General features: G+C 52.0%; 9 protein-coding genes across 22 annotated transcripts in view; 1 reads left to right on the top strand and 8 right to left on the bottom strand.

Moving 5' to 3' along the window:
• ARF3 (ARF GTPase 3) overlaps positions 1-1,098 on the bottom strand; it is an 18,110-nt gene extending 17,012 nt beyond the window's left edge. Inside the window, exon 1 of one of the 2 annotated variants that reach the window (XM_037030850.1) lies at positions 898-1,098. The gene's annotated coding sequence lies outside the window, so the exon portion shown is untranslated. The remainder of the gene's footprint in view (positions 1-897) is intronic. The other variant, XM_037030849.1, reaches the window with a different exon arrangement.
• A 4,567-nt stretch (positions 1,099-5,665) lies between these two features.
• Positions 5,666-10,640, bottom strand: WNT10B (Wnt family member 10B). The gene is made up of 5 exons (XM_037031012.1): positions 10,601-10,640; positions 10,189-10,308; positions 9,793-10,055; positions 7,480-7,853; positions 5,666-6,849 (listed from the first exon to the last, which is right to left on the bottom strand). Exons 2-5 carry the CDS (start codon positions 10,260-10,262, stop codon positions 6,391-6,393), a joined length of 1,170 nt encoding a protein of 389 aa, XP_036886907.1. The 5' UTR covers positions 10,263-10,308; positions 10,601-10,640; the 3' UTR covers positions 5,666-6,390.
• An 8,048-nt stretch (positions 10,641-18,688) lies between these two features.
• Positions 18,689-21,697, top strand: WNT1 (Wnt family member 1). The gene is made up of 4 exons (XM_037030852.1): positions 18,689-18,792; positions 19,527-19,780; positions 20,452-20,717; positions 21,209-21,697. The coding sequence occupies exons 1-4, from the start codon at positions 18,689-18,691 to the stop codon at positions 21,695-21,697; spliced, it is 1,113 nt and encodes a 370-aa protein (XP_036886747.1).
• A 10,052-nt stretch (positions 21,698-31,749) lies between these two features.
• On the bottom strand, positions 31,750-35,891 carry DDN (dendrin). The gene is made up of 2 exons (XM_037031007.1): positions 35,683-35,891; positions 31,750-35,289 (listed from the first exon to the last, which is right to left on the bottom strand). Exons 1-2 carry the CDS (start codon positions 35,889-35,891, stop codon positions 33,351-33,353), a joined length of 2,148 nt encoding a protein of 715 aa, XP_036886902.1. The 3' UTR covers positions 31,750-33,350.
• A 2,853-nt stretch (positions 35,892-38,744) lies between these two features.
• On the bottom strand, positions 38,745-52,883 carry PRKAG1 (protein kinase AMP-activated non-catalytic subunit gamma 1). 3 transcript variants are annotated; one of them, XM_037031055.1, is made up of 12 exons: positions 52,789-52,883; positions 48,489-48,534; positions 41,606-41,757; positions 41,327-41,408; positions 41,171-41,229; positions 40,982-41,027; positions 40,826-40,880; positions 40,441-40,567; positions 40,171-40,336; positions 39,982-40,019; positions 39,576-39,722; positions 38,745-39,441 (listed from the first exon to the last, which is right to left on the bottom strand). In XM_037031055.1, the coding sequence occupies exons 1-12, from the start codon at positions 52,795-52,797 to the stop codon at positions 39,337-39,339; spliced, it is 1,032 nt and encodes a 343-aa protein (XP_036886950.1). In that variant the 5' UTR covers positions 52,798-52,883; the 3' UTR covers positions 38,745-39,336. The 3 variants fall into 3 exon arrangements, with proteins under 3 accessions (XP_036886950.1, XP_036886951.1, XP_036886952.1); XM_037031056.1 differs by having other exon boundaries at positions 41,606-41,715; XM_037031057.1 differs by lacking the exons at positions 48,489-48,534; positions 52,789-52,883 and adding an exon at positions 43,063-43,237 and having other exon boundaries at positions 41,606-41,715.
• Positions 52,884-53,026: 143 nt separating this feature from the next.
• On the bottom strand, positions 53,027-93,370 carry KMT2D (lysine methyltransferase 2D). Of its 8 annotated transcripts, none has more exons than XM_037031048.1 (56): positions 92,192-93,369; positions 87,827-87,912; positions 87,447-87,573; positions 87,032-87,255; positions 86,802-86,911; positions 86,463-86,625; positions 85,961-86,126; positions 85,748-85,862; positions 85,449-85,606; positions 85,098-85,243; positions 83,555-84,961; positions 82,361-83,469; positions 81,787-81,900; positions 81,334-81,444; positions 80,625-80,729; positions 79,613-79,794; positions 79,269-79,433; positions 79,064-79,173; positions 78,915-78,962; positions 78,048-78,269; positions 77,706-77,825; positions 77,506-77,619; positions 77,157-77,287; positions 76,917-77,064; positions 76,651-76,716; positions 76,365-76,475; positions 76,036-76,173; positions 75,850-75,934; positions 75,370-75,611; positions 75,198-75,271; positions 74,921-74,971; positions 72,988-74,802; positions 72,702-72,884; positions 72,464-72,600; positions 70,370-72,243; positions 68,026-68,149; positions 67,816-67,900; positions 67,645-67,711; positions 67,303-67,535; positions 66,206-67,203; positions 64,447-66,136; positions 64,170-64,310; positions 63,880-64,047; positions 63,564-63,723; positions 62,622-62,697; positions 62,259-62,434; positions 62,049-62,179; positions 61,284-61,416; positions 61,079-61,206; positions 59,800-60,940; positions 58,790-58,926; positions 58,566-58,696; positions 56,627-56,912; positions 56,329-56,402; positions 56,094-56,202; positions 53,027-55,944 (listed from the first exon to the last, which is right to left on the bottom strand). In XM_037031048.1, the coding sequence occupies exons 2-56, from the start codon at positions 87,873-87,875 to the stop codon at positions 55,852-55,854; spliced, it is 16,401 nt and encodes a 5,466-aa protein (XP_036886943.1). In that variant the 5' UTR covers positions 87,876-87,912; positions 92,192-93,369; the 3' UTR covers positions 53,027-55,851. The 8 variants fall into 8 exon arrangements, with proteins under 8 accessions (XP_036886943.1, XP_036886946.1, XP_036886947.1 ...); XM_037031051.1 differs by having other exon boundaries at positions 63,564-63,657; XM_037031052.1 differs by having other exon boundaries at positions 63,564-63,654.
• A 2,941-nt stretch (positions 93,371-96,311) lies between these two features.
• RHEBL1 (RHEB like 1) lies at positions 96,312-99,477 on the bottom strand. 3 transcript variants are annotated; one of them, XM_037031016.1, is made up of 8 exons: positions 99,236-99,477; positions 98,565-98,636; positions 98,148-98,215; positions 97,790-97,872; positions 97,644-97,700; positions 97,403-97,450; positions 96,976-97,057; positions 96,312-96,809 (listed from the first exon to the last, which is right to left on the bottom strand). In XM_037031016.1, the coding sequence occupies exons 1-8, from the start codon at positions 99,285-99,287 to the stop codon at positions 96,720-96,722; spliced, it is 552 nt and encodes a 183-aa protein (XP_036886911.1). In that variant the 5' UTR covers positions 99,288-99,477; the 3' UTR covers positions 96,312-96,719. The 3 variants fall into 3 exon arrangements, with proteins under 3 accessions (XP_036886911.1, XP_036886910.1, XP_036886912.1); XM_037031015.1 differs by lacking the exon at positions 96,312-96,809 and having other exon boundaries at positions 96,816-97,057; XM_037031017.1 differs by lacking the exons at positions 96,312-96,809; positions 98,565-98,636 and having other exon boundaries at positions 96,816-97,057.
• Positions 99,478-113,269: 13,792 nt separating this feature from the next.
• On the bottom strand, positions 113,270-117,685 carry DHH (desert hedgehog signaling molecule). Its single transcript, XM_037030949.1, has 3 exons — positions 117,122-117,685; positions 114,183-114,444; positions 113,270-113,917 (listed from the first exon to the last, which is right to left on the bottom strand). Exons 1-3 carry the CDS (start codon positions 117,422-117,424, stop codon positions 113,292-113,294), a joined length of 1,191 nt encoding a protein of 396 aa, XP_036886844.1. The 5' UTR covers positions 117,425-117,685; the 3' UTR covers positions 113,270-113,291.
• Positions 117,686-119,320: 1,635 nt separating this feature from the next.
• Positions 119,321-132,279, bottom strand: LMBR1L (limb development membrane protein 1 like). 2 transcript variants are annotated; one of them, XM_037030960.1, is made up of 17 exons: positions 131,868-132,278; positions 129,267-129,351; positions 127,992-128,025; positions 126,825-126,964; positions 126,535-126,638; positions 125,839-125,962; positions 125,256-125,324; positions 125,050-125,114; positions 124,697-124,769; positions 124,538-124,621; positions 124,365-124,441; positions 123,736-123,813; positions 123,515-123,588; positions 123,190-123,280; positions 123,023-123,089; positions 120,090-120,251; positions 119,321-119,906 (listed from the first exon to the last, which is right to left on the bottom strand). In XM_037030960.1, the coding sequence occupies exons 1-17, from the start codon at positions 131,937-131,939 to the stop codon at positions 119,839-119,841; spliced, it is 1,467 nt and encodes a 488-aa protein (XP_036886855.1). In that variant the 5' UTR covers positions 131,940-132,278; the 3' UTR covers positions 119,321-119,838. The 2 variants fall into 2 exon arrangements, with proteins under 2 accessions (XP_036886855.1, XP_036886854.1); XM_037030959.1 differs by having other exon boundaries at positions 124,538-124,769; positions 131,868-132,279.
• Positions 132,280-136,864: the final 4,585 nt, after the last annotated feature.

Below are 136,864 nucleotides of genomic sequence, written 5' to 3'. Positions count from 1 at the left end.
TGCTAATCAAGAGGCCGGTTTTAACATGTAACTCCACCTCCCGTTCCCCCCAAACCCCCACTCCTTTCCCCAAACATTGGTGTAAGCAATGGCTCCATTTTCTGTTCCGGGAATCCTGGTACTTCCTAAAGAAAGAAAGCGGATTGGAAGACACAAACTCAGAGCCAACGACAAGACGCTCCCTCCTCCAGTGAGACCGCCCCGCCCCCGCTTTGCTTAAGGGAGGAAGGCACCACCTCTCTCCTCCAAGCCAGATCAGACCCCCGCCCTCCCCCTTCGGCCTCCTCTCCTCCCTCTCCCCACCTGCTGCCTTCTTCCAATATGCTGTTCCCAAGACCCGAAAGCTCAACCTCCACCAGATAGTGCCCATGGGGTGCTCCACTAGCTTGTCCTGCCGGCTACTCCCTAAACCGCCTATACACCCTTGTCCCATAAAGGGTGAGGGTGTCACCACAGCAAGGCTTCTCTCGGCTCCTGTTACTAAGGTGGAGGGGAAGAGGGGGAAGAAAAAAGCAGCATTCCCTAGCCCTTTTTCAGGAAAAGGACACAAAACATCTATCACCGCCCCCGCACCACCTCTCCCCGGACTGTTTTCTACCTCCTCAATCCCGACCCCTTCAGAGCCCACCTTCCGCAGGCGAGGGAGCCAACTGCAGCCCAGGTCGCCCCCTTGTGCAAGACGGAGGACAAATCCATATGCGCCCCCCGCCCCCGCTCCACGTCCTTCAAATGCGGGGGCCGGCGTGAGGCTGGCCCAGCGCCCCCTCTCCAACCTCTCGGGTGGGAAGGACTACAAAGCCCCAAGCGGGGCAGTGCCCAGCAAGGGGCTCTAAATCCTCAGCCCCCACCCTGAGCCTCTCCTCCACCAGAAACCGCGTTCCCTCCCCAGCCCCTCACCTGTTCCTGCTCCCAAGCTTCGCTGCTGCGGTCGCCGCCTCCGCCCCCGCAGGTTCCGCTCGGCTCCCTCCGGACCCCACAGCCAATTTCAAGGCTGCTGCCCCCCCTTGCCCGTTCCCCGACTCCCTCCTTCCTTCCCTCTACCTAGCACCGGAAGCCGCGACAGTGACAAGAGCTGCGCGACGCACCCCCACCCCCAAACCGGGATACTTCCCACCTCCCTGATCACGCGAGAGCTGCGCGGCAGCGAGCGGCAGTTCTCGCGAGACCTATCACCATGGCAGCGGCTGCAGCAGAGGCATCCGGGTGCTAAAGCTGAAGCCGGTTGCCGTGGTGGGGGCTGAAGGCTGTGAGCATTGAAGGCTGGAGCTGCGAGCCAGGGAATGAGGATGAAGCAGTGGGTACTGAAGTGACAATACGAAGTTCCGGGGCCATACCTGGAATTTAAGGACTGGGGCCGCCTGCTGGCCACAGTGGAGAGCCGCTGAGCTGAGAGCCCACGGGGCTCCTTGGGCAAAACCTGGAGGATGAGTGAAGAGGCCTTGCTCTAGTCCACCTAACTCCTCCAGACCTCACCTTCCTTTCTTAACCATGGCTAACAGCATCCCCCTGAGAGCTCTGCTACGTCAGTGTTGCCGCACAACTCCTAACCTAGGACTAGGTTACTCAGGGATCTGAATCAACATATAGTTTCCCATGGAGAAGAGAAGTGAGAGTGATGAATTTTTGAAACTGAAGGCAGCAACAACTCTGGGCCAATTAGGAAGTTGGCCCAGGTTAAAGGTTAAAGGTTAAAAGCGAAGGTTGAAGGTTAAAACCGAATATCCAGCCCTGGCTGGTGTAGCTCAGTGGATTGAGCACGGGCCAGCGAACCAAACAACCGAGGTTCCGTTCCCAGCCAGGGCACATGCCTGGGTTGCAGAACAGTTCCCAGCAAGGGACGCAGGAGAGGCAGCCATACATTGGTATTTCTCTCCCTCTCTCCTCCCCTTCCCCTCTAAAGATAAATAAATAAAGTCTTTTTTAAAAATCCCAATATCCAGAGGTGTGGTTTGAGGAAGTGTTCCTAGATGATTATGAATTTTAGTACCCCAAGGAAAGTGAGAGACTTTGCATCCAAGTTTCTCTATTCCTGCCCACCCCCACTTTCCTCACACTCATTTCTGCACCTAGTCTAGACCTGCAAAGCAGCATTGGAACACTCTAGGCTGTCACAGACGAAGTGCACTAGAAATGCTAAGAACAGAAGAAGATTCTCTAAGTGCCCTCCCTCTGCGTTCACAGCAGCATAAGGGGACACATGGCTGTTCCCTAAGCCCTGAGCCAAAATTACTGCTTTTCTGGATTTTTTTTTTTTTTGCCTTTCTTGTCTCCTTCCAAGAAGTAGGCTGGTAGATAGCCACACTATGTCTACCTCTTATCCCCATCAGTCCCTGGTGCATGCATTCACCAGTCTCTTCCTCTTAATCCAGTCTGTTTTCTTTTTATTGTCACCTAGAGAATAACGTAACCCTAGAATCTAAAGCCAAACACACCCTAATTTAAGATGGTGAGGGAAAAGATGAATACAAGGAATGTGTTTATAACAAAGAGAGTTGTATCTGTCCTGGGCTGTTGCCATTAAGAGCCTTCATCCACTAAGTTTTCTTTCTTTCTTTCTTTCTTTCTTTCTTTCTTTCTTTCTTTCTTTCTTTCTTGATCGTCAACTGAGCGCATGCTTATTGATTTTAGAGAGAGGGGGAGGGAGGGAGAGAGAGGGAGAAAAACATCTGTGTGAGACAGAAACATCAATCGATCAGTTGCCTCTTGCAGGCTCCCTGACCAGTGACCGACCTTTGCAAACTAGGTCCTGACCAGGAATTGAACCTGTGAACTTTCAGTTTACAGGACGATGCTCCAACCACCTGAACCATACCTGCCAGGGCTAAGCTTTATGTTTTAAATGGCAGAAGACTCCTTCAATGTCATTACAGACTCCTAGAGTGGGTCCTGTGATACCACCACATGATTACTTCAGTCTTTACATTTCTTTTCCTAGAATTTTCTAGGAACACCCCACTGGGTTATGTCCCACACTGGTCATGAAAATTAGGCTTTACCTGCCCCCTTCCCTAGTACCCAACCATACCAACATGACTTGTGATACTCTTACAGAAAGTGGAACCCATCAACGTTACTGCCCAAGACTTCAGATACGCTTAAGGTTGAGTCCCAGGCATGATAGAAGGATGGAGAGGGTGTCAGCCTAATATGGTAAGCAGCAAGTACCGTGATATTTGAGCGAGAGCTGATGAATGGGACTGGAGAATCTCCCAGCCCTTCCATCCTTCACCCCTTTGGAGTCTTGAGAGGAAAGTGTCTGTTGCAGCATCACTGGGTGCTTCCCATGGAGCAAAGAAAAACTAAGATAGGAGGGGTGCTGCCCAGCTGGCAATTAGCCAACCACTGCCACTCCCCAGCTTCCCAACCACTTGAAAGGCTAAGGGAGAAGAACTCATCGAGAGCTGAGAGAGGCAAAGAGGCCTGACTTACAGTTCATTGGTTGCTCTCCCTCCCTCTGGCCTCCACTGGAGCTAAGTAAAAGCTGACATCGTAGCCTCCCACTCTGTGGGTTGCACACTCCCACCCCTGCCACTGACCCCAGACCTGGGCCTGAGCCCAGCGTGCGTGTGCCTAGAGGAGCAGGGGTGGGGAGGCGGGGGGGTGTTGGCCTTGCTGACAAAATCCATTTGGAATTTCTCAAGGTTGTGGTTTGGGGCTTAAGTTTGCCGCAGAGTGTGTCTGGCGAAAGAAGAGAGCTAGAAAGAGAGAAGGAGCCAAAGGGAGTACAGAGGAAGGAAACCAGAAAAAGCTGAAATATTCTTTTTTTTAAAAGATTTTATTTATTTATCTTTAGAGGGGAAGGGAAGGAGAGGAGGAGAGAAATATCAATGTATGGTTGCCTCTTGTGAGTCCCCTGCTGGGAACTGGCCTGCAACCCAGACAGGTGCCCTGACTGGGAATCGAACCGCGATCGTGTGGTTCGCAGGCCCTCGCTCAATCCACTGAGCTACACCAGCCAGGGCAAGCTGAAATATTCTTACCATGACTCCACTGGAGATTCTCCTCACTCTTCCTGAGTGTACAAAATTCCCATTCTGGATATTCCTTGTCGCTATTCTCTCTCATATCCTATGTCCCCTCTCTCCGCACTCCCCTCATATACTCACTGACAAGTCAGTGCCTGAATAAGGATGAGATAGCTTCCGGCCTCCATCAGACTTCCAAACCCAGACTTCTCAATGCTCAAGTGGAAATTTGGGACATAAAACTTTGCCATAGAGTACTACCCTAACCCAACATCCTCAAACGTTCTTACTGCCCTGGAGCTACCATAGTTCACTTGACTCTGAGGGTAACTTGGGTAGCAGGTCTGTCTGTTGTCTAGAGCAGCGATCTCCAGCCTCTTCATCTCATGGCACACAGGAACTAATTACTGAAATTCTGCAGCGTGCCAAAAAATAGACTTTTTGCCAATCTGACAAAAAATAGGTATAATTTTGATCTGGTTCACACTGGATGGTTATTGTTGTGTTGGCTGTTGTCATTTTTTTATTCCACAGTCTAAGGGAAAAGAGGTCAGTGCCTCTGACTAAATAGGCATGGTTTAAAAGTTCCCGTGGCACACTAGTGCTCCTCTTGCTGGGCACCGGTTGAAAATCACTGGCCTAGAGAAGTAGAAAGAACTACTCTCTGTATTCTACATTCTCGTCATACACTCCTTGGCCAAGGAGATGACCTATTAAGAGTCAGCATCTTGTCACTTGTAAAGTTCTAAACGTGTGGTGAATGTCCTTTTTTCCAAATTAAAGATGATGGTTTGTTTTCCAAGATAATGGACTAGGAATAGAAAGATTGGAATAGAAGGCATTCCGTTCTCTCTAGTTATGGTTATCTCCTAAAAGATAAAGGAATTATTTCACTAAGATTAAAGGCAAAAGAGTCCTGAATAAGGAAGGATAAAATACATATGCAAATAATCCAGTGGAAGAGCTTGCTGATTTTGCTGGTTTCCAGAGCAAAAAAAAAAACTTCCCTTTTGAGCACAGGAATCCCTTTTATATGTTTTCCATTAGTCTTGTATCGACCTCCCGAGTTCTCGGATCTGGAGCCAGAGAGGAACTCACCTGCTCTTTTGGTTCCAGGTTCAATGTCGAGATACCTTCAGGATTTGAAAACCCCAAAACAGAGGTGACCTCATGGTATGAGGCAAGGATCAACAACCTACAGCCAGAGGACCAAATCTGGTCATGCTGTCGTTTTTGTGAATTAAATTGTATTGGATGTCCTTTTTTTTTTTATGTATAGCCTGTGGCTGCTTTTGATCTACAGCAGCAGAGTTGAGTAATTATTGCAGGGTGAGCAGTTTTGACAAAACCAACAAGCCTAATATATTTACTATCAAGATCATTACTTGGGGGCGGAGAGCCACCCCTTGTTCTAGGGCAGTGACAGAGACAAAACCTAGAGCGGAGGCACATAGGGAATAAGCAGAGACTATATTTAGATCTCTAGCCCCTCATACCTAGAAGTCTCCACTGGTTTTTCACACTAAGAGTTGCCAGCTAAGTCACTGAGGACATTTCAAATCCTTTGCGGAACCAAGCAGGATACACATAAATAAAGTCACCGAGTGTAGGAGGGTAGGAGAATTCACTTGGAAAAGAAGCCATGGACTGGGATCCCAAGTGGGCAAAAATATCACCATCTGTATCCACCGGTCCAGTAATTTAATTTATTTTAGTTACAAACAGGAACCAAGAACAAGTCTCAGTACAATAAATTATCCACTCCCACCCCTCCTGCTGAAGAAAGAGAGGCTCAGAAAGCTGTAGGTAAAACTCTTCTTTTGGAGGTCCCCTTTAACATCTGAATAGAGGGCAGACAGCTTCCTTATGGGCTTGGACAGATGGCTCTGAGGACTCAGCCAAGAGCACCCCTAGCACTCCGTCCGGTCCCTAGAAACACCCCTCTGCTACTGTCTTCCGTTGCCCCGCAGGAGGGGGCTCCGGCTGCAGCAGAGTTCCGGAACAGCAATGGAGTGAGAGGTTTCTTTCGGGACACAGGTCTCCTGGCTCCACACAATGCCTGGGGCTAACCCTCAAAGGAGAAGAGTGGTCAGACTATTGGGACTCCCCAGCCAAAAGGAGTATGACAAGGGAGAGGTAAAGGGACTACGGGGTTGGGGGTAGGAGAGCAATACAGTGCATTTCATCCTAGTCCATCCAGGTGATAAGGAAAAGAAGAGGGGTGACATCTTCCTCCCAGGGCCTTTCAACTGTGGGGGAGAGGGCCGTACACCACAGACTCCTCCTGACCCCCACCACCCCCAAAGCTGTTTCCAGGTGGATACTCTGAGTTTTTCCAGGGGCCAAAATTGACCTCGGACAGAAATTAGTGCGAAAGGCTGAAAAGGCACCCCTCCCGTTCCCCAGCCTGCTGGGAGGCCGATCCTCACTTGCACACATTGACCCACTCCGTGACCTTGCACTCCTCACACAGCACGTAGCAGCACCAGTGGAAGCGACAATGACAGCGCTCGACTCGCGTCTGCCGGAGCACGTTGTGCCCGCGGCCGCAACACAGGCTGCCACAGCCATCCAGCAGGCGACTGGTCTTGTTGCAGGCCCGGCCCCGCGTGCCGGGGGAGCCCACAGCGGGGTCTCGCTCGCAGAAATCAGGCGACTTCTCGAAGTAAACCAGCTCTCCTGAGAGGCGCCGGGGACGCAGGCGGGGCTGAAAGGCTCCGGAGTTGCGGTTGTGGGTATCGATGAAGATGGCCCTGCCCAGTCGCTCCCTCAGTGCTGCCCCCACTGCCCGGAACTCTGGGGCCGCCCTCCAGCAGGTCTTGAACTGGCAGCTGCCTGACGTGCCATGGCACTTGCATTTCCGCTTCAGGTTTTCAGTTACCACCTGGAGCATCAGAGGGGGAAGAGGTGAAGGAAAGGGCAGCAAATGGATGAAGCACAGAGACACAGAAAAGGGGAGGGAACAGGGAGGCACAAGGAGGGACAAACAGGGGCAAGAATGACAGAATGACTGGAATATCAAAAGCAAAACAAGCTGGCCGATAGCCCAACTTCCTCATTTTATCATGTTCCTCATGTTGGAGAACTGAATCCAGGGAAGAGGGATTTGCTTGTCTTCAGTCACCAGCTGGTAACAGGACTCCACTCCAGTTGTCCTGACTCCCAGCCCAGTGCTCTTCCCAGAGTGAGCACTGCTAAACCGGGGGTCCAGGCCCAGAGCACTCCTAAATTCCATAGGGAAGCAGCTGTAATAATAGCTGCCATGTGATGAGCACCTGTCAAGGATGAGGGGCTCTGCTGGGGGCTCTGTTTGCTAGCTCACTCTTAATGACATTGGAAGGTAGGTATCCTTAGACTCTTTACAGACGCATACCTGAGGTTAAATACGTTGCTCAAGGCCACCCAGATGTTGCCTATCACCCCCCAGATCTCATTCCCTCACTCTGCTGTACTTCTCAGACTCTAAGCAGGCCTGGAAAGCTAGGGGCCCCCAGGACAAGTGGCACATACATACCTGTCGCCCCACCCTGTTGTTGTGGATTCGCATCCTTGCCTGGATGTCCCGGGGAGCTTCCCTGGAATCCAAGAAATCCCGAGAGAACTTCTCTCCGAAGTCCATGTCATGGTTACAGCCACCCCATTCCCATGTGTCCTGGGGGCTAGGGCTGGGGCTCGTGCTGGGGCCCGGGCTGGGCAAGGAGTGGGGGAAACTCTTGCCCCGGGACAGTGCCTGCAGCTGCAGCAGTTTGGCCCGCAGCCTATCCTGCTCACCACTGCCCTTCAGGCCGCAGCCACAGCTCACCAGCTTGCCCAGGCTGCAGGCTGTGGCCACCGCGTGCATGACCCCAGCAGCCAGCATGGAGAAGGAAAAAGCACTCTCACGGAAACCTGAGGACGAAAGTGTGTGATGGCAGGGGTCAGCCTGACAGGCAGGCAGCTGAGAGTAGGGAGGCAGAGGGAAATAAACAGCCACCCTCTGATTCCAGAAATTCTGACCTGAATCCTGACCCTGCCATTACTAACTGAGCAACCTGGGGGAAGGTAGGGTAAGAAGAAGGGGAACCGAAAGCACAGAGCCTCAGTTTCCTCATCTATAAAGCGAGAGGGTGGGTGGAGATGATGCTCTTCGAGTGTGGGATTTTCATGTGTGGATGAAAGAGCCAGCCTGAAGGGAAAGACCCCTGGGGTTGGGCAATGACTGAAAGAGAGTCCCTACAGTCTTTGAAGATGTGCTCCCTGAGCTCTGCATCTGAAAGCCTCCGAAATTCCCCAGCCCTTCAGGGAGCTTGGGTGGGTTGAAGCAGAGCCTTTGGGGTTTGGTTTGTTTTTTTTGTCCTCCTTCCTCAGGGTTATTTTTTAAAGATTTTATTTATTTATCTTTAGAGGGGAAGGGAAGGAGAGAGGGGGGGAGATATCAATGTATGATTGCCTCTCATGCGTCCCTTGCTGGGAACTGGCCTGCAACCTAGGCATGTGCCCTGACTGGGAATCGAACCGTGATCGTGTGGTTCGCAGGCCAGCACTTAATCCTCTGCCTCATGGTTATTTTAATCAGCCTTTTCACAACCTCCCACCACCCCCAAACCCCCAAAGCACTGGAGCCGTGGAGCTGTCCTTCACCTTTCCAGTTTCTAGTTTTATATTTGTCCTTAAGAGTGCCCTTTATGTTTATCCTAACCTACTGTGACGCTGTAAAATGCTGGGAAGGGGAGAGAGGTTGGGGGTGATTCTCCCTAAGGCCCTCTTAAAATGTTGGCTCCTTTGTTTTGATTTTTGGGGTTACAGAGGCTCAGGGTGACAAGCCTTTCCCAGCCTCAGACAGATGTGCTTCTCATTAGGGCATCAAAGCCTTCTCCCATAGCAGTTCTGTGGAGAAAAAGGGGATCCCTCACTTCCTTTCAGGCAGGGGCTCCCTGGAGCAGGGAGAAGATGAGAAACAGCAGCTCGGTAGGGGCCAGGCCTTTCCCACCCCAGGATGCAGGGCTCCTGGCCCAGCCTCCTGATACCACCCCCCCAACCCCAACCCTCCAGGGGTGAAGCTGTTTGCACACGTCTTGGGAATTCCCCCGCAGATGGCAGCTGCTTATTAACCCTGTAGTCCCCGAAGTGCTGCCCCCACCCTTGAGCTGAGCCTAGGATGGATCATTACTCCTCCAAGGAGTATACTCAAGAATGGCCTGGCAAGAGGTAGTGATGCTTCCCAGACCATGCCTCCCAGATCAGGCCAGCAGTGACCTGCTCTCCAGCCTTCCAGCCATTCCTCACCTGCTCAGGTGAGAGCCACCTGGGGCCCCCACAGCACAGAGGAGGGGGCTGCTCCCTGCTTCAAAGCCACCAGGGTCTTTGTTCCCAGCCTCAGCTCCTGGGAACCCCAGCAATTAGGAGAGTAGGTTTAACCCTTAAACGGTTAGGGGCGGCACCCCACCTCCACTGAGGTTCTGGGGACACCAGCCTGGGCTTGTCCCTCTGAAAGAGAGGGGGGTGAAAATTGGGGGAGTGACTGGGGGGTGTTTGAAGCTGCCAGGGCATCTTTCGCTCACAGGTGCAACCCAGATCCAGCTGGGTGGAAGCAGGAAGGGGGTGGGGGCTTAGGGTAGTGGAGCAGAGCCCCAGCTGCCTCGCCGGCAGCGAGCAGGTGGAAGTCAGAGCGCAGGGGCCCGACGGGTGACCACCCCAGCTCCTAGAGGCTGAAGGTGTGGGGTTGCGGGGAATTCCCGGAGACGCCTCTCCGGGAGTCGTGAACCCGTCCGCTTTCCGCCTCCGCTCGCCTTGGCCTGCCCCCCACCCCCACCCCCGCAGCGGCCCAAATCCACCCCGCCAGGCTCACCGCGCTTGAGGATGGCGCTGTGGTGCGGCAGGCGGCCGCCGCCCTCCAGCGCCGAGCAGTTCCAGCGCTGGTCTCGCAACTGGTGCTGACACTCGTGGACCGCGATGTGCAGGCCCTGGAGCGCCGACGCCGTCACGTCGGGGCTGCGCAGGCACAGGCCCAGCTGCCGCTTGCTCAGGCCAGAGAGCGTCAAGCACACGGTGTTGGCGGTCAGCGGCGGCTCGCCCGGCAGCTTCAGGCCCAGAATCTCATTGCTTAGGGCCCTGGGAACCGAGAACGCGTTTCTGGGTCTGTGGTCCAGGCCTCGCGCCCCCTCCGACTCCTCCCGCCCTGGGGCGGTGCTTCTAGCTCGGGCTTGGTGGCGGGGGAGGCCGGGCAACAGGGGGAACTGCTCACCGACTGCACACCGCCAGGAACAGAAGACCCGCGAGGCCCCAGGGCGGAGGCCGCGGCCGGGGCTCCTCAGGCATGTCGAAGCCCGGGCCCGAAGGCCCCGGTGGGCAGACCGATCGGGGCCTGCGGGACAGGGAGGCTTCAGGAGGGTTCGGGAGTAGGGCGGCTCGCCTGGCCAACCCAAGGATGCCCAACCTCGGGCTCCTAATTCACCGGTGTCACCCCACTGACCCGTCTCATCTCTCCCTAAACGACAGTAAGAATCACCCCTCGATTCCTAGAGTCCCTGGTCCCTGGAAGAAGAGTCGGGGCCTTGCAGCTGGAACTTAATGGATCGCCCCTGGAGCCGACCCAGCCAGACATAATGCCAGGCACACAGACACACTCACGTTCAAAGTCAGACACACGTACTCACAAACACCGCTCCACCTCACCCACTGCTCCCTCTTCAAGGGCCCCACGACTCACTTGCCCCTCCCAGCACAGGCTTCACGCCCTCACGGGGCCAAGGGGTTGGGAGGGGGTTCCCCACCACCTACAGCTGGCGGGGCGGGGGTGGGGAGAGTGTCGCCTCCAGGTGCCGTCGAGGGCAGGCAGCCTCCTCCAGGAGGGTGGAAGAATGGGTTCCCCACCGGCTCCGCCCGCCCTTCCTCTGCAGCAGGGAGAGAGGGGAGGCTCCAGGTGAGGCAAAGACCGGGAGGGGACCTGGTTCCCGCCTGGAAGGGGACGCGCCGCGCAGGCTGAGCCTTCTTCCTCGTCCGCCACCGCGCCTAACCACACGTTCCCCGCCTCCGCGCGTCGCCCACCTGGCCCTCTTGGGTCCTAACCTCAGTCCCCACCCCTTTGCTTTCCTGTTCCAATCCCGGGACACTCCTTTATTTGCCGGGTCTTTATCGCCGGCAATATCTCTGGCTCTCTCCGCATCTCTGCGCCCCTGTAGGCGGATGCGTGTCTGTCTGACTACCCATGTGCCTGTCTCGTCCCCGTGCGCGCGTCCCTGCCCTCCCTGCTTTCCCGGTTCCGATTACCTCCAGCTGCTCCGGTGCGGGGTTTACCGCGGGCGGGGTCGGGTCGCCTCCGCTCCGGCTGCTCAAACCGTGGGGAGAATGCGTTGGGTTCTGCCCCCTCGGCAGAGCCGCATTCTTCCAGGGCAGGGCCACTCCTCTTCGCCGCTTTCCTAGCGCCGCCGCGGCCGCCGGGAGAAAAGGAGGGAGGAAGGGAGGGAGCGATCTAGAAAGCTAGAGAGAGGGCCAGCGAAGACCTGGGGGCTCTGGCTGTGCTCGCGCGGAGCGCACGGGCGGCTCCGCCGCGGCCGACAGAGCTGCAGCCCCTCCCCGCGCCCGGGGCATCCCCACCCCGCTCCTCGTCGCAACCCCCCCCCCCCGCCTTGACCCGGGGAGCGCAGTCGCTCCCCCTCCTCCCAGCGTGCACACACACACACACACCCTCTCCCCCGACGCCTGCGTTCATTCTTGGCCCCACTGAAGGGGGAGATGGCCAGAGTTCCTCTCACCTGCTCTGGAGTCGCCAAGGCTTCAAGGAGAGTGCACTGACCCAGACTAGGGAGCCAGGACCCTGGTCCCAAGTGGTCATGTCTCTTTGCCTCGGTTTCCCCACGGAGCGCTGGATGGCCCTGGAGGATGCTTTTGACAAAACAAAGGGAGAGCTGAGAACTGACTTCCCTGGTAGGGCAGTTTCGTGGAAAACCCTCACCAAGAACGCACCACAGGGCACTGGGAGCCAGCGGGAGTTCCCTTCTGGGTGGCTTGGCTTCCGCCCACTTCCCAGCCCTGTGCCTGCCCCTTGGGAGGGGTCAGCTTTAGCCTCAGAATTTGGCCCTTGCAGAGGCTCCAGGGTCCCCAAAGATCTTCCGCTGCCCCATCTTTCCCTTGGCTTGCAGACATCCTTGCCCGCAGAGGTCTCCTCCTTCCCCCATTCCAGGTCTGCACTTTGGGTGGCCCCTATTCCTGCTCCGCTCACGAACTTGCTTCACGTGAGATGAGGAGGACTTCGGGGTCCCCAATGGGGCTCAGCCCTAGGACAGCCAGGGAAAGAGCCTGATCTCCCGGGGGGGGGGGGCACAGCTGAGGCAACCTCCCTTAGGGAGCTCCAGTGGCAGTGAAGGGGTTAGGTGCCACTGCACTATTGCCTGACTCACCCTCCCAGCTCTAACCACTGCGGGCTATTTTTGCCAGAGAGGGGCCCCAGGCTTCCCAGCCACCCCCCTGCCCCTGCCAGACCGCAGCCCAAGGCACGGCTGGCCCTGAGAGACCAAAGTTGGCAGGTTGACTCAGAGACAGGCCCCCAAGCAAGCAGAGCCACGGGGCTGAAACCCGCAGCCACAGTCATCTCTTCCTCGGTGGTGTCCATGCAGCTCTGCTGGGCAGCCGGCCTCTGGGCCGTGCCGCTGGAGCCCTGCACGGTGTGGCAACAGACACTGCTGTCTAGGGCAGAATGGTCTGCAGAGATGAGTGATTTTCATCTGTGGGGATATTTATTGATGGCCAGCATGTGCTGGGCCCTGTGCAGGCTGGGGAGGTATAAGTGCTGCGGCCACAGAGGGCTGCTTTTTTCTGCTTCCCCACCTAGGGGAGGAGGGGAGAAAACACCCTAGAGCTCTTGCTTTGCTGCTCCTTCCTATTTAGAGGCCAAGAACCAAACCACGTGCGGCTTTTGAGGCCACCAGAATCCGCAAGACCTATCTCATTAGCTCTCATCCTTACACCTGGACTCGGTGACCCTTGCCAGTGTCCTAGTCCTTCTTCCTGCATGTCAGCCTGGGACTGCACCCGAGCCCCTAGAGGAGGGGATGAGGCTTCCTATCCCCCTCTTCTCCCAGGGGGACCACTTGGACATTTGCATGTGTCCGTGTGTCTCCGAATCTCTCTCAGGTTTGGGGTTGATTCTTCTGATTCTGCCCTTGTCAGGCTGCAGCACAGTCAGGTGCCAAGCGAGAGCCGCAGATTCCCACTTCTCACTGACCCCAGCGCCCCCTACGTTAGCCTGTCCCAAACCCAAAGACCCATATTACTCGTCCCTCTTCCTGCAGAAGCCCAGCTCTGGGACAGGAGGCCACAGGCAGGCAGACTGGGTGGCCTGAGCTGGCCCCCTGTGCCCTTGGCCCCACCGGCTAGCTGAGTGCGGACCCGCAGGCAGACGGCTGGAGGATGGTGGGGCAGGCGGGGCCTGGAGAGGGCTGCGGGTACACACCCATTGCCTAATACCCCAAGCACGCGGCCAGCTCCAGCAAAGGGGAGGGGCGGGGACCAGAGAGACCTTGACCAGGGTTTGGGCCATGACTGAGGGGAAAGTGGGGGGCTGTCATTACTTCAGGGAAGGAGTGTAAAGGAGCTGGTCCCCCCTCCTTTCGATGAGAAGAGTGGAGGGCTGCCTTCCCACCGTAAGGATGGCGGGTGTAGCAGGAACAATCTGGGAAGAACACTGTGGGGCCATAGAGGGCGGGGGTCAAAAAAGAGTGGGGCCCCTGGAGATTGGGGGATCGAGCAACTGAGGCGGTGGCTCTAAAGCGGAGAGCAGCCTCGGAAAACTCCTTCTCCTCCTCCCGCTGTGTTTGCCTTGGCCCCGGGTCCCGAGTGAGTCATCTATTGCTGAGCCGCTGATAGGGGCGGCCAGGCCCGGGGAACCCAAATTATAGGCCCGGGAGGGATGGATGCGCCCGCGGCGGTGAGCTCAGCCGCGCTGCCCACCCTCCGCCGCGCACGCCTTCTGCTGCAGCGCCAGAGGCCGCCACCTGGAGGCACCCAAAGGTCCGGAGCCCAGCTGTGCTAGACCCTCAGAAAGCCCCTCACATTCAGCAGTTAGCCCCAACAAGTCTGTGGGATTACCCTAGCCAGAACTTTGCCTCTTCTTCTTTCTACCAGAGTCTGATGCCTTTTCAGACCAAGGAGGCAGTGCTGCCTGCTTGGAGCTTTGAAGGAAGGTAGGCTCCTCTGCCCCCAAACTCAGCCTTGGTTCCCTGTTTCCTCCCCAGACCCTAGGATCGAAGTAAAGCCCCTCTCCCCTCCGACATCTCCCTTCCCTGCTCCTATTCCAGAGGGGTGGTTCGCTGCAGATTTTATGCTTTAGGCCTTTAAAGTTCTCCATGACCAAAAGTGATACAGAGAAAAACCAAGCAGGGTAAAGGAGATAAGTAGTGGGATTCCATTTCATACAGGGGAAGGGACAGGAAGTGAGAGGACGAGCTGTGGGGATATCTGAAGAAGGGCATCTGGAAGACAGAAAAGCGAGTGCAAAGATCCTGAGGCAGGCGCTCGTTTGGTGTTAAGGAATTAGCAGTTCTTTGGAGGGAGGGTGGAACCCACCAGGGGAGAGAGTGGTAGGCAGTGAAATTAGAGGACCAGGAGGGAGCAGGGTTCAATCTGCTCCTTCCCAAGGCAAAGATTTTGCCGTTTCCTTTGAGCGAGATGGGGAATCACTGGAAAATTCTGAGCAGGGAATGTAAGAATCTGACTTTTGTTCTGGAAAGAATGGCTCTGGCTGCTGCGTGGAGAACAGACTGTGCGCATGAGGTGGGGGCGGAGGAGGCGGAGGAAGAAGCAGGAGAGCTGTTGGGAGGCCGCTGCAGCACCGCGGAAGAGGGGTGATGGCGGTTGTGACCAGAGCTGTAGCAGTCGGGTGGCAAGAATGGGTCAGGTTCTGCATATATTTGAATTTAATTAATTTATTTTTAGGGGAAGGGAAGGAGAAAGAGGGAGCAAAACATCAACATGTGGTTGCCTCTCACACGCCCTCAACTGGGGACCTGGCCCTTAATCCAGACGTGAGCCCCCAACTGGGAATCGAACCGGTGACCCTTTGGTTCACAGACCAGCGCTCAATCCAGTGAGCTACACCAGCCAGGGCAGGTTCTGCACATAATTTGAAGACAGAAGGACAGATTTATTGATTGATTTAAGGTGCAGTATAAGAAAACAGATGACTCAAGAATGACTTTTAAATTCTTTTTCTGAGCAACTGAAGGTTGGAGTTGCCATTTACTGAGACAGGATGACTAATGACAGCACATCAGGGTGAGGGAAGAACCAGGAACTCACGGTTTGGACATGTGCATTCTGAGACGCTTATTCAAGTGTTGGGTGTGCAAGTTCAGAGTTCAGTGGCCAGAGATATAAATTAGGGAGCATGAGACTGGACAGACTAAGAAGCAGCTCCAGACTGAAGTAGGGTGTCGTCCCTATTTAGTTTAGAAATTGGGCACAAAAGGCCAAACCAGACAGGAGACTGAGAAGGGGAGCAACCTGGGAGGTAGGAACGGTGTCCAGAAAACAAGTGAGAAAATTCCAAGGAGGAAGCATTCCACTCTGCGAGCTCTTCCTCGAAGACTGGTTGGGAGGAGCCCTGAGAGTGGACGGTAGAGCAACGCGGAGATCAGGGGTGACTCTGAAGGAGGAGCAGTGGGTTCAAAGGTGTGGCTAGGGTGGAAAGATAGAATAAAGAGAAGAAAATGGCACTAGTGATTAAAGCAACCCTCTTGAGTTTTGTAGTAAAAGAAAGCAGACAAATGGGGCAATCTTGGGTGGTAGTGTGGTGTCAAATGAAGTTGTGGGTTTTTTAGATGAAAAATATTACAGCATATTTATACCCTGGATGGGTATGATCCCAGTACAGAGAGAAGATACTGTAGGAAAGAAACAGAACAATGGATAGAGCATGGATTTGGTCTAAACAGAAATTTGGGCCAGGTCACACACGTAACGTGACCCAGACCCAGAGCCCTCCTACTCTTCCCTACCAGTTCTTTCCTCTCTTCCCACCTCTGCTTGTCACCAGTGGTCAGAGACAGGGCTTCCCTTTCTTTTGGCCCACTTCCCACCTTCGTGGGACTTCAACCCACCCAGCTAAAAGACTTGACCCAGGCCCCAGCGTGGAGAAACTTCTAAGCGATAAAGGACAAGCTGCCGATGGTACATTGTCTATTCAGTGGTCCCCAACCTTTTCCCAGAAGGGACAGAAGGCGGAGCTCGGTTGGTAATGCCAGCAAAGCCCAGGGCTCACCTCCCGCTGTGTGACCAGGTTCCTACCAGGCCCAGGTGCCCGTCTGCGGCCCAGGCACGCTGGGGGAACCCTGGCCTGTTTCCTCGAGCCATCTGTGTGGGGTGCCCTCTGCAGAGACCACTGGCTCTCGGACCCGTGGAAGATGATGGGCCAGCACACATTGTCCCTCTGGGATGAATCCTTAGAGGGACCAGGTACACTGGACTGGGCAAAGGGCCTGGGGAGGACATTCCCTTCGAATGTAACCTCTGTCAGGCTTCATTTGGGGTCATACACGTTTCACTTAAAATGCAAGTCCTCCAGGAAGACTAGTTAAATGTATCAAGCATTTATTCTTTGGAGTGATTTCCCTGCTTTGGAGGGGAGGCCTGGTTATTTCTGGGACTTGGGATTCTTTAGGATCAGGCCTGGATGCGTTACCTGGCGAGAAAGCATCCTAAAGGCAAGGGACACGAAAAAGAGGGGATCCCAAAGGGAGGCGGGGAGCTCCCAATGATTGTTTTCAGTAACCGGCCAATTTTGAGGAGGGCCCCCAGCCTGCTGCCACTGCACTGTCACAAGCAGCTGCTCAGGCGAAAAGGGCACAGGCTTTGCGTTTAGCCAGTTTTAGCCTGGCTTTATCATTTATTCACTTATCAGCTGTGTAACCCCTGGGCAACTACCCACTCTATTTTTTCCTCTACAAAATGGGGAAAGAGATTTGAAGGAGGTGATCCTTTCTCCTTCCAGGGGCTGCCTGTGTGTGCAGGTGGGGAAGGATAACCAGGCTGGCAGTGCCCCGCCCCCCATGCCCTGTGCAGGCAACAGCAGCCACTTCAATAAGAGGCGGAGGTGGCCTTGAGGCTGAGCTAGAGGCCTCAGGAGGAAGAGAAAAGTGTACAATAGAGGAGGTGGTTGTAGGTGCTCCAGGTCTCCCAGGGTGGTGAGAGTGGAGAGACCCAGAGTTTGGGGGCAAGACAGAAACTTGGCAGAGAAATCCAAGAAGAATCAAACCCATGGAGGTACGGGTTCCCTATTCCAGGTTCATGTTAGCCAGAGGCCCCTTTTCCTGACCCCCCTCCCCACATACACACACCTCAGTCTATCCCATCACCTTTCCGTGCTGAGCGGCCCCCTCAGACACTCAGACACTCCAGGTCTTGCTCATCCCAACACCACCTTGGTTGCCGCCTCAGCCCTCTCCCCCAGTGACATGCACAGGTTGGCACACACCACAGAGTGACACACCAGAGGGTGACACATATGTGCATATGTAATCTCCCCCCACATACACTCATCCACCCACCCAGCCACCTCCACACACAGTCCCAGACATCAGCTGCCCCTCAGCCAGCTGCACCTCCCTGACCTCGGTTGCCACCTCCTTGTCAGCCGCACACAGAAAATGGTGTGTTGTCTCAGGTAGTGGCTGTGACCTGATGACTTGACTTGATGATCCATTCTGACCTGAGCCAAATCTCAAGGTTCTTTAGAGAGGCTTCTAACATCCCACCCCAAAACATGGAGTTCCTGGACAGGAGGACACACACAAGTGTGTACACTCAGAGTACATTTATGTGCATTCTCACATGCACTCACATTTGCGTTGTCCCGCATACACACTCCACCCAGACATGGCCACTAGTGTGCACGCTCCCGTTGTAAGTACGAATTGCGGCTTCCTCGGATTTCGCTTCATGGCCGGGCTCTGTTTGGTCAGCTCACCCCAGCCCACCGCCGGGATTTCCCTGACCACAGCCCCAGCTCCACCCCCAGGCTCCCCCTTTCCCTTCCCTATCCAGCCATCGGGGTTCCTGGGAGGAAAGGCATCTCCCCAGAGTCGCTGCCCAGAACCACAGCTTTCCGTCATCCACTCGGGAAGGGGGAGAGACGGGACGCCGGCCGGGCCCGGGGTGACGTCGAGGGGGCAGCCCCAGGGCAGGCGGCGAAGCGGCCGGGCTCCGGAGTGTTCTCACGGAAAATCCAGAGAGCACGTTGTCGCTGCGCCCCCTGGCGGACGCCGGCCCCCGACGGGCTCCCGACGCCAACGGGAGTGAGGATGGCGGGCGCGCGTGGGAGGGCGCCCTTAGGGGAGGGGTCGGCGGCCAGTGCAGGCCCGGAGGCGGGAGTCACCAGGCAGGGGGCGGGGGTGAGCCCCGACGGCCAGCCCGTCAGCGTTCGGCTCAGACGGGCGGGAGCCACGGCCCCGCTCGCTGCCCATTGTCTGCGCCCCTGACCGGTGCGCCCTAGTGCCACAGTGCGGCCCGGCGGGGCAGCCTATCACCACTCCAGCCAGCGTCGCGAGTATAAGAGGCGGTGCTGCCCGCCGTGGCTGCCTCAGCCCACCAGCTGGGACCGCGAGCCATGCTGCCCATCGCCCGCCCCCAGGGCTGCTAGGGCCAGACTGCGGACTCTCACCGCTGCCGCCACCTCCGCATCCCGTCCCACCGTCGCGGGCAGCAGCCAAAGCTGCCCAACTACAACACAAGCGGGCAAGGCCGGGCAGGCCATGGGGCACTGGGCGCTGCTGCCTGGTTGGGTTTCCGCTACGGTGTTGCTGGCTCTGGCCGCTCTGCCTGCAGCTCTGGCCGCCAACAGCAGTGGCCGATGGTGGTAAGTGAGCTGGTGCGGGGTCGCCACTTGTCCGGGGCGCAGGGCCAGGGGCCAGCCCTATCCAGCTCCCACGCTCTGGGATCCGTCCGCAGACAGGCTCCCTCCAGCGTTCGGACTTCCTTCCGAGACACCGAGGGAAGCTCTGGATCCGAGTGGCTCCTGAGAAGCCAGCTTTGCTGAAGTGGGTGAAAGGTCCGGCCGCCGCAGCCCACGATACTCCAGGCAGGGAGCCTACTCCCATCTAGCACCACCCTTCTTCCTAGAGCCCCAAATCCAGCCTCACGGTGGGAGCGTAGCCACACCACAGGTTTCCCTGCTTCTGGAAGCGAAGGGCCAGGCGTGCAATTAGAAAGGAGGTGAGAAGAGGGTGGGACTCCTAAGCATTTCATGCCTTAGGTGGGCATGAACTGCACGCGGGCCAGGAGTTCTCCCTCAGGCTGCGGGGAAGCACGCTCTGAGAGCAAAGGTGGGCATCCCTCCCCCCGGTTCCCTACGCCTCCCCTGTCCGGTGCCGGATCCCAGAGGCCAGAGCACCCCCAGGATTCCTGGTCACACAAAAATCCGGATGACCAGTCCTTTCAATCTAGTGAACCCGGCAGAGCGGAGTCATTACCTTATTATTGATCTCCCGCCGCTCTCTCCAGGCAAATAGCCCCAGAAAGAGCGTGATGAGCCCGAGCTTTTTGGTTAGGGTGAAGGTCTCCTTCCAGAGCCTGAGTTTTGCGTCTCTCCAGGGGCATCGTGAACGTAGCCTCCTCCACGAACCTGCTGACCGACTCCAAGAGTCTGCAACTGGTGCTGGAGCCCAGTCTGCAGCTGCTGAGCCGCAAACAGCGGCGGCTGATCCGACAGAATCCGGGGATCCTGCACAGTGTGAGCGGGGGGCTGCAGAGCGCCGTGCGAGAGTGCAAGTGGCAGTTCCGGAACCGCCGCTGGAACTGCCCCACGGCTTCGGGGCCCCACCTCTTCGGCAAGATCGTCAACCGAGGTGGGTACCCAGGAAGGCGATGCTTCCGGGACCAGGGGAACGCGGGGTCACCCCGAGGGCACGGGTGGGCGAATGCAGGGAAGATGTCCGGGATTCCTGCAGGGTCACACGATCTGGACAAAACTCGGTCTACCAGATGCTTTGAAACCGCGTACCCGGGCGCAAAGCTTAACTTTTCTGAGCCACTGCCTAAGAGAAAGGGGGGCTCCAAATTGTGGGCGCTGGCCCGCCACCCCTTCCCCCCCAGGCCTTCTCAAAGCTTTCCGCTGGAAAGCCGCGTCCGCAGGCGCGCGCCTCGCCGCCAGCTTAGCAAGTGTGTCTTAGCTGACACCGGCCAAGTTTGGGCTGCGCTGAGGCCTTGGCTGTGCAAAGTTCTTCCGCCCCGCTCTCTTCAGTTTTTCTTTCTGGGCTTGCCCCACTTCCACAGAGGAGCCAAAATGCACGCTGAGTCCTGGTAACGCGTGATTATAAGCGTGGACGAAGTTGCGTGCCCACGCACCTGCTTTCCCTATGAGACCAGATTCCCAGCACAGCCCGGCGCCGGGCTCTCAGGACTCCGAGGGCGGAGGCACGGCGAGGGACTCAGTAGTCCCAGGCCCTCCACTGCGGGTGTTGGCCTCACACCTCGCGCCCCCTCGCTGGTCCCTGATCCCCGATCCCTTCCCCCACAGGCTGTCGGGAAACAGCGTTTATCTTCGCCATCACCTCCGCCGGGGTTACCCATTCGGTGGCGCGCTCCTGCTCCGAGGGCTCCATTGAGTCCTGCACGTGCGACTATCGGCGGCGCGGCCCTGGGGGCCCCGATTGGCACTGGGGGGGCTGCAGCGACAACATCGACTTTGGCCGCCTCTTTGGCCGAGAGTTTGTGGATTCCGGGGAGAAGGGGCGGGACCTGCGCTTCCTCATGAACCTTCACAACAACGAGGCAGGCCGAACGGTGAGCAGCAGGCTCGAGGAACTCTGCACCCGAGCAGAGTGGCGGGGATCTGCGCAGGGGTTAACCTCGGGTTTGGGGAGTAACGGTCGGTGAGAAGGCCAGGGCTTAGGTTGGGGAACCGGGAGAGGGCGTCCTAAGGGAGAGCTAGTCTTGGAAGGAAGCCAGAAAATGGAAGGGGCAGAGGGATGCCTGGTGCCTGGGGCTGAGGACGGGTAGAACCAAAGACCTTAGAAGTCATGCAACCCATAGAACTTATTGCCTACAGCCCCTCCACTGTACAGACTCAAAGAGAAATAAGGCTGAGAGGTCAAGACAGACTCTCTGTCTTGATGTTTAAATCTCCAGGGGACATCTGCCTCCCTTCCCCGGCGCACGCCTGGGCCTGGCCCTGCGCTGAGGTGCCCATGGCGCCCGGGAGGGGGCGGTATCTGGAATGATGGCTCTGGTCCGGCAGTACCCTGGGACCGCGTTTTTTTCTCCCTATCCCCCAGACTGTGTTCTCTGAGATGCGCCAGGAGTGCAAGTGCCACGGGATGTCGGGCTCGTGCACGGTGCGCACCTGCTGGATGCGGCTGCCCACGCTGCGCGCCGTGGGCGACGTGCTGCGCGACCGCTTCGACGGCGCCTCGCGCGTCCTCTACGGCAACCGCGGCAGCAACCGGGCCTCGCGGGCGGAGCTGCTCCGCCTCGAGCCAGAGGACCCCGCGCACAAGCCGCCTTCACCCCATGACCTTGTGTACTTCGAGAAATCGCCCAACTTCTGCACATACAGCGGACGCCTGGGCACAGCGGGCACGGCGGGGCGCGCCTGTAACAGCTCGTCGCCCGCGCTGGACGGCTGTGAGCTGCTCTGCTGCGGCCGCGGCCACCGCACACGCACGCAGCGCGTCACTGAGCGCTGCAACTGCACCTTCCACTGGTGCTGCCACGTCAGCTGCCGCAACTGCACGCACACGCGCGTCCTGCACGAGTGTCTGTGAGGCGCTGCGCGGACTCGTCCCCGGGAGAGTTCTCCTTAAGCCCACCCCCCAGGCAGATTTGCTGGCACCTAAGGCCCAGATATGCGCCCACCCAGTCCATCCAGCCGCATGCCCGCGATTCATACGTATTCGATCGTTTCTCCCACCTCCTCCTACCTGGGGACTCCTGAAACCACTTGCCTGGGGCGACAGGAACCCTCTTGCCATCCTGAAGGACCTGCCCCAACCTACCTCCCTCCCTCTCCGCGGGAGACTCCATTGCACTGCCCCCTGCTTGGCCAGGAGGTGAGAGAAGGATTCGTCCCCTCCCCCATGTCGAGTCAGTTGCTCAGACTATGCCACCGCGCCAGCGACCTCCCTGCCTCTCTCCCTCCCTCTTCAACTCCGTTTCCCCCAGGTCCCCACATGCCCCTGCCAAGGGCGCGGACCCTGAACACACACCGGGGCATCAGAGCCTTTCTCCTCCCCACCTGCTGCTGAAGCAGGAGGTGCCAGGCTCAGGTGGCAGCTGCAGCTGTAGTGATGTGGAAAATGAGGTTGGGGGACCCAGCAGAAATAACCCCATTCTCCCAGCCTCTGTTGTGGAGCCACTGAACAGCTGCGAGCCCTGCCTCCCTAGGCCACCTCCTACCCTTTCCTGTCCTGCCTCCTCATCAGCGTGTAAATAGTTTGCACTGAAACGTGGATGTAAAGCCACGAGTTTGGTTGTTGTAAATAAAACTATTTATTGTGCTGGGCTCCAGCCTGGTTTGCAGAGACCACTTCCCCACCTACCCAGCCCCTCTCCATCCTTCTCTTCCTTTGCCCTCCAGTCCTTTCTGATCCCTCTTTTCCTCTCCTCGATTTTTCAAAGATGCCTTTGCCTACTGGAATCAGCATTTCCTTCCAGTGTAGCTGTTAGTGGCCCCTCGCCCCCGCCAATGTAGTACCTTCCTCTGCAGAATAAAAATATCTATTTTTATCAATGACTTGGTGGATTTTCATTGAGTCCAGAGCACACCATTGTTTTCCTCTCTTCAGCAAATGGGATGCATTGCTGGAGTGTGGTTTACTGACCCTGCAAGAGGGCCCCGAGATTCTGAGGCTGGGTTGACTTTAACAAGGCCACTGGGGATCCAGGTCTCCAGAAGAACTGGGTCAGAAACCCAAAGACCCTACAAGTTCCTTTTTTCCTACTCAAATTCCCACTGGCTGTGTGATATTGGGCAAGTGCATGGCTGCCTCAGCTTCTTCCCTGGGATGGGGATTAAACAAATGCTGAGCCTGCCTTTCCTCGGTGGAAGAGACAGTGCGAAAGTAGGTACAACTGAGTGATAGCTAAGCTGCATGTGAGACAAGAAATCCAAGAAAGGGTGCTGCTGCCCCTGGTGGGAAGCTACCGGTCCCTGAAGCCTACCTGCTTCAGCTGCGGTCAGGCCAGTGGGTAGTGGGGACTTGAACCAGCGTAACCAAAAGGAAACCCAAGTGTGGCCCATAACCAAACCATGAAGCCAGACATTCCCATAAAGGGCCCCTTAAGGGATCTTGCTAACAGCACCACAGACACTTCTGTGTGTGAATACACCAGAGTTGGGGTACTAATCCTGCCCACAGCCCTAACCTACCTCTAACTCTAATCCGCTCCCTGACCCCAGGTCTAAGTGTAACCTTAGCCTTAACCCTAACTTCAAACAACAACCCCTTCCTAAACTCTAATGCCTATCCCTAATCCTAATACTTCCCCCTAAGGAAGGACCTGAAAGGCAGGGGGAGCTATGAAGCCCTCTACCCCCCAAGGGCAACAAGTGATCCCAGCCGACTGGAGAATTTCCCCCTCTCCCTAGGACTCCTTTGCTGTTGTTGCTGCCTCCCACCTCTCCCTGGCTGTGTGAACTCTGACCCCGCTGGCCTTTGGGATGTGTTGGGGTAGAGAAGTGGAGCCAGGAGCTGCTCAATCCTGCAATGCCATCCTTTTGCCTTTCTCTCCATCTGCCAAGCTAGCACCAGCTCAGCTCTGATGAGCAGCCAGGGTGGGGAATAGAAACCTTATTGAGCCAGGGTAAGAGGTACCTGACATGTATTGGATTTCCAGGAAGAAGAAGAAGAAAAAAGCCTGCAGAGAATGCCCAATCTATAATTCAATACGCATTTAGACCACTGCCCCCGCCCCCACCAGCTCCTAAAGCAAGAAGTTAACGGGCTGCTAGAGGTAGGAGATGGGGCTATGCCCTTATGGACAATGCCCAGATTTAGGGAGAAGCAGCAAGGTGGGGAGCAGAAGGGTTGGCAGCTGGCCCTATCATCCTCACCTAACTCCTGGCTCTGAGAGCTAGATCAGTGTATCTGCTTTAGGCCCAGAAGCGGGAGGCTCTGGGCTGAGCTGACACATAGGGGCTGGAAGAAGAGCAAGAGAAAGCAATGAATCCTGTTCTGGCTCGAACTAGCTTTTCAAAATCTCTTGTTTTCCCAGCCTCAGTTGCCTTGTCTATTAAGTAGGGAAGGTTATGGGTACTTAGTCTTCTTCAGGAAGATGAGGAGGTTCAGAGGAGATCACGTATGTGAAAACTCGGGTCATTGGAACACTTGCTGGCACCTCCTCTGTGCCAGGCGTATGCCCAATGCTGGGGACACAGTGAGGTACCAGCCACAGTGCCTGCTTGGAGGAATTTACAGTCCTGCTGGGGCACCAAGCAGACCGACACATACTGTCAGTATAGGGGGGAGTGCACTACGATGAAGCTCAGGGCAACGCAGCGCCTTGTGCACACATGTGAGGTTGAAGGTCCAGTTCCCACACTCAAGTCCTCAGCAGGAGGCCCTTCGCTTCCTGGCGCTGGGACTTTGAAGGGGAGGCAGGGAAGTGCAGAATGAGGACTGGCCCTCAAGGGGACGTGCATTAATAAAAGGGAAAAAGCAAGCGAAGGGCTGCAGGACACTACCTAGGAGCTCATTACTTTGTGGTTATGATCACGTGCGCCAGCCTCGTGCAGAGCCCGCCCCAGCAGGTAAAAGCTGCTGTGCCTGGAGAGAGGCCTCACCGAGGTCTCCGGGTCCAGAGCAGCTGGTGGGGGGATGCCACAGGATAGCACTATCAGGAAAGGGCCCCACGCCTTAGCCCTGCCCATCCACCCAGGCTATGCTTCCACCCACCTTTGATCTTCAGGTGCCAGAGGCCACACACCCAGGGCAATCTAAGGCTGCCAGGGACCCCGACACATGGTTGACCTCAGCAAGTGAGGGAAGTGCTGGTCTTGAAATATCCAGGAGGAGGGGGAGCGGAAAACCTGAGAGGACTGAGATGGCAGGCCTGTGCAGTCCCCAGGGGGGTCAGCGAGACGGCACCGCACACACCCTGCCACACGCACCCTGGAAAAACCCTGTCAGTGGGGCTGCAAATACCCCGGGGTCGAACACATCCCCCCACCCCCCACCTCAGGCTGGTTCAGTCCTCCTTTCCAGGCCAAAGGGAGAAAAATAACAAAATGAGGAGAAAATAAGCTGTTTGGCTGTGGTGTGAGCAGGAATATCCATGCAGAGCTGCCCACCACTCACCCTTACTCACTCTTTCCACACCCAGCCAGGGCGCCCAGCATGAGACAGACCACCCCTCTGCCCCCTCCCCCGTCTGGGCTAAAAGCGGACGCTGGTGAGCGAGCAGCAGGTTATAAATATGCCCAGGGAACTGCCGCCAACTCGCTCCCTTGTCATCCCCTGGGAGGGGGTAGGGTGGGGTGGCTCCCAGGGAGGAGCCAGGGCTGCCCTGCTCCCTGGGGCCAGGAGGAAGTGGGGCTTCCAAGAGGCTACTGCTTTTTTTTTTTTTTTTTTTGGTCCTTTTAACAGGGAAGGAACCACAGCCACTTCATTTTTTTCTGGACATTTGCTCATCTGCTCAGAGGTGGGGTACCTGGGCCGTGGCCGAGAGCCCAGCATAAAGGGCTTAAGGCCACTCACTTTGAATCATAGTGCAACCCAGCACCGCTTCTCTTCCTCACACCCATTTACGCTCAGCAAAGCCAGATTCATTCATTCATCCATTCATTCATTCAACCACTCATCCAGAATTTACTGAGGACCAGCTGAAGGCCAGGCCCTGTGCACAAGCACACCTGCAAACACAAGCATGCACACTCATACGCACGTGCACACACAGCAGTCTCCACTCCCTTGTGTCCCTGCCAGCTCCAGCTCCCAGTATGGACTTAGCTCTAACCTGGCAGTCTTACAGGAAGGGTAAAACTTCTGGCTGTTGGTCCTGCGTCAGAGTGAGGGGTGAGGATGGAGGGTGTTTAGAGCAGGGCCCCTAAACATTCCTGCATCCGCTATTCCCGTGAAAAATGAGAGGGTCTTTTCTCTCCTTCCTGCCCAATCTTCCCAACGTAAGCACCATTCTAGGAAGAGAGAGCCACTCTGTGAATGCTGGGGGGCACCTGCCCAGGTTGCCCGAGCCTCCTGCCTCCCAGCCACTTGCCAAGGAAATGTCTGGCTGGGCAAAAAGGGGCAGTGCCACCCTGGGAAGCTTCCAGCTCTCCTCCCCCCCCCCCCGCCCCCACGGACTGAAACCCTCCCTCTCTCTCTTTCCTATTAATCCTCGGAAGTGAGGCCCCTATTGTGGCCCCTCGCCCTCCTCGGCTGGCGTCTAATTAACTCCTCCTGCCCCTGGTTTTGTGTGCCCCCCTTACCCCACCTTGTCGGCCCCGCCCCTCCGCTCCGCCTGCTCCCCCCCACGGACATTCCAGCCCGGCCGGGCTGCTGTGCCAGGGCAACCAGGGCCGGACCAAGACCTAATCCCCCTGCCGCCTGGCCGGGCTCGGGGAGCCCCACTCACCTCCCGGCTCTCTGGGGGCTGCCCGGCTCTGCTGTGGCGGAGACACACAATCAAGACAAAGGCGCAGCCCCCAGGGGGCTAACTCAGCCTTCACGCCCAGGTTGTGCGGCATTTGGGGAGTTTAATGAATTGTCCATCACGCCTTTCAGGGCCCGCCCGTCAGCCTGGATTAATCTTCGGAGCCCTGGTGGGGTAGGAGACACTAAGCCTGTATTTATTACTCTCCCATTGTCACTAATTGAGGTAATTATCTGTGACTCTGGCCTGGCCAACAATGCGGCATTCACTCCCGGCATTCACTCCCGGGACCTCGATGGGCCTGGCTCCCACTCTCAGCACCAAGCCTCCCTCCTCTCTCAAACCCACCAAGGGCTAAGTTGGGCCCTGGAGCATGTTGGGAAAGTGGACAATGTCCCACCATGCTTCATCTCCCAACCAGTTCTCCCACAGTCACCACCGTGGAGTTCGATCAGGGAGAGGCCTGGCTCCCCCAAAGTCAAAGTTGGTGAGAAAAGAAGGCAGCCTGCCAGGGGACAGGTTTGACTGGCAGAGCCCTCAGGCCCCAGAGGGGCATGTTTCTGAGGTCTTTGGCTTTCTGGGCTCTCTCTAACTTTTCATCTCTGGTCTGGTGGTGCCAGGGTCTCACAGGGCCCTTCTCTGGGTCAGCCCTCATGCGGTGCTAGCCTCCAGGGCTCTAGGGCGTTGAGAGATCCCAACCCAGACCAGGTGTGCTTGGGGAGGTCCCTAAAGCTCCCAGACCTAGCAGAGTAGCTGTATGACAGGGAGGTTGGAAGAAAGAATAGGGAAGGGCTCATAAGGGAGCTTAGGGGAAGGGTGAGATGGGCCCCTCAAGCAGGGAGCATCCAGTGGTCACACTAATGTGGCCATGCAGCCATCTTAGGGAGGAACATGGATTTGGAGGGGCGAGCAATAACGAAGAGTAAAAGTCTCATGGAGATGGCTTCCCAGGTCAAGTGGAATGGCCCTTGAGAACAGGTGTGTGTGGGGCAGGGGGGCAGGGGGGAGCAGGGGAACAGTTAGCAAAGGAAGATTTGGTCAGGGCCACATGGTGGGCTCCTTGGTGGCAGGGACTGTGTCTTAGTCCCTGTTGTTTTCCCAAGAGCCTAACATTGTACCTGGCACGTTAGGTACTGTCAAATGAATGGATGGATAGACGAGGCCTATAGTACTTGCACTGGCATTGGGGGTCTGTCGGCTCTTCTTTTCCATGAATGCACACAGGCTCGTCACTCTGTCTCAGGACTTGCTGGAAGGAAATGTCTAGACCATCCATCCCAGGACAGTTCGTGGAGGGCACTTCACCAAGCTGAACCGGTCAAGACCTTGACGAAACTCAGAGTTACAGTTGGAACAGTGCCACCTTGTGGTGTCTTTCGGGAGAGCTCCTAGAAAGACCCCAGCGGAGAAAGCAGGGTGATCTCTCCTAATGGGGGTCACACAAGGTAGTGGCTATCCTTCCTGGTACATATATGACGCTGAAGTGCTGTGCCAGTGTTTCTGTGGCACAGTTTTGTCATCTGTTCCTTCCTCTGCCAGCATTTGCTGAGAGCCTGCTCCAGGCCCAGCCTGTAGGGGATACCAAGCTAAATCAAAGGCACTACCCTGAAGTAGCTCATGGTCCACTGGAGAATTCCACAAGGTAACAAGACCAACACAAGCCATCAACAAGCAGCAGAGAAACAATGTTATAACCATGAGGAGGACATTTGCAGCTCAAACGTTCTCTGCCCCTCGCCTCTCCCTCAGCTCCTTTCACTCAAGATCAAATGCTGTGTGCTTGTTTTCCAGAGGCAATTCATGGTTTGGGTCCCACACATCATTCCAGGGTCCCATTCCTCTGCACCTCTGTGTTCCTCAGTGCCTCTGTTCCCCTTGAAAATTGTGTGCTTTCCCACCTGTGCACCTTTGCCCACACCCTGGAACCCATCTTGACTCTTCCTCCCTCCATGAAGCTCTTTTAATTTTCACCAGCAAAGTTGTCTTGTCTCCTGCAGTACCTTCTTGGCAGGGTTTTCATTAACAGCATGCACTGGCTGGCCTGTGGGTGGGTATCTGCATATGTTACTCCTCCTACTGGGCTTCTAGCTTCCTGAGGACATGGCCTCTGGGTTTTGCTCATCTTAGCATCCCTTGCAGAACTGAGCTAGGCATAACATATGCCCTTGTTTACAGAATAAATGGATGGGTGGATGAATGGAGAGATGGATAAATCAGTGGATGAATGACAGATGGGTAGGTGGATGAATGAATAAATGAATGGGTGGGATGGATAGATGGATGGATGCATGCATGTGTGCACCGATGGATGAACAAAAGGCTGGCTGGATTAAAAGGCTCACAAAAGGCTATGCAGTACCACGGGCTTCCAGGGAGGGACGCCCCCCACTCACCATGCCAGGACGTGCAGAGGAGGGGACAGTATCCAGGCTGACCTTTCCTTTACTAACATACGCACCCTCAGCAACTTGTCACCCAGAGCCCTGGGTATATTCCCATTCTCCAGAAGTCACAGTCTAGGAGCTGCTCCTTCCTCCTTGCTCCCCAGAACCCTCTGGAATGCCTCCATTAGTGCATTATTTTGTGCTGCCTGCACTATGATGACTCTCTGGGTTTCCTTTTCTACATCCCTTCTCCTGTCTCACACACACCCTAGATTTTGAGTCCCCTGAAGATAAGAACCACGTCTGAATCTCCTGTGCATACCTAGGGCCTGGTATCCAAGTATAATGGGCAAGTGAATGAATGAGTAGCTGAGTAAATTCGGACTCATTTCTCACAGACACACTTCCCATGTATTCATCTTAGGCCATCTCTCCTGGTCCTCTCCTCCTCAAACACATACAAACACTCCTGGCCTCAAATCCCCTAAAGTCCCAAAGTTATTGCCTGATTGTTTTCTTTACTAATTTGTGGTGACCTAGGGAAATCCCAGGGCTCTCCTAAGAGTCTAAAAGGGGAGGAGGTGCTTAGCTCCTCGAAAGCCATATTAACGGGGCCCCTTTTGGAACCAGATAGGGCTTTCCTGGGAAGAATCTGCCTGTGCGGAGGGTAGAGGGTCCTGTGATAACCCGAGGGCAGCTGCCCCAACCTGACCACGCCCTCCCACGTCTGCTGTCCCTACTCCTGACCTGTGACGCTGTCCCAAGGTGGGGGGTGGTTGTGGCCTTGAGGCTGGCTGGCTGGCAGACACAGCCAGATTTAGAAGTCATTTTCGCAGCAGGGAGCCTCCAGCCTGCCACCCACAGGGCCCTGCAGAGCCAGTCTGAGATATGGCTCATCAGGGCTGGCCCCCAGACCTGCAGTCACTCTCCCTGTCTCCCCAGTTCCTGAGCAGCTGGCGCTGATTCCACTCTAAGGCAAAGATGGAGGAAGTCCTGGGAGATGGGAGTGGGTTACGCTCACACCCTAGCTGCCCAAGTGCTCCTGGTATGTTATTCACCCATTCAAGTGGCTGGTCTCCATCCCAGATATTCCCTTTCCTCTGCATCTGGCCTCTGCCCCCTCTCCCTCCTCTTCTCCCACCTCTACTTCTCTCTTCCTTAGCCTCATGTCCCCATACCCCCAACACTAGGAGCCCTAGAGAGAAATAATAACCAGGACTTAACAGTTATGTATGACTGCCTAGACACCAGACATTGCTCTCAGTGTTTTACATGTTGAATCGTTTAATCCTCCCAACAAGTTTATGAAAGAACACTATTAATAACCCACTTTTATAAGGGAGACCAAGACACAGAGAGGTTGAGTAACTTGCCAAAGTCACACAGCTGGCATGAGGTAGATGCAAGATTTAAACCCATGCCCCCAGAGTTCCTTCTAAACACCTCAGTTCTCTGACAATGGTAGCAGTGTGGGTAAGCTCTTAGAAACTGGCATCCTGGGTGTTCAGCCTCAAAGAGGCTCAGGCAGCATAACAGAGCCCACCTCCACAGTGCCAGCCCCTCCACTCTCCCTTGCAGCTCCCCTCTGTGCCAGCCAGCTCCAGAGCCCTGGAGGCCATGGGCTGCAGCACAACCCAGGCAGACGCTCACACCACTGCCCCGGCCTTCCTCTATCTTCCTCTAGTCTGAAGTCCCTCCTCTTCTGAGGCCCAGAGGTCCAAGGCACACGTTCCTCAGCTGGATCACACCAACCTCGCCTTAGTTTTCAATCCTGCCTGTATCTCCCACACCTGCCCTGAGTGTACCCGCAGCTCCAGTCAAACTAGGCCATTTCCCTCACATCCACGCCTCTTATTTCTACTGTCGCCTCTGCCTGGAACCCCTTCCCCAAAATTCAGTCTTCCCTGTTTGACTCCTTAAAGTACTTAAGACTCACTGCTCAATGCCACCATTACACGTGTGTTTTAACCTTCACCCATTGTCAGACGGACCTTCCTGACTCTTTCCTGGAGCCTAGATCAGCAACTGTTTCTCTCAGGTGCTGAGTACATAAAATGCTCAGTGGTTAGAACCTGTGGTAGATAGAATTACAGGTGAGGGAGACAGACCACAGGAACCTTTGATCTCTGCCCAAGGCGACCCCCACTTCCTTTATTTCCTCTACCAGGATCTAACTGGAAAACCCGAAATGTGGGTTTCAGGCAGGTTCAGGGTAGACAGGTGGGTGACTCTGACCCTCTCCCCTCGGGTTTAGAAGCCCAAAGAGGAACTCCTTCCCCCTCCAATGAGCCAAGGCAAGGCAGTGGGTTTTGCATCCAGTCCCAGGGCCTCGCAGGTCCCCCAGCCCCCTCCTCCTCCTGCTCAGTCTCTCCGGGCCTGGTGCAGAGTGACCTCGAGATAACTGGAGAACCAAACTATAAGTGGTTTGAGAGCGGGACTGGAGATCTGAACGCTGAGCTGGAGCTGGAGCTGGCGGGACTCGGTGGGGTGGGAGTAGGGGCAGAGCCCAAGCGGAGGGCCGGGTCAGGACTCCGAGACTGAGTCTGGGCGAAGCCCCCGCGCCAGCCGAGTTGGCGGCTAAATTTACCCAGGCTGACTCAGCCCTTGCCCGGAATGGGGGTGGTGGTGGCGGGGAGTGCACCGGGGCAGTGGGAGGAGCCAACGGGGGTGGAGTGGGGGGCAAGGAAGGGAGAGTCCGGACTAGGGGAGACAGGAGTGGGCAGGGAGTTTCCATCTAAGAAAGGAGTCCCTCCCCCACAACCGGCCGCCGAGCAGGAAGGAGCCGAGGAGCCCAGGGGGAGGAACGCTGTGGGGAAAGGGTCGGCGAAAGGAAGAAGATGCCCAGGTTGGACAAAGGGAAGCTTAGATTTATTGAGAGCCTACTGTGTGCCAGGCACTGTGCAAGGCGCTTTACATACATTATCACATTAAATCCTCACAACAACCCTGCGAGGTAGGTGTTTATTATATACCCCCATTTGACAGATGAGGAAACTGAGGCTCAGGGAAGTGAAGTGATTTGGCCAAGTTCACATGGCTAGTAAATAGAGAGGAGGTGTCCAAGATCAGAGAGGGGAAAAAGGACGTCAGTGCCCGCGTCCCACGCTGTTTGGCGTGGGTAAGCACAAAAAAGGGCTGGGCGCGCTCCAGGTCTGGGTGGCCAGAGGCCTGCTCCTGACCTCGCACGCCTGGAGGTGGCAAGGCGGGGGCCTCCCGCGCGGTATCTGGGGATCAATCGATACAACTGGCAGTACCCGGATAGGAGCGACTCGCGGACTAACTACTGGGGAAATCCGCGACCTGCGCGCGCCCCGTAGTGGCAACAGCGAGTATCACACCCCACACCTACAGGTTTTTTGGAACCAGCCTCCCTCTTTCTTCCCTGGCCGGTTCCTGGAAGAGGCAGAGATGCAAGAAATTCTCAAGAGTTCTTTCAGATGGGCGATACCACCCGGGTGAGAAATCATGGCAATGATTCAAATCATCGCTAAGAAACATTGGGGAGGAGCAAAGGGGAAGGTCTGAAGAGGCCTCGAGCTGACTTATTGTCAGTCTTCCCTCTCCTGCTTGGACCACCAAGGACCAGGGACAGTGACCAGGCCGCCATCCTGCCCTGTCTTGGTAGCCCTCGTCTAAACCTGAGAGACTGGAATAGGAGCCCTTGCCCATTTACTCAGCTCTTCCGTGAACTCTGGACAGTCTCTTGAACTGAGAATGAGTGTAGGTGACAACGAAAGCCCCCAGGGACCCTCCGCCTCTGTTCACCTATTCCTGACTCTTTCTTGGCTCGTGAAGGTTTCAAAACTTCAGGGAAGGTTTTGAAAACTTCCCCAAAGGTTTCAAAGCGTCAGGGATGAACCTTAGAACTCCCTCCTTTTACATATTAGGGGGATTGCAGAGGGGAAGTGCCTTGCCTAAGGTGCCCCCGTGAGCACGGCAGAGATGGGATTGGACCCCAATACTTGTGACATCAAAGTGAGCCCTCTCCCTGCTTCGCTGGCTGCTTCTGCTGCTGGCTCTTCTGCCAAGGGCTTCTCTATCACCTGTTCGCCTCAGCCCAAAGCCTCTCCCATATGTTCTCCCTCCCGCCCAGAGGCCCTACCTGAGGTTGCCCTCCCACGACTAGACCCTCCCTGCCCTCCTGCCTGCTCTTGGCCAGGCCTCTCTTCCTGACTCTACACTCCGTGCAGCCACGCCTGCTGAAGACCTTACTGGAGTGACCTGGAAGGTGCAGGCATTAAAGTTTGCTGTTCACCCTCACCTTTCCTAATTAAAAACAAATAAATTACGAATCAGCATATGCTCCCTTTCCTTTCATTTGGGAGGTTTCTATTTGGGGTGGGGAACCTGAATAGGTAAGGAGTACGAGGAAGTCTGTGAGGAAGAAAGGGGGCCATTGGGCCCAGGGATGTACAGGTTGGGGAACACAAATACAGCAAAGGGCCTCTCACTGCCGCTCCCTATTTCCCTGTGGGGTCCCCTTAGTGTCCCTCTCCCCAAAGAGGACCTCCTCGGTCCGGCTGATGACGCCTAGAATCTCTCGGATACCGTCGCTCAGCGGCGCTGTCTTCCCGCTTTCCCGGGGCCCCGCTCGCTCGTTCCGCCAGGAGGCGCCGGCGGCTTCTGTGTCGCTTCCATCAGAAGAGCTGCTGTGAACGCTGAGCTCCGCAGCTTCGTCTGAGTCCGAGTCTGGGGCAGTGTGGCGGCGGATGCGGGACACGGCCTCCCGCAGGGCCCCGGCGTAGGGCCCCGGGGTCCGCGCCCAGCCGCGGCCCGCACGCCGCAGGACCGCCGCCACTTCCCCGGAGCCCTCGGCACTGTTGGCGCCGCCCGAAGTCGCTGGGCCTGAGGTTGAGTGCTGCGGGCTGCCTGACTGCTTGGGGGCGTCCTGAAGGTTCACTTCGCCCACCGGGAGCCCCAAGATGCGGGAGGCGCGCTCCTCCAATGAGGAGTCCACAGGCTTCCCGCCCTCCACTTCAAACCCGGGCCCCCCGAGTGGCTGGTGTGAAAGGCGACTGCTCAGCAGCAGCTTTTGGCAAGGGGAAGCAGAGGCCGCAGAGCCCTCGCCCTCCTTCCTGTTGCACTTCGGCTGGCTGGAGGCGTGCCCCGCAAGGCGCGGCGCCCCGGCGGGCAGAAGCTGCACGCGCTGGGTTCGGGGGGTCGGGACGTACTGAGCCCGGATCACCACGCACGTGGCGTCAATGACAAAGACGCCTTCTCCCGCAGCGGGGCCGCGGGAACTTCGGGGCAGGGTGTGGGCGCGGCGGGTCGCCTTCCAGCCCTCCAAGATTTCGTGTCCGGCCTCCTCTCTAAGACCCAGGGAATTTCTCCATCCTGTGCCTCCTGGAGCCCAGGGTCTGGGGAGGGTCTGGCTATGTCGGGGCGGCTGCTTTTGCGGGGAGGGAATCCAGCATTTGGGGAGCCAACTCTGCTCTCTGCATTTGGGGAGCCAGTTCTGCTCTCTCCCTTCTTGCCCTTGCCCGGAGCCCTTGAGATGGGGCCTAGACCTGGGAGCGGGACGCGGGGGGCTCGGAGTCCCATTTGCAGACCCCGTAGGAACTGTCGCCTTGCCTGGGCTCCCAGCAGCGTCAGCTCGGGGGTGGCCGTCGCTCCCACCGTTGGGGCCAGAAGCAGCCAGCCCCAGCCTCTTCCCCCCGGCGGCGTTGCGAGGCTCCAGCCTTGACCTGACTATCCCACAGCCTGGGGATCCCCCCAAGAGACCCCGCCCCTGCCGGAGACCCCAAGCCCCGAGGACGTCCCGGTAGATCCGAGGATCCAGCCTCTTCTTTGCGCACCCTCCCTCTGTCCTGGCCAGTGTCGGAGCAGGGACTGACGAGACCGGCGCCTGCGAGGGCTCGGGGCCTCTCCTAGTCCCCAAAGTCCTGTGGGGGCCTTCATAAGACGGCGGGGCCACATAGGGTGGCGGCCGGTCCCAGCGGCGCCGAGGGGCGGCCCCCACAGCGCCTCTCAGCAGCAGGTGAGCCTCGTAGCTGGGGGGCCCCGGCCTGCGACCTCCCCAGGGCCCCGCCCACGCCACCCTGGGGTCGCTCTGCGGCTGCGCGGACGGACGGGGCGGTCGCCCCAACGGCCCCAGGTGCTCAGGCCTCGACGGAGCTGCGAGCCCTGCAGGCTGTGCCACTCTGGGGGCGTTCCGGGGCTCCGGGCGGGGCCGACCCGGGAGGCTCCTTCGGGCCCCACCAGCCTTGCGCCTTTTTCTCTCGGTCTCCTTGGCCTCCCGCTCCTGCGACGCCGCTTTCCTTTTCTCTTGCTCCCGGGCTCGAGCCTCGGCTGGGGGCCCCGCCCGCCAGTTAGTCGCCTCCTGCAGCACCCTGGAGGCCCAGGGACGGCGGGGAGGCGGCTCAGGGGATCCCGGGCGCGGCCCACACCTGGGACAATGAGCAGGAACCCTGATGAGCGGTTTGTGGGGGAAGGGAGCCGAGGCCCGGGGAGCTGGGCGCACTGCAGACCACTTTGGGCAGCCGCGTGAAGATGTGTGTGTCAGTGCGCGCACACGTGCACATATGTTGGGGCTGGAGTCGAAGCGGGATTCCTCACCATCTCTCCATGCACACTTTAGCAGCGTCTGCCCCATCTCACCCCCTGCCCTGTCTCGCAGCTCCGCCTGTTTCCCCAAACAACGCGGGAAAGGTCAGGCCCTAGCTCTCGGGACGGTGGGGGTGGGGCGCGTGGGAAAGGGAAGGGGGCCAGCGGCGTTGGCTGGTGCCTGGGGGAAGTCCGCACCCGCCCGCAGTCTGGCCCCTCACCCCTCCCTCACTCACGTGCGACTCTGCGGCCCGCGGACCCAGTGGCTGGCCTGGAAGTCCATGGGCTGTCGAGGAGGGGCGCCGCGACTATAATGACAGGAAATAGTCTTCACTTGGATCACCAGCAGCTTGGATTTCTGCACCCAGAGGCAGCTTCCAGACTCCTCATCCCGGAGCTCCCGGGGGCTGTTGGGCCCCTCGGAGAACAGATGGCCATCCAGCATCCTGCCCCACCCCACCCCGGCCCCCCACCCTCCCACCCGCCCCGATAGCCCCCTCCCAGCCCAGGAAACCGGCGCCCACTGCAGAGCGGCGGGCCCGGCGACTGGGGACTATATATACCCGGGCACACGTGTATGCCTGTGTGTGTGTGTGAGAGCGCATGTGACAGGAGCGGACGGCTCCGCACTGCCGCCTCCCCCACCTCCCCGTGCAGGGCCGCCCCCTGGGGCTCGGGATTGGGCGCCCTGTCCCACTGCTTGTGTCCCCCAAGCCTGATGGGACTTGCAGGAGTGGGCAGGGAACTTCTTTTTCTTGCCAAGCTGACAATTTCCCCTCCCCCATTCCCATTTCTTCAACCTTCCCGCCATTTTAACCCTTCGTTCCCCTCTGTTAGGGTGCTTGACCACCAGGGTTATGCCCTTGACTTCCTGCCTCAGACTTCAGTTTCTCAGACAGGGAGGTGATGCAAATGGAACTCAAGGTCTCTGCCTGCCACTCTTACTGGTTACCATGGGGGTGCAGGAGGGGCTGGACCACGGATGGGGGCCTATTTTTAGCGGCAGTGGCGTTGGGGTGCAGAGAGGAGATGAGTAACCAGCTTCCATGTGGTGGAGGGAGGAGGGGGTGGCTTTCATGAAGCTTTTGTGCGACTCTGGGTGTGGGGAGCTGCTTTCTCAAAGCTCAGAGAGGGTGACCCCCATATCCTTAACTGCAGCCCAGAGCTTCGGGTCACAGCAGGACACCAGGGTCTGTTCTGGCCGTGAAATCTGCCCCCACTCCCATTCCCGATGTTTGTCTTTGGGCACCCATGGAGCCCTCTCCCCACAGCATGCTTTCTCCCACAATCCAGAAGCCAGGACTTGGGGGTCATACCGTTTCTGTACCCACACAAACCTGCTTAGCCGGATGGAGGACAGACTAGGTGCTTTTGCATCTGCACCCTTTTAGAAGTGATGAAGGAGGAACGGTGCGCTCCCTTGGCAAAACCAATCCCCTAGCAACTGAGATGATTAAAGTGGCCCGTTTTCTGGCCAAGAGCCCCCACCACTGCCACCACAATGCCCAGCTCGCTCAGCCCCCACCTGGAGTGGTGCTCAAGGTGCTCGCCCTTTCGGCTCACTCTGGCCTGGGGAGTTGTTGTTTGCATCCACATGACCCTCCCCCGCCCCTCAAGCCTATACCAGGTGTCCCCTGATTCACCATGGCAATGTTAGTGGCAGCACAGCCCACGCGAACCCTTCCATGCAGAGACTTAGCAACCATGCCTGGCAACCATGGCAGCAGCTCCAGTGGAGGGGAGGGGTGTGGGGAGGTGGGGGAAGAAAGTGTGTGTGGCAATGGTTCCTGAGGAAGAAGGGATAATTTGCCTCTTCTGAGTGGAATAGGTATGAATAGAAAGCTATGAGGCTCCCAAATTTTGTTCCTTGTCTTTCCTTCTGCTCCATCCTCAGACCCTGAGACTGGTTGGGTTTTAGTGGAGTGGGAGAAGCGAGAGGCCCGTTTGTTTTCCACTAACACACCTGCAGCCCTTCTGGTAGAGACCCTTGCCCAGGAGGGGCATGGTGGGGCAGAGACTTGACTGAGAGCCAGAGCAACCAAACTCAGGCCTCCTGCTCCCTAACATGAACTTTTACATAAGAGAACCCACACATCCCCTATCCCATCCATGCAGCCCCCTTTACACGTACCAGCTGCACTGAAGGCTATTTGCTTGAAGGTGCTTCTTTCCACCCAGGTCCCACTAGAATCCTAAGGCTTTTTAAAGTCCTTGTCTCCTCCCTAGACAAACCCCACTTCACAAAGGAATGTGACACAGGGAGACAGCTGTCCTTTTCTCCATGCGCTCACCCCCACGCACATAAACATACCCTAATTCTAATAACTTAGCATGCCTCCCTCCTTTAAGTTTGGGAATGTGCTGAGAGCTGTTAAGAGGTGAACGCAGAAGCAGGGGCTCCTTCAAAGCCATGACATAATACTGAAACCTGCCTCAAGGCGCTCCCCCTATTCCATCAGGAAGCCTGGTTTGGAGGGACCAGCATGGTGTGGTTAGGTTCTTCAGGGTTCTTAGGCACAGTGCAGGTGGGGGCAAGATGTTACTCTGAAACTGCTCCTGGTCTTGGTACCCAAGATGGAAATGGTATCAGACCTGCAAGGCAGTGGTGAGGTGGTACCCAGAATTTGGTGCATATGGTTTTAGCACAAGGGAAGGTCTGACAGGGTGACCAGTCCTGCTGCTCCCCCTCCACCTGCCCACTAGAGTCTAGCTCACTCACTTTGGAAGAATCACAAGGAATTTGTAAGTCCAAAGACAGTGCCAATTCAGCAAAATCCAAACAGAGTCCAACCTTCCATTGGTGGCAAATCTACCTAAAGGAGACACTCAGTCCCTGCTCTCTGGAGACCTAACACTATTATGGAATTTTCCTCGGGTCCCGGTTATGGTCCAGGCAGAGGGGAAAGTGAGGTAGTGAGGATTGCAGGAAATAGGGAGGAGGACAGCTATGAATTGGGATTTAGAAAGGTGGTCTAATACAGTGATAAACGACATGAGCTCTGGAGCCAGACTGGATTCAAATCCTAGCTCTACTTTTTACTAGCTGTGTGGCCTTAGGCTAGTTACTTAGCCTTTCTGTGACTTAGTTTCTTTTAAACCTATAAAACGGGCATAATATCTACTATTGTTCTGAGGATTAAGTGAATTAAGATATGTAAAGCACTGAGAATGGATGGTTCTTGACAGAGTTTTCTATAAAGTGTGTGATTATTGTTGTCATGAGTGGGCTGAAGCAGCCATATGAAATAGGAAGGCTGACGCAGTAGTGTCTGTCAACAACAAAAAGCAAACACTGCAATACCGTGAAGAGGTTCCTGTCCTTTTAATTAGGTTTGCCACGAAAAGCAATCGCTTCAGCTAACCACTCTACCGTCCTCCCCCACCTAACCCTGCCTCCCTTCACAGGAATATAGTGCAGGAAAACCCAAAGGTCTTCCTCCCCACAGTCCTCCCCATTTGCATTACTGGAAGACATGTCACTAAATGGACTCAGCCTCCTCCATACAGCATGAAACAGAATGAATAAAAATATTTTTATGAAGAGTTGTGCTATTATCTTAGGGTGGAGGGAGTCAAGGAGATAGAGGCAAAGGCTGGGTGAGGCCTGAGATCTCTCAGAGATCAGAATCTGTCCAAGGGGCAGGGAGCCCACAGTTCACCCGGAATGAGGGGTATGTCTAAGAGGTCAGGGGTTAAGATGGGCTAGGTTGCAAAGTTTCCTCAAGTGTATGTGTGAGGATGGGACAGCTAAAAGTCCATTCTCCTTCCTTCCCCCACACCTTCCCCGGCTCCTGGGTAGAAGGTTAGGTGGTCATAATTCTCTCAAGGTTTCGTCTGTGGTTGAAGTGAGCGGGCATAGCCCCTGGTGCTGCCTGGCCCCCGCCCCTAGCTCAGGGCTTTTCTCCACCTCTGAGCACCAGGGCCTGCAGGATATCTGAGAGTGACACAATTCCCTTGACCACATCATTCTCATCCACCACTACAAGTCGGTGAACCTGTGGAGAGCAGCAAGGGAGAAGGGTGTTCAGTGCTGGCTTCAGGGCGAGCCCTTTAAGCCCTACCCTCCCTTCCAAACCCCCAATCTCAAGGGTGCCCCTGCCAGCCCCTTTCGGGTCGCTGGCCCCTCTACCTCTGCCTCCACCAGCCTGTTGATGATGGTCTCCAGAGTTTCATGCAGGTAGCACTTGAGGACGCCCTCAAAGTAATGTGACCTGTGTTGCAAGGCTTTGGTCACAGACACGTCTAGGTTGTTGTAAGTCTTTTCTGCTGCCAGATTCTGAGGAGAGAGGGGAAGGTGCTTGCAGAGAAGCACAGGAGCCAGTCCCCAAATCCTGCACCCACCCAGCCCCAGTGATTTAGGGCAGTTGTCAGTTATGGCCACAAGCCATGCCCAGCTCATTCAATTCTTTTCAAATAGGATTGAAAGCTTGGAAGCTTCTTAAAACCCTGAGGTCCCAGAAGAGACTCTCTTCTTTCCCCTCCACATTCAACATGCAACCCCTTCCCTACCTCCCGGCCCCTCCACAATCACTCACGATAACATCGAACTTGGAGTAGATGTCCACCACTCGCCCTAGGGGGACAGAGGCAGCTCAGCAAGGAGGACCAAGCATCCAAAACTCCCCTTGCCCACAGAACCACCCTCCTGGCTGAACTGAGGGGGCAGCTTTTCCCACTGCCAAACTTCCCTGGAGCCCTCCCTCTCTGCCTGCCCAATCTCTCACCTTTTTCATCCACCACAGGCAGGGCAGAGACTCGGTGCTGTACAAAGATACCCAGAGCCACGTAGACAGGGGTGGTAGTGCGGACCACAGCAATATTGGCATAGGTGCCAATCTGCAGCTCTTCCAGAGACTTGGACATGAACTCTGGCTTGGGGAACTCAGTGATCTGAGAAAGGAACCATCACCTTGATTTTCGAGGCCCCCCATACCACCTTTGGATACCCTTCCAACTGAGTAAAAGAAGTGAAAACTGGGCTGAGAAGCACTTACAAACAATTTGAGGAACTTGAGGATGCGCTTATGGGTGAGGATGTACAAGGTGTTGCCGGATTCTGGGTCAATAACTGGCAGCCTGTGAATCTTGTTCCGAATTAATGAAGAGACAGCATCAAACAAGCTGTGGGAAGGTTGGGGACAATGGTAAGTTCCATGGTGCTGGGACTGAGGGTGGTTAAATGGTTCTTTAAAGTGTGTTTATAAATGGAAAACTGGTGATTGGGAGAGGGGAGGGGGGCAAGTGTGCTCAAGTGTGTGTTTGGGAGGACGTCTTTGCTCTCTTCTGCCCCTGGACTTTTGGGTGGCTAGCCTTTAGCATGGGTGCCATACTGATGGCAAGGTTCTTTCTCTCCTGAACAAATGGGTAGCTAGAACTCACCTGGCATTGGGGGAAATGCAGACAAGTGGTTTAAAGGAGTCCTGCAGGTACACCTCTGAAAGGAAAAAGAGGTTCACAAAATACCACCATGGAGAACCATATCCCAGGAAACTCTCCATCCCTTTGTCTGTTCACACCCCCTAATGCTCTGCATACCTCTCCAAGTTTCTATCTTGTGTTCTTCCAGCTCATAGATCTGTACCTGAAAGCAGAAGCAACAGAAATTGAGACTTGATCTCCCTGATTCATAACAAACCCCTTGCAGTTTGCTTGGAAGAAAGGAAATGGGAACGAGGGGATTTGAGCAGGGAAAGTAGTTTTGGTCATTGGGCTAAGGTTCCTTACCAAGGCTGATTTATAGTAGCGGTGTAGGATATTGATAAAATCAGTGATGGTCAGCATGCCTAGAAGCCAAGACAAGAGCTCTCAGCACTGCTCAAAGCCTTTCTCTGTGCCCAGCACCAGGTGCCAATAATACTGAGTTCCAGAAACTTTGCTTACCCACAAAACTTTGTTTCTTGCTATCCCACAAAGGGGCAGCTCGCACACCATTAGTCACCAAAGCAAAGAAAGCTTTTTTCACCTGTAGCCAAAAGAGTTATATTCACAAAGGGAAATTCACAGTTAGGACTTTAAAAGAACAGGGGTTGGGTATGCTGGGGAAGACATGAGACTAACCCTATAGAAGAACGAGGATATTACCCTAGGGATGAGACAGGATGGGAGGGATTGAACCAGAGGCTCCAAGGAAGGGAGGGGAAAAAAAAGGACTTCACCCACCTGCAGGGAAGTATCAAACACAACCAATTTGGAGCTTGTGGGAATCAGGTCATAGCAGCGATGAGACTTCATGAAGGACGTATACACACTATTGTTGGATTCTGGGGTCTCTGCATAGGGTAGTATAGTTAGTAGCTTCCTTCCAAGCAAAGCTCACAATAAAAAAAAAAAAAAGAAAACACAACAGGTGTTGTAATTGCTCAAATATTTAGAGCATGACTTTTAATAAGGCCTACTATTTTATCGGTTTTGTTCCTACTGTTCCATTAGGAATAAACCCCTTAGAAATCATTTCATCTAATCTCCCTTTCCAGGTAAGACTATATCTATAGGTTCCTTAGGCAAAAGATGGCTGACTAAAACGGAAAGTATAATATCCTTTACTAACATGTTCTAGTCTAAAATGTTTTTTCTCATCTTTAACTCGTTTTTCCTTTCATATATTTAGCACATTTTTACTTATCTTTTCTCAATTAAGATGTAATTAAGCTTCTTAAAATTCTTCTTCTAAGACCCACAGATGAGAAAGTCATGGCCAAGTTGGGCCATTTCAGATCAACATGAAGTTGGAGCCCAGAACTCAATCAACCTGGCCAGAAACACCCTGACGGTCCAGCTTGGGATGACTCTGTAAGTGAGAAATCATCCCACCTGCTCCGGACAAACAGGAGACTGTGCTTACCTTTCCAGTCTTCTGATTTTAATGGCTTGCTCTAAACTGGAGAAACCACCCCCATAATAACAACCCAAATATGCTCCTTATGATATTATATGTACTTAATACTACATCATTTAATTCTTCCAACAATCTGTAAGGCAAATACTGTCCTCATTTTTCGACTGAAAAAGGTGGAAACAAATCAATAAACTGCTCAAGTTCACACCATTAGTAAGTGAAATGCAAGACTCAAACAGATCTACCTGATTCCAAAACTCATGAATTTAAAACTGATGTCCCTGGGGCCCATTGCCCTGCAACACCCCCAGCAAGAGATGAGACCTCTTTTAGCTAATTATTTTGGTACTTTTTTGCTGCTTCTTGATTTTTCAATTTTGGGAATTATCTATTATCATCTAAGGAAGATGAGAATTTTTTGTTCCCTTTTCTACCAGGACCTCATCACAAATATGCACAACCCTTCTCCCCTCATTCTTCCAAAAGTTAAAATATAATGTTGGTTACATCAATATTGAAAAAATTTTGACTAAATATTCATTATTCAGAGCCATGCCAAATAGTAAATTTGGATTTTTTCTTTCTTTCACAACTTTATTTTCCCCGGAGCTAAAAACTGTCTTGTCCCTTCACTTGTTTAATTTTCTATGTATAGTTTTTGTAACAAATTCAACCCCCAAACTCCTCACCAATTCTTTAAACCTCCCTTTAAGAAGTTCAGGAGCATGAAGTAGTCTTTTACTTTAAACTACACAAACAAGTCTCTCTGAAGACTTCTGACCTGCTCAAATCTGGGCTGGCTTGCCTGGCGTGCACTGCTGGCATCCTGAGATCTTCCTTCATCACCATCAAGGGGACCCCCTTCGCGACTCTCCTGTACTGGCTCTCCTTGCGTCCTGTATCCCATGCTTTCATCTGACTACTCCCTTGTTTGGGTGAGGCACATCTTCCAGCTTGCCTGAGAAAGGGTGCATGGGAGGGAAGTTTTTTGACACCTTACAGCCTGCAGGTACCTTTATTCTACACTTATCTTTGTTTTAGAATTTGAATGGATACAGGATTCTAGGTCAGAATTTATTTTCCTCTAGGATGTTGGAGGCATTGTTCCATTGCCTCCTAGCTTCTGGTGCACTGAAAGTCCCAGGCAATCCTGATTCTTTTATGTGACTTGTTTTTTCCACTCTGGAAACTCAGGATCTTCTCTTTGTTTCCATTGTGCTCAATACTCAATGAGTCCTATCAATATGAAAATTAATGTCCTTCAGTTTCAAGAAATGATCTTGAATTATTTCCTTTGCTCTGTGTTATTATTTTCTCTTTCCGTAACTCCTTTTATTTATACATTAAACTTCCTAGACTGACCCATTAAGGTTTTATTTTAGGGTTTTTTGGTGAGATTTATTGTTGTTTTTAAAATCTCTTTTCTATTTCTTTGATTTTTTTTTTTACTTCTTTGATTTTTAACTCTACGTCTGGTGGATTTCCTCAACATGATATCCAAACCTCCTATTTAGTTTGAAATTTTTGCTATATATGTATTTCATTTTTCAAGATTTTATTTATTCATTGTTAGAGAGGGGAAAGGAGGAAGAAAGAGACAAAAAGAAACACTGATGTGTGAGCGGTACACCGATCAGTTGGTTGCCTCTCTCACGCCCCGAAATGGGACCTGGCTCATAACCCAGGCATGTACCCTGACTGGGAATTGAACCAACAACCTTTGGTCTACAGGCTGACACTCAATCCACTGAGTTACACCAGTCAGGGCAATTTTTGCTATATTTTTAATGTCCAAGAGCTCCTTTCTGTTTTCTGCAAGTTTAAAAAAATACTGTAACTTGTGCTTGTCTCATGGTGTTAATATATTCTTTACCTGAGTATATATTGTTAATTTGAAAAGTTTTCTTCTTTATGCATTGATGTTCCCTCTGTTAGTTTTTGTTTCTTCTCATGGGGGATGCAGTTTGGATCACCTTTAAAAAATTTTTTTCAGCCCTAGCTGGTATAGCTCAGTGGATTGAGCACGGGCCTGTGAAGCAAAGGATCGTAGTTCGATTCCCAGTCAGGGCACATGCCTGGGTTGCAGGCCAGTTCCCAGTGGGGGACACATGAGAGGCAACCACACATTGATATTTCTCTCCCTCTCTCCTTCCCTTCCCCTCTGAAAATAAATAAATAAAATTAAAAATTTTTTTCTTTTATTGATTCTAGAAAGAGGGGTTAGGAGAGAGCAACATTGGTGTGAGAAAGCAACACTGATTGGGTGCCTCTTGCATGCACTCTGACTGGGGACGGACCACAAACCAGGCATTCACGCCCTGATCAGGAATTGAACTGGCATCCTTTCGTTTTTCAGGATGATGCCCAACCAACAGAGCCACACCAGCCAGGGCTTTTTTCTTTTTAAATCCTCACCTGAGGATAGACTTTTTAAATAAAGATTTTATTTATTTATTATTGGAGGGAAAGAGAGAGAGAAACATCAATGTGTGGTTGCCTCTCACACGCCCCCTACTGGGGACCTGGCTGGGAATTGAACCCACAAACTTTTGGTACAGGGGGTGATGTTCCAACAAATTGAGGCATCCAGCCAGGGCTGAATCACCTTTTTTTAATGTTAGAAACTTTATTTAGATGTCTGATAATCCTTTGTTTAAAGGTACATTCAAATCATTTGAAGAATGGAGTCTCTAAAGCTGATTGGAAGCTCTAAGTGTGTAAGTGAGCCTTACTGACTGACCATTCAGATGGGGAACACTCAGCACTTAGATTTGTGGGGCTTTTTCCTCAGAGGGCTTCTGGAGAGAAGGATTACTCATTCAAGGCCATGCTTGGAGGGTGAACTCTTTTTTGTCAGCATTCTGGAAACAGAAAGGGGGAAGAGGACTGGGGCCTCAGCACTGAGTACAGGTCACTTCATGGTCCTGTGTTTAGTACGACACTTCAGTCCCCAATTGGGCCTAAGCCTCTCTCCAGACCTCCAGTCTGCCAAAGTTGGAAAGGGGGGTTGCCCAGCTGCACTCAGTGAAGGAGGGAGTCTTGGGATCTGGCTGCTTCTTGGGCCTTCAGTGCTTCTTGGCTTTCCCCACAGCTAGTTTATAATTCTGTTTTTTCAGGTCTGCTAAGTCATTTATTACTCGTCTGTCTGCTTTCCAGCTTCCAAAAACTCCTTCCTATTGCCTCGTCATTTGTTCTTCCTATCTTAGGTTTGTACCTTTTTAAAAAAATTCCTTGAGCAGGGGACTTCTGCCAAGATGGAGGCATAGGTGGAAACACTGTGCCTTCTCCCACAACCAAGTTTGAACACAACAAAGGTTTGGAGAACTAGGACACACCCAAAGACCAGAAAACGGAATTATACGGAAGTCCGACAACTACGAACCGTTCAACGGGGACGGTAAGAGAGGCGGAGCCAGCAGCGGAGCTGGGTCGGGCAGGACAGATCCCCCGACCTAGGCGCGCAGGCAGCCTGGAACCAGTCGGGGTGTGGGGCAGACTGACCGCGGTCGCACATTCGCACACTGTGAGACGGACCACACAGGCCCCAGGGGGTGAACCCAGTGGTGGAGGGCTGACGGCGGTGGCATACTCGCATGCATTGGAACAAAACGCGTGGGCCTGGTGACGGTGGTGGCTGCGGCGCCGGGGCTGCAGTGGCAGGCAGCAGACGGGAAGCCATTGTCCCTCTTTGACCCTGCCCCCACATACAACGTCACAACCCAGCGACTTAGTTGCCCTGTTCTAGTGAACACTTTAGGGCTCTGATCCTGCTATGGAACAGGCACGAACAGCCCAAAAGATGGCGCAAGAAGAACTCAAAGTCCCAGAGCCAATAACTCTAAGCGACCGAGAAATTGCCAGCCTCTCAGAAGCACAATTCAAGACACTATTTATCAGGATGCTCACAGAACTGGTAGATTATAGTCACAAATTAGAGGAACATAGTCACAAATTAGAGGAACATATGAAGGCTAAACTAATTGAAATGAAGGGAGATGCACAGGAAACCAATAGTGATGGAAAGGAAACTGGGACTCAAATCAATGGAATGGACCAGAAGGAAGAACAAAACATCCCACCAGAAAGGAATGAAGAAATGAGAATTCAAAAAAATGAGGAGAGGCTTAGGAACCTCCAGGACATCTTTAAACGTTCCAACATCCGAATTATAGGGGTACCAGAAGGGGGAAAGAAACAGCCACGAGTGGAACACTTATTTGAACAAATAATAAAGGAGAACTTCCCCAGTCTGGCAAAGGAAATAGACTTCCAGGAAATCCAGGAAGCTCAGAGAGTGCCAAAGAAGTTGGACCCAAGAAGGAACACACCAAGGCACATCATAATTACATTATCCCAGACTAAAATGAAGGAGAGAATCCTAGAAGCAGCAAGAGATAAGGGGACAGTCACCTACAAAGGAGTACCCATCAGACTGTCAGCAGATTTCTCAAAAGAGACCTTACAGGCAAGAAGGGGCTGGAAAGAAGTATTCCAAGTCATGAAATCCAAAGACCTACAGCCAAGATTGCTTTATCCAGCAAAGCTTTCATTTAGAATGGAAGGGCAGATAAAGTGCTTCTCAGATAAGGGCAAGTTCAAGGAGTTCATCATCACCAAGGCCTTATTATATGCAATGCTAAAGGGACTTATATAAGAAAAAGAAGATGAAAAATATTAACAGTGAAAGGACAGCAAACACACAGTTATTAATAACCACACCTAAAACAAAAGCAAACCAAGAGGACAGCTAGATCAGGAGTGGAACCATAGAAATGAAGAACACATGGAGGGTTAGAAACGGGGGGTGGGAGGGAGAGAAGGGGGGAGAAGGCACAGAAAATAGCATAGATGATAGGTAGAAAATAGATAGGGGAGAGGGCAAGAATAGTGGGGGAAATATAGAATCTAAAGAACTTGAGACACGTGGTTATAAACTAAGGGGGGGAGAATGGTGGGGGAGGGAGTGTGAGGGTGGAGGGGAATGAAGGGGGGGAATAGAACTGTAATGGTATAATCAATAAAATATATTAAAAAAAATTCCTTTATAGTTGTTTTAGTGGCTTTTTGTAAAGGAACAAAAGTAGATGCATGTATTCAATCCACCATCTTTAACTAAGAGCTCATCATTGTTTTTCAAATTTGAAAACCCAGATTCCCAAGAACAGGTCTTTTGACATCAGTTTAAGACACACTACACTGGTACTTAAACACTACTATTTTAGGCTACAGGCCTACAGACATATTTGATTTGGCTTTCCCAGTATTTTAAAAATAAATCAGTTCCCAAATTTAAAAAAAATCTGGAGATTCACATACAAATCCAAATTCTTAGTTTCTTTTCAAAATCAAAAGATCTGGTAAAACTAGGTCTTGAATTCCAGAATAGGAACAACTGACCAGAACGGGATAGATGTTGGCTCCTTTTAGATAGGCAAATCCTTTACCAGAGGTGCCTCTAAGTTCTGCCTCTTTCTAGATGACCTGGAGTCGGACCATTTCACTCTAACCAGGTATTTGGACAGGGGCTGGAATTGCCTGGATTTTAGAGTTTAGTACCTCTATTTCTAGGTTAGTTCTAAGGGCTTTTGCGGACTTTCTACAATTTCCTCTATACACTTAGTGGCTTTAGTGAGCTTGCTGGTTAACAAAATTCCAGGGGCATTACTTCTGGGCTACTCATAAAATACCAGGGACTTCTAAAACCTCATTAGCCAGCCTAGAGTTGACTGTGGGCGTTTCCCTGTACCTCCAAAGTTTCTCTCAGGTGGTTTGAATATTGAAGATATTGATCATCCCTACCCTGCCCAAGATTTATTCCTGGGTGACCTTGCCAAATTAATGTTCCTGGTTTGTGTGGTTTTACACATTGTCTGCCCCAGCTTTTTAAAATTATTATTTATTTATTTACCTTTAGAGGGGAAGGAGAGAGGGAGAGAAACATCAATGTATGGTTGCCTTTTGCGCATCCCCTGCTGGGAGTTGGCCTGCAGGGAACCGACTTGCAACCCAGGCATGTGCCCTGACTGTGAATCGAACCACGATCCTCTGGTTTGCAGGCCTGTGCTCAATCCACTGAGCTACACCAGCCAGGCTGGCCCAGCTTTGATTTTTCCTGGGGGGGACCCTGGGAGAGGTTCAAGAGCAACTGCTGAAATTAGGGCTGGGCCATAGCTTTCATACCCAGTTTCCTTCCTTCAGTACACTTACCTTGAAGATGCTCATCTTCCACAGCTGGGGAGCTATCCGAAGTGACCTGGAGAGACAAGAGAAACAAAGATTTAGCCTATGCTAGGCGCCATCATTTTTAGTCCAGCATTAGGAGAAGGGCTGGTGAAATGACAACTTCCTTTAAAGTGCTATATTATCTCATGTAATCTCCATAATAACCCTGAGGTAAATATTATTGTTAGCCTTATTTTCACAGATTAGGAAACTGAGGTTCTAGAAATATGATGCAACTTGCTCAAGGTCACATAGCTGGTAATGGGTAGAATAGGGATTTGAACACAGATCTGTGCAGTTCCAAAGCTCATGTCCTTATCCACTGCCATGCTCAGTGAAACATCAGGTCTGAAAAGCTGCGACTAGAGAATCTGAGCTTAAGGCTGGCCCCAGAAGATTCTCACTGGTCTGCTTAATAAAATCACAGAAGCCAGAGACAACTGCTTTCCCCTGAACACTCCCAAAGCATAACTGTAGGCACTGAAATCACAGGCCCATGTCCTACCACTCGGGGGAGGGCCCAACAGCTGACTGTCAGAGTCAAGGCTCGAATGACTACAGGATGGATGAGCAGCACAAAGTTCTGAAATGAGGGACCTGAGTCCTCTCAGTGCCCTCCTGAGTGGAGAGCTGCCAGAGCCTGGAGGAGGCTGGTTTTCCAAGTTTCCTCGTCCATGACAATCTGAGATTAGACAGTGCTTTGAATACAGAGAAACTTTCGGAAACATCTCCATGCTTCCTCAAGTGGCAACATTTGGAAATTTTATTCTTTTTTTTTAAAATATATTTTATTGATTATACCATTACAGTTGTTCTATTCCCCCCCTTCAATCCCCTATCTAAGAACCCAGAAGAGGGGTCATAAGTTTCATTCATTGGAATCAACAGTTTGGCTCTATTTGCTTTGGGTAATATCCCCAGACTAACTTAAAGTCATACTTCACCTACATAGGGGCTCTTGCAATATCCAGTTAAAGGCCTTGGTTTGAACCTGGGAGGTGGACTGATAAGCAGAGTCAGGTTGGCAGGACAGCCCTAAACTCCCCTGCCCCAATGGACCAGGGTGGGGGCAGGGGAAGGGGATAATCTCTCTGGGCTGCATAAGATCATCAACTTGGCCTGGCATTTTGGCACGGCTATCGGAACAACAGCCTCATCACTTACAAGTGGAAGAGAGGGCTGGCTGCTCAGTGGGAAAGACACACACATGGTATTTAAGTCTCAAAGATCTATGTACACAGACTCAGGAAGTTATTTGTAGGCATTATTGTACCCATCATATAACATGTACACACTATATTATAATACAGTTATTCTGTTCATTATCTATCCAAACAGATGATAAATTCCTGGAATTTATCTTACACTTCTTTGTATCCTCCATACCATCTAACACAGGGTTTTGCATATTGTTTTGCTTTTTAACTTTCAAATTGATAATAATAGTGATGCACACTGATATGAACAAAGACTAAGTTAGAGAAAAAAGAGACTTCCTGCTAAATAGTTATGCAGATACCTACAGAATAGATTCGGACACAACTGATTATGAATATCTTTCTGCCTATCTCTCCACACAGGAGTGGGAGTAATTGCGTCCATTCACCTCTACATTTCTTTCTTTCTTTATTATTTTTTAAATTCTCACCCAAGGATATGGTTATTGATCTTTTAAGAGAGAGAGAGAAAGAGAGAGGGAGAGAGGGAAGGAGGAAGGGACAAGGGAGAGAGGGAGAGAGGGAGAGAGGGAGAGGGAGAAACATCGATTGCTTGTCTCCCATACGTGCCCAACCAGGGGTTGAACCCTTAACCTTTTGGTGTATGGGACAACATTCTAACCAAGCAAGCCACCTGGCCTGGGCTCCCCTCTACTTTTAGTAACATAGGGGACCTGAGAAAGTACCACGGTACTACATAATTCAAAATATTAGTACAGAGACACAGGCTAGATCTGACACCTAGACTCACAATTTCTTTCAAATTCCTGATCCACATTCCCAATCATTTCTACACAAGCACAGATGTTGCAGGCTCCTCAAATGCTTCAGTATAAGACAGAGCAGCATCTGTCCCTCCAACCCTACTATCCTTGCTGTGGTTCCCATCTTTATTTTTGGCACTGCTCTCCTCCTAGGGGCCTAAGAACTATAGTCTTGATTCCTCCAAGAATGAGCTGGGCCAATATGTCTGCTAGAATTACAGAGAAGGGCATGACCTGACTTGTCCTTAACATCTGTCAGCTAAGCTGGTATGTCAAAAATGCCTCAGATCTGTCTCTCTCCTTTACCCTTTTTCACAGTTCTAAGTTAGGCTTTTATCTTTCACTTTTGCAACATTCTCTAAACTGGTCTACCCACCCTCAACCTACCTCTTCTTTAATTCTTTTTTCATGCTGTCATCAAGTTCTTTTGCAAGCATCTCAGGTTTGGGAGGGACTTTCATCTCCAGCAACTAGGAACTCACTACTTTCTGAAGTAGATCCATCCATTTACAGAAAGCTGGTAAGAACATTCTTAAAGCACCCTCACTGCCTTGCTCATAAATCTTCACAGGTTCCCTTATTACAAAACAAGGATCAAACTTTAACGAGGTATGCAGTATCTTTAACCTGAATTCAGCCTACTTTCCCAGTTTTTTCCCCCACTGTGATCAAAATCTAAAACTCCAGCAACATTAAGCCACTAGTTCATCCCAAATGAATCTCTATTCACCCCAATTTTTATGCCCTTGCTCACACTGTTTTCTCAACCTGCAGTGCCTCTCTCGGGTTCGCAGTAATTTCTCCCTCCCCTACACTTCCATGGTCCTTTGCATCTTGCTGATAGCATTTGTTGCAGCCTAAATAACAGCGGTCACCAGCACACCCTCACCCTTATTTCAATTAGGCTATTATCTTTTCTTGAAAAAAAATTTATTGAGAGCGAGAGAAACATTGATATGAGAAACATGGATAGGTTGCCTCCCAAATGTGCCCTGACTGGGGATTAAACCCACAACCTAGGTATGTGTTCTGACTGAGAATCAAACCTACAACCCTTTGGTGAATGGCACAATGCTCCAACTGGGACAAACTGGCCAAGGCATGGCTGAACATTGTCAAAGCAGGGGTTTTCATTTTTCTTCTTTTTAACACAATTTCTACCCCAAGAACCTAATCCAGTACATAAAGTGTGAGGGTTAAATTAGAAAACCTACATTAAAAAATACTTTGTAAACCATAATACATTTATGAGTAAAAACTGGTATGTCACTTTGAATTTACAGAATCAGGTCTTTTATTCTTGCTCAAAATTCTCTTAAATTGTAAGAACTGACTCCCTTGCCTGGGTGACCAATTGCAAATCACTTTACCACTCTGGTCTATTTTCTTCTTTATAACCTGACCTCTCTGCAGGGTAGAGAAAGGATGCGGTACAATAATTAGTCCAAGCAGGTAACTGACCCAAAGAAAGGTGAACCTGTAGCCTGTACAAAACTACAGTAGCAGACAAAAACCAAGACAGGAGGAATTACTCTGCCTGACAGAGGATATATGGTTAAGAACTCTTGGAGAGAGAAGTGAATGAGAAGGGTTCCAGAGTGCCAGAAAAGTCTCCTGAGAGTGAGGGTGGGTCCACCGAGCAGGCGGTCGGCAGCATCTCAGGAAGGATGACAGAAACCTGCCACAATGGGCAATGCCTGCTCGCGCGCGAACGAGTTATGCCAACATGCCTGTTTAGATTCGCAGAGGTGGGCATGACTGAAAACTTGCCCAGGGACACAGAGACCCCTACCACTGAACGATCCCTCCTTCAGGGAAACCGCACTTTCCACTCTCGTTAAGGGAATGTGACCTCCCTGAACACCCTGGGCAGTACCAAAGTCTTTCGGATGTCCCTCCTGCCAGAAACTGCAGGGATCAATCACACTTAAAGACAACTGGGGCCAGGTGATAACTGCGAGAGGGGGTCCCAGGAAAGCCAAATCACAACCTGAGGGGCCCGAGGTACTAAGATGAAAGGAGTCTCGAGATCGACAGGGTGTGCGTGGGACCCAAGAAGGGAACTAAGTGTCACTTGTCATCACCCGCAGGGGTTGGCAGTACGTCGGACGGAAGGCAGGCACAGCGCGGCCCAGTCTCCGGAGGCGAGCCCCGCAAAGCAGCAGAGGGGCAGGGTCGAGGGCAGGACAGACACCCGGCTTCTCGTTTACTAGGCACAAGCGCCCGCCCCTGCCCAGGCTTCCCAGGTCCTAACGGGGGTCTCGGGCTCCACAGCGCCCCCGGCAGCCCTCCCGCGCTTCTCACCGTCTCCATTGCGGGAGGCGCCCGTTGGGTGCGTCCGCTTTGGGAAGTTCGCCGGGAAAGCAGAGGCCTCGTCCCACATCCGGCGCCGCAACGCCACTTCCGCCTACGTCAGAACAAACGCCAGCCAAAGGCGGAAGGCTCGGAGTTCGCTTTTCCGGCGCGAAATGGCCTGATAACCGCCCTTCCCTCGGACCTCATTTGTGAGCTGACGGCGAGGGTGACTGGACGGAGCCGCTTGTTATTTAAAATGTTCTTTTTTTATTTGTCGTTTAAAAACAAACTTGGAAGAAGCAAAATCCAAAACTTGCCCTTTGCCTCTTGCAACATAAATTATGTACAGTTCAGAATGATCGCTGATACAAAACATGCCAAGGACAGGGGCGCTGGGAGTGGAGGGAGAGAGGGCGCTTTAAAAAGGGGAATCATTTCATCCGCTGTTACGAAGGACCAACCTTGCTGTACAGGATACACACAACACAAAATAAAGTCTTCACGGGATTCACACTTGTCAGCGATTTATTTTTTAAAAAGGGGGAGGGTCCTGGAGGTGAAGGGAGAAGACTGTAAAGGGGGGAAAAACTGAAAATTGAGTATGTGCAAGTGTAAACCAACCCAAAATACAAACACGGGAGAGGTAGGGGGGAGGAGGGAATTCTGATGCAATTATACAGGCGGGGTGCTTAAAAAAAAAAACCAAAAAAAAAACAAAAAAAAAAAAACAACAACCAAAATTCCAACCTTGTAGCTTGGGTCTGAGTTAGTTTATATAAAAATTAAAAAGTGTATAAGGTTTCTTCACTAAATTCTACAGGACTATCGGACACCTAGCATATGCTTACAAAGCCTGCCCCCTCCCCTTCACCAGTCCCAGGGCCCAGGCCCCAACCAGAGCCTGACTTACAGGAGCCAATCTCCCCCTCCCTGTAGCTTAGACCTTTTGCTCTTGGAAAAGGAACATCCAATGGCTTTGGTGGCAGCAGCCTAGTCTCCCTACTGTCTGATTTAATTACAGTGGTTTCTGTGAGGGTGGAGGGATGTCATTCTCTTAAACATTTGCAGCTTGAAACAGTTGAGGAAGCAGCTTAAAAAAAAATCCCCCTACCCCCCATCAATCCGCAACCCCCCAAATTCAAAAACAAAACAAAAACAAACCTAAAACCACAACAGCGACCGTGCTCCCCCTCCAGCAGGCCCGCCCATCCACCACCAACCACCAAGCCCATTCTTACACTCTAGACATTTGATTCTTGAAAATATTAATTACAAAATGCCCTTTGCCCACAGCCCCTAGGAGAGAACTGCATATAAGTTTCATCTTCATCCCCATGGCTCCCTACCACACAGGGGTTTGGGGCCTCACCCACCCCCTGATCTACCCCTATCCCAGGAAGAGGTTCAACTGCAGCACAAGCTTGGGCAGAAAGGGAAAGGAAAGGGAGGCAGGGACCCATCACCCTCTGGCTCCCCCTGGGGCCAGCTCACTTTTGTGCGTTATAACATAGTCCAACTATACAATAGGGGTGGGAATTGCCCAGCCTCTAAACCCCCACCTTACAGCAGTCACAGCCAGGGGGTGGGGAGGAGGGGGTGAGGAAAAGGGCGGTAGGTTGGGTAATGGAGGGGGCCCCCCCACAAGGGGAGCTCCATGTGTCCGCCCCACACCCCCCTACCATTTATAAACTGGTTTTGTAAAAAGAAAATAGATATATTTATATAGAATATATAAAGCACAAAAATTAGTAGTTTTACATTTGCTCTCCCCAGGGGTCGGGGGAGAGGGGAGGGTTCTCACCTCCAGCCGGCTCCCCCATCCCCCACAAGACTATGTACAATCCCATGTATAAATAGATAAATACCCCCCACCCTCCCCGCGCTGACACTAAGCTCCCCACCCCCACATCACCACCCCTTCCCACCAGACCAGCAGCAGTTTGGTGACTGAGGGAAAGTGGGAGCTCCGGGCCACACCCTGCCTCACTGGGTATGGGCATGCCACTCAGGGATAGCCCTCACCCTACCACCCACCCGCCCCATCCAGGGGCTGGAGGGCAAATGGGCTCATGATGGGGTTGGGAAAACAGGAGGGTGATATCCTGGTCCTAGGTTTAGCACGTCCCTCCCGCCCCCACGTCCAGATGGAGAAGGAAGTCCTAGAGCAACTAGGGGCCAGTCATCCCCAATCTTCGTCATCATTAGCCTCAACCACCATCCCATGCCCAGAATTAAAAACAAAGATGGATTTTTTGTTGTTGTTTTTTCTTCCTCCTCCTACCCCCCTTCCACCCACTCAGAAGAGGGCAGTGAGGTGGGGGAGAGGGTTAGGGCAGTAGGGGGCTTGGAGAGGGTCTCACATTTCAAAACAGCAAAAAATCCAACACTTAAATGAGGTAGGTGTGGGTGCGGGGTCTCCTTGCCCGGCTTGCCCGGCTTGCCCTCCTGGGTAGCTGGGCACCTCTTTCCCATTCATGTTGCATTTGTCAGAGTGGAAAACAAGGAAACAAAACCCATAGAGAGACAGAAACACAGAGGAGAAGAGGGAGACAGAGACAGATTGAGGAGGAAGGGGATGGGGGTGAGGGTGGGGGCAGGACCCGGCAGGCAGGGCCAGGTGTGGGACCCGGCCTTTGGGATTGTCAAGCTTAGTCAAGTCTCTTTGCAGCCTTGAGTTGGGCCGGAGAGGTCGGTGGGAGCAGCAGGGCTGTGAGGCCCGGCCACACATCCTCCTCCCCCCTCCCTGCTGCCTCCCAGATGCTTCTGGGTAGTTCCCGGCCCATATCCCCCTCAAACCTGAGATGCCCAATGGCTGCTTCTGTCTGGCCCCTCCTGGAGCTGGGGGCAGAGATGCCAGCCTGGGGGCCGGTGGCGGGAAGAGGGTTGTCCCTGGTGCCCAGGGTGGGCTTGGCCTAGGGCCCTCTGCCCCAGCCTCCTGCTCCAGGGGCTCCGGTTAGCCGGCAGCCCCAACCCTGGGTCCTGGCTCTGGCCGCTACCTCTCTTCCCCCTCATCCCTTTCAGGGAAGAGGTTGGGGGTGGAGGGACTCCCCTGCCTGGTAGCCTCAAAGCTTTTTAGTTCATCCATTTCCGACAATTCCAGGCTCCACAGTGGCAGGGGATCTTGTGCTGATCGTCCTCAAAGTCAAACTGATAGTCATAGGTCAGCTGTTAAGAGAAGAGGGCACAATCAGTACCAGCCCCACCAGAGGAAGTGGAGAGGCCAGAGATGACCAATTTGAGGGCAGAACTTGGCTCTGGGGGATGGTAGACAACAGAGAGCTGCTTTGTCACTCACTCAGGACGTTTCCTCTCACCTCCTCTCCTTTGGGGATTCGCCGGCTGGAGATGATGATGATTTTATCCTCCTTGTCAAATGTTACAACTTCCGCCACACAGTTAGGGGCACACGAATGATTAATGTACCTAGGCAGTGGGGCAGAGTCAGGGATGCCAGGTGATTGAGTTGGGATGATTTTGGTTTATTGTTGGCTTCCTCCCAGCATATCACCCTCAGGGACCTGTAAATCCACCCCTCCTAATTCCTCTCACCTGGCAGGACCTCCAGTCAACGTAGCATCAATCACATGCTCATTGTTTATCCGGAACATGTAGATGCCTCGATTCTAGAAAGGCAAAAGATGCAGAAGGAGCAAGAGCATCAGAGAATGGCCGTGGTGTGGTGGTAGGATCAGGTAGCAAACTGTAGCAATAAGTGGGCTTCATTTCTTATCTTCCCTTTCTCCTGCTTCTCACCTCCTCCCAGTTTCCCACCTGCTGCCTGGCCCCCATCCTGCCCCCTGCTCCTTGGGTGAGCGTAGACCATGCACCGGCCCCCCTCATTCCATACCTGCTCCTCATAGATTTTCTCCCGCCGGTTGGCCACCTCATTGCGAATGATGGTGCCAATGTACTCAATAACCATTGTGTGCTTTTCTAGGTCCTTGGCTGCATAGAGGCCCAGGCCCTGGATGCGGGAGCGAGCCAGATACACATTGTTCTTCCACTCAGTGCGCAGCCGCCGGTACTGAGATGACTTGGAGTGCACAAACTGCTTGCTGTATGGGGTGTTAGTCTCGCCTGTGAAGGTGCTCTGATATGCCTTGGACATGCTGGTGCTGTTCAGGGTGTGGGGCCTGGGAGGTGACACAGTGCATGACAGGATAGCTCTCCCTCAGCACAAGCACACACCACCCGCCTCCTCCCTGGGATGTGCAGCATGCCAGTGAGGGGCATGTGCTGCCTTGGGAATGGAATGGAGGCATCTGGACCTTGGCTTTAGTGAGGCATCAACTAGCTATGGGGACCCTTCCAACACTCTGGGTGGCACAGAGAGACCAGGATGGGGGGTGGGGAGTGGAGGGAAGGGAGGCACCAATTCCCCTACACTGAGCCTGCTCTCCCATCTCCCCACCTTCTACCACTACCACCCTCCTGTCAGACCATATTTGAGGCCATGCCCTCTGGGAGGAGTTCCTCAAGCAGCCCAGGCCTGGAATTTAAGCTCACGGTTTGGTAAAACATCGGAGCCCTACCTCCTGCACATACTGGAAGCCCTGAAAATGGGGCCGTGTCTACCACATTGGACTGGACTTGAATTAACACTGGCTCTGAGTTCTCAGCAGAAAGGTGGTATCCTTCCCTTTCTTCAGACCGTGCCCTCCTCCGATGTGACACTGGGCTTTGCTCGGATGGCTCAGTGCAGGGGAATGACTGCTGCCTGGCAGCGTGCCTTTTCACCACCCCAGGGCACCGGCCAAAGTCTTCCCCATCCCAGAGCAGTGGTTTTCAAACGTTTTTTAACTTTTTATTTAGCAGAAATCTTTTTTTCCTTAACAAATGCTATCGGAACTCCAATGTATAACCTACATGAAAACGAAACTCTTCCAGGTGAACTCAGTTTGAGGAAGGAGTCACACACAAGGAGGGCCAAGGCCTGCCCACTCGTCTGCGTGTTCCAGGGCTTTCTGGAACGCACACAGTTTGAAAACCACTGTTGTAGAGCATCAGGGACCAGGGCTGACTGCGGTGGAGTCTGACGCTCTACGACCAAAGGCCTTCACAAAAGCCCTGCTACAGTGAATTCTGCCTCCCTCTACCCAGGGACCAAGGGTAGGCTACTGCGGTACACAGAGGGAACAGGAAACCATAGGTCAACACGTAAGGCTCTGGTCCCGGCTGTGCCCTTTGTCTAGTCACTTAGCCTTTCTGGGTCTCGGTTTTCTCAGCTGTACAATGGGGGTCATACCACCTGCCCTACCTACCTCATAAGGTTGTTGTGAGGATCAAATGAGATAATGGATGTGAAAACGCTTTGAAAAAAAAAGTATAAAGTGCTATACAAATTTAAGGTTTTATTATTCTTCTATTATATTTCTAGTGATTTACTTTCAAAACCAACTTAGCCTGGGAAGGTGACCCTAGAACTCATGGGAGAATCACAGGCCCTCTGGGAGCAAAAAAGGAGAGTAAGGAGGTGACTGGCTCCCTCACATACTTCATACAATCTCACCACTGTCTACCCAGAACCTCCCAGAACCAGCCCTTCCTAGGATGCCTGAGCTAAGTCTGTCTTAGACCCCAGGTCAACCCAGGACACCTGAGCAGGTTGGGGGGAGAGGGAAAGGGATACCCCAGTAATGCCTGCATACGCTCTAATCAGGAGGCCTAGAGTAAACACCCAGTTTCTACAAGAGAATTCTAATCTGTAACATCAAACCCTCAATTGGCTGGAGGGTCCCCACCAACCCCCATATCCACATCCCTTGGCTGCAGCCCTGCAAGCTCACCGTTTGTAGTGTGTCAGGATTTTAGGCTCTGATCGGGCACAACCAGTGGGGTTGATCATGAGTGGCAGCTCCATTAGGGGGTGGCGTCCATAGCGGAATAAATAGTTTTGACAGCTCTCCACTCCAGGCAGCTGTGGGGACAGGTCATGCTCACCTTAGCCCGAGCACTTCTGGGGGCAGGACCAAAGTTCTCAGTGCCCACCTGGCCCCCAGCCCCTCCTTACTGATTCAGCTATGCGCAGCACAGCGTGCACTGTCAGCCCAAAGAGCTCCTCGCCTTTCAGGTACTCAGGGAAAAGCCGCAGCATGTCAGCCTCTTTCCTCATGGCAGCCACTGGCTCAATGATGCGATTCCACACAGCTAAGAGGCAAGGAAAGAGAGGAACCCTCAGAGGGAACTATTGCACAGGAAGCCCAGCCCTAACCTTGATCTGGAGCTACAGTTGTTTCCTATAGTCTACACACCTTCCTGCCACTCATGGCCTCTCAGTCCCGCTCCCCCTCCACAAGCCACACTTCCCACCTCATAGGGGTATCAGAGTGCCTTGTGATACAGAAACATGAACCAGGTCCAGGAGTCCTGGCACAGGTCATGGGCCTTGTGGACAGCCAGAACAGGCATGCTTTGGCGTTGGGAAGACTTGGGTTCAGGTTCTAGTACTCGCCATGGGACCTTAAGCCAAATGTTCGAATCTCTCTAAGACTTAGTTCTTTATGTATAATCTGGACATAATAATACTACTACTTACCTCAGAGGGCTGTGTGAACTAAAGAATCTATATAACTCACTTAGCTTAGTTTGTGGCACACTTCTAAATGTTCACTAAAAGGTGACTATTCTTAGTGTTATTTTTATCATTCATTAATACTAAAACTAAGATCAAAAGAATATTGTCCAGAGAAAAGCAACCAAAAGGAATGCATGGTTAGGATCAGGTTGGATGAGCCAGATGGTAAGGTCTCAGAACTGTACCCTTTTGTTCCACTGAGGACAGGAAAAGGAGCCAAAATGAAGTTAGACAGGCAAAATCTCTTCAATTATAAGGGAATTTAAGGTGAGTAAGAGAGGCTAAGACATTTTTTCTGGGGACCTTCAAGAGACCTCTGCCTGGCCGAGGTGGAGGGAGGAAGATCACTCACAAAGACCCTGCAGACCCCTTTTTGACATCGTAAAGGTGGTTCCAGGAGAAACTTGCCCAACTCCACACTAGCATTTCCAGGGCCCAGTGCTCACCCTGGGGAGAGGCGTCGATGAAGACCAGGTCCTCCAAGCCCTGCTCGATGACTTTGATTATGAACTCTGGCCGCCCATTGTTCTCACCAATAGAACAGCGATAGCAGCAGCGGCGGTTGTTGGTGCGGAGGCTCCAGTAGATGCGTGTGGCCTCGTAGCCCACAGGATAAAGGGCAGTGGCACTGTGGAAGTCAGCCATCTGGTGAGGAAGCAGCTGTCCAATAGCGTGGAACACAAGGCCTCCGACCCGGAACATGTGCAGGCGCTCTCCGCGCTGGATGATGCTAGCGATTTGCTTCACCTCATCCCGCTCGATGTAGACCCGTCGGAAGACAGCAAAAGAGCTCAGCTCTTGCTCACAGGGCCCTTTGATCTTATGCATTGGACACAGCATAGTCTTGTCCTTAAAGAACATGCACTTGGCGCGGATGGCGCAGGCAAAATGGTAGACGTTGGGACAACGCATGCGATTGCAGCTGCTGGTGGCACCAGTACGCTGGCACAAGGAGCACTTGGTTAGCAGTCCTCGGTGCAGGGCCACCTCCACATTCATCAGTGCCCCGCCCTGGGTCTCATAGACCTCTGTGGACCACAGCGCGCAGTTGAGGTGCACCCACAGGTCCAGGTCCAGGTTCAGCAAGCGTGCGGGCCCATCAGTGGCCCCATCACCCTCCTCATGACAGAAGCAGCAGCGCCGCATGTCCCGAGGCACCTTGTCAGGTCGCAGGGCTGTGCCAAACTGTTCCATAAACTCTGCCACCTCCCGCTCATCCTCCTGCTGCCCACTGCCCTTCTGGATGGTCAGTAGCAGCCGCAGCCGCTTCCAGCGCACCCCTTTCCACTTCTTGAGCCGAGGGGGTCGAGAATCTTCACCTTCTTCAGGGGGCCGGGCTCGGGGTTTGGGCCGGGCAGATTCAGGGGATGAGGCCAGGGGCAGAGGTGAGGGCACTGGTGGCTCAACTAAGGGTTCGGCTGGGAGTTCAACCAGGGGTTCAGCTGGCGGGCTGGCAGGAGAGGGTGCCAAGGGGGATGGGGGAGGGGAAGGTTCTTCAGGAGGTGGGGCTGAAAGCTGTCGAACGTCCAGGTTAGAGACATTGTAGGTGTAGCTGTGTTGGGTAGGTGGCTCTGGGGCAGGGCTCTCCTATGGGAGAAGGGCACAAGCCCTGTATGGTTAATGCCAGCCCCTCACTTAACCACACCTCCCTCCTCCCACCCAGATTCCACTCCCTGCTTCCCCCGCCCTGCCCAGAGACATACCCCTTTTTCTCCCCAAACCCACCTGTTTCAGGAGGCTCAAGATGTCTAGCTGGCTCTTGAGAGTATAGCCAGGCAACACTGCATCAAACTGCTTCAGCCAGTCAGGGCCAGCTTCCGGGTTCTTGCCTCCCAGACCCTTCTCCTTCCCACCTGCAGGAAGGAGAGGTTACAGTCTCCTGCCAGAATCATTCCCCTTAGGTCCCGAGGCGGTCTCCTGCCACACTCACCAGGACCCTCAGCTTCCCCCTTCTTAGGCTCAATGCCTGCCCGGGCGGGGCTCTCTGGGAACAGCACCTCATAGGAGTTGGGGATCTTCATGCTCAGTAGCTCTGCCACAGCCACCATCACACCATTCAGGTTCTGCTGGGGCAGGGGACGGGAGGGGAGAGCCGCGTTGGCAGGGTGTGCACAGTGAGCACTGTCACCGGCTTGGTAGGGACAAGGACACCTAGAATGCAACTCCCCAAGCGGCTGCTCAGTCCAGTACCACCCAGCTCCTCTCACACGCTTGCTTTATAGTAGCCTTGCCCAAAGTGCTATGAGCCTTAAGAGGAGCTCCACAAAAAGGGGCCTGTGGCAACTAAGTTTAGGAAATGATACACATTGTATCCAACCTGAAAGATGTGTGACACATTAGCAAATTCAAGAAACTGAGGGGTCTGGTAGTAAGGAGCCTTGTTTTGTTGTTTTACCTGGGACTTCCCATTTTCTTTGACAACAAAACACTTAAAATTTAAGGAAAAAACAATTTCATCATATGTGACAGGGCCATGCTGTCTGCTTGCATTATATATTCTCCTTATTTGTTGACTTGTGTCTTTACCACAGGACTGTGAACCCCCTGAAGGCAGGGGGTCCACATACTCTAATCCCATAGCCACTCACCCAGGCTTTTACACACAGCAGACCCTCAGTACACAGTTCTGAATGACCGTGTTTACCCAGACTAGCTACAGGGAGGGACTGCCCTCTGAGGCACCCCCAGGACATACCTTGGCCGCAGCAGCAGAGACTGTCAGCATGACAGACACCTCACTTCCTTTGCCCTTTTCCCAAGTTGTGGCAGGCAGTTTCCCAGGGGCCTCCAGGTCCAAGGCCCCGTAAGGTTTGGTATCTGGGAAGACTAAATGAGAAAGGGACCTGTGTGAGCCCCAGCTCTGACAACTCGGCCCAGCCAGGTCTGTGTTCAGGGCAGCCCCTACCTGGAATGCTGGCCCGAGGAATGATGGGGATGACGGGGGAGAGAGCCCGGTCTTCTTGCTCCCATCGGCCCAAGCCCAGCTGAGGGAAACGAGGTGCCTCCTCCCCCAGGATGCTCTCGGGGGATGAAGCCGGCACAATGCTGTCAGGAGAATCACTGTCCTCATCGCTCTCCATCCTGTAGGCCAAAAGTAGACATTTATTGCTACAGCCCTACAGACCCCCAACACCCCCCACCTGCCCACCTCCAATGTAGAGATAGCAGGTATACAGTCTTACTTAAAACCTGCCATTGACCAAAGGAAAAATAACACAACCTGTCCCCTACCCTCATTCCTCACCCCCACTTCTAGCCCGATCCCCACCTGACATCCTCAATCTGATTGTGAGGGGGTGTAGGCAAAGCAGCCAGCAGGTCTAGACTCTTCACCTCTGAAGCATCTGAGGGATAGGCGGGGAGAAGAAAAGTCAGGCTGAGGGTGGCCAGAGCTGATGGTGTTTTCTCCACCACATTCCAGGCCTAACTAGTGTAAGATCTAGCTTAGCTATCATGACCACTGTCTACACATCCACCTGTCTACCAGTTTGGGGCAGATGAACTATATCTGAGCTTTTCCAATGTGCCAGGCCCTGGGCTTTAGGTACAGTCTATACTATTTTAACAACTCTTGCCCTGACTGGTGTGGCTAAGTGGGCTGGGTGCTGTTCTGCAAGCCGAAAGATCATCATTTCAATTCCCAATCAGGGCACATGCCTGGGTTGTGGGCCAGGTCCCCAGCTGAGGGTATGTAAGAGGCAACTGACTGATGTTTCTCTCTTGCACATCAATGTTTCTCCCCCTCTCTAAAAATAAATAAGATCTTTAAAAAAAAATCTAACAAATCCCTTAGGAGGGTATTATAATACCTATTTTACAGTGAGGAAACGCAGGCTCCCACAAGTCCATCAAGTTACTGGGCTATAGTAATGAGGTTATATGAACACAGGAAACCAGGATTCGTATCGAGATCTGACAGCAGTTCCATAACCACTAACACTGTCTGTTTGTCATAAGCAAAAGTTTCATTAACATGCTCCCTCTTATCTGCCTCCCTCGCTACCCTGGCTCTAGATTGTAGACACCCATCCTGGTCCCCAACAAATCAGTCCTGAGGAGGCCCTTTCTATCTCAGGTACCTGTTGTGTATGGACACATGGCACCATGCAGCCATTCCTATCTCAAACTGTACGACAGGGCACAATGACAGGCTTAGACCCCAGCCACTAATAACCTCCTAGAAGAGAGGCCCACTCTGCTCCTGACTTACCCCTTAGCGTCCCTTCGGTATCCCGGGCAGAGGCAGTATCCTTGGGGTGCTCCCCCAGCTCTTCAGATGGGGTGACACCATTCACCATCTTCTGCTGCACCGATGGGGGTGGGGTGGGGGGCAGCGACGAGGGTGGTGTCGGCGGGTTACTCAGGTTATTCTGGGGGTGGGGTGGGGTGTTGTGTGCAAGAAGGCAGAGGGAGACTGACATAATCTCCTGACCCCACACTGTATCAGCAACTTCCTCAAGTCTTCCACCCCCACCTCCACCTCCCTGAGGACCTCATTATCCCCAAAAGATATTGCCTTTTCTGACCTTGGTAAGCAGCTGGGAATAGTAGTCAGGGCCAGTGGGCAGCACCCCACTTCCAAAGGCCCCCCTCAGCTGGCACTGCCCATTGATTGGGCAGCCACTGCCAAAGGGAGCAAAGAGGCTAAAATTGGCGGTGATAGTAGGCTCCGTTAGGGGCAGCAAGGACAGCTCCTAGGAGGGGCAAGATGACAAGGTTGGAAAACTGCAGTATGTACATCTCTATCGCTGCACAGCTGGGGGCCAGGGTGCCCCCATCCTGGGTTGGGACCAGGGGACTGGCTCCTGTGGGTCACCTGTTTTAGCTGTTTCAGCAAGGCCTCGCTGGCCCTGACCCCGTCCTCCTTCCGCAGCTTCTTTCGGGAGCTCACCAACCTGTCGCTTGCCTTCTGCACCCGCTTGGGCTTCGGTGTCATAGGCTTCCTGGCCGCTGTATCCTAAGCCAGATAAAGCCACAGTGAAGACTGCTGTCCTCCTCAGAGCCCTCACCTCTTCTACTTGACCAAGAGCTGCTCACTCTGCCCCACGTTCCAGGCCCCACTCTACCTGCTCCACACTAACTAGAGTACTCACCTCCTTATTGCTCGGGGTACCCTGTAGTTTCTGCTCCAGCCCAGCCAACTTGCTGTCAATGTGCCCGTTGATCTCTGCTCGCAGCCCCTCAGGCCCCCGCCCAGTGCTGAGTTGCACATTCTTTGCTCGTAGAAGCTTTTGTAAGAGCAGATGCCCAGCCTCTGAGCGGGGGCCTGCCAGGAGAAGGTGGTTGCTGGTACCTGGTGCCCCTATTGGTTCCCCATTGGCCTCCCTCTTCACCACCTGGGCTCCCAGGGCACATGGCTCTTCCCGAGGCTCCTGCTTGATGCTGAGATGGGATGGCTCCGGCACTGCCTGCCCATTCACCTGCTCCAGATGCCCAGGTACCAGGCTGCTCTGCTCTGGCTTCTGGGCTTCTGCTGGGTTGTCTGGGGGATCCCAAGGTCCCAGCCCCTTGCCAAAGAAGGTCTCTGCAAGCTGGGCGGCAGCAGGTGAGACCCTCCCAGGAAGCAACTCCAAGGGTGGCCCCTGGGGTTTTGGGGTCCCTGGTTGGGTAGGAGGGAGCTGGGCCTCAGAGGGGAGCTGGGAGCTGGGGGACGGTAATTGTGAAGGTCTCTTTGGCTCTTGTGGGCTGGATGGTGGAGGTGTGGGATGAACAGGACCAAGGACTGATCCAGTTGATAAGGCTCCTTGTGGGGCAGGGAGCCGGGGTGGGCCCTGAGGTCGAAGCCCTGCCCCTAACTCCTGAAGGGGACCGGTCTGTGATCCAGAGAAGCCCCCAAGTTGGGGTTGACGGCCTAGGAGGCCCTGGAGGGAAGAGGGTTGGGTCCCAGGATCCTGATAGGGTGGGGTCTGGCGTACTGCCTGACTCTGCTGTAGCTGCCTCTGCATAAGCAGTGCCTGCAGCTGCTGCTGCTGCTGAGGACTCAAGTGCCGCAACTGTGGGTTTTTAGCCAAAACTCCTTGGAGCTGTGCTCGAAGCTGACCCACTGTGGGCATGACTCCAGCCCCGGGCAGGCCCTGCCCGGACTGGGGGACAGATCCTGGTTTGGCAGACTGTGGCCCTGCATTATTCTGCAAGGGCCGCTCTAGTCCAAGGGGCTGTTGGGAGCCCAGAAGGTTCTGAGTCATGGGCCCAGGCTGCTCCCCTAAGGAGACAGAGGATTGAGCCAGCAAGTGTGGCATAGAAGAGGCCTCTGAAGATGATCCACTGTTTGGTTGCCCTTGGTTTCCCACACCTGTTGTGTGGAGTAAGTTAACTTGCTGTTGCTGCTGTCCTGGGAGCCTTAGAGGTGGCTGCAGAGGCACAGAGTTGGGCTGGGGCTGGGGCTGGACAAGCAGGAGTTGTGAGTCCCCAGACAGTGAGGGCTTTACTTCCCCTGGTTCAGCAGCCACTGTTTCAGGTACAGTACCTATTGCTCCTGGCCCTCCCTGATGTGTGGAGGGCCCCTCAGTGGCCTCTGGAGGAAGAGGAGTCTCCACAACACTCTGCTCCTTGCCTGTTAGGAGGAGGGTTGGGCCCAGGGCTCCGGGGCTTGAAAAGTGTTGCAGAGGCTTGGCTGGCATTCCAGGACCAACTGTCACCTGCTGCTGCTGTTGCTGAGGAGACAGTAAAGTTCGACTCGGGTTTAAGAGGCCTATCTGTTGTTGCTGCTGCTGCTGCTGCTGCTGCTGCTGCTGTTGCTGTAGCTGTTGTTGCTGTTGTAGCTGTTGTAAGTGTTGCTGCTGCTGCTGTAGCTGCTGCTGCTGTAGCTGCTGCTGCTGTAGCTGCTGCTGCTGCTGCAGCTGCTGCTGTTGCAGCTGCTGTTGCTGTAGCTGTTGCTGTAGTTGCTGTTGCTGTAAGGCCATTGGCTGACCACTAAGTTTGGGCTGCCCACTATGTGGCAACAGACCCTGCTGAAGATGAGAAAGCCCTGCCATGGATCCCTGCTGTTGGTGCTGCTGCTGCTGGGCTGTGACTAGTCGGTGTCCAATAGGACCCTGACTCTGCTGTGCCAGCTGAGGTGAATTCGGCACGCGGGACTGGGTCAGAAGCACCTGTCTGTGAGGGCCCTGGGGGCCCAAAGCTCCAGGGTGCTGTTGCTGCTGCTGCTGCTGCTGCTGCTGCAACACTGCCACCTGGGCAGGGCCCAGCATGCCCTGGGGCCCCTGAGGTGGTTGAGGGGACAACTGCTGAACCAAGAGGCCCTGATGGCTGCTGGAAGGCAGAAGCCCCTGAGGCTTGGCACCCAGAGCCTGGTTTGCCTGTACCCCTGGGCCCTGCTGCTGCTGGATGGCCACCTGTCCTAGGAGGTGCTGCTGTTGCTGCTGCTGCTGCTGCTGCTGTTGCAGTTTCTGGGCAAGCTGCATACGCTGCTGCTGTAGCTGCAGCTGCCTTTCCTGCAAAAGCCTCGAATCAGTTCCCAGGCCACGAAGAGCAAGGTTGCCAGGGAAAAAGCCCCCTGAGGGGCCTGCTAGGGCCCCAGCCCCACCAGAATGTTGCTGTTGTTGCTGTTGGGCCAGGGTTGTGTTAAGGAAGGGCCCACCAGGCTGTCCAGGCAATGCCATGCCCCCTGGGGGCAGGCGAAGACCTGCAGCTTGCCCACTGGGGGGCCCCTGTGGTGGTTGTAGCGCATGGCCAGGGAGCAGTTGACCAGGGAGCTTGGTGAGTAGCCGAGGACTCTGGGAAGGGCTAAGGGCCAGCACAGCTGAGTGTTGTTGCTGCTGCTGTTGTTGCTGTTGCTGCTGCTGCTGCTGCTGTTGCTTATTCCGATATTCTGCCATGAGATTTGTGTGCTCCTTCTGCTGCTTCCGGACCTAACAGGCAAGGGTTGGGGACATCAGCTTTGAGCCTGCCCACCCATGCCATCCCTCTTCTTAGTCCCTAGTTGTTAGGCTGAAGCCTGCTTTCCCCACCTGATCTAGCTGTTTCTGGATCTTGCTCTGCTGCTCCGTAACAAGCTTGAGCTTCTCAGCATCAGCCTCTGGGAACTCCCGGCCAGCCTTTTTGGCAGTCCGCTGCTTGGCACACAGAGCTTTCCGGGACTTGCGGTGCACACCAATCTGCTCCTCCAGTACCTTCAGCTGCATCTGTAAGAGCTGCTGAGTGTGGAACAGCCACTCCTCATACTGCCGCTGGTCAGCCTCATCTGAAAAGGAAAGCTGGGCGTCGGCACCTACAAATGGTGATCTCAACTCCTCTTCTTGTGCCTGCCCCTGGCTACTTTCTTGTAGGCTCCACCCCATCCCCATACTCACTGATTACTCCCTGGGCAAAAGTGGGCGGATTGGGACGAGCCTGGGAGGGATCACTGGCATTCCGCTCCTGCAATGACAGAGACTGCTAAAGGGTCATTGTTCCATACCAGCCCCTAAGAAGGGTAGCCTTAAGCACGGGACACAAGTTTTTCCTCCCATCTGACCACTTACCTGGCCACTCCCAGCTGCCACATGGTTCTGCAGATCGCTGCCAGTACCCCCTGAGAGCCTCTGGGCTAGCAAGGACACTTGCTGCCTAGAGTTTGCCAAAACAAAGAGGATGTGTTGGTAATGGGGAAAGTTGAAAAGCAAAGAGGTGGAAAAGTAGGGAAGGAGATGAGGAAGGAGAAAGGAAAGGGCCAACTCCCATCTAAGTCTTACCTGTTCATACCAGGTGCCACTCCAATGCTGCCCTGAGCCATTACCTTCTTGATGCCTTTCAAAGCTACCATCTTGGCCTTGGCAATGGGATCAATGATATCTTCTGCAGCAAATTTGTCCAGGTCTGAAGAGGGAAAGACCAAGTGAGCTGAGCATATAGTCAATGCTCCATTCTACGCCTGCTACTCCACACAACACCTTGACCTCGACGAAGCCAAGCAAAACAATGGCATGGCATGATGGAAAGGCCAGTGGACTGGGAGCCAGGCAGCCTGGGTAACTCAGGTCTATTTACGCACAGGACTGTTTTTACTTGTTCTTAGTAAATATTTGTTAAGCCAGTCTATCACTGATATTCCACCTGTTCGAGCCTCAGTTTACTCCTTTACTTGGTAAAGATCATGACTTCCTACTACCTCATGGAGCTGCTGAGATCACATATGACAAGAATGGAAGTGCAGCTGACTCTCGAACAACATGGGTTTGAACCACAGGTGTCCAATTACATACAGGTTTTTTTCAGTAACTAATTAAATGTATTTTTCTTCTTTATGATTTTCTCAATAGCATTTTCTTTGTTAAGAGTACAGTCTAGAATACGTTAATAGGTAAGGCTTCCACCCAACACTAGGCTATTAGCGGTTAAGTTTTGGGGGAAATCAAAAGTTACAAGGGGTGGAACCAAAAACACCCAGAATTTATTTATTAAAAATTGTGTATTTATTCTCACATTTAAACTTCAGTCATCTTCAAAGTAATCTGCACTTGATGCAATACACCTATGAAGACTTTTTCCCCCTGCTCAAAACTCTTTTTGAACTCATCAATTTTGATACCTTTTAGTGCTTCTGCTGTTTTTTGTTTCACCTCTTCTGTGTGGCAAAACGTTTCCCTTTGAAGACTTTTATCATCCAGGAAGACAAACAAAGTCGCTCAGGGAGAGACCACGTGAACAGGGAGGGTGTGGCACAGGGGTCATGCTGTTTTTGGTCAAAACTGCTCAACACTCAGTGCAGTGTGGGCATGTGCACTCGTAAGTCACCCATCATGAAATGGGCTAAAGCATTCGAAGAGCCTTCAAAAAATAATTCACTGAAGCCAAACACAGTGTCTCACAATAACACCAGCTGGTAAACTGATTCAGATGGGTTCCTAGAACGCTCACCTAGCAAAGGAAGCCTGGGGCACCTGTCCTCCAAAAAGATAATTCCATTTTGGGGGTCCTCCCTTGTACACATAGATAGGACTATGTGGGGGTCAGTGCCTCTAACCTCACACTGTTCAAGGATTAACTGTACATTTTATGACTTGGAAAACATTCTTCAAAAGGAGTGTTCTTAGAGCAACTAGTGCAGCCCCAGAACCCAAGATGCAGGCCCTGTGGCAAAGCCCTAGATGCCAGGGTTGTCATGGGCCCAACATGGATCACCTGCAGCCCACTCACCTGCCTGTCCAGGATGCTGGGTGAAAAAGGAGAAATAAGCACAAACCAAAAACTGTATAATCTTCCTAAAATCACACACACTGTATATTTCTCCACCACTCAGAAAACTTAACTGACTGCCCACTTTTTAAAGGACTAACTGAACTCCCTCCCCTGGTCTTCTGAGGCAGCAATGCAGTTAAGAGGATCAGAGGGCCAGGATTCAAACTCTAGCTGTCAGTTGTGTGATACTGGGTAAGTTATCACCTCCGCGCCTCAGTTTCCTTTTCTATAATCAAAGATAATAACAGCACCTGTTCAGTGAGTCTGTGATTAAACAATGAATGTAAAGCATTCAGCATACTGATTATAAACAGTAATTACTCAATAAATGCCATTATAATTTGAGGTCGTCTTCAATCTGGCCCCCTTTCTTACCTCTCCAGAATCATGGTAGTACCCACTCACTTCCCTCTATACAAAGTCTACTCCAGCCTAACCATTTCACCTAGTCTCTAAATATCTCCCACTGGCTTTCCTACCAGTAAGGTCCCTATTGTTCCAGCGTCAACTGTACTCAAGTCTTTTCACCTACCTGGCGTTATTTTCTCTTGTACCATTTCTATCCAAGTCCTAATCTTTCAGTCTCACAATAGCTACAAAGCCTTTGCTAATCACACTTCATGCATTCATCCCATTCATTCACTCCATCTGAATGTCTACCTGCCAGGCAATATTCCTCTCTTCTTAAAAACTACAGTGCTTCTGCCTACACCACTAATGTGGTAACTAGTCTAACCCTTGTACCCCATCTCCCTTAACTATGAATTAATTATCTTAGGTCTGCAGCCTCAGTGTCCATTTGTTGGTGACAGTGATCACCCTTGAGTTAGTAAACCAGCGCCCCCCAGTGGAGGTTACCTGTATCTGGGAAGAAGCTGTTAGCCAGCTGCTGCTGCATCGCCAATTGCTGGGGTTTCATGCACATGGAGGGTGGCATGGCACCCACAGGCTTCTGTGTCAGCACTGGCTGCAGGCCCTGCTGGGGCACCAAGCCTGCCTGCCCTCCATGCTGCCCACTTAGCATATGCCCTTGGTTGGACACCATGGCTATGGGTTGGGCCAGGCGCTGCTGAAGGGCATGAGCTGGTGGCTGGGTGGGCATCAATGGTTGGGCCAAGCCAGGCTGTCGAGAACCTCCAAGTCCCAGAGCAAGCTGTTGCTGGGGCCCAGCCAAACTGGAAGAGCCCTCATGTGGCAAAGACATGGCCTGGGCAGGACCTGGTATAGACAGTAGAGAGTGCTGCTGCTGCTGCTGCTGCTGCTGCTGCTGCTGGGGAGGCTGCAGCTGTGCTGAAAGCTGCTGCTTCTTCTGCAGCTCCTTCTTCTCATGCTCCAACAGGTCCTCAATGAGCAGGGGTAACTCACTGGCTACCAGTGAGCTCTCCATCTTGTCCAGCTCATCCCCAGATGCTGCATGTCCACTGGGCAAGGTCAGGGCCCCACTCCCCATCTCAAACTTTTCCAGCAGGGAGGACCCTCCTGGGCCACTCAGTGGGCTAGCGGTTAGCAGGTGAGCTGGTGGACCTCCTGTGGCTCCAAAGGGGCTCTTTTCAGCTGTGTGCCCACTGCTGGAAAAGGGTCCTGTGCCCATCCGTGTGTCCCGGCTGCCCATCACACTCTGTCCTGGCTTCAGCCCCAGGCCTAGGGAAGCAGTGGCAGGTGTTGGTTCTACCTTGGGGGTAGTGATGGTGAACTGGCAAGGGGAAGGGTGGCGCCCACTCTCCTCCACCTTGGGCTTCACCTCAGGGAGCACTGGTGCCAGACGGGGCTCAGAGGCGTCAGCAGCAGGGGGAGGGCGCTCCTCTGGGCCTAGAACCCCTGGCTCCACCCCCTGCAACAAAGCCTCCCGCTCAGCCTTTTCATTGGCTGACTCCACCAGCCTCAAGTGCTCATTGAAGATGTCCTTTTTGTCCCCAGTGTCCAACTCAGGGTCAGTATAGGCCAGGAGGTCAAACTCATCCCCATTGAGCAGGTCATCCAGGTGGGGATCGTTGGTCTCCAGGTTTTCCAGAGTGCCCAGCTCATCATCCCCCTTGGCCACATCCACACCCAGGCCCAAGTGAGCAAGCTCCTCATCATCCTCTAGGGCCTTGTGGGCATCAAAGTCATCATCCAGCTCAGAGTCCTCACAGGGCAACTTTCCAGCTTCCAAGGCCAGAGGAAGGGGGCGGCCAAGCTCAGTGCTCGAGGGGGGCCGGCTGACAAGCTCCAAGCCAGTGGGCAGGGTGGGAGCCTTGCTGTGGGATGCTGGATGGAGGCTATTGTTCAGTTCAGTGGGGGCTGAGGGTTTCTGTGGGGGAAGGCCTGATATTGCCAGACCACGAAGCCCTTCAGGAGCCAGTCGATGGGAGTCCTCACTTACAGGGTAAAAACGGGGTCTCTGAGGGGGGCCCTGACCAGGAAATGGAGCCCCCCCAGGTCCTAGTCCTTTCTGTACATTGTGCCGCAACTCAATGAACTGGGCAGGGCCAGCTGAACCAGGCACTGCCTCACCAGGGCCAGGCAGGCGGGTGGGGAGTCCCGCCAAGGGGGAACCTAGGGCCTGGCGGCCAAGTTCAGGCCCAGGAGTTGATGGAAAGCGAGTAGACATGGCAAGTCTCATGGAATTTGCTGCTGTTGCTTGCTGCTGCTGCTGCTGCTGCTGCCACAGGTGCTGCTGCTGCTGCTGTAAGGGCAGGGACCCAGGATAGGGTGCTCGCTGATAGAAGGCTTGGGAGCCTCCCACCAGTTGCCTGGAAAAATATGCAGTAGTAAGATGACATCAAGGTAAAGAAGATCTAGAACATGGGCCTAGGGCAGTAGGTAAGGGTAGAATTAATGTGGCAAGGGGAAAGGAACAGAAAACAAGAGTAAATGAGACAAAAGGATTAGACAGATGGGTAAATCGGAGTACACAAAGGTGATGAAGTCTGTTCCCTTGGTTTACCCCCAGGGAAACCCCTGGAGCCTCACCGGCTATTCACATCCATAGAGGAAGGAGTGGCTGGTGGAGGTGGCCGGGAGAGTCGGTCATCACTGGGGAAAGCCCCTGGCCCTAGGATAGGGCCACCCAGCTTGCTTGGGGGCAGGCCTACAAGGTTGCTCTTATCCTAGGAGAGAAATAGGTAGATGAAGATAGGGCCACCTTCAGTATCCTGGCCCATCACACCTTGGGGTATCCTGGCCCATCACACCTTGCCACCCTATCTACCTGGGTTCCAGTGAAGGGGGTCTGGCCTCGACTCAGCTGCTCAAAGGCAGGGCTGCTGGGCTCAGCACCCCAGCTGCCCGGGGCCCCCACTGCTCCTGCAGCTGCTGCAGCTGTTTCCTTCTCTTGCCGCAGGGTGTTGCGCTGGATCTGTTGCCGAATCAGCAGCTCTCGCAGTCGCTGGCGCTGCGCAGAGAACGGAAGAGGGCTAAGTCTGTTCTGTTCCAGTTAAAAGGACAGAACAGGGACCATGAAGATACGGGGGCTCAGCTCCACAATGTCAACTCACCTGCCGTTGCTTCTCCAGCTCTGTCTGGCTGAGGCTGGAGATGCCTGGGTCCTGGGTACCTGGAAGTTCAGGTGCCGCCAAAGAGCTGGCCATTCCAGCCCCTGGGTCTTCTCGCTTATCGACTGGAGAGGTGATGCCAACCCGCTGTGAGGCTCCGTGGGATGGATAGGAGAGGGATCCATCGGGTGCGGGTGATGGTAGAACTGACGGGGGGCGTAGCGGGGACAGCCCATAGCCCTCTCCTGTGGACCCAGTGCTGGGTCCCAGGGGGCTACCCGATGGGTGGAAGTTTCCTGTGGCTACTGAGTAGTTTGTGCTTTGAGGCTTGCCCAAAGTAGGGCCGGGCCCAAAATGGCTGTTGATCCCATGGGGTGGAGGGAGACCAGGCTGAGGGACAGACGGCTTTAGGGAGGAAGGCTCCCCTACTGCCTGAGGGAAAGTAAAACGCATGGGAGAGGGGGTGCCCACAAATGCACCCGTCCCAGGGGACCGGGCAAAATTGGGGGGCTGCCCACTTGGGACCTTGGCATGGAGCTCACCTGCTGGCCCTGAGGGCAGGGCTGCTGGGAAGCCCCCGGCCCCTAGTGGAGTATGGGCTACAGGCCCAGACTTAAAGGCAACTTCAGGGGGCTGGGGTCGGGGTGGCTTATGCAGTGGGGCAAATGGGTCACGGGACTGAGGACGAGAGGGTGGGCGGGAATAAGGGTCAGGGGACTGGAAGCGAGGGGTCACAGGGGATGGGCAGAAAGCCTCAGCAGACAAAGGACGGGGTGTCAATGGGGACTGGGAGCTGGACTGGGACTGGGGACTGGCAGGCACTCGGGAGAAAGGGTCAGAGGGCAGTGATCGAGGGGGTAGGACACAGCAGCTCTCAGGGGGTGGGGGTTGGGGCCGAGGGGTCAATGGGGGCTGAGCATAAGGGTCAGGGTAGGAGCCAGGGCGAAAGATATCTGAGTGGCTAGGGGGAGAAGGGGCCAAAGCCTGAGCAGGAGATGGCTCCTGGGGCCTTAGGCCCAAGCCCGGGCTCTGGGGCTCTACCTGAGATGCCCGAGGGGTCAGGGGGGCTTTGAAAACATCAGGTGCCTTTAACTCCAAGCTGCCCACGTGGGGGCCTGAGGAGGGTGAGTCGACAAAGCCCAGGTTTGGGGGCACATAGCTAGGAGAGGATGCCCCAAGCTCTTCCTTCTTCACCTCCAGGGCTTTCCGAGACTCCCCAAAAGGTGGGGGTGACAGCAGGGGCTCAGAAGCCTTGCCACCCCCTACCCCAGGGCTCTCAGGCACAGCCAGGTTGTCCAGTGAGGGGCAACGGGGTTTGAGAAAGGGATCGGGTGTCGAGGGCTGGTGTCGGGGAGTGCTAGGAGGAGTGGTGTGGAATTCCCCTGGCTGGCCAGTCCCAGGACGAGATGAGGCACCCAGCGTTGGGGGCTGCACGGGGGCCCCAGTTGGACTAGGAAAGGGAGGATAAGTGGGTGGTGCCGTGGGGAAGCGGGGCTCCAGAGTGTAGGCAGGGGCCAGTCCAAAGGGGTCCTGCGAAGGCACTTGGGCAGGCACCTGGGGTGGGAGCTTGAGGAAGAGCTCACCGGGCGAGTCGGGGCCGGGCACCGTGCCCGCCGGCGGCTTCAGGAACCCATCCGCAGAGGTAGACAAGCCGGCGGGGGTAGTGGGGCTGCCAATGAAAATGGTGGGGGCCGCAGCAGGGGGCGGACTGCCCAGTGCCCCTGGCTGGGGGGGAATGCGGAGATGTAGGGCCGGTCGGTCAGTCTTACGGGCCATGTCGCCCACCTTGGTCTGTTTGCTGATCTGGCTCTCCGCCTGCTGCGGGAGGAGACCAGGCACAGAGCAGTCAGACTGCTGTGCACAGGCCCTATACCCTGCCCTTGAAGAGGCCGCCCGCCATGGACATCCGTGTGCAGCCCGGTGGGGCCCCACTCACCTTTTGCACCTTGTTAATGCGGTGAGCTGCCCGGTTATCTTTGGCCTTTTGCTGAAGGATGGAAGACAAAGCCTCAGGCCTAAAGCTCAGTCTCATGCCCAGCCCCTGTCCATCATGTCACTCACTCCCTATCCAAAAGCTGATCCCTTCTGGCCCAGCTGCTTCAGGAGTGGGGAAGGGAAAGAACTGAAGCGAATTTCCCCAAAACCTCCCCGCCCCTCCCCCCCGCCCCGCCCCGCTCAGTTCCCATGCTGACCCAGGTTTCCTTCTGTCTCACCAGGTAGGGGGCTTTGTCAGCAGCTGGAACTTTTCTCCAGAGCTTCATTATTTGTTTGCAACGGCTAGACCAGTCTGGAAGGCAGGGGGATTGCATTAGGAGACTTGGCAGGTGTCCCCTGCACCCACCATGTTACCAGTTGTTGACTCCCATGCCCTTGTCCCACGGGTACCTGGGTAATCTTGCTTGAGATTGGGAAAGTTAATGTTGGCATAGAGCACAGGCGAGATGGTGGAGAGTTGGCCCAACTCTTCGTCCTTCTCCCAGCGCTGAAGACTCCGCTGGTTATAGGAAAGCCCATCGCCCTCACCCTCCGTGGTGGGTGTAGTAGGGGTGGAGGGCGTAGTGCCCCCTGAGCCTGTCCAGGGGCTGTCTGGTTCACCAGGTTCCGGGCTAAAGAAGCCCCCGCGCTCCCTGGGGCGCAGGGGCAAAGAGTCACAGGGGGCAGGGATGCCACACATGCCACCCCAGATGAGCCAGGCCAGTGACCCGCCCCGACAGAGGAGGGCCACCAACAAGGAGGCAGAGAGGAGCCAGGGGACGTATTAGTACAGCAGCACCCAGAAGTCCGAGGTTCCCTCCCGTGGCATGGGCACAACTGGAGGGAAGGGACAATGGCGATAGCCCACAAAGGTTAAGCATAGATACCAACCTAGAATCCAAGAATGGGGACTGGCAGAGGCCTGGGTAGGAGTCCATTGGGCTGCTGGAGGGGAGATTGCCCAAAGGGAGTCCACCTGTAAGAGGCACATGATCAGAGAAAGGGAGCAGGTGACCCATCCTGGGGGCAAGCTTGGCATATCTGCCCACCAGTCTTCAAACCACCCATATCACTCACCTTGAAGAAAGGGCCTCTGCAGTGGTGTACGGCTGCCGTCTAGGCCAGGGGTTCCACAACCCAGAGGCTGCTCTCGTTCAGAACCCAGAACATCCTTAAAGAGCTGCTGCAAGTCCTTGGATTCCATCTTGGGCAGCTCTGTGGGGAATTGATGGAGGACGATGCTGAAGCAGACTGGGTATTTGAAGGAGCACCACACATCTACAAATGATCCCATGGCCAGGGAAGGTGCCTAGAACTCCCCACTGTACAGATGAGAGTCCCCCACACAGGACCTTCTTCTCCCACAGAGGACCGTTATAAATGAAAAGTGCAGGTCACAGCCTCACCTTCTGTGGGAATCCTGTCTAAGTCAGAGCTAAGCATCCCTTCTCCCGGGGTGCTTGGTTTCTCGGGGTCACTGGGCACTGGGGATGCTTTTATGCCCCCATCCTCAGGACCTGCAGTGGCCAGGAGAAACCCATGAGTCAAGGCCAGCATGGAAGTACCATACTGGCTAAACCAAACCACAGCATGGAATAGTTTCCAGTCTCCAACCCTGATGGTGCTCAGGGGCAGAACAGGTTGACAGAAGCAAAACCAAGCTAGGAGGAAGTCCCCCCCAACAGCCCTCACCTGGTGTATCAGCCTTGCCTTCAGCGCCACGGGATTCCTCATCTGCAACTTCTGCACCATCATCTCCTACAAGCAACAGTTGCCACCCCAATCAGAGATGCCCTACATCTGACATTCAGAATGGGTCCCCAGCTCAACAGGCAGGGGCCCTTGACCTACCCTCATTTCCTGGAGATCAGCTCACTCCCCACCAAATTCCCTCACTAGCAGCTGAGCACAGAAGAAAGTTGGGTCCCTTTAGACAACCTGCCCCCGACATGACTGACCTTTCTGTAAGGTGGGGAGCTCCTTCCTATCTGAGCCTCCATCCCCCCTGACTTTTGGGGTTCCTAGTGCAAAGCTTGGACGGGCCACTCCAACTGCAAAAAGGGCTTTCCGGCTCAGATCAAGCAGCTCCTTCCCAAAGAAGGCCTCCTGCAGGAAAGGCAGGGAGAAAGAGGTTTCTTCATGTTCGGCAAGTCAGACAGCCCCACCCCATCCTGCATCCTGCAGAGCCTAAGGCCCACCTGCAGGTAAGCAGGAAACATGTCTTCTAGTTTGCTCTTCTTGCGCCCTCGCCTCTGCTGCTTCTTCTTCTCATCCACATCAGCTAAGCTCTGGTCTATAGAGCCCTCTGCTGGCAGGTCAGCAGGCATCGCTAGGAACAGAATAGGAGGTGTTGGCTTCTCTGGGGACACTGAGCATGTTGTTCCAAACTTGGCCTAAAGATGTTTTTCTGCCTACTCTCTCCCCCAACACCAACTGGGCCCACCACCCTCTTAGCCCTTGGAGTGAGCCATCCCCCCAGGCCTCCCTGGCACTGCCCTTTAGGCCCTGTGATTCCCACCATCTCCCAGGCCCCGCTGGAGCCCTCACCAGTCTCACCCTCGTCGGGCTGCCCATCCCCACTCAACACCTCCGCCTGTGCAGCAGGCCCCTTTTTCACACGTGTGTGGGATTTCCGCTGTCGCACCATGAAACCACCAATGCCTAGGAGGCAGAGCTGAGGCTGAGAAGCCGTTGAGGACTGGGTGAACCAACCCCTCCCCACCCCACTACCCATCCCAGGGTCTCACCAGGCCTATAGGGTTTGCGTTTGCGTTTTTTGCTCTCCTCGGTCTCCTCCTTGCCAGGCTCCATGTCAGGGCTGACGGGGCCCTCCAATTTAATTTCACACTCCATGTGCTCCACACCAGCTGCATATTCAAACAGAGCAGAGATGGAAGCAAAGGAGAGGCATGGGCCCTTCAATTTTGTTGTCCTGCCACCCAAGAACAGAGAGCCAAGTGCCTTGCCAGAGCCATTTGAACAAGACCAACAGTGGTTCAGAGTGACTAGGAGTGTGCTCCCACCCAACCTCCAGCTCTCGCAGGAATGTTCCCCCTACTCTGTCACTTCCTGAGATTCTCCAGCCTAACCTTCACCCTTGAGCAGCTCGTCAGTGTCCAGGTCCCCATCCTTCTTGTCATCAGGGCCAAGGGCATCTGAGGGCTCAGAACCTTCCAACCCAGCCTCGCCTGGGAGGCCAAGCCGTCCTCGCCGCTGGCGCCGCTTGTGTAGGGGTGACATGGTAAGGTTACGCAGGACAGCCATGCCAGTTTCTGTCAGCCACACACCCTCGAAGCGAAAGTACTGGGGCTCTGTGCAAAGGGGAACAGCATGTGACCCCAGGGGAACCAGAACTCCAAGTTTCAGCCTAAGTCCCCCACTGGAACCAAAGCAGTGAGAGAGAGACAGACCAAAGTCCAGCCTGAGGCTTGAGGGGTGGAGAAGACAGGCCACCACTGGGGGTTAGCTAAGGTCCCAATTCTCCACCAGTGACCCATGGGGACTAAGAGGCTGCTGCTGCAGAAGCATGAATGACTTTGCTCATGATTAACCCTAGGTTCACTAAATACATTCTCTGTCTCGGGCTAGGAGTGCTCCTATGTGCTGAACGCCAGCAGAGAGCATATGAGATGCCACGAGCAATGCCTACATCATAATGGAGAAGGAGATGGCCCCAGCCCCTTAAGTGGAGAAACAGTGGGCCCTGTGCTCTTTGGAAATGACACCCTGGCAGTACAGAGGCCATGCTTCCTGGTGGAAGGAACTGTGCTTGGGAAACTTGAGGCCTTGGTTGTAGTCATAACTTTGTCACTACCCTACTGGGTGACCTTGGGCAGGCTACTGAATCTCCCTGGCTCTGAAGTTTCCTCCCCTTCAAATGACATAGTTAGGGGGTTATAGCGGGACTAGAGAATCAGCTCTCCTCTGGCTTTGGCACTCAGAATTCTGTGACTCACCTGGCTCTTTCACCTTCATGGGCACCAACTCTGGAGGTGCAACAGGCGCTGTGCAAGAAGGACAAACCGAGGCAGTTTGAGGCCCTGTCTCAAACCAAGGACACCCCAGCCCTGACTCCTGCTCCCCATCCCCAGCACCTGGCACTCACCAGCAGGCTTTACCACGTAAGGCTGGCAGGAGACACAGTCAAAGCCCTCATCAGCTGCCTGCTCCACGTCATCCTCCGTGAAGAGGCTCTCGCAGCCGGCATGCATCCACCTGGGAGAAGGCACACGTGAGGAGACAAACCCAGACAATGCAAAGCTGAAAACAAGGGAAGAGGAAGCCAAACAAGGGGAAAGGGGCACCCTCACCGTTCACAATGGCGGCACTGGATCAGCAGGTCCTCTTCTACGTACGGGGCATGACAGATAGGGCAGGTCACCAGGCTGGCACAAGGCCCGCAATGTGTGTAACTGTTTTGCCATTCACAGTGGAAGCCAGGGGAGGCAGCCCCACACTGCATACATGACACACACCTGGAGAAAGTAGAAAAACAGGCCCTCAGCCTCTAATCTATCCAAAGCATCCAGAGGTGATCGCTGAGAACCATGCAACCAGATGGTCTTCTAAACACAGCCTCTGTCACTCACTCAACATCACATCTACTCTGACATCTCAGGCCCAGGGCCCTTCTGAAGATCCTGGGTCTCCTTACCACTTGCACTTCCAGCCGCCCTTGGGCACGGTGAGCAGTGGGGGGTCCAGGCAGTACGTGTGGTAGCTAATGTCACAGTCATCACAGAGCAGCAGGCGTGAAGGGTCTGAGGCCTGGCCACACACCTCACACACGATGCACTCCACACAACGCCAGCCCTTCAGCAGCATCACCTTGGTGATCTGGTGTGGAGGATGGCAATTTTTCAGGATATGAGGCAGAGGGAAGGGCAGACTTATATGAATGGGGCTAGAGGACCCCAGTGCCCATGCTAGACCTCCACTTGAGCATAGAGAGGCTGTGCGGAGCACCCTCACCCCCAAAATACAGGGTGAGGCAAAAGTAGGCTTATAGTTGTGAGTACGTCAAACAACTTATTCTTGTATTATTTATTGTACTGTTTTCCATACAAACAACTCTAAACCTACTTCTGCCACACCCTGTAGTGACTCTAAACTTAGGCTCCTAGGGATCTCTGCCCTTCAGAGAACAGCCTCACCTGGTCACTGCCTCATTACGAGAACAGAATGGCAATCTTTCACTAGTCAAGTCCCCAACAAGCTTGTGGATAGATTAGGTTGTATTTCTGCCCATTTTTCTCGAATATTTAAAACCTGCTTTTGCTGCAAGTTAGGGAATGTTAGCATTGGACAAGTTCTAAGTTAACATCAATGAAAACACCAAACTAACTGATCATGCTTAGGTCAAAAACACTGCCTTCTCTTTGTAGACCATTGCTTACAATTTCCCTTTCACATTTTATCTCCATACTCTATCATGTTTTCTACTAGGAAAGTTCTCACAGTTTGTATGGTGGACTGAGTTATACTGGCAAGTCATGGTCTACCACCAAGAAACTATAAAGACCACCACCATTTCCAAAGTGTTTTTCCCCAAGATGAGTCTCATGAATGACTTCCATCACCAATGGCCCCTTTAAGTAGTGTGGGGCCTAAAATAAGAAATAAGTGGCCCCATTCCACAGCTTGGGTCTGTAGGACCGTGAACTCACCTTGCTGTTGACACAGTACGGGTGATAGCACTGCGAACACTGGGAACAGGCAAGGAGGTGGCCCTCAGCTCCCCGGCCAAAGCTACCACACACCACACACATGTCCTAGGGAAATACATAAAAACTCCAATGTCCATCTGGTCTCCTCACCACACTCAGTCCTGACAACTGACTACAACTCTAATCTGAGGAAAGAAATCAGGGAACCAAAGGCCCTAGCTTCACACTGCGAGCCATCACAGGACCTTGCCCCTTCCCAGCATGCATTGCTCATCTGATCAGGTAGTGTGAACTGAAACTGCCTGGTATGGGTAAGTTAAGTAGCAAAAAGAAGAGTAGACAGGTAAAGATTGGTCAGGCTGAGAGAGTAACATATGTGCCAGTGTTCGATCAGCTCTGAGATTATTCAGGTGAGCACATACACAAGCTCCCCAGACTATAAGCTTCAACAGGGCAGAAACCATTCCTGCCTTTCCACTGCTATATCCCTAGCTCCTAGCTCAGAGCCAAACTCAGAGACACTCCAGAAAAATTTGACAGATGAACAAACAAATAAACAATGTGATTCTGATTCACTGTTTTCTCATTAGCTGGGTAGAAGAGGAGATCCTTGGTTTTCTGCATCTGCTTTACCCACCTAAACACATACACCCAATGTCAGTCTGCCAGGCCTCAATAAGAACAAGACTACACTCGTCACGTATGGTACCTGCATTAGGACAAACTTGTCTGTATTGGAGAAGAGAACCACGGTATTTTGCATGGTGTCGTCATCATCGTCTTCTTCCTCCTTGCTGGGAGAGCTATCGATATCAGCAACCTTATAGGCAGAGAGTTGTGTAAAGTGAGGCAGCTAAATGTGCCCCAACTACGCTGCTTTCCTCTTTGGTGTTGGGGGAAGGAGGTGTGAACCCCTGGCTAAATGAAGGCCAGGAGCCAGACTAAGGAGCAGAAGAACACCCCAGCTCCCAAACTGGGCCTCAGACCGACAGCAGAGATTTCAGAGAAGCCTGAGAGCCAAGTGGACAGAAGGAGCAGAGCCAGAGAGGCCCTAGGCTAGCAGGCAGCAGGTGAGCGTGCGGGGGACTGACAGGATTAAAGGATGTTTTATCTTGAAGGGACCAGCTGAAGCATATTTGGGGAATGGGAGTCCTCTCCTTACTACCAGAGTCTCAATGGAGGAAGTGGTTGATTTTAGCCGGGCCCGTCCTCTCCCACGTCCTCCATGTGCTCCTCCACGTGGCCGGCGTCTTCCTGGGAAACTACTGCTGCGACCCTGAATTAGGGAAGTGGATGATTACAGGGATGAGTAGAGGGCTAGTGTGTCAGCTTTATAGGCTTGGAGGAAAGAGAAGAGACTAATGGACAGAGCATGACAAGTAATAAAGGCCAGGAGTCCCAGGCAGGACAGAGGAAAAGCTAGCTCTCAGAAAGCAACAGGCAGGAAGTTCTTCTTCCCAGAAAAAGTGACCAAGTGGTACAATGACAAAAAAAACCACTGGCATTAAAGACCTGAGTTTCTAGTCCCAATTCTATCACTGAGTAACCACGAAGCTGGGCAAGTCACTTCCCACTCTATGTATCAACAGTCTCCTTAATAAAGTAAGAGGAAGGACTGAAGGATCTCTAAGAGTCTAGAATTCAATAAGCCAGATGGGAAGGTACTAGTGACACAGAACTGTACCTCTGACATTAACATGAAGTCGACCACATCCAGTGACCAAATAGCCCCTTACCTGTTTAATGCGGGAACGAGCTGGGGAGCTGCGCCGCCTCCCCTTGTCCCCCTCAGCTTTGCTTCCACTGACAGATGTCCCAGTATCACACAACAGCGAATCATCAGTCTCTGGCAGAGAGTCAGTACAGAGCCGAAGGGAGCCTTCATCTCGAGCTGGACTAACATCTGTAGATACCCCCAACTCCATAGATAAGGAGCCACCCCCCTCTGGGTCAGGAGAGCCCAGCATGGGCTCTGAACCAGGGAAACTGGCACTGGCATCGCCCTGGCTCAGATTGGAGATCTCATTAACGATGTCAGATTTGATGAGAGCAGGTGGGGTAGGGGCTACTGGTGCACGTGGCTCCTCTTGCTCTTCACAGGGCGAGCCCTGCCCTGTCTGCTTGCATTCTGGGCCATAGACCTCCATAGGGGTCACAGGGGCCAGCTCCTCGGGGTCCAGGAGCACAGGGGAACCCTTAAGTTCACTAGCCAAACTGCCAGGGGTCTGCCCAGCCTCTGGCTGGGAATCAGGAGTGTCAGTCCCATCCAGAGGGGCTGTGTCTTCCCCCAGGCCAGAGAAGTCATCCAGGGCTGGGGCAGGGCTGGGTGCAGGGCAGGAAAGGTTCTCCATGGGGGAGGGGAGAGGACTAGTAGGGCTGGGCTCCAAGGCTGGGCACTCAGGTTCGGAGACTTTCTCAGTCTCCATCTCAGGTGGCTCAGCCTCCTCTGAGACCTCCCCTGCCTTCTCCATGGGACTCAGTGGGGAGGGAATGGACAATGGCAGAGCAGGAGGAGAGCACTGGGAAGAAGGGGAGTTCTGGGGAGGCAGGGAATGCTGGAGGAGTGGAGAACACCGAGAGGGAAGGGGCTCCATCAGGATGGGAGAAGCCAGACCCATTGGGGAGCCTGGAGATGGGGGAAGGATCATAGGGGGCACAGGCTCAGGGTCGGTGCAGTTAGCTTCTGGTGGAGGGCTAATGGGTGTCTCCAGGATCGGGGCAGCCAATGGCGACTCAGAGTCACTGTCCCCTTTGGCACCAAAGGGGTACTCTAACCCCCCCAAAGGAGAGAGGGCCGGTGGGGCCACAGCTGTGATGATGGGTGAGAGTGGAGGAGGAAGAGGATCTGGAAAGAGAAAAAGGGAGACTCTTAGATGTGCCATAAAAAAATAAGACTGCCCCAGAATAAGAGGATACTAACACCCCCTTACCTGGTGGCATCAGCTGAGGTGACAAGGATGGCTCCCCAGATGGGGACAACGGCAGCTCCTCAGGCAGAAGGGACAGAGGTGGTTCCCCAGGCTCAGACAGGGCCGGCTCTCCAAGCAAGGGGGGTAAGGGTGGTTCCCCCGGTGGGAGGGACACGGGCAACTCCTCACATGCAGAGCACAGGCCTGCCTCCTCAAGGGGCTCTTCAGGTTGAGGGGGCAGGTGTGGTTCCTCAGGCTGGTGGGACACGCGTAGCTCCTCAGGCTGGGGGTTCAGGCATGATTCCTCAGGCACCAGAGATGGCTGTGGCTCCTCAGACATGGGAGACAGATGTGATTCCTCAGGCCCCGGGGACAGGTGCGGCTCCTCAGGTGTAGGGGACAGGCGCAGCTTCTCAGGCCGGGGGGACAGAAGCAGTTCTTCTGGTGCAGGAGACAGGCACGGCTCCGCAGATCTGGGGGACAGGTGCGGCTCCCCGGCCTGAAGGGACACGATCAGCTCCTCAGGTGCAGGGGGCAGGTGCGGCTCCTCAGGCAGTGGTGACAGGGGGGACTCCTCCAGTGGTATAGACACAAGCAAGTCCTCCGGTGGCGGGGACGCAGGTGAGTCTTCAGGCGGTGGGGATGTGGGTGAATCCTCAGGTGGTGGGGACAAGCGTGAAGCCTCAGGTGGAGGGGATGTGGGAGACTCCTCAGGTGGTGGGGACAGGGGAGATTCCTCAGGCGGTGGAGAAAGGCGTGACAACTCAGGCAAGAGGGATAGGCGTGACACCTCAGGTGGGGGGGACATAGGTGAGTCTTCAGGCGGTGGGGACATAGGTGAGTCCTCAGGTGGTGGGGAAAGGCGCGATGCCTCAGGAGGTGGGGAGAGGGGAGACTCCTCTGGTGGAGGGGACAGAGGTGATTCTTCAAATGGTGGGAACAGACGTGATGCCTCAGGTGGTGGAGACATGGGTGACTCTTCAGGTGGAGGGGACATGGGTGACTCCTCAGGTGGTGGAGACAGGCGAGATGCTTCAGGTGGCGGAGAAGTGGGCAATTCCTCGGGTGGGGGTGACAGGGGAGACTCCTCAAATGGTGGGGACAGGGGTGATGCTTCAGGAGGTGGGGACAGGGGTGTCTCAAGTGGAGGAGATGGGGGTGACTCCTCTGGTGGAGAAAAGGGTGACTCCTCCAGTGGAGAAAAAGGTGATGGTGATTCAGGTGGGGGAGACAGAGGAGACTCCTCAGGTGGTGGCGAAAGGGGTGACTCCTCAGGCGGCGGGGACAGACGCGATGCCTCAGGCGGTGGTGACGTGGGTGATTCCTCAGGTGGTGGGGACAGGGGTGACTCCTCCGGTGGGGGCAGCAGTGGCATCTCCTCATTTAGGGGGGCCTCCAACTGGGGCTCAAGCTGGGCCCCTGCTCTCCCTGCAGACATAACATACTATGCTCCTACCTAGGTCCACTCCACTCCACAGAAAGTATAGGGTCTGGGGCAGAGCAGAAACTGTCTCTTGCCACAGAACACAAGGGGAACTTTCAGGAACCCTCAAACCCTACTTACCTAGTGGTTTGGCTTCACATTGCAGGGGCCCCGGTTCCTTGGGTTGCATAGAGGTCACGTGCCCACCCTTTGGCTGCCCTTGGCATGCAACGTACAGAGCATCGGGCTCATCAGTGGGGGGATCGCCAGGCTCTGGGGGTGAGAATCTGCAGAGGGTACAGGGGAGCAGGCACCATGGCTCTCATGAGCTATCAACTCCTAGAGAGTGCACTGGGACTAGGCATGAATGCTATGGACTGTACTGCCCACCTTAGGGCTCCCCTCTCAAAGGCAGCCTGCTTTAACATGGCCCCTAACAATCTCAGCACTTCCGATCCCATAGCCCAATCTCTTCCGATCCACACTACTTACCTGCAACAGGCAGCAGGATGCTGCTCAGCAACAGAACTGATAGGCTGTCCTCCCTGGGCTTTGTGACAGCGGTAACAGAGTGAGTAGTTCTCAAACCACTCAGAGTTAGGACTCAGCTCTGCTGAGCCTGTCCCACAGGCCCGGCATACCCGGCATGCCTAAAAGAGGGGGGACAGGCAAAACAGGCATTGGTTAGTCAGCAGAGACTGGAGGGAAGTGTGGGACTTGTCACAACAGGGAAACTCCAGATGTTGTGGAAGGTAGAATTAGAAGAGTAAGGCGGAGTCAAGGACCCTCACCTTACACTTCCAAGAGTGAGCAGGCAATTCCTCCATAGGTGGTTTTAGGCAGAAGGTATGGTATCCTTTGTCACATGTCTCGCAGACCAACATTTTAGAGTCATTCCCAGGTTTCCTGCAGAGACAAGGCATATAATAGGGCCCTCCCTGCCCGTGTTTTTAATCCTAAACTGTGCTTTGTCCAAGGCTTCTCTCCTGCCCTCCCATTCTTACCTGCAGGCTTGGCACACTTTGCATTCAGGGCACTGCCAGCCAGCACGCTTGCGGGCAGTCAGGGCAGTGTCCAGGCAAGCCCCATGATAGTGATGCCCACAGCTGGTACAGAAGAACAGGTCACACAATTCCCCTGGCCCCTCACATACTGCACAACGAGCTTCCTCTGCAGTCAGAAGGGTCAGAGAACACAGGTCAGCTGTGAATTCCCTGTAGGACTCAGCACAGTGCTGTCTACTTAACAGGCATTCCATGAACTAAAATGAACAAATAAATAGTTACTAAGTGTCTGCCTAATATATGCTAGGCATTGTTCTAGGCACTGCAGACACCATGCTAACAAGACAGGCAAAGCCCCTACGCTCTCGAAGTTCACACCTATTTTAGTGAGGCCAACGGACAGTACAAAACTACAGACTTCGACGAGTGCTCTGCAGAGTATAAAACCCCAGGCACACTTGGCTCCTCATCTGCCCAATGTCCAAAGGGCAGGACTTCTCACCCAAATGTGCGGCACCCTCGCTGTGCTCCGGGCATAGCAGCTGCAGTGTTTTCATGGATAAGAAGGAACCGCTGGCAGTCGCACAGGGGAAGTGGTAAAGCCGTGGACATCCAGGCGAGCGGCAAGGGATGGAGGCACCAAGCCTGGTGCAGTGGGAACAGCGCTGCCAGGTTGGAGACAAAGCCTCAGTGCTAGCCAGCTCACCCCAGAACAACAGGTCAGCCACTATGTCTGCCTCAGTATGCCCACTATCCTTCTCATTCTACTCTGACTCTTGGAACCCCACCAGCCCTGCCCACCCTGACCTTTGCTTATGCAACCCCCTGGCCCCAGCCCCACCTGTGAGATCCCTGAGAAGATGGCCTTGTCCACACCACATAATTCTGGGCCCTCCTGCCCCCATACGCCAGCTGACCATGCAGCACACCAATGGTGAGCCCAGCAGGACCCTGTATAGGTGAAAAAAGGCAAACAGAAAGAATTAATTAAAAGGTGATGGCTGGCTCTGGACCACCTAGCCCCTACCCTCTTTTCTGCCGAGATCAGTTACCTCACTTCCCCTCACTTACCTCCAGGTTCTCCTAGGTGGGCAGGTGTCAGGCCCTCAGGGAAACCAATCTGTGATAGGTCCTCACTGGGCAGTGCTGCCTCACTGGGCCCTGGGTTCCCCCCAGGGGACACCACTGGACACCGGGGCCAGTCAAATGGCAACTCAAAGCGCCGCAGCTCTCGCTGCCCATGCAGACTGGGCTCTCCGCAGTTACAGAGAGCACAACGCCGCACTGGACCCCCGCTGTGGACACACAAGCATCAGCACCATGCCAGATCCCTGACAACCCCACAGGCACCCCTGACAACCCCATGATTTAACACACCTGTGCTTCCCACACACTGAATGTCCCTAAATATTCCTTCTTGCAAGTCTCAGACTCTCAAATCAAATACTCACATGCCCTTATATCCTCATTTCCCCAAACTAGTTACCTGCAGTCCTGGGGAGGCTCCTGAAGCCTGGGACCCCCAGAACTGGGCACAGAGACCTCCACCACATGTGAGTTGGGAAGGTCTGGCTCAGTGGCGCCTGACTCCTCAGAGGTTGCAAGTCCATCAGCTGAATGAACAAACAGAGAAGCACTGATCAGCCATCATCCACTATTTAATACTAGCCTACTCATTAGACCCAGGAGATTATCTAAAACCCTTGGTAGATCACAGTGATGGCGTTTTTGTCCCAAAAAACAAAGTCCTTCAATTACCTGTCTATTAGACAGACTCAGCTCCTGTGCTTGTGCCAGGACAAGAAATCTCAGGTTGCCTGAGATCAGCAGAAAGCTGCCAGCAAAGCCAGAATTTGCCCTACTCACCTGCCGGTTCTGAATCTTTATCCTCACCAGGCGGCTTCTGGCTGTCCATCCCTCTCTCCGACTGGGCAGGGCCCTCTCGGGGAGACCTGTCAGAACCAAAAAATGTATCTATGTGACTAGTAAGTCTCTCCACTAAACACTTTCCCCAAAACCGTAAGTGAAAAGCAGCTAATGGTATCTAGACCCTACAGAAATCCGAACCAAGCCCTACATACAAACTCCAGTACTAAAGACAAAAAGAAAGTTCTTCCTAACCTTTATCTTATTGCCTACTTCCTCCCCTGATAAGTACAGACCCTCTTCTCCGACTCGGGATTTTCAGAGGATTCCCTCCCTTCTCCCACTTCCATACTCCCATCTAAGGGTTCCCAGGGCAACAGCATCCAACTAGAGGAACATCCAGTCTACATCTAGTAGTGCCCTTTGCCTCACGTCTTGAGTCCTGGGCTTCTGATGGGCCCTATCCCTGTCTTTTTTCCTCAGGTCAGGTCTCAGGTCAGTTACCATCCTAGAGGTCTGTCAATGCCAAGCCATATGTAACCATAACCCAGGAAGTCTGAGTACAGCTGAAATCCGTCTCCCAGAGATGGAGTCTGGGGTTGTAGAGGATGTAGAACACATTATTAAAACTAAAGCCCAGGTATGGATGGATCTTCCCAATCTCCACTGTTTCTAGCCACGATATCCCAATCACGACGTGAGAAACTCCCCAATGTCTACCCATGCCTATCCAAATCCAGCTCAGGCCCAACTCCCTGGCCACTGCAGTGACTGAACTCAGGATCTCACCCAGCCTGAAGTCCTCAGGTCGTTGCCCTTAGCAACACCAACTGCCCTTCCTCCTCAGATATTCCTAGTAGTTAACAGAAGTGGGCCTTAAGAGTTACTGAGCATGTGTAGTCAGGCCTGAAGCTCAGCATGCTGGGAGTTGTAGTCTCAGGAAACACTGCCACTTGGAGGAGTTCTAAACAGGGCAGGACACAGCCGAGCAGAAGAGCTTCCTTCCTCTTCCGACAAACAGGGTTTCCACACGAACTGTGGGGGTGGGGGGTAACGGTCTCCTCTTCTAAAATATGCCTGCCTATACTAGAGCCAAATGTAACACACTAAAGTAATACCTAAGATGGTTGAGATCCACACCTTTGGGCATATTTTCCTAAACCCCAGAGGCAACTAAGCCAGTCCAAAAAAGAGAGAAGTAAAGAATAAGAAAAAATATAGAGGTGAGGAAGAGAAAAGGGATCCTATAGAATGGAAAGGAAATAGATGTCAGCAGCTCTTAGTGGGAAAGGTAGGGGCTTAAGCAAAGAAAGAGAAGTACAGAGTTCCCAGAGAAGAGGAGGTGGGGGAAATGTTTAAAACAGAAGTCTGAGTAAGATCTGAGAAATTTATCTCTCACCTTTTCCACTCCTTTTGTTTAACTGGAGGGACCATTCACAAACCTAAGCAAGGACAAACCCCTTTTCTCACACCAGCTACCAAATAACCCTGACAGCCACTTGGGGTTGAGTGACTGGGGCAGATGAGACAGGGGGGAGCCCTCAAAGGTGCCCAGAATCAATAAATCAATTACTTAAGAACCACAATATTAGTCCTCCTTCCCTGAACTCACATTCCATTTTCAGAGATTGGTAATGAGCCTCTTGTGACATGCCACGGGAAAGGAAATTTTATTTTACTCCCCCCCACACACACACACACACTATCAGAATCTACTAGATTAGGAAAGTGAAGTATCACTTGACACCTGTTACCTCCATTCCCAGATCACCTCTTTCTAAAACCTACCACACAATCACACCTGAAAGGAAAGCAGGGTGGTCATCTGGTTGGCCCACAGAAAAGCTGCTCTGGAACTTCAAGGGGCTTAGAAGCCACCTATGGGAAGCAGGAGCTGGAGGTCAGGGCACCAGCCAGGCCCCTCTTCCTATTCAGTCATTCAAGGTTCGACCACACCCAGAAAGCTTCAAAGTTTTCCAAATGTGTGCACCTTACTGTATGCCCCCAAAGATCCTCCACCTGCTCTGCTCTCAAAGTTGAGCCCAAAGGAGTCACAAACAGCAAGAAATAAAAAGCAACAGTGATAATACAGTGGGTAGTAGGAGGACTGCCTCACACAAGGCCAGAGGGACAAATTCCTCCGCCATTCCCCAGGCACAGCCCTCTCAAACTGGTAAGCTCAAGGAGGTAGAGACACCACCACCTTTATCTAGCCCTGGGAGACAGAGTACCAACATCCTTCAAAGTTAGAGCCTCACTCAGGGAGCCATGGAAGATGAGAGATTAAGAAGTGAAAAGAATGCCCTCCAAGCTGTACTAAAAAGAATTTAGGGGCACCTTCAAGAAGCCTGAGCTCCATTTCCTTACCCCTGCGGTCTAGCATTGCACCCCAGTGCTGAGTCTCAGCTGTCAGGTCCCTGAACAGATCTTAACAAATAAAGACCACAGTTTCCCTGTCCCATCATCCACAGGCAGAAACCACACACACACACACACACACACATACACACAAGCACGCACCAAGGGTCCCCCCACCCCACCCCCAGCTCTAAACTGGGCTAATGCCTAGCCAGGCTTCCTCTGGGGAACTAGAGATCCCCAAGTACAGATCTCGGGAGTAAAACTGTGCTGGCTCCCCTTAATCCTAGGCCTAATCCTAGGCCTTCTTGATAGCTCAAGAAGCCCAAGACAGCAAGGAAGAAGGCAGGGTAGCACACTCTCCTCCACGCCTCTATGCCAGACCAAAAGCTTTAACTCCATTTTCCCAGCCACAGGGGAAATGGAGGCTTGGAGAGGTGAAAGGCTGAAGGAGGCTCTTGAGTGAACAGCTCTTCTGTAGGACTCAGGACTTCCTGGTTCCCAACCTGAGAATCAAACCACACCTCTCCCCACCCCATTTTGGGCTGGCCCTCTAGGAAGAATGCAAATAGCAACACACTGGCCCTGTAGACCCTCTGGACTGTGCCTGATCATCTTGGGGTAAGCCACAACGAACAATGAGAGGCTCCTCCTAAGGAAGTTCTTTGGGGACAGACAACAGAAGGGGCCCTTCATAAGAGGCAGAAGAGGAGAGCATGGGTGACAACTAGCCACACTCTACCACCCCTGTGCCACTTGGCACCTCGAGGTTACTACTCAGAAATCTTTCAAGGGCAAAGCCCCTATTTTCTCCTTTCCACAACCAGGCTCAAAGAGATCTAGCTCATGTATGTATGTTGCAGGGGATGGAATGAGGGAGCAAAACACACCAGTCAAATCCCTGCTGGGCAGCATGACAGCTGTGAGAGGGGCTGCCCCAGCCCAGGGCCCAGAGGAATAAGGTTCATGCTGCACCCTTCGTACATTCACATGCACACCCCTTCTCCCCAATACCTCCAGCCAGTGCTGGAAATGCTATCTTCTGCAGAAACAGCTCTGATTGGGTTGTTTCTCCTCCAAAGAGGTACCAGCTACCCTATTCTGTAAGGTTAAGACAGGATCAGAGGACCAGTTAACATTCCCTGATCAGAAAGGGTTGGAGAGGTCAGGAGGGGCCTGCAGGATTGGCCAAGGACTTATGGGCAACTTGCTTACCACACCAGGCCTAGAAAAAGTGGAAAACAAAAGCCATTTTTTGCAGCCCACATTCACAGGGAGCAAATCTCAACTGCCTCCTCTATAATCCCCTAGAGATTATGTCCATCCCGAGAGGAGGGGAGGCAAAGCAGGCTAAAACAGCACTAGGCCTTGCTGCGGTCACTTTGCCAGGCAGGGGTAGTTTGAAGTTGAACAGCAAGGCCAGAGCTGTCCCCAGCCACCCCCTTAATCACATTAGATAGTTTTCACATCTTCCCTGCCCACAGTGAAATAAAGCCTGGTGAGAGATCGAGGGTTCCTTGAGCCTCCCTGAGATAGCTCTGGGTGCCTTGATGGGCAAGAACCACCTTAAAGTCCAACCTGGCAGTAAGTCTGACCTGGCAGTGGCACCCTACCCACCCTCCCAAGTTGTTCTGTTCCCAAGGCCCACAAGGAACCCTGACGGAGAGGCGGCTGACGGGGATTGGTGCTGGCATCAGGGCCTGGGTCCTACTTTAGTAGAGCTCCCCTCAACACAAAAATAAACAGGCAGAGAGGCAATCTGGCCAGGTTCCCAAACTCCGTGGTTCCCTGAACCCCCAGTCTTTAAAAAGGCACACCCCAAGACAGCAGGCCTCAGTTCTGCCCCAGCCACTGGCTCATGTTCCCTTGACAGATCCTGCCAAAAGAACCCTCCTCAACCTGGCACCCCTTTCTCCAACCTAAAGGCTAGCTGTGGCCAAGATAGTCCATCTGGCTATGCCCCCAGTCCAACCCTTTCTGGGCCTTGGCCGGGCGGACTTCACTCACCTCTTCACAGGGCGATCCAGAAATCCTCATCCGAGAACATGGCCAGAGCCCGGGCCGCTCCCCGACCTCCAACAGCCAGAGCGATCACAGCCGCCCCCCGCACGGGGGGGCTTAGGGGGGCCAAGAACGGTAAATCCAGGTCGGAGTGGCCACCCTCCCCTCCAAAAAAACAGCAAGAAGCCAAAGAGAGGTTCTATGCTTCAGGTTCCAGCAGTTTAGGTTTCCATGGACAGCCCGAAGGCGGCGAATCCCGAGCGGACACAAAGAGAGCACCGGTGGCTTTGATCTTGGGCGAGCAGGCTCCGCATCCGCGTCGTCGGGCGGCCTCTCAGTCCTAGGGCCGAGCCGCCCGCGCCGGGCTCGGGCGGAACGTCGAGGCTCTCCAGATGGAACGTCGAGGCGCCTCCCCAGCAGCCCGGAAGGAATGCCGCGCCGCCCCGCGCCGGGCCCGGATGGAACGTGAGACCCTCGCAGGAGCGCCGAGCCCCTCTCCCCGCCCGGGCCGGCGCCCCGGGGCCGCGCGAGCTACGGCGACGCGGAGACGGCGGGGCCGCAGGGCTGAACCTGACACACACCCAGCGCCGGGTTCCTCGACCCCAAGCGCTCGCCCTCGGCGGCTTCGAGCCCCCCACCTTCTGCTCCCCCCGGGGAAGGGAGGAGGGTAGGTGGGCGAGGAAGAGGAAGGGGCGGGCGGTGCGAGCCCTCTGCCCGCTCTCCTCCGGCCGCTCCAGGCCCTGCGCTCGCCTCCCTTCCCCTTTGGCCTCCGGAGCTGCCCCGCCCCCGGCTTGGCCGGCTCTGATCGGCGGCACCCCCTCGACCCCCGGCTGGTTGTGATCGCGGGGGGCCTAGAGGTGCATGGCCCAACCCCAGCTCCCGGCGCCGGGGGGTCAGGAAACTGAGCGGAAAGTGGGGAACGAGGCAGCCATTTGCAACCGGAGAGGAAAGTAGTGCAGCGCGGCGCCGCTCCGCCTCCCCCCCTCCGCCTCCTGTTCGGCCGGTAGGGTGGTTCCTGCGAAGGGGCTATTTCCTGGCCCGAGATCGCGGCAGCGGTCGTGGAGATTCAGGAAACCTCCAGTGCGAGGCCCGGCGGGGACCTTTTGCTTCGGGAACCCCACTCGAGAAGGGGAGAAAGAAGAAGGCTGGCCCTATTTTGTGTTGGAGCGGAGCGGCGGAGGGATACTGCCCTCTCGGAGGAAAGGCTGTGACTTTGCAGTTCTACGCACACGCTGCGGGATCCCTCCGCTACGCGTTAACCCCGACGGCGCCGGGGCGGCGATGGGCAGACACGTGGGAATGAAGCCCCCCTCCCCTTCGCCCCGGTCCTGGAACTGCCTCTTCCAATGCCCGGCTCAGGAAACTAGGACTTCAGTCACTTTATAATTGTGTTCCCTTGGAGTTACAGGTCCCTGAAACTGCAACTGCCCCCTTGACTTGACCAGGGGCAATCTTTCCCGGGGGGGGGGGCGATGGAAGAAGAGCCAGGAGATTGGCCGCTGCTCTGCATCCTGGGAACTGGAGTCCGCAAATGGAGAAAGTGAGGCACGGCGTCTGGGGCTGCAAAGGGTGGGTTCTTGCCACGTTCGGGCCCCGAAGAAAAGCGGAACGAGTCGTTCCTTCGGACTTTAAAACCCCCTCACGAAGGAAAAGGACTGTCAGTAACTGGCCCCCAAATTACCACACACACAGCCCCGATCAAAACATAAATGTAGTTTTCCTTCTTTTCCAGGGTGCCCCCACCCTCAGTCTTTATCTTCCTATCTTCAGGTCCTCTATTTTGGTAAATGGGCTCGACCTTGGAGTCTGGCTGCTACTTGGCTGGAGTAGCTACTCTAGACAAGATCCCAAACACTGCTTGCAAACTCCTCCACCCCCTGCCCATACGTCTGGATGAGGAATGGAATGCCTTTTCTGTCTTAGCTCTACCCAAGGGATGGTCAGGAGACAAATTAACTATGTGCTAGGTACTTTATATACTCTTAGTTATCCCTCACCCGTGTTATGCATTAAGTGGAATTAGGCCTGTATTACATATAATAAGATTTGAGGCTAAAATGGGTAACAGTTGTCCAACAAACTACATCTAGTGAGAAGTAGAGCCATGATTCAACCAATCGCCATGTTTTTTTTCTAGAATGTGTATGTGTGTACACACAGACTTTTTTTTTTTTTTTTTTTTTTTAGGGAAGATGTGGAGAAAAAACAGGCAAATCAGGTGCAGGGCCAGGTTTGTGGGAAAGGCTTTAGAGAGCTATGGAAAAGATTTTCTGCAATGATGGCATTGCACTGTAGCTACACTATCTAATATGCACTGTAGCTACCATATCTAACTTGACCACATGCAGCTATTGAGCACTTTGAAATGCAGGTGATGCAACTGAGGAACTTTTTACTTAATTTTAATACTGAGTTAAACTTAAATAGCCATGTGTGACCTGTGGCTTCCATATTGGACAGTGCAGGAACTCTAAATCCCTACTGGCCAGTCATTGAAGGGGTTAAAACTAGACATGACCTGTGCTAGCTATGCACTGACATCATGTGCCATTCAAGGACCATTCAGGTCTATTTCAGCAAAAAATTCCAGCAGTGATCCCACACCTGTCCCAGCTATAGTGGAATTAATAAATCAAGAGGCAGTGGTTGGAAAATGGAAGGTCCCTTCCTACTATCTGCACCCAAAGGCAGGGAGGCAGGCTCTCACCAGAAAGACCTCCAATAACACAATAGCTATTTCTTAAGTGTTTATTATGTATGAGAAACAGCTAAACATTCCATATATCATCCCAGTTTAATTCTCACCTCAACCTTATGTAGCTTTAACTATACTTCATAAATGAGAATCTGAGGCTCAGAGAGGTTAGGTGACTGCACAAGATTCCACAGCTAAGTGGAAGAGTAACCCAACCATTCACCACTATTCTTTATTGTTATTAGGCTTTGAGATTGCTTGATACACTTCTAGAAAATCTCAGGCATTTGTAAGTATATCAAGCCTCATGGAAATGGCAGCAGAAGGGTGGGTACCTGTCATGAGTATTCTGGGTGAGATGTACAAAAAGACCTAATTTAATGTAAGGAGAAAGGGTGATAACCCTAAAGAGATTCATAAGCCACTAAGGTTGCTCTTTGCAGTATGCTTCTTCCGGGAGCCCTTATTTCTCTTTAGAGTTTGGATTAGAGATGCAAAAACAGTTGGCAGGACTTTTGAAAACCGGAATGACAAACCATTACACCCAACTGTAAGCCCAACTATCCTGGAACCAGGCACTAGCAAGGTCAGAGCTAAAAATCACACCTAGATTTTGTCCATCATCCCCAACTAATACCTTACTCTATCCAGTAGGCAGAAGTCTATGCCCTCCTCTCTGGGAAGGATACCATTTAAGTAACTTCTCAGCAGGCATTGGTCAATTAGGCCCTAGGACAGATGGGAAGTGGGGGAGGGGCACTGAAACTAGAGGTATGTAGAACCAAACCTTCCTATCTGAAATATATCCATCCTCCTAATTAAGGGCAGAAGCTATAACCTTGACACCTAAAAAAGGGAGCACAACTTCAAAGGTGTAGAAGGTATCAGAAGGTCACCAAAGGTATAAAAATAACAATCTATTTTAATGAAAGGCATTGTGGACATGAGGGCACAGGGGATTAATACACACCAAAGGCATTATTTTTTTTACTTAACTCTCTTAGAAAGGCAAAAATCTTCACAGCGGTTTAGTCATACTCCTCAATTCTTACAATATTAGGAATGAGGGGCTTTCTTCCTCTTCCCCAAATCCTACCCTCTCTGAGTTCCAGCAAATGCCAAGGCCCAGGAAAGAAGCTAGGTCAGCATGTGGCAGCTGGCCACTAGAGGGTGGTGTTTCTGTAGTAAACGGGCTCTTGGATGGGAGTGGCAGCCAACAGGTACCTGTATAGGGAGAACCCAGTAGAAACCAAAAGCTGGGAAAGGCAAGTAGTAAGTCTTAGGGTGATGATTCTGAATGAGTAAGGAATTTGAATGAGGTAGTTGGAAAGAAATTAGCCCTGATTCCCCACCAAAGACCACAGTCATCAATACTTGAAAAATGGATAGTGGCCCTGAGCTCTTCCCATACACAGAGAAGTCAACAACAAAAAGATTTCTCAGTTTATTTGCATATATACATTCTCACCCCAGGGAGCCAGTTCCACTTCTGGAGTCCCCAGCTCCCTTCACCCAGACAATATCCAAAACCTACATAGGAGACTGGGTCCTGAATAAATAATACTCAGGACTCATATCGCAACCCTGCAGGTTACAAGAATTCATTTAGCAAAAACAGAGGCCAGTGCCCATGAGACATTCTTGCCCCTTTTGTAAACATTGACAACCAGGCCACTGGAGCCTGGAGAAAGTGTGCAAACATGAGGGTACCATACTGTGTTCCCAGAGGACCAGGGACACAGCTGGCAACCATACCCGTGAAGTCCTGAGAACCTGCCCCCACTGGAGCCTGGCAAGTGCCAGGGGAAGAATCCAGGCAGCTATGCCATGCCTGAGGGCTCACATGAGACTGCAGCGGCGCTCTTGTCCATAGGAATTTTCCACACGGGCAATCTCCTGGATGACTTTAGTGAAGATGCCTTGAGTCAACTGCGTGGGATAGAGGTTCAGAGCAAAAAAGTCAGTGAGTTCACTGCCAATGATACCATCCAGTTCTGAAGTGAATACCCCACTCTTCCACCATCCCCAACACCAAGCAATTCCATAAGGAAAATACTGCCAACCCCACCACCTCCCTAATCTTCAGGCCCAGCACCTGACTTTCTCGAGCAGAAGACTCCATAAATGTTGCACCCCAGGACTCTGCCAGCTTCTTCCCTTCGATTGCCTGCACCTCCCTAGAACCAAATTTGGGATACGAAGATGGAGGACAGTAATGTCCTCATGTTCTCTGCAAAATCTTTATAGATTCTGGACTTCTTCTAACCCATCCCACTTCCAAGGTTTAGATGGAGGGTTGGGGAAGGAGAAAATATAAGTAAAACAAAGAAGACTGGAACTGAGGCTTGAAATATGAAATTATAACTTTTGCAACAGAAGGGTTATCTTGTTTTAACTTTCAAGTTAGAAACAAAAAGTGATGAAATGACTTGTTCAAGTCAGTGGCAGAGCCGGGACTGGAGCATGCCTGATTTCTTGTCCAGCTCATTTTCCTTGGCCTTGAGCTGCAGAGATTTCCATACCTGTCTGGAGAGAGATCTGCCTTGTTTCCCACTAGCACCACCGGCAGCCTGTGAGAAAACAGCAGGATCCCTTCTAACTGCCTGTAGACCCCAACATTCTTCACATCAGGACTGGACAACTCCCCAGCAAACCAGACAAGATCTACATCCCAGCTTCCTCCTAAATAAAGCCAATTGTCCTCTCTGTTAGCTCCCATGCTGCAGTGTCCACCCTATGTCTCTATGCATGAGGCCCACTTACCGGGTTTTCCCATGGCCTTCATGTAGTTTTTGGTACAGACTCTCAATGACTTGGAAGCTTTAAACACAAGAAATGGAGCTATAACTTTATTCTGGGACAACCCTCAGATCCTCACAAGTCCCCCACTTACAACCTTGGTCACTTACCTATGCAGAGAGGTGACAGAATACACAAGCACATAACCATGGACCCCAATGATGAATGAATAGGGAAGAATGCTGTACTCATCCTGACAAGAAATAGAAACACCAATATCTAGATCCATAACACTCAGATGTCAAAGGTTGGTGGGCTGCATCCTGGGTACCCTCCCTGGGGCACTCCCAATTCCAGTCACTTTCATTCAACAAGTATTTATGGAATAGCTCCAATGAGTGCTACACACTACTAGATGCTAAAATGCTTTCCTTTTAATACTACTTTACAAATGAGACACGGGGGCTACCAGACTTTATCTCCCAGGACTGAACTGTCACATTTAGATACCCTAACCCAAACTAGTACCTGCCCTGCTGTGTCCACCAGGTGTAGGTGAAACTCATCTTTTCCAAGAGTCACTATCTTGCTGTAAGCTGAAAAGAAAAGAAAATTTTACTGTGAGTGCCTTGTAAGGCTAGTGATGTGTGCCCTGATACATTCTTAACCCTGGGGGAGAGACATAGATGGACCAGGTCCAGGGAGCTCTCCAGGAAATTGGAGAGACAATATTAAGGTTCTTATTGTCTACATCTACACCATCCTGGACTCAGTATCTTGCATAATCCACACTCCAGCTCCACTCATAGAATAGAATTGCTAGAGAAGAGATTAGATTTAATATCTATTTAAATCATTCATTGGCACCAGGAAAATCCCACATTATGGAGGTGTGTGGGACACCCAAGCCCTCCCTGGCCCATCCCTAGGGAGAAGTCCACTCACTATTCTCCACTGTAGGATCATAGCCTTCCAAGAACTCGCCCTCCACAAATTGATGTGCCAAAGATGTCTTCCCTGTGGGAAGCAGTAGTAGTTGTATCTAAATCAGCTATCCACATTCACACTTTCTGTCCTTTTGGGCTGTGGCCCCGGAGTGAAGGGGACCCCAAATTAGGGGCCAAACTAGGTTGTGAGCGCCCCATGCGATGCTTTTTTTTAACCTTCCCTCACCCTCTTTCAGCCCTGGGTCTCTGCACCTTGGCTACCGAATGCATTCAGTAGCCCCGCAGGAAGCTTTTCCCCACCCACCTCAGGAAAGATCCGAGATTCCCTAGGATCAAGTCTGCTCCACACTCGGACACCAGCGACTTGCCCAACACAGACCGCGCCCTGTCATCAAACGCCGACCCCACCCCTACCGCCCAGAGTAACACTGGAAACCACTCCGGTGTTCCGGCAGCCAAGTCCACATTAACACGTACATATTCCGCTTCCTGCAGCCCTCCACACACTACCACCACCCCAGGCTTTCCTTCAACATCCTTTCAATCCTCGTTCTACATCTCCATTCTAACGATGCCACCATTCTTCCCGGGTCGTGTTCCCGAGACAGCGCGCCTCCTCTGGCCACAAAGCGGCGGTGCCTCCATGCTCTCCCCAGGGCGGAGACTCACCTACAGAGCGGTACCCGAGGATGACCACCTTCCTATAGCGGACTAGCGGCATGGCAGGAGCCGGCCCCGAAGGGCTTGCAGAACTGCGAGCTGAGAAAGCCCTAAGAAGAGGAGGCCACAGTGTAGACAGGTGCAGCAGCCGGCACAAAAAAGCGCTCACCCCAAGCTGCCAGGGTAAGCTAGAAAGAAACCAAAACAAGCGCCGCGCCCGCAGCTCACCACGTGATCACAACACAGCAAGACTAAAGCAAGGGAGCGGCGCTCTGAAAGAACTACAGTGCCGCGCTGCTCCGGGCTCCACCCCTCAGGCCGCTTGCCATTGGTCTATTAGAAAGGATTAGGGTGGGGCCACCAGCCGGAGGCAAGGGTGGGCCTCACGTGTAGCGGGAGAACTAGAAGCTGCGCGTGCGCAGACTGGAGCCGGTTCATTCATAAAGAAACAGAAAGGAACCCGGGGTCCTAGAGGTGTTTGTGCATTTGCAAGCCAGCAGAAGTGGCTGCAGAGAATCGTTGATAGAAAATACCCATTGCGGTTGGCCTGGACTTTCTGGTCAAAAGATTTTAGGCCTCCCTTTTCCAAGGTCTCTGGGGTCCTTGGATAGGGGGGGGAAAAAAAGCCAGTTCTGATATATTCCCAATGCTTTCCACAGCCTTCAGCCCCAGATCTTTACTGCCATGTTTCCACAGTCTTCGGGATCTAACATAACTTGGGAACTTCAATTATTATTCTTGGGCAAATTGTTAGAATTCGTGGCCAGGACGTCTGAGGTTTCATTGTCAACATCATCGTCAACGCATTTGTTCATTCAACAAATAGTTACTAAGTGTATACTTCATGATCTGGGCATTGCCTTACTTTTGAAAATAAAGTGATGTACATGAGAAACAAGGTCCCTGAATTCATGAAACTTAAAACCGATTTGAGAAGAGACAAACATAAACAAGGAAATACTAGGTAGTATTAGGTGCAAAAGGCGGCACAATAAGAAACGACCATTTTATGTCCTGGTGTGGTAGTTAAGTTGATTAGAGAGTTGTCCGAAAATGCCAAAGTTGAATTGGATCTCAGGTCAGGGCACACACAAGAATCAACAAAAAAAATGTATAAATATGTAGAACAAAAATCTTTCTCTTCTAATTCCCCTTTCCTGCTCTCAAGTCAATAAATAAAAAATTTTAAAACAAGAAATGGTCATTTTAGATTAGTGATACTTCCTCTTAAAGGAAGCCCTGTTTAAACTCAGGTCTGAGTGACAATAAGAGGCCAGCTAGCACAAGATTCTCACAGAAGAATCCTTCATTGTTGGTGTTCTGGCACGAAAACAAAATAAATGTTTTAAATTCTAGGAGAGAGAGAGACCTGTTAGCCTAAAGCAGATGAAGCCTAAGAGGATGGCAGGAACCAGGCCATGTAAAAGGAGTTGGGATAATTCTAGTACCTAGAAAGTTGTTGATGATGTTTAAGTTGGAGCAAGACATGAGCTGAATTGTGTTTCTTAAAATCCCCCTCACTGTGGAGAAGGGATAGGGGTTTGAAGGGAACAAAAGCAAGTGGGGAAGCAGAGAGAACAGCTACATACTGTTACTTGTAGTCACACGAAAGGTGAAGGTGGTAGAGATGAATGAAGTAAGAATCTGGGATTTCTTGGAAGTAAGTTTTGAGGCTGACGGGAGGCTGACGGCAAGCTGACTTGCTGAAGAACTGGATACAGGAGGTGAGGGAAAGAAAACAGGTGCATTTCATTGTTATTTCATTTAATATTCACAAAAGCCCTAAGGTTGATAATTGGTATATTCATTCACTCATGAACAAATATTTACCAAACAACCACCATGTCCCAGGCACCCTTCCAGGTGCTGGGAAAAGAACAAGGAACAACACAGACAAGTTCTTTGCTCTACAAAGAGCAAGTATTCTTTTGGGAGAAGATGAACAATCTACAAATAAACAATAAATAAATTACAACAAAAAAGTTATAACTGCAATGAGAAAAAACAAGATATTAGTGGGGATAACTTGGGGTGTGACACTCCTCTTTTTTTTACGTGATGTCCTAGAAAGTCTGAGAAACTGACATTTGTACCTGCGACTTGAATGATGGTTAGTTCTTACGTTAGAAATGTGTAAATTGAGAGGCACACAGGTAGCACACAGAAGTTATTTCTCCTGGACTGCCTTGGTGAAATGGGTATTTAAGAATTGAATTATACCGGAGGCTTTGTAAACTACAGAATCATCTAATGCTTTAAAAAATCCAGATTTATGAAAGCTGTTTCAAAAAGCCATTTCTCAATCTGGTCTCAGAAAGAAACTCCAAAATGCTTTTTCTATGGAGTAAAGGAAGTTCCTTGCAGGTTAGCAATTTTGGTGGTAACTGGGCCTGAGTGAGGTTGGTGGTGATTCTTGATTCGGTCTTAACTATTGTAAGACAGAACAAAGAACTGGATTCAATTAAATTCAATAAAAATTTATTTATCTTCTACTTTGTACCAGGCACTCTTGCTACATGTTACACAGCAGGGATATAAAGATATGTAAGTGATGCCTTATACACTCTTTGTCTTCCCACTCTTTTCCAGCCAGTTTTGTGTCCAAGGGGCAGACCTTGCCCCCTAAATCCCAATGGGGTTCAGTCACAGGGGAGCACTCATAGAAGATCAAATGGAGGGAAGACAGTGTCTACGTCCCCCATGGAAGGTCACAGCACCTCTCAAGGTATGTCAACCCCCCCACACACACAGCTCTTTTATGCTGCTTCTAGTAGCCCCCTCCCCTTACCCCTCAATCCTACCATGGTGACAGCCTCTCTGACACTCATCCTGGGGTACTGTTCTACCCCTTGGGGTTTCTCTATGCCCTGCCCACATCTTTGTAAATAGTCTTAGTATTAAGTATCCTCAAAGTCTCTTGTTTTTAGTCAGGAAGAAAGCAAAGGGACTAATACAAAGGGCTTTCTCCTCATGTGGCCTACTAAATAAGAGATCTCAGCAGATTTTCAGCTACATCTATCTCCTTGAACAAAACTGTATTATGTGGTCATCTCTAGCAGCAAGGGAACCTGGAAATTTTAGTATTTTTATTTTCTACCCTCTATATTGAGGTAAGGGGGGAAAAAGGAGAGCATAAATAAATGTTTAATGAACCACTCTACAATCTCAAGACCAAGATATTTGTTTATTAAATATCAATCACCTAAAAAAGCAATGCCTAAGTGGTTACTTCTTGAAGATCATAGATAGCCCTGGCTGTTGTAGTTCAGTGGATTGAGCTCGTGCCTGTGAACCACACGATCGCGGTTCAATTCCTAGTCAGGGCACATGCCTGGGTTGCAGACCAGTTCCCAGCAAGGGACTCATGAGAGACAACCATACATTGATATTTCTCTCCTTCTCTCCTTCCCTTCCTCGCTAAAGATAAATAAACAAAAATCTTTTTAAAATTTTTTTTAAAGATCATAGATATATAAAGATCACCAATACAGGATCAAATAAAGGAAGTAAATTATCTTAATATTAGGTAAATGGGCTTGGAATAAAATTTCTAGTGACAGCATTATATATTGTTATGTCTCAAACAACTGAGACAAAATAAGACAAAATGCTACCATGAAAGTGTTTTAAGTATCTCTATGAAAAGTGAGACGATTTTTACTATTTCTGCATCAAAATTATGGGTTGCATGGCATAAGTCTTCAGGTATTCTTGGTTTTCCACAGCTTTGGTGGAGAGACAGTTATGAGTTCACGTCCCTGTTGATGTATCAGTTATTTACTGTTGCAAACAAAATATATAAAAACTTGGTGGTTTAAAACAAACAACAAATTTCTCATGATTCTGTGGGTTGAATTAGCAATTCTGTTCTCTCTCCTGGACTCACCCATATGGCAACTAGAGGCCACAGGCCCTGTTGGATGTCCTTCTCCTTCGACTACACCTACAGTTATAGCTCTCTGTGGGTCCTTGTAACTCTTCCTCCCCTTAACCCTTCAGGCCTAGGACTTACCACCTCTAGTAGCTCCCTACTGATGCCAGACTCAGAACGCTTTACCACTCTTGTAGATACTCCTTCATCCTGGCCGCACCTTTATGAACAGACCTTTCATTATACTCTCCTCAATTCCCCATTCGGGTGTGCAAACTCTTTCCTCCAAGGATTCTGCATGATATACTTCTGAATGTTTTACTAAGGAAAACCATCAAATAAAAGATTAGAAGACAAAATTATATTGTCTCATGTTACAGTATAAGTAGCTAGAAGCATAGAGTAAGAAAACATTCTTCAAAAAAAGAAAAGAAAGAAACAGAATAAAGCTAATTATTCTGTCTGCAAGGATCAGAGATTTCACAATGTAATTGACAATTGAGATGGGCCTTAAATCTTAGAAGACTCTAAGGGAAAAAGCAAAATGCTAAGGGAAGAGCGAAAACAATGTGTCTGGAATAACAAGTGGACACTGTACACGGAGCACTCTCTGTGTGTGGGCCATGTGAAAATTAAGGCTGGTAATTAGTCTGGGATCAGATCAGGGATGGCTTTGAATGCCAGCTTTAAGAGTTTAACCTTTATTTGATTCCCCTAGGGTTCTCAAAATATACCACTAGTGGTATATGACATGACTTAAGTAATACACACATTTTTAAAAATTGCTATGTAATTTTAAATCATGGTAGAAAATATAATAGCTATAATGCCAAAACTATGAGTTCATAAATATTCTTGCTTAGAAGAGATTAAAGTTGGTAGTAAGACAAATTAGTTGAATTAGAGAAAAACATTAAATAATTATATGTGTGGAAAGGGACCTTAGACATCCTTATGGAAATAACAGGATTTGGAAAGCACTGCAATAAGCATTGGAACCTTTGCTGGTTTTTTTTGGTGGGGTGTTGGGGGGAGGGCAGTGCCATGAGGAGAGCGGGGCTTTGTAAGGATCACACTGGTGGCCTTGTGGAGAATGTACAGAGAGAGGTGGGGGCCAGAGGCAGCAAGCCCTATTAGGAAACCAATACCATGAGGGGAAAGATGAGGGTAGTAACAAAGAAGATGGTGAAGACTCATACAAAGAGTACTCCAGGTAGAAGTTACAAAATTGATGACCTGATTAAAGGAGATCCAGTGAAGAAAGATGGCAACTTCATTTATAAAATCAGACGGCATGAGAAGAAGAGGAATTTTTAAGTGAGGGCATGGGGAAATCATTGAATTAAGGTACTTTTTATTTAATCTTTATTGTATTTTATTCTGTTACCATTTAGTCCCCTTATACCCTTCCCCTGTGTATTTATTCTTGACCCATGGATTTTGGAATGCTTCTCAGATGTTCACATGTCAATGGGCCAGTTAGGGATATAGGCGTGCCACAGAAAAATAATCAGGATGTACATACAGGCATCTTCTTGTACGTTCCATATGTCTACTTCTCCCTTTACTTCTTCTGTTAGCATGTAATATGATAAACACCAACCCATTTTAGGAAAATGGGAAGTACTTAGCTCCTCTCCGGGGATCTTGCTCAATCCAGGGACCACAACCTGCAACTCACAAAATAATTGAATTATAAGCTCTTAGAGCTGGGAGATCTTGGTGATCATCTGGTACAGGTATTTCCAAACTTGAGGGCGCATCAGAGTCACCTGTAGGACTTGTTAGTGCAAAGATTGCTGGGCTCCACACTAAAGTTTTTGATTCAGTAGGTCTGAGCAGACCTCAAGAATTTGTATTTAAACAGGTTTCCAGGTGATAGTGAGGTTGCCAGTCTGAGGATTACACTTTGAGAATCACCGATGTAGTACAAATTCTCTAGACTACAGGCTGGAAAACTGCAGCCTGGAAAAGTTAAGTGCTTCACAGTAGCGAAACATAGTGGAAAGAACATGGACTTGGCAGTTAAATAGACCTGATTTTAAATCCTGGATTATGCCCTGGCTGGTGTAGCTCAATGGATTGAGCCTGGGCCTGTGAACTAGAGGATCACAGTTCGATTTCCAGTCAGGGCACATGCCTGGGTTGCAGGCCAGTTCTCAGCAGGAGATACACAAGAGGCAACCATACATTAATATTTATCCCCCTCTCTTCTTCCCTTCCCCTCTAGAGATAAATAAATGAAGTCTTAAAAAAAGATCCTGGATTATTCATTATGTGACCTCAAGCAGGCTACTTAACTATTCTGAGCCTCAGTTTCTCTTCTGTGAAATGGCTAGAACAAGATAGACGAGATAGACATTTGCCATTTTTTCTGGCCACCAACAGAAAGATGGAGTTCCAGGGCAGACAGTGGCAGCAGGGTCAGCAGTGCCTTCAAGCTTCCAGTGTCAGGGCAGTGGTCTGCAATTGCAATGTCTAGTGTTCAGTGGCAGTTGCCAAAGTACTCCAACTATCTTGGTTCTATAATTTGAGGCATCGTTTCTGACTACATAGCCTTGGAACCCAGGCCCTCAGGCCCATGTGTGACCCTTTTAAATCCTTCTGGAATCAAGCACTTATTTTTGCACAACTGTTGTGAAAAGCAAATGAGATCATGTGTGTGATATCCTTATCACTCTATAAAGAAACAGTTGGTATTCACCACATTGAAGCCACCATAATAATTATCATTATTAGTTTAAAAGTGAATTCCTACCCTGATTGGTATGGCTCAGCAGATTGAGTGCTGGACTGTGATCCAAAAGGTAACTGGTTCAATTACCCACTGGGGCACATGCCTGGGTTGCAGGCCAGGTTGTGCAAAAGACAACCAATCGATGTTTCTCTCCCTCTCTTCTCCATACTTTCCTCTCCCTCTCTCTCTCTCTCTCAAAATAAATAAATAAATAAATAAAATGTTAAAAGTGAATTCCCAGTTTGGCTAGAGGGAGATGGTCAGAGGAGGGCAGATGGTCTGGCTCCCTCCCTGGACATCACTGAGAATGACGATCCTGGGAAGAGCACCCAGTGGAGCCGACTTGGGAACTGGACTGGCTCATAACAACTCCGAATGGTCATGTGCCAGGGAAGCCTCACCCTAATTCACAAGCACCTGACCCAGGTCGCACCATGCCAATGTACCCATTGCTTTCTCTTCCATCACCCAGGATGCACGTCCTCTCTCTAGGCCCCAGATTCCAAGGCATTGCCTTTTCTGGCAAGGCAAACATAAGCATAAATTCAAAATAAAAGGAGAGGACTCTCTCTGTGGGGTATTTCCGCCAGGTCATACGGAGGCCTGAGAAACCATCCCTGCCCCACCAGTGACCACACTGGGCATGTCCCTCCCCAGGAAAATCCTGGGCACACAATAACAATTCTGATTGACTGAGTTTCCCCTTTGCTACATTCCATTTGGGATTAATAGGTTGGTATTGGCTGATCAATTACTCTTTCATTTTATTTTTTAAAAGATTTTATTTATTTATTTTTCAAGAGAGGGGAAGGGAGGGAGAAAGAGAGGGAGAGAACCACCAATGTGAGAGAGAAACATTGATCAGTTGCCTCCTGCATGTGCCACTACTGGGGACCAAACCCACAACCCAGGCACGTGCCCTGACCAGGAACTGAATCTATGACCTTTCAGTCTGCAGGATGACGCCCAACCCACTGAGCCGCATTGGCCAGGGCTAGAGAGATCCTTTTAAAACCCAAAATTGATCAGGTCACTCTTATATGCTAAAACATAATTAATTTAATTTATTTAAATCACTGCCTGTTTCAGTAGAAAAATACCAAAAATCCTCAGCATAATATAATGCCTATTAGCACTTCCCAAGGCTTAATAAAAATTTCTTGAAAAGAGGGAGTCAAGTCTCTGGACCTGGGAGGAACTGCCTTGTACCTTTGTGTATTAATTTTGCCTTGCTTTGTTTAAATCTCAGAGCACCTCCTTATTTCCAACGTCTTAGAAGCACTTCATTGTAGTCTCTGGCATCTCTTACAAAGTGATTTCCTCAAGGACACACAGCTGGTGCATAAGCACCAAATAGAATATATAGCTCAATTGTTCTTAACTGTCAAATTATAGTTAAGTGAGAAGCAATCACAGTTTAAAAGTGACAACCACTAGTATGATGCTTGATCCTCCTGCAACACTCCCACCAAGTTTCTAGGCCTTGGTATAGAGCCTTTCAAAGATAAGGATATCCACCTCCTCACCTGATCAAAGAAGCCCCTTCATCTTTAGATGATTCTAATGGTTATTGAAAATCAGACATTTCAAAGAATAATCTACCCTAGCCTGTTTATCAAAAGGTAGAGAGAAGGAGAGAAAAGAGGCTGTGTGTGAGAGAGACCCACACCCTCCTTCTTGTGGTAGCCCTGAAGTGCTTTGGGCCAGCTGCCTTCAAGAGAAGAGGAAGGTGGGTGACTTTGGCTTAAGCTTAGTTCAAGGAGAGATTCATAATATCTAGTCTCAAATATTCTACAAGATACTAGAGACCCATCAGGGACTAGAACAAGGAAGGGATGTGTGTTGAGGAAATGTGATTAAGCTCAGCTCACATGTTGGGTGGAATCCCAGCTGCTGCAGCTGCTGAGGGCTTAACCAGCTGTTCCCTGGGCAGCTGCAATGTTCAGCCCAGACCTGGCTCTCAGGGTGGCAGCTCTGTCTCAGCTTAGGGCCATCAGGTCCAAGCTAAGCCAAGGCTCCGCTGGAAAAACTGTTGGAAAGCAAAAGAGAATAGAAGAAAGGAAAGAAAGAAAGAAAGAAGAAAAAAAAAAAGAAAAGTCCCCGTTCCGAGGACTTCTGTTTGGACATCATGTGATTCGAAATCATGCAACTGTTTTTAGGTTATGTGGTTCCAAGGAGAAAAGAAGAGAGGTGGTTTAGGTTTTCAGAGAAAAGCAAAGCCAGGGCTGGAGGTATCACCTTCATTCTGTTCCTATCCCCTCCTGTCCTGCTCCAATACCCCTGCCCTGCTCCCCACCATCCACTCCCATAACATGTTCTGTGTGAAGATGGGGGTATTCCCTGCCTGTGATCAGAACTAGCAATACTCACATGCTCAGATGAGGACCAGCTTACTGAGGAATAAAGTCAACCCCAAAAGCCTGCCCAAATGCCAATTTCCTTTTTAAAATACAAGTTTGTTTTTTTCCCCCTCCTCACCTGCTCTAAATCCTACAATTGCTTTTCACCATCAGGACAACATGGAACATCTTCAAAGTGCATCAGTTTCCCTCTTGCTGTACTGAACTTGTCGATGCTGCTCAGATTCATCTACTCTTGCTCCCCAACTCCAGGCTTTTGCACTGCTATTCCCTCTGCTTGAACAACTCTTACACATATGCCAGATCTCAGCTGAAATGCTACTTCTCAACTTTTTCGTCACACTCAACAACCTTCTAACGACCTATGCCTGCCTTACCAGATATGAACTGTAAGAGCCATGCTTGACTTTACTGCCTTATCCCCATGGCACAGCACAATGTCTGGCACGCTGTAAAACTGTATTGAAGATCGCCCCCCACCTCACCCTCTCACAGGAGAGGTACATTTGTACACATATATGTATACTGAGTCATACATAGAGACAATTACAGGGAGAGGAGGGCTTGAATGTGCTACAAAATCCCCCACAGGGAAATACCCTAAGCAGCTATAGCCTTCTTCTCATAGACAACTTCCTTAGTCTCCCAGCCAGAAAAGAAAGTTTCCTCCAACAGAGCAGGGACCACAGTCAGGAATAAACATGTCAAGGAGGCTCTAGGTCACAAATGCTCATTATGTTCAAGCAGAGCTGATTATTCTCACTAAGGAAAGGCCCTGTATTAGCAGTGGCCTTTCCTTACTTCAAACATTTCTGGAAGCTTGTATCATTAGTCTGCTAGGGCTGCCATAACCAAATGTCATAGACCGGGTGCCTTAGACAGCAAACATTTGTTTTCTCACAGTTTTGGAGGTTAGGAAAGTCCAAGGTCAAGGTTCCAGCCAATATGGTTTCTGGAAAGAGCTCTCTTCCTGGCCTGCAGAAAGCCACCTCTCACTATTGTCCTGGCATCGCCTTTCCTTGGTACATGCAAAGAGAAAGCAAGCTCTTCTTTTAAGGACATTAATTCTATCAAAGCAGGCCCTACTCTTGTAACCTCATTTGACCTTAATTACTTCCTTTGAGGCCCCATTACCAAATACAGCCACATAAGCACTAGGGCTTCAACATAATTTTGGGGGGACACATACTTCAGTCCATAACAAAGCTCAATTCCTCTCTTCTTTAATCCCAAAACAGCTGAGAGTCTTCTTATGCTTTCTGTGTTGGTGTACCAGCCTGCATGTTTTTCCTGCCAGAAACCTGCACCTACGTGTACATACTTCCTTAACTGGTGGCTACGTAGCTCTAGTTAGGGAAACCAGCCATCCAGGCAGGAAGAAAAAGAGGCAATGAAAATGAGAGAGAAATAACTGTCAGAAAGCTAGGACTTAGTAGGACTCAAGAAAGAAAATGAAGAAAAGTCAAAAATAGTTTAAATTCCAAAGGATATGGCCTCATCCATCAAGGCAGTCTTATTTCTTGTAATTCCTGTTCCAATCCCACCAGTTATTGGCCATGGTAACTTGAGCAAGTGACTTAAACCTCTCCTAGCCTCAGTTTCCTCATCTGTAATACAAACTCATGGAGCAATTGTGGAAATTAAATGAGAACCCATATGAGGTAGTAGAGCAGGGTGTGGCATGTCATAAATGACCAGGAGACATTAGCTCCATGTAGCCGCACGTCCCCCTCTCCTGCTCTAAGCAGCTTGCACATCTTCATCCCGGATTCCAAGTCCTTGCTCATGCAGTTCTTTCCGGTCTCCTCCACCTACACGTGCTTCAACACCCCATTTCTTTGCAATGTTTTCTCTGTACTAATATATTTACTGCCTATTCAACTCACCCTGATTAAGTAAAAACGTTGCTGTGATAGTTAATCATTTTATGCCTTTAGGACTACTCCTGCAGGGAAAGCTGTTCCCTAATTTTTTGTGCATTTTTCGGTGCCTTATACAGTGTGACACTACAGATGTTCAATACATCCTGCCCAAAGAAAGGGAGAGTGGGGGAAAGGTCTGGATTTTGAGCAATAAAGAGGTCAGCTGAACCTTGAAGCAGTGATTCTCAACTGTTTTTCAGTATGAAGAGAGGTCTTACCAGGATTATCACAAAATGCTCTGTAAATTCTAAGAACAAGAGTACTTTTCATTACACTTTAGTTCTAAAACACACCCAATGTGTCACACAGTGCCTTCTGGAGAAAGGAGTGTTATGAAATCAAATAATTATAGGGGCAACAATACCTCCCTCCAAAACGTTATGTGAATCATTGATAATGCTTCTACAGCAGTGGTAAGAAGAGAAGCAGACAGGCATCGGAAGCAGCAAAGGGAGTGAAACATGGATGCAGAGCACAGAAACACTTACTAAATGCCTGCTCCACACCAGGCACATACACTGATCTTGTCAATTACTCTGTCAGGGAAGTCTCATCATTTCCAGGTTGGCCTGACTTCCAGGCCACATCTTTTCTCCAATCCGCACTGCCTATTTTGTTGATGAAAAGAGCTTTGCAATTGGAGATGTTGTGTGACAAAGTGAATATGACCTCTGGCCAGCTTCCTGGAGATAATACACTTTGCTGCTTGCAGGTAGGTGATGAATTACTATTGTAATTTTTTTGGAAGCTGGAGAGCCTCCAGAGGACAAGGATAGAAAGTGGTGGAAGGGATGTGTGAGAGAGATGAGTCTCAGGCCTGGGCTGACAGGATATAGTAGTCTAAGGGAAACCTTGTCCTCAAATATGCCCTGCCCAACTTATTAAGCTACTAGGAATCAGCACCATTAGGTTTTACGTCTTAAGAGATTGTTTTCAGCAGGCAGTTAAGATAGATGAATTTCCTGGGAAGGACAGTAAAAACAAGAAGTCCATCTACATAAAAGACTAATTGGCTTATCAGATTAGTAATTACCTGAAGTGTCATGACTGGAGGGCATCGGATGTGATGGGGGTGACAATGGCAGGTTTAAAAACCAAGTAGAAAAGGTCCACAGCTTGAAGTGCATTTCTGAGATAAAAATAGGCACCTGGTGTGGACTGAGAGAAGTCAGGTGGAAGGGCACTAAAGGTAAATTTAGCCACTTCCAAATGTTGCCTTTATCAAGCACTACCTGGAAACCTGAAGATGCTTTCACCTTCAGATATTAACTCAAGGGTCACAAGGGTGAAGGAGATGAAGGGACAACAAGGCTGGGCATGAAAATCTGGACCAGTGCAGGCAACAGCTATACCTCCAGCTTCCAGGAGCCACAGTTAAATCAGGCACGAGAGATGCATTAATGCCACAGTTTTGGAAGGGCATTCTCAAAGACAGGCGGGTGGGCTTCTCGACAGCATGACACCTGTGGCTCAGTACTGGCAGCTAAACAAGCCCCAAGCCCCACGTACCATCTCTTCACTCTTGCAAACAGGCTCTTTTGCGCCGGTCCAGTTCACCCATTCCACAGGTACAGAAGTAATTTCCGACTGCGCGGGAGGTTGGCGCTCCTAAACGCCAGCGTTGGTTCAAGGGTCAACTGTACAGTTTCTGTTCCTTTGGTCTAGAAGGGAATTGGCACTGAAGACCACCAGAGGGCGGTGTACAGCAGGGACCCAGCTGCTGTGAAGAAACAGCCACACCAGGAAGGGCGGGCTCCCGGTAGTACCACCCACCTCCGACCATCCCCCTCGTACCCAACCCGATGCCCTAGACACTCCCCTTTCCAGTACAGTCCAACCTCCTCAGATCTTCCATTCCTAACTTAGGGACACCTGCCTGCCCGGACTGGAGGCATCTGTGGGGTTGGAAGCCACTTGTTCCAGAAACAAAGGCCAAGGAAGCAGAGCCAGCAGTAATGGGAGAGGGGAGAGAGAGAAATGGTGATGGAAGCCAGTGGCAACAACCAGGACAGGCAATCAGGGAGGGCGCTGGGGTTGTAATACCCATATGCGCTTGCTTGGAGTGCCTCTCTCCTCCCCATACACTGGGGCTGAAGCGATTCTCCACCCTCACAGTCCTTCAGAAGAAATAGGTTCCAGCCTTCTTCTGTCCAGTTTCTTTGTCTTGACCAAGAGTATGGGGACTATCAGTTATGATTTAACTAGGAATTTCCACGGGTCACCAGTTGGTCCAATGATGTCCCAGAAAACAAACAAACAAACTTCGGTTCCATCCAGACCCCACACCAGGCTAGGAGTAGGAGGGGTCTAGAATGATACATGGCTTTGAGGGAGGGACCAGGACTTACAGGCTAACAATGGAGGGGGGCAGAACTGAGCATAATAGTACCCATAATAGTCTCAGCCCCACCGGAGCCCCTGTGAACACAGAATGAGGCGCGTGGGCCCTCTTGCTCCTTGAACAACCCGCCTTTGCGACAGCCGGCATACTCCTATGACTGTGCGTGCAGAATACTGTCCTCTCTGGGTGAGAAAAGGGACCAGCAACCTAGAAAAGGGCACAACTTTTTTTGGTCTCTTGCTGATCGATTAGGGTGTCCCCTCTGAGGGGAAGAATCAGGGCAGCAAAATCTGCTGGGGAAGGAGGGAAGGAAGGAGGATGCAAGGTATTGACTCTGGGTATGTCTCTGTTCTCCCCGCTCTGAAGGTAAATCACCCTCGAGATAGAGATGTTTTCCAATAATCTCCCAGAAGCTTTCCCTTTATTAGCCCACCTGTAGGAAAATGTCAGACATCAGATTGGCTGACTGCGTAAGACAGGGTTAACGCCATGCCCCAGCCCCTCCTCTTGCCAGGCTAGGCAAGCAGATCATTATATTATGATTTATAAATAGAAAATAAAATAAAATAATCAGGTTAGGGCTGAGGCATTGGGGAAGAAGAGGCAAAATAGCCTTTGTCAAGGAGTACCCACTATCAACTCCACCTGCCTAGGACCCAGGACCACCTCTTCAGTTGGAGGTTGCCCCTAAACTAGACAGTCCCACATAGCCTCCATTTTTCTCCCCATCCCCCCCGCCCCAATCAACATCAGGGGCAGCCTTCAGCCCTAGATCTCAGCCCCCAGCCCTCATTTGGGTGGGCGGGCGCCTCGAGGTTTCTATGCCTACAGCGCTCAGCCCAGCAGCTCCTCGGCCAACCGATAGAGGAACCGAGAGTACCAATGCATGCCTGTCGGCTGGACAGCCCCTCCAGGAAGCAGCGCCCCCAGCGCGTGCAGCAGGCGCAAAGGAGCAAAGGCTCGGTGCGCCCACTGGTGACTCTCCAGAACCGCGTAGCAGGAGGCCAGGACGTCATTCACCAACAGAGTCCCATGCGCTGTGAGAGGCGCGAACACGCCCACAGCTTCCTCTCGGGCCACACGGGCCACGCGCGCTGGCCGTAGCGCGTCCCCTCCCGGCGCCAGCACCGAGTCCCCCGCACGCAGCCGGCGCGCAAACACTGGTGCAAAGTCGCCTGGCGCTGGCGCTGGCCCTCGAGCAGCGAATACTAGGTGCCAGGGTGTGAGCAACAGTTTGCGAGGGGGCCGCTCAGTCTCCACAGCCACGAAGGAGGCCCTGCGCTGCAAGTCCCGGTCCAGGAAAAGCAGCACCGGCGTTGGCACCACCCGGCCTGAGGAGTCTGCCGCCAGCACCCAGTCTCCGCGATGCAGTTCCCGCAGCCCCTTCCGCTCTCCACTCCGAAGGCGCACGGTGGCATTTCCCGGAAAGCAGCCGCCCGCTCTGACCGCCAGTGAGTTATCTGCAGGGAACAAGCACAGAGAGGATCGGATGAAGAATGTTAGTACAGATTCTCAGACATGTGGGTCAAGCCCAGCGCAGACCTCACCAGGCCCAGCACAATGGCAGTTTCCCATGGATCTGGTCCCAGCCTGGGCAGAAGCGGAAGGATGGTTTATAACACTAACGCCCACCTTGGTCACCCCTAGAGTCACAACAGGGCTGTGCAGACTGTTTCCCAGAGAGACCCCCTTTGGGTGGACCTCACCACCCACCCCCTACTGTACCGGCTTTGACCGACACGTGGACGTGGTTGCGGGACTCATAGTAGACCCAGTCGAAGCCGGCTTCCACTGCCAGGCGCGCCAGCAACCCATACTTATTGCGGTCGCGGTCAGAAGTGGTGATGTCCAAGGCACGGCCTTCGTAGTGAAGTGAGTCCTGAGCATGGTGGCCGTCCTCGTCCCAGCCCTCGGTCACCCGCAGGCGCACTCCGGGCCACATGTTCATCACAGCAATGGCCAGAGCATTCACCCGCTCTTTACAACGCTGTCAGGGAATAAAGGAATCCGTTTCCTCACTATCACTACCACCATTATGGGGGCAAACGGGACCTGATGGGAGGGTCGATTCTCCTGTTTTCCCACCCCCATTCCACTCGCTCCCAGCTTTTGAATGCCCTGGGGAACTAAGAATCTGCATAGGTGTAGTCGCCAATCTGCACTCCCTTCCCATAGCATCGTGGAAGAACTGCGGGGTCAAGTCTGAGGTTGAGAAAGGGGTGCCTATACCTAGCTCTTTCCCCATTTTTAGTGCCTGCCACTAACCCCTGCTCATCCTGGGGAATCCGCTCAACCTGGGAGAGGGCAAAATTGAGAGGGCGGGTGGAAGCTTGGTCAGGGCGTGGTTGAGCAGCCCGGCTCCCCAAGAGGAGCCCCTGTTTGAGCCTGGCCCCCCGCTGCAAGCCCTGGCTGCCCTCCCTCTGCCTGATTCATCTTTTGTTTCGTTGCCTTCCCTGGCACCGGGCATCGCTTCCTTCCTTCCTTCCTCCTCCTCCTTTCGGCCCCTGGCATTAACCCCTTCACTGTGCGAGTGCCCCCCACAGAGGTGACCTAGCGGAGCTGTGCGGGGATCAAGGCTGCTAGGAAAAGGGTTGGGGTGGCGGGGGCCGCACGAAGTACAATGGCCATTCTCCGGGATGACTTAACCAAGCGAGAATCCCGGGCTGAGGCCGGAGAAGCGCTGGGAGAAGCGGACTCAGCAGCTCCATCCACAAAGGCGCTTTTCAGCCACCCCGGCCCAGGGAGAGGAAAGGGCAGAAAGCCGCGCCCCCCATCTCTGCTCCGGCCACGCCAGTCCCCTCCCCCAGCTCGGCCAGCCCTTCGGGTTCCAGCTCAGTCTCTGCCAGCCCTGAGAGCCGCCATCTCTCCATCTCTGGTCCAGATGCAGCCCAGAGAGGCGGGGGAGTAGCACCTGAGAACAGCCGGAGCTGCCCTGGTGCGGCTCTGGGGGGCCCCCTGCAGGGTGGGAGCGGAGAGGAGGCAAAGCAGCCTCGGCTGGAAGCCTGCACCCGGGGGAGTGAAACCACGGTTATCTTGGCCGCTCCAATTTGGGAGCCGGAGACCTTGGCACGCACAGTAGCACGGACACTGCGGGAGGAGGTGCAAAGAGGACGGCTTCCTTTTCTTCTCCCCCTCCGATCTCTCACCTCGGACTTGGTTTTCTCCTAACTGCCAGAGGGACAATTTTCCCCTTCCCTTCTTGCAGGGTCTTCTACACCTCCGCAGGGTTGGAGAGGAAGGGAGGGGAAAGACAGAAAAAGTGGTGACTCCTTCCAACTTTTTGTCGCTGTGTCCCCTACTGAGGCCTTGAGGCCTTGACCTGCGGGGGCAGCAGCCCTTTGCAGAGCCAACTCAATGGAGGCCTTTTGCAGCCAGGGTGTGGGAGATAAGCAGGACCCGAAGGGTTCCCAAGCCTGTCAGAGCCCCTCCTGGGCCTGTCCCATGTTCTGCCCCCTCTGCTGCAGGTGGCAGCCAGAGGAAAGGACCATAACATTCCATGACCAAGGAGGGAAGGGGTGTCTGTCCCCTTCCCAATCTCTGGTGGGAGGAAGGCTTCAAGGCAGGAACAAGAAAGGATTCTTTCTCTCCTGGACAGGTTTTCCTAACAAAGTAACCTGAAAAACTATGGCAATTAATCAGAGGAAATCCGTACCCCTCCCTCTCCCCCCACCTCCTCACTCCATACACAATTAGGTGGTGTAATGGAAAGTGTATAGGACTCAGAATCGAGAGTCCTGAATTCTAGTCCCAGCCATGCCACTAATTAGTTTTACGACTTTGATTAAATCGCTTTTCCTCCTGGGGCCCAGCTTTCACTGTAAAATGAGGGGTGGGGTGATGGTGGAAGAATGTGATCTCCAAGTTTCCTTCCAGTTCTGACGGCTGATATTACTGGCTGGAGGTGGTGCTTCTCTCCCACGGCATTCATTGCTCACCTCTCCCTCGGTTGGTTAGGTTCTGGTCTGCAGTAGATGCTCAATATGTGGCAGTTGAATATATTTTAGTTACTTGATTCCAAGGAAAGCCCTGAGCTCAACTGAGCTTGAGGGCCACAAGAAGCCTTTGATTCTTAGGTGGGCCCATCTGTTCTTCCCATTGAGAACTGCTTCCCCTCCCAAGACAGTTGTTTAGATTCTTGAATAACCTTGCCTTGGTTCTAGGTTGCCACCCCATGCCAGTCCCTGCTCAGGTAAGGCCTGGCCACCTGACACTCCACCATCCTTTCCCAGCCCCCTTTCAGTCTCTGGCTCACAGAGCTTTTCCACAATCAGGTCAGAAGCCAGGCTAAGGGCACAGCTCTCTGTCCGCAGCCTCGCCAGCTCCTGGCCCCCAGCTCACCCCAGCCCTTCCTGCCTGGCTGGGTAGCTGACCCCCGGTCCACGCCTCAGCCATTTCCCGTCTCGCCTGCCGCCATCCCCCTTTCCCCGCCCTCACCCTCTAAGTCTCTCCCAGCTTCACTCTCACTAGTCCCTCCTCCCTCTCCCCCTGTTCTGATGTTCGGATCTCTCCTCGATCACTCTATCCAGCCAGCAGAAGTTTTATTTTAAGTGGGGCGAGGGGAGGTCTTTGAGATTAAGGGCTGTATAGGTGAAGCCCAGCGCACCCTCCTGGGATGCTATAGGAAAGTAGAGAACTTGGCACAGGTGAGGAGAGACACACCTTACCTCAGTCATCAGGCGGTCTGCGCCACTGTTCTCCTCATCCTTGAAGATGATGTCGGGATTGTAGTTGGGCACCAGGTCCCGGAAGCGCTCTGAGCCCCTTGCAACCATCCCCTCCGCCGGCCCACTGGCGCCCAGGGTCCTTTCTGGCACGCTGGGCACAAATTGCTTGTAGAGCAGCGGCACAAGCTGCTTGCGCACGTAGCGGCGCCGGCCAACCGGCCCCCGGCCCGGCCCGCAGCTCTGGGTTGGCAGCGCCAGAAGTGCCAAGCAGCACAGGGGCACCAGACTAGACAGCAGCGCCATGGATGCAGTGGACTCTGGCCAAAAGAGAACGTCCTTGTCCTCACCAGCTCGCCCTGCAGTTGGACATTCCCCCGGCACCAGAGAGCGCAGCAGGTAGAACTGCCCCCAGAGTGCCCTAGAGCTCTTGTGGCTCTGCGCACCTGGCTGCCGCTAGCTCTGTCTACATGCCCCCCGGGGGTCTGGAACCTGCTACTGTCTGGCCATCATAGCAGGGAAGGGGGGTCGTGGGTGAGTGCCAGCTCAGCCTGGCTCTGCCGCCAGGCTCCGGCGCTGCCACAACGCCGGGGCTCCGCCTTAAGTGGCCCCTGGCCCCGCCCTCTGCTCAGGACCGGCCCACCCCCTCCCACCAGGGCGGGGGCTCTAGCTGGTCACCACTGGTCCAGTTTGAGACTGAAGTGTGCCCCATCTTGAAAACTAGACAGGTTACCTGCCTACTAAATTCTAGTAGCTTTACAGTCCATTGCCTCTTCTAAGCTTGGCACCAAACCAGCCTCCGATACTTGAATTGATCTTTGCTTTCCCAAAGCCTATCCTAGCAGGCCATGTTCTCTGCTACCACCCAGGAAGTACTGGTTCCAGTTTCTGCCAAGGCCAGCCAGGCTGTTTGGGCATGCACACAACCAGAGCCTCCCGGTCTGTGGGCCTCCCCACACCTCTGCCCTTACCACCTCTCTTCTTCGGCAGTAACCAGGACTGGAAGGAGTGGGTACCCGGGGTTATTTTCCTTAGTAGCTTTGCAGCCTTCTGCTGGGAACTCCTCCCAGCAGCTCATAGTTATACTCTGGTTTAGGACTTCAACATTTGCTATTTTGTTGTCTCCAGACACCCAACTTATTTTTTCAAATGAATAACTTATCAATTGGAAGGTGCTGAAGGGCAGGCAATGGGTACTTATTAAGTCTCTAACACGTTAATGAGCACTTTTTAACTTTCATCCAGCCACTTTTCCAGCTTTCTACCTCTCTGGACACTCAGGTTTTATCTCAGAGGCTTTGAGCCTGGAACACTTCACCCATCAATCACTATCCTGGAGAAATCATTTTCCAAGTGGCCTTCTCTCATGCCCTGACACTACCCACCTCTGTGTTTCCTTGAGAACCAGTATTTAACTGCCATCCATTGTGGTTTGATGTTAGAATTATGTGTCACCCTTACTAGACAAATCAATTAAGCACAAACTTTTATCATGTAACCAATGGTTAACTGCCTGGTGTTATCTATAGTAAAGTGCTCGGCGTGTATTCATGGCACCTACACTTTTTAAAAATTTCATGTTCGCCCCTCATGCAGCTCCATAGCACCTTTGTATCAGGAAGAAAGCACCCCTCCTCATGACACCTGCCATTTGCAAAAAGTCCTTATAACTATACACAAGATTATGAGGTACCTAAAAGTGGTACAATGTAGTCTGTAAGCCCGAGCAGAAACTTTGTCCCTAGCCCCAACATAGAGGGCTTGCATAGTATTTAAGGGACTGACAGCCTCTCGAAAGATAGTTTTTTTCTCTGAGGTAGATCACAAACCCCTGCCAGTCAACCTCTTCTTTTACTCCACATCTAATAGTCAAGTCAAGGAGGACAGGGCCGAGGGTGTATGTGTACACAGGGGGAGGTTATCCTATCCCTGCATTTGACGCCTACCTACCCACAATAACCAAGGCATAGAAACAAGGCCATGGGCATAAGAAGAGGCAGGGGACCAGGCAGCTCGAGGCTGCCTAATTGTGTGTCCTAACACTAGACTTAGGTCCCCAAAGGACGTTAAGAATGCAGATGGAGGGGGAAGGAAAGGATGGTGGACAGGATTCCTGTGTCTTTCAGCTGAGAGACTCAGGACTGAGGAGAGCAACAATGTTCAAACAGACACAGACAAGTCCTTAAAAAGAAACAACAAAGCAAATCTTGGGATCTACTTTATTGCTGATGGTTGTGGCCTCTTCTTCCCCATGCCCTCATATCTCTGGTGGTCCAAAGCCCGTCCAGGATAGCACAGTGCTTAGGTTCTTCTGGGCCAGAGGCAAAGGGAGACAATCTACCTCCCAAGTCTGCCCCTGCTCAGTCCCTCCCCTGTCCCCACCCCACCCTATTGCACATCAAATCATGTAAACATGGCTACGGGCATGGCCCGGGATAGCAGTGAGGCAGATTGATGTGTAAACGGATTTGGGACCAGGAGCCAGACCCAGTCACCCAGCCCCACCCCATGCTGAGGCCCATAGTTAAATCTGAAAAAGCAGGGGGGCCTGGTCCCAAACTCTGGCTCAGATTATGCAACAGTGCAGAGTGCTCAGCTCCTCTCTGCCACCCCCCCCCCTCAGATTTCAGGTCCTAAGGTCCATCTACTCCTGGTGTCACTCCAGGCCTGGGCAGCAGATGGCAGTGTCCAGTTTTCTCCCTCCCACCCCCAACTGGAGGTCACTGGTGCTGGGTCTTCCTAGATGCCCTGGGGAAACCAGAGACAGGCAATGGCAGTCTGTCCAGCCCTGGAAAAGAGGGGGAGAAGGCCGTCAAAAGTGGGGCATACGCCCAGACTCTGGGATGACAACCAGGCCACAAAATGCATGGGTGAGGGAGGTTACAAAGTTACAATCTCCCCTGCTGGAATGACCACTGTCCCAGAGAACTCTCAATCGCCCCACCAACCTGTGCTCCCCACTCCCTCTCACCAAAAGCCCGGATCAGCTCTGCCCGCACAGCTGCGGTGAAGGTCTTCACCAGACAGAGAGTGGTGAGGCCTGTGAAGGCTGCATTGTAGAGGAACACGATGTAGAAATTGCCCAGCCAGTTGAAGCGTCCAAAATCACCCAGCAGGTCAAAGCGAGTGAGTCCTGAAGTACAAAGACCAGGATGAGAGGTGGGCCCTCCATCCCCTCCCCTAGCTCAGAGCCCAGCTTGTGCTGCCTCCTGGTGGCTACATCTCAACACTGCAACTAACAGGTTGGCCTCTCCTATCAAATTGTTCCTACCCCCAACCTCTGCCTTGGGCTTTCTTGGCTGCTGAAAAGTGTCAACAGCGAGGCTTGCTGCAATCTCCCTTCCAGAGTCTGGCATGTTCTCCAATGGGATCCCTCTGGCTCCAGGTGTACCAAGGAGCTCCCTGGGCGCACCAGTTGTTCTGGGACAGGAACCTTTAAGCTAGTCACCAAGTATTTTTTTAGTAGGTAGAGCAGTGTGGAGGTTGACAGTTCTGACTCTGATGGGATTGCTTTGGTTCACATCCAAAGTCCATCCCAACTGTGTGATCTGGGGCATTTCTTTAAACATCTGTGCCTCAATTTCCTCAACTATGAAATTATAGAGAGAAAATAATGGGACTGTGAGAACAGAACGAGACAACACACATAAAGCGCTTTATGTGCCAGGCACTATTTTAACACTGACTGAGCCCTTCACAATAATATAATATCATCACAAGTAAGATTTGGGGGGCCATTCTCCACTTTAAAAACAATTCCTACATGGATCCAATTTACAGGAACTAACTGGTGGACCTACAAGCCAAGCCTAGTTTACTACTAAATCCTCATGGCTTAAGTATAAATGGTAAAGGAGAAAGAATATGGATTTTAAAACCAAATAGAACTATTTCTTTTTTTATTTTGAGAGTATATTTATTAAAGGTGGGGACACTGCGGGGTGGGGGGAGGTAGAAGAGGGCATGGGGGGATAAATAGTGATGGAAGGAGACTTGATGGGATAGTGAACACACAATACAGCATACAGATGATGTATTATAAAATTATACACTTGAAATTTATATAATCTTATTAACCAATGACACCCCAATAAATCCAATAAATAAAATACACTAAAACATCATCATATAATGTAAAAAAAAAAACTTGGGGACAGTGACACAAAGGAAAGGCTTAAGATAGAAGGGTAACAGGAGTGAGCCCAGACTGGGCTGTCTAGACTCAGGAAAGGAAGTCACAGTAACAGAAGTGAGCCACACTGGACTGCACGGACTCAGGAAAGGAAGTTACGAAGGCCAAAGGGGAGTCCTTGGAGACAAGTTCAGGGGGTTAGCCTGGGAAAAACTGCTGCTGCCCACCACTCCCCAGGTTGCAAAGTTCATGGGAACTTTCGGAACTTAGGAGAAGAAAGCCAACAGTACACACCTGAGGAAAGGGAGCGTGGGTGTGCTCAAGAAAGGGAACATACCCAAGTGGAACTAATTTAAATACTAAATCATTTATGATGTATGCATGATGATGTAGTTAGGGGGGAGGAATTGCCTATGCAACTCTCACACTACCCTGGAGTGAAGTAGTTACATTTTAAAACATTTTTAAAGAATATTTTTATCAGCTAATTCTAGATCATAGCTCTAAAGATGGGAGAAGTTGCCCTGGTTGGACATTTCAGTTGGTTAGAGCACTGTCTCAATATACCATACAACAGGGGTATTAAACTCATTTTCACTGGGGGCCACATCAGCCTCCTGGTTGCCTTCAAAAGGCTAAATGTAATTTTAGGACTGTGTAAATCTAACTACTCCTTAACTAGGGGCAAGGAGCGCGGCACTGCCGCCAGGTAGAAACAAGGTGCCGGGCTGAATAAAACAAGGTGGAGGGTCAGATTCGGCCGGTGGGCCTTGTGTTTGCCACCTGTGCCACACAAGAATCAACCAATGGGCCTGGCTGGTGTGGCTCGGTGGACTGAATGCCTGAGAATCAAAAGGCTGCTGGTTAGACTCCCACTCAGGGCATGTGCCTGGGTTGTGGGCCAGGCCTCCAGTAGGGGGTGAATGAGAGGCCTGGCCCACAACAACTACACATTGATGTTTCTGTCTCTTTCTCCCTCTCTTCCCCTCTGTATAAAATCTTTTAAAAAGAATCAACCAATGAATGCATAAATAAGTGGAACTACACATTGGTGTTTTTCTTCTGTGTTTCTCTCAATTCCTCTAAAAATCAAACTTTAAATAAAGAAAGATGGCTGAACTGAGTGTATTATTTAATGCTCTGGTGTGTATAAAAAGCCCTGGATCGGGATTTAGGAGACAAAGGTTGAGACAAGGAGACCTGGCCTTGCCTCAAGCCAGCTGTACAACTAGGTAAGTAAATTCGCTTCTCTGTGCCTCATTTTTAAAATTAGATGATCCAGCACAAAGGAAGATTTGGGGGAAAGTAGTACCTTTTCACTAAAACAGCAGTAAATGGGGAAAGCTAGCCCTGATCAGTATGGATCGGTTGTTTGGGCGTCGTGTTGCAGAGCAAAAGGTTGTGGGTTTGATTCCTGTTCAGGGCACATAACTAGGTTGCAGGTTCAGTTCCTGGCTGGGGCACGTACAAGAGTTAACACACTGATGTTTCTCCCCGCCTCTTCTCCCTCCCTTTAAAATTTAAACACAATTTTTAAAAATGGGGAAGACTATGTGATACAGCAAATGGAAAATTACTGGCTTTGAAGTAACACTACTGTTAAATCAGCCTAAGCATTTCAGAGACTCGGTTTCTTGATCTGTATCATGGGGACAATACCTTCTCATAAGGTTGCTGTGGAAATTAGGGAGAACATGTGTCTAAAGTGCCTGGTTAGCACCAGTAGGTACTCAAAAAAAAGCCAATTCCCCTTATCTTCTTTTGTTACTTACCCAGAGTACGTGAGAAAACAGGAAGTGCTGAGCTTAGAACCAGAAGACAGACACAGTTCCCGATTATCTGGGAAGGAATAAAGAAAGGGGAGGGGAGGTAGCAGAGCCGCCAGTACCTAGCCCTCATGCATGCCCCCAGAATACCTCCTCTACTCCCACCCACCTACCTGCGTCATGGCTGTGTCACGCCATCTGGGCCGCAGCCTCCAGAAGAGTGGAGAACTGTAGAATCCCACGACCGAGGATATCATCAGGTAACTGCCACTGGGGTTAGGGAAGAACTGGCTGGCTCCCAAGGATTAATGCTTCATCTCAAAGGGAAGGACCCCTTTCCCCCAGCCCTCCTTTCAAAAGCAAGTCTTTTCCTTCTTTGTGAACCTCAGGTTGGTGAAGACTTGCCCCCTACCCCTCACTCCTACGACAGTCCTGTCCAGAGTCACAAAGGGGACAGAATAAGTACGCAGAAGCAATGGTGGGTTTCCAGAAGGATACAAGATGAGTACAACCTGAATAACGGCACCAAAGGAGCCTAGCTTGGAGAAGGAGACCTGGCCCAGGGAAGCATCCTGAGAGATGAAGCAGAGTCACTGTGGAGCACTCCACCATCAGCGCCACCCAGCGCCCAGCCTTCCCTCTGGCCTTAGTTTCTGGCCCCTCATCCCAGCCTTTCTCAGGCCCTCCCCAAAAGACATGGTGGGAGGGAAGCCCAGTACCTGCATGCCCCGGGGCATGGCAGCCTCATCGATGAGCAGCTCCAGGATGTGGATGGCCACAATGAGCACAGACAGGCCCTGTGTGAGACAAGGTCACACATTCCCACCTCTGCCCCCACCCATAGCTGTATCCAGAGTTGAATGTTAAGAGCAGACACTCTGGTCCAACATTTTCAGTTTCCAAGTAGCTGTATGGGACCTACTCATGGCTAGTGCTAGGAACAGAGAACCTTTGAGGATATGATAAGGTACACCCTCTCCAGGTGGAAGGATTGGAAAAAAAAAAGCCAAATAGAAAAATGGATCTCTTCTTCCAGACTGGTAGGTAAGACTTATCCCCAAGTCCAGGTTGTAACAAGTGGGGGGATAGACTGGATTTCAACCCTTATTTTCACTGCAGAGCAAACCTGGGTTACTCGGTGGCCCTGTGTGGCCTTGGGCAAACTTCTTAACTTCTCTGTTTCTTCATTTACAAAATGGGGATTGATGTGCTCAACACAGGGTAAGACACAAAGGAGACACTCAGTGAGAGGCAACTACTATTACTGAGGATAACCAGGTCCCTGCATCTTCTCCCTCTTCCCTGAGAAGGCCTACTACTCCCTCCCTGGCAAGGCTGGCGTACCCACCGTCAATACCAGCAAGCACAGCATGGCCAGGGGATAGCCCAAGTTCCGCTGCCAGGCTGAAGCCTTCCGCCGCTTCTCTGTGCAGGAATGGGAAGTGGTCAGCAAGGGTGTGGAACCGAGGGCTACTCTCCTTGGAAAAACCCAGGTATCCCCATCCCTACCAACCCACATACCCAGCAGGACCCTCTGTGTCTGTAGAGCCAGGACCTGTCTGTGCAGTAGCTCCATGTCCAAAGGCAGCCAGCAGGAGGTGGGATCTGAGGGCACAGAAGATGGTGCTGCCCCTGCCTGAGCCACGCCCACCATCCCACCTAGGAAGAATTGCAACTCACTGCAAATCCTGCGAGTCAAAGCTGCTTCCTCAAACGCTGAGCAGTACAGCTGCTCCTCCAGGTCTTCTAGCAGCTGGGGCAGCAGAAAGGGATTCACAGTTATAGGCTCCTGCCCTGGGGCTCTAGAATCCCATTCCTTCCCCTACCCCTCATTCACCACCCTGTGGTCAGCAACTTTATCCATCCCTCCTGACTGCCTTGTGTTCTGCTTTGTATGTCTGAGAACCCCCTCCAGATGATGGGGGTGAGGGATACAGGAACCAAGAAATGCTGTGGCCCTCTGCAAGGTTGTCTGGCTTTAGCTTTGCAGGAAGCTCACCTCGCAGGATCAAAGGGCAAGGAGCACTACATACCCGGGGCTTGACCAGCAGCTTCCCAGTAACCGAGAACATGCGGGCGAGACCTAGCGGAGTACACACTGTAGGGACAGAAGCCAGTCACCTGCCAGACCCTTCTCTCCATCATTTCCCCCACCCACCTCTCCATTCCCTTTCTTTCTGCCCTTGGTGGCTCTGGCACAGGGACCTCTCCCATTTTCCCCCAGACCATGAGCACTTACCCAGGAGCAGCAGGACCCCAAGGAAGGAAATGCAAGAGTAGAGGTAGGGGAGGTAGTACTCCCAGAAGTCTGTGGGTGAAAAAAGAAGTACTGTCAACCCATCTCTTTCCTGCTTACTGGGACTGACAGGTCTCAGAGACAACATAAAACAGTAATACAAATCAGGAAATCTGGCCCTTGTCAGCAGAAGGGGGAGTGGCAGGCACTATCACAAACCAGAGAGCCTAAGCCATGCCTAAAGAGCACAATGGCTATTCAGCTGCAGTCACCAGGGACTAGTGTAGCCAGATCCTCAGCCTTGTCAAGCAAAGCCAGAGATCTGGACATTAATGTAAAACCTCTCAACTTTAACATGTCAGCAACTGACTCGTATATATTTTTACATCATTACATGGGCCCAATGAAACATTTCTGCAGGTTAGACTTGGCCTGAAGCCCATCATTTCGAAACTTCAGTCTAATGATTGAAATGATCCCAACTTTCTCCGTCTTAGAGGGATACAATTGTTTCGGGCAGGGGAACATCAGCCAACTGAAGAGCCACTCAGCCTGGTGGGCGGGAAGGAAGCGCAGGCCCTCTCACCATAAAGTGACTCCCTGCTGGCCTTGTTGTCCACGATGGCTGACGCCACCCACACCATGCCCAACACCAGCAGGGTGAGGAGCACCAACATTACCACGGTCTCGTAGACTCGGCCCAGGACACCCTGTGGAAGAAGGCAACAGGTGTGGAGTGCAGAGAAATCCCAACATCTAGGCAGTGCAGGGAAGGAATGAAACACTGGGGGAAGCAGCCTGGCTGGGGGAACCAGAGAACTAGATCCAGGAGACAGGAAAAAGCATATCCCTCTTATTCTGCTAGATCACTCTGTCCTCCAACCCCATAATCTGGGGCCACTCCTTATCCTGGATATTCTTTTTTTGTAACCCTCCTCTTTGGGTCCTTTCCCCATCCTTGTCTTGCCCTGGCAGGCTGACCCCTGAGGTCTGCATCACACAAGCCCTTTGTCCTTGGGGTTTCTGTTCAGCTTGCCCAATGAAGAAGCAGCTACTCCTCTGTTGGATGGCTGCACCTCCCCAGCATCAACTATCAGTGGCTTCCAGAAGCTATTTCTTCCCTCTGTTCCCACAAGCCTACAGTGGTACTGACTTCCTGCTGCCATTAGCATCTCAAACTCCTTTCTGGTCTCAACTCTGAAAATACCTCTGCAAAAATCTACTTGAAATATCTGAGTGGAATTGTTTCCCTCCTGGATTGACTGATGTATGCTTCACTCACCTTTCTGGAGCCAGCAAAGCCCTCAGACTCAGTGAAGAAGTATGCAAAGGGCATGAGGAAGATGAGGGACAGGTTGGAGAAGAGAAAAACAAGGTTCCAGAGACCTAGAGCAAAAAAAAAAAGAAAGGCAAGGGTGGTCAGGAAGGGGGGCCCAACCCACTGGGAGTCGACCATATCATCAGGGATCCAGGGATGGGGTGACTCTGACTGATGAATCCAAGGCTGTCTGTATCTGCCCGATGCTTTCTGCCCCCTATAACCACCCCAAGCTGCTACCAGGAGTCACGTACCATGAATGAGGGAGCCATTGAGCCACTGGATGTAGTAGTTCCGAGGCAGTGAGAGCAACACCTCATTGCTGATGATGGAGAAGGGCAGGAGGAGGACAGCACCCAGGGAAACTGCCAGGGTAAAGGTGCAGAGCTCGAGCCTGGGCAGAGAAGAGGTAGTGCCCTTGGTTAGCTCAGACACTTCCCTGGGCCCCAACGCCCTGTCCATCCCTGTAAGCACCTGTGGTTTCTCTTGGAACTGACTGTAGTAGTGACAGACTGAGGTAAGGAGCCATTAGCTGGGGCTCTACCGACTACTTCCCCATCCTGGCCCTTACCTTAAGGGGAGCCTTGACATATGTGATGGGCATATCTCAGGCATTCATGGGAACCTGGTCACCTGCCAGGTCACTTGCCCAGACTGTCCCCAAGAATGTGATCCTCCCACACATGCCTGTAGGGTGCACCAGGCATGATGCCAACCTCTGGGGCCTGGCTTCTCTGCTCAGAGATGTGCATTTCTGAGCTTGCCTTCTTTAGCCCACATAATAGCGGGGTCACCCCATACGGCTATGCCCTGTACGAGGCACTGGGACAGAGAGGGAAAAGGGAGCTAAAACCCAGCTTCATAGCCAAGGTCTGTGTCCTGGGCTGCATCCATTGAAAAGAAGGGACCGTTTTATTGATTTGGTCCATCAAGGAGGGAAGGTTGCCTTCTTGTAATCTGTTGACCCAGAGGGGACATCTCTACTTTTTCTTTATACGTGCTAGTGAATAATAGCAGCCTGGAACAAAGGCTATCCTCTAAGAATCAAGCATGCCACCCCTTTGGGGAGCTCCACCTTCCCCAACCCCTGTCTTCATTAGCCTTCATCCTACCCTACTCCCTTCCCAATGGCTGCTGGGAGGCGAAGCCAAGCTGAAGCCATTTCCGGTGACTCAGGTCCCAGCTGACAGTTCCTGGCCATGTGGATCCCAGAAGCTCCTGGACTAACCAGGGAGACAGGAAGAGCAGCTTTTCCAAGCGTCCCCAGGGTGGGGTAAAGCCGGAAGAAGCCAGAAATGGGGTATAAGCAGAAACTCTCTTTTTACTTTGTGACACCCCACTCTCTGCGCCAGCTCCAGAACCTCACTAGATCTCAGCTTCTAAAGGCTACAGGTGCCAGGTGCTCAGGTAGCAACACTTACGCAATCTTGTTCACTGTGGCATCTTCATCATCCACTATAAGAAACAGAAGCATGGGGAAGAAGCAGGACATCAGTGGGCAGCTCTGGGAACCATTTGTGTCACTGTGTGCCTTCCTGCCCTCAAAAGAGGGCCTTCACCCATGGGCACAGAGCTGGACAGGAGGGTCTGGAAGAGCTCATGCTATGAACCCCACAACATGTTCTCTGGCCAAGGTGGCAGTGGTCCTAGGAGACAGTACAGGCTAGAAACTCCCTCCCTTCCCTCCCTTCCCATGACATCTCCTATCACAGGCTCCTCTTTGTAAGCTCAACATATCGTAAACAACTGGTCTGTGAGGTTGGTTACATCAGTGGCTAGGTGCAGCAAAGAGAAATGCAGCGAGTGGGAGGAGGGGAGATCCACAGAAAAAGTCCCCAGGAGAATTACACTGAGTAGCTGCCTTCTTGGGTGGGGGCTCATGAAGCCATCTGGAGGGGAGGCTGGGGCTAGGAACTGGGACAAGTGTGCCACCTGACAAGCCACACAATGCCTGCAGAAAGGAAAGCTCCAATGTGAGCATATTTTGGCTCTAGAGAAAGACCACTACCACCAGGTCCTGGGGTCCCAGTGGTCAAAGAGGTCTCTGGTCCTGGGTTTGGGAGTACTAGGAGAGGTGGTGATAGAGCTTGTGCCCATGATAACATTTGCCTTGCAGTTGCCTACTTCAGGTTTACAGAGGGCTTTTATTTTTTTATTTTATTTTTATTTATTTATTTTAGAGGGGAAGGGAAGGAGAGAGGGAGAGAAATATCAATGTACGGTTGCCTTTCATGCATCCCCTGCTGGGAACTGGCCTGCAACCCAGGCATGTGCCCTGACTGGGAATTGAACCGCGATACTCTGGTTCACAGGCCCGCGCTCAATCCACTGAGCTACGCCAGCCAGGGCTCCACAGAGGGCTTTTATATTAACCATCTTGTTTGGTCCACATAATGACAATGGACTGTGTACGGATTATTAGGCCCACTATGTAGAGGGGGAAACTGAGAGTCAGAAAAGTTACAGGATTTGCTGAGTGGCTTTTCAGTTGTGGACACTTCTATCTAGACTTTCCACTATACCACACTGCACCTCCCTGTGGAGGTGCGGAGGTACGGAGGCAGAAGAGGCACAGGCTCCAGAACAGCCACCTTTCCCTTCCCAGCAGGCACTACTGGCCCATTCTCCTGAGGCTGGCCCCATGGCGACAGGAACACTGGCAGAAGGTAGGCGGAAGGGAGGGAAATCACGGGTACCTGTGGTGAACTCGGCAGGCTTCTTAAAGCGAGTCAGGGCGATGTGGCAGAGGATGTAGAGTGTCGCAAACAGAAGTGTTGAGATCTGTGGCAGAGCATGAGCTGGGATGAGAAATTCTAATCCCCAGCACATCCACAGCCCCAGTGGCCTCTCTGTTAACTCCATGGGATCAATTCCTCTCCAAAAAGTCTCCATATTTCCAGGGTTTCCATCTTTCTCCCTGGTACTTCCTCTAGTCAGGGCCTCAGGGGCCTCTAAGAAGCCACAGACAGGGGCTGTCCCACGTGCCTGGGGAAACAGCAAGGGACAGCCACCACAAGGGTATTCCTGGGATAAAATAGCAATGGTAGAACACTGGATAGTAAATGGGCGGAAAAAACTAAAGATGCACATAAACCCATACCTGAAACGGGCCACAGAACCAGAGGGAATTACCTCTAGCACATGACTGGATAGGGGAGAAGGGGATATCTGCATTGTCCTGACATTTCACCCCTCCCACATTTCACCTCCTCCCCCACTGCCACCCTGACCCAAGCTCCAGCAGAGAGTAAGTAGGAATCATATTACTAGATCAAGTCAGAACTTCTACAGTGTTTCTTCAGGGACCCTGAAAGATCAGGTCTACTCTGGGCCAAACCAGAGCCTCATTTAACACTCTGCCCCTAAGAGGAGGACTTAGTTGGGCCCAACATCTACAAAGTCTCTACAGTCAGCATCAGCCCCTTTAAAAGCTGTCGATCCCTGGTTCCTACCTCAAGTGACTTCCCAACTCTAGGGCCCGGCCTTTCAAGGTGACAGGACCTCCAACTGATAGTTAAGGCAGGACTTGGCCAGGATACTCTGCACATGCATGCCTCCTTACCCTACCCCAGGTAAGCTGCTATCTCTAAGGCGAGAGGCCACTGCTCCGTTTGGCTCCACAATCAGGGAGTCTTGAGAAGAGAAAGTATTACATCTGAAGTAGTCTAAGACAGGATCAGTCTCGTGGGTTCTCCAGTCCTCACAGAAACTCTGCACACATCTAACCAAAGAGGGAAGATGTCAGAGAGACCCCAGGAGAGCCATGGGTCTAGGACAAAGCTGTAGCTTTTGACATTAGGGAAGTAGAGTAGAACGAGCCACTCAGAGAGTAACTGCAGAATTTTTACAGCCTAGTGCTGTGCCCTTGGCTTGCGTAATAGCCAGGAAGGTAGGAGGGCTCAAAAAGTCAGGCTGAAGTGCCACCCAGTTCCAGCTGAGGCTAGTTCATTCTTTAGAGTAGGGAATGAGAGCCAGGTGGAGGAGCTACCAGAAGCGTTCAGGCTGCCCTTGGCCAGCACTGGTGTCCTCAGCTAATGGTACTAAAGATGGGGGAGACACCCAGGACTGCTTCTCTGTCCAAGGTCTCATCCCTCCCTGTTCTCTAAGAATGTGGGCCTCTGGCCATACATTGTTTCAAGGCCTGGGCAAACTTCAATGATATGCCCAACCTCATCCTGTGGGACTACTCACTAAGGGACATGTGAGAAAGGCTTCCTGAAAGCAGATAAGGCATTCTACACACGGACTGATATACTTCCTACTTTTCAGTCCTCGCAGATAAGGACAGATCCAGTTAAGTCGTGGCTCACTTTATCCCTCTTCCAATCCGAGGCTGCCTAGGGCAGAATAGAGCCCAGCCTGAGAAAAGCCAAGGATGAGCCCACTCAGTTACACTTCTACTCTTCCAAACCATTCCCTTTTCTTTTCCTCTAAGTATATGGAAGACAGGGCTACCCTGGGGAGCTCCGGAGGAAGACTGAGGAGAAAGCAGAGAGATAAGAGTTCAAAGCATGCCTGAGGAAGATTCGACTTCCTAAGCGCCCCTGGGTGCCCACTGCCCAGAACTGAGGAATCCCATCGCTGTGGCAGGTCCGCTGACTCTCTAGGGGGCAGTCAGGGAGTGAGGAAGGAAGCCAGGTGCCCTCTACAGCACTGAGAGGAACCACTGCACAGGGGAAATCCCTAAATGGCTGGGTAGCTAGCTAGAAACCTGGCCTCGCAAGGTTCCTAACAAATACCAATAAAGAGGTGGTGATGGGGTTGGGGGGCGCGGGGGGGCTTTAGTTGTTCACTGTCTCTAGTTAGTAGAATCCACCCCAACAAGAGTTCCTTCTTCCAAAAGGGGAGCTACACCAAAGTCCCCCTTCAACAAACATCAGCTGAGGTTGGGGGAGGGGAGGGGAGGGGAGTATATGCAAATAAGGCCCCTTTTAAATCCATCCTTCTCGAACTAAGATGGGCAGACTCACCGGACTCTCGGATCCCGAAGGACCCAGAACAACCATGGAGGTGGTGGGGACAAAAGGGAGGGAGCGGGAGGGGCGTGTAGAGGGGAGGAACGGAAACCGACGGGCTTTGTTTACCGCGCAGCTACCCAGCTGATCCCACCTACTGGTTCACCAGCGAGGGCATCGGTCCATCGGTCGGGCCAGGGCCCTTCGCTGCTCGCCCCTGGTCCAGGCAGAGTCTGAGGCGCTCTGAGCCCAGGTGGTCGTACTCTGACCTGAACCTCTCCCACGACACTCGTCCTTCTCCTCCCTTTGGTCCTAACGTTCCTGCCCGGGTCCCGCACTCACAATGCATTCGCGGACCCTCTCGTGGAATAGCTGCTCCCGCTCAGATAGCACTTCGTAATCAGCTGCTTCCATACTCTGCTCAGCATGACTGAGGCGGGGGTGTCTCCGGGCCCGGGGAGGACGAGCGGGGATAAAGCCGCCGCCGCCAGACACCCGGACCCAGCCGTAGAAGCTTTCCTCTCAGCCTGCGACGGAAACTCCGGGTAATCTGAGGTTGAGATTCAGTCGTCCGGACGCCCCGCCCTTAAAGGGGCAGGCACCAGCAAGTCTCACTTTAAGGGCCCCTGCCCGGGCTCCCTCTTCTCCCTCCCCTTTAAGGTCGGGGCTAGGTCACGTTTCGACGCAAACACCGGCCTCTAGGTTGGCTGTAAGGAAGCATCGGTCCCTATTCTCCTCTACCGGAGGCCGACCTACAACACAGGGGAAGGGCGGGTTCCTTTGAGAGAGAAGAGCTCATTGGCTCCTAGAGAGCTGCCGCTCATAGCAAGAGGAACGCTGATAGGCTTTCCCTGAGAAAGGAGGCGGGACTTTTCCGGCCAATCGCTGCTCATTCTAAAACTAACCGACTCCCTTTCCTCCTGCTGTTGAGAAGGGAGGGCTGCATTATACTATAGCGACCAAAATTTTAGTTTGGCCGTAGTCACGTAAATGAACCGTTTGGAGCAGGCAGGATGTGAGAGTTCCGTGGGGGTTCTGAAAGGTACGACTGCCCAGGAACCAAGGCCCAAACTACCATTTTCTGAAAGTGTGTTCATGATGGAGTGGGGCACTCCTTCGCGGCCAGTTTTTACTCAAGTCGCTTTTGTGGATGGCCATGTGTGTGCTAGAGCAAATACTAAAAAAGAAAAAAATGAAGACCAAAAAACTGAATAGAGAACTACAGAAATGTTCTTCCCAAACTTTGGGAGGAAATGTCTCTTACTGGGTAACATTGTTGAGTGGGGCTGAATCAAACATTTGCTGATGTATGTACCACTCACTTTACACACTTTATCTTATTTTAATATCATAACCGTTAAGAAGAACGTGTTGTTACTAGCATTTTAGAGATTAGGAAAAGATGAGAGGTTGTCATGTGCCCAAGGCAACATAATTAAGGAATGCAAATTACCTTCCTGAGATATTGGTATAACTTACCGTTTGAAAAGTCTCACCATGGTGAAGTTAAATCCCCTAAATTGGAGGGAACAGTGCAGAAAAACTCAAGAAGGGCTGAGTTTTGCAAAGCTTCCTATTAAAGAGTAAAAGCCCAATTTTAAAGGCCTTAGGCTGCAACCACTTACTATTTGAACAAAAATCAGAGGTCAGAATTAACAACTGAATTCTGAACCTTCGTAACTTCTTGGGGCAAGTTATTTTGACCATGATTTCTGTTTCCCCAGTGATTTGCAATAGAACTTGGGATATAAAAAGCATGTATTTGTACATACACACATACATACATACATACCTGTCTTTGGTGATAGCACAATGAGGGAACCTGAAGAACAGATTTCCCTCTTAGCAACCAAAACTCCCAACAAGAAGGGAGAAAATAGACAGGTCTCAAAGAGGAGAAGATAGCTGGCTGGGTGCTCAGCTCTGATGTGAGGAAAAGAGAGGTGGCTGGGGTCTGCTGAGTGTATTGTAGGAACAAACATGAATGGGTCAAGATCCTGGCTTGGAGAAATTTACAGCTTGTCAGGGAGAGGTAGTCTTGAGCTTAATACTTCTCAGATCTTAATTTCAAGCCTATGTGCTTTAATGATCTTATTATAACACAAATCAGATCTTGTCATAGCTCAAAGGCTCTCAAAAGTGATCTACTTGTGCTTAAAAATCCACCTGCCTTTGACCTGGCTGGTGTGGCTCTGTGGATTGAGTGCCTGCTTGTGAGCTGAAAGATGGTTCAATTCCCAGTCAGGGCACATGCCTGGGTTGTGGGCTGAGTCCCCATTTAGGGGATCACTGTATCTCTTGCACATCTATGTTTTTCTCCCTCTCTTTGTCCTTCCATTCCCCTCTCTCTAAAAATAAATAAATAAAAATTTAAAAAATTCACCTTTGGACTACATTTGACATGCTGTGTTTTGTTTGGCTCACAGTGTTTTAACAAATTTGACAAAGGTTTGAAAATCAGGAGGTGACACCTTAAAAATTCAGATTTCTGTCTCTTAAATAGAAGATGTGGCAGACATGGGCAACAAGGACATGTGGCTCTGTAGATGGAGGAAGATGTATTGGACTTCCACAGCTCCTGTTACTTGGGCAAGCACATATCTCACAAGTTTCCATTTATATTGTCAGCCCAATTGTGCATTTGAGTTTATGACCTGTGAGCTGTGCCCCCTCTGCTGCTTCCAGTTGGCGTTCTCTTCATTCTGGCCTTTGGTCAGTCCCTGGAGGAGGACCCTGCCAAACTCTTTCCTTTCTTAGGACTCTGCACTTGCTGTTTCCTTTGCCTAAAAGAGCTCTTACCTTCCCCTCCTCCTTTCCAATTCACTTTTGACTGGCTCCTGTTTTCTTTAGGTTTGAACTTAAATATTTGCTCAAAGGAGTCTCCCCCACACCCACTACCTTATCTAAAGCAATCTATTTTTGTCACATTTATTATAAGTTGCCTTAACTTAGTTTGCATTTTTATGTCTCCTCTGTCTAGGCTCCTAAAGTAAAAGAATTATGCCCTAGAAGGGTGGTTCAGTTGGTAAGACCACTGTTCTAATACCCCAAGGTTTTGGATTTGATCCCTAGTCAGGGCACATACAAAAATCAACCAATGTCCTGCCCAGGCTAGTGTGGCTCAGTGGATTGAGTGCTAGCCTACAAACCAAAGGGTTGCATGTTCAATTCCCAGTCAGGGCACGTGCCTGGGTTACACAGCCAGGTCCCCAGGTGGGGGCATGTGATAGGGAACAGACTGATGTATCTCTCCCACTCCCACGTGGATATTTCTCTCTCTCTCCCTCCCTTCCTCTCTCTCTAAGGATGAATGAATCAAACCTTAAAAGAAGAAAATAGAAGAAGCAACCACTGTCTTGACTTGTGTGGCTCAATTGATTGTGCATCATCTCACAAAGCAAAATGTTGCCAGTTTGATTCCTGGTCAGGGTACATGCCTGGGTTTCAGGTTTGGTTCCTGGTAGAAGTGTATATGGGAGGCAACCAAATGGTGTTTCTCACATTGATGTTTGTCTTCCTCTTTTTCTCTTCCTCACTGTATGAATGAATGAATAAATAAATAAATCTATCTTTTTTCTTAAAAAATCAACAATAACTACATAAATAAGTGGATCAACAAATTGATGTCTCTCTCAAATAAAAAAATTTACAAAATTAAGAGAATTGCATTTGTCAACATAGGAACATCCAAACTTGTAGAGCATTTTTATGAGTTTATTGGAGCCCAAACTGATGACAGTTCTGCAGTGTCTTTTATGCATTTGAAATGAATGAGGGAACTTAAGGAAGATTACATGAGGGTGAAAGAAAGCAAGGTGGGATGGGTTTACAGGTAGTTAATAGCATTATGTGTTTTCTTAAGTATGATTCATTTTATTTCAAAGGTATGTTAACCAAGGGGACTCTTCCTCCCAGGATCATGCCCTTGCTTTTCCCTTCCTACTCTTCTTCCTTCACAGGTGTGCATCTCGTAAGCTCTAAGGGACCCCAGGGATGTAAAACCAGGGGAGTAACAGACAGTGGCAGGTCATCCCACACTAACCTTCTTAACCTAGCCCAAGGACCTCCTTTTCTCTCACTTTCCAGGGAGCCAAAGCAGCCCCACCGAGGCTCTCTCTTCTGTTGCTTCTTCTATCCTAAGCCCTTCCATGTTTCACTGTTCCCAGCTTTAATAAACTTACTCTCAAAATGAAAAAATAAAAAGATATGTTAACCTGGATAAACAAAAACAATGGACAAGCCTTGCTTAAAGCAAAGATAAGCCATTTATTTCAAAAGCTTGCCCTGGTGTAGCTCAGTGGATTGAGCGTGGGCCTGTGAACCAAAGAATCACAGTTCAATTCCTACTCAGGGCACATGCCTGGGTTGCAGGCCAGTTCCCAGCAGGGGGCACACAAGATGCAACCATATATTGATGTTTCTCTCCCTCTCTCCTTCCTTTCCCCTCTAAAGATAAATAAATATAATCTTTAAAAAATTATTTTATTTTTGTACAGCTACAGTTGTCTGCATTTCTCCCCTACCACTGCCCCAACCCCAGCCATCCCCATCTTTCACTATTTTTTCAAACAGACCTCTAATATCCTGCTCTTTCTCTTCTCTTGGTACCCTCTATGATGCAAATGTTGGACCTCTTAAAGTTGTCATAGAGGCTGCTTACACCATCCTTGTTTTGTTTGGATTCATTTGTCTTCTCGTTCTGATTAAATGTTTTTTTTTCCTTATTTTCCAAATCATTGATTTAATTCTTGGCTTAACCCATTCTTCTGTTGTTTCCCTGTAAATTGTTTTTTATTTTAACTAGTGTATCCTTCATTTCTGACTAGATTTTTTTAATGCTTTTGAGGTCCTAAGTGCCTTGAGCATCCTTTTAACCAGTGCTTTAAACTCTGCATCCAATAGATTGCTTATCTCCATTTTGTTTAGTTCTTTTTCTGGAGTTTTCATCTGTTCTTTCATTTGAGCCATATTTCTTTGGTTCCTCATTTTGGCAGCATCCCTGTGTTGTTTCTATGTATTAGGTAGAGTTGCTTTGACTCTGTGTCTTGGCAATGTGGACTAATGTAGTAGGTGTCCTCTAGGGTCCAGTGGCACAGGCTCCCCTATCACCCAAGCTGAGTACTCAAGGTGCGCCCTTGTTGTGGGCTGAGTATACCTTCCTCTGGTAGTAAAGCCTCGATTGCTGTTAGCAGGTTAATGGGAGGGATTTACACAGGCCAAGGACTCTTGCACTGTTGCAAGGACTGGTTGTAATCACTGACCACCAGTCTCTGCCATCTGTGGTGGTTCTTCAACATGGTCTGAAACTGTCCACTGGATGTGTAGGCTCTGGGGTTTAC

Source organism: Sturnira hondurensis, unplaced genomic scaffold, assembly GCF_014824575.4.
Source record: "Sturnira hondurensis isolate 20B ecotype Veracruz unplaced genomic scaffold, ASM1482457v3 Scaffold0020903, whole genome shotgun sequence".
NCBI classification, from domain to species: Eukaryota; Metazoa; Chordata; class Mammalia; order Chiroptera; family Phyllostomidae; genus Sturnira; species Sturnira hondurensis.
This window is presented reverse-complemented; position numbering and strand designations above follow the sequence as displayed.

Excerpts from the sequence above, each read along its gene's own strand:
- KMT2D (XM_037031047.1), bottom strand. The coding sequence starts at position 87,875 with ATGGACAGCCAGAAGCCGCCTGGTGAGGATAAAGATTCAGAACCGGCA. Across the intron at positions 85,607-85,747 it reads CTCACTCTTGGAAGTGTAAG|GCATGCCGGGTATGCCGGGC; the intron begins GTGAGGGTCCTT and ends CCCCTCTTTTAG. Across the intron at positions 67,712-67,815 it reads TGGCAGCTGGGAGTGGCCAG|GAGCGGAATGCCAGTGATCC; the intron begins GTAAGTGGTCAG and ends CTGTCATTGCAG.
- RHEBL1 (XM_037031015.1), bottom strand. The coding sequence starts at position 99,287 with ATGCCGCTAGTCCGCTATAGGAAGGTGGTCATCCTCGGGTACCGCTCT. Across the intron at positions 98,637-99,235 it reads CCTCGGGTACCGCTCTGTAG|GGAAGACATCTTTGGCACAT; the intron begins GTGAGTCTCCGC and ends TGCTTCCCACAG. Across the intron at positions 97,058-97,402 it reads GCAGATCTCTCTCCAGACAG|GGAGGTGCAGGCAATCGAAG; the intron begins GTATGGAAATCT and ends ATTTGGTTCTAG.
- WNT10B (XM_037031012.1), bottom strand. The coding sequence starts at position 10,262 with ATGCCTGAGGAGCCCCGGCCGCGGCCTCCGCCCTGGGGCCTCGCGGGT. Across the intron at positions 10,056-10,188 it reads TTCCTGGCGGTGTGCAGTCG|GGCCCTAAGCAATGAGATTC; the intron begins GTGAGCAGTTCC and ends CTCGGTTCCCAG. Across the intron at positions 7,854-9,792 it reads CAGCGCCATCCTCAAGCGCG|GTTTCCGTGAGAGTGCTTTT; the intron begins GTGAGCCTGGCG and ends TTTCGTCCTCAG.
- DDN (XM_037031007.1), bottom strand. The coding sequence starts at position 35,891 with ATGCTGGATGGCCATCTGTTCTCCGAGGGGCCCAACAGCCCCCGGGAG. Across the intron at positions 35,290-35,682 it reads CGCGGGCCGCAGAGTCGCAC|GTGTGGGCCGCGCCCGGGAT; the intron begins GTGAGTGAGGGA and ends TCATTGTCCCAG.
- PRKAG1 (XM_037031055.1), bottom strand. Across the intron at positions 40,568-40,825 it reads TGCATTTCCCCCAATGCCAG|CTTGTTTGATGCTGTCTCTT; the intron begins GTGAGTTCTAGC and ends ACCTTCCCACAG. Across the intron at positions 39,723-39,981 it reads ACTCCAAGTTCGATGTTATC|AATCTGGCAGCAGAAAAGAC; the intron begins GTGAGTGATTGT and ends CTCTCTCCTCAG.
- LMBR1L (XM_037030959.1), bottom strand. The coding sequence starts at position 131,939 with ATGGAAGCAGCTGATTACGAAGTGCTATCTGAGCGGGAGCAGCTATTC. Across the intron at positions 126,965-127,991 it reads GCCACAGTGAACAAGATTGC|GCTCGAGCTCTGCACCTTTA; the intron begins GTAAGTGTTGCT and ends TTCTCTGCCCAG. Across the intron at positions 120,252-123,022 it reads TGTTTTCTCACGTACTCTGG|GACTCACTCGCTTTGACCTG; the intron begins GTAAGTAACAAA and ends TTTGTACTTCAG.
- DHH (XM_037030949.1), bottom strand. The coding sequence starts at position 117,424 with ATGGCGCTGCTGTCTAGTCTGGTGCCCCTGTGCTGCTTGGCACTTCTG. Across the intron at positions 114,445-117,121 it reads CAGACCGCCTGATGACTGAG|CGTTGTAAAGAGCGGGTGAA; the intron begins GTAAGGTGTGTC and ends ATTCCCTGACAG. Across the intron at positions 113,918-114,182 it reads CCACGTGTCGGTCAAAGCCG|ATAACTCACTGGCGGTCAGA; the intron begins GTACAGTAGGGG and ends TGTTCCCTGCAG.
- WNT1 (XM_037030852.1), top strand. The coding sequence starts at position 18,689 with ATGGGGCACTGGGCGCTGCTGCCTGGTTGGGTTTCCGCTACGGTGTTG. Across the intron at positions 19,781-20,451 it reads CGGCAAGATCGTCAACCGAG|GCTGTCGGGAAACAGCGTTT; the intron begins GTGGGTACCCAG and ends CTTCCCCCACAG. Across the intron at positions 20,718-21,208 it reads ACAACGAGGCAGGCCGAACG|ACTGTGTTCTCTGAGATGCG; the intron begins GTGAGCAGCAGG and ends CCTATCCCCCAG.